Source organism: Enhydra lutris, unplaced genomic scaffold, assembly GCF_002288905.1.
Source record: "Enhydra lutris kenyoni isolate GAN:26980312 unplaced genomic scaffold, ASM228890v2 scaffoldscaffold44, whole genome shotgun sequence".
Classification (NCBI taxonomy): Eukaryota; Metazoa; Chordata; class Mammalia; order Carnivora; family Mustelidae; genus Enhydra; species Enhydra lutris.
In genome coordinates, this window is record NW_019154128.1 from 15,380,407 (window position 1) to 15,524,585 (window position 144,179).

The following is a 144,179-nucleotide window of genomic DNA, read 5'->3' on the forward strand; positions in this document are numbered from 1 at the left end:
CAGCTCAGGTCATGATCCCAGGGTCCTGGGATCGAGCCCCGCATCAGGCTCTCTGCTCAGCAGGGAGCCTGCTTCCTCTTCTGTCTGCCTCTCTGCCTACTTTTGATCTCTCTCTCTGTCAAATAAATAAATAAAATCTTAAAAAAAAAAAAAAAGAAATGGTGACATGTGGTTGCTGTCATCCTAGAGGTGCCACAGGAACCAGCAGGAGGAGATCTCAGGGGAAGATGGGACCATTGATTCCTAGTACCAAATGCATAGGCATGGCAGTCAGAAGCAGCATACCAGGTCTGGTAGTACAGGGTGACACTCACCAGCTCGGGAAGATAGGGGACTGTAGAATTTGGCCTTTAGTGCACTTCAGAAAAAAGAATTGGACTTCATCGCATAGCTTGCATGTGCTGGTTGGGGAATGGAAGAGAGGTGGAGAACTTGGAGGCTTTGCGGTAAGGAAGTAGCAGATTCACACTGGAAGGAAAATCCAGTCTGTGGCTACAAAGGAGCTGAAGCTGGATACAACTGTGGAGTCTGCACAAGAGGAGAGCAGGCCCAGACAGCACGGTGAGCCAGGAAGAGAGGAGAGAGATGGATCAGAGAGCATCTGTGAGAATTGGGTATGATGAGGGTAGGGAAGAGTGGCAGGTGCCGATGAAGCATTCCATGTTAGACGTGCTGAGTTCTGGTGGCTTGAGGATTTTAGTGGAAATGAAGGTAGACTCGGGTAGAGGACTCTGACCCTGCCACAGTCTGGGCCAAGAAGAGGACAGGACTGGCATCATTAATATGGAGGTGGGAGGTGAAAACCACAGATGTCTTGAGCTCTCCCAGAAGGAGTATCTGTTCTAGAGGGAGGACAGAAGTGCCCATGTACAGAATAAGCAAAGGGGTGGGAGCGGCACAGAATGGGAGCTCTTGGGTAGTGAACGGAATGCTTGTTCTGTTCTTTTAATGGCACATGTTCTTGGCTAAAGTGGAAGATATTTTGCTAAGTTAAGAGTTTGTTCAAACAAAGCTATATTAGTTGGATATTTTGTTAACTGTACAGACCTGTTTTATTAGTACCGTACTATGTTCTGTCCCTTGTTTTTTCTTTTTATTTCCATGGTAGGCATAGCATTTTAACTGTACCCTTGAAAAGAAATCACACACATGAAAGTCCACTGAATTTCTGCAGTTGTGTTTTTAATACAAATGATCCTTTTTGTTATTACCCTTTGAAGGTGTAATTTTCTTTTACATGGGTATTTTACTTCTCATTCACTCATCATTTAACTGAACTCATAGGTCATGTTGTAGAACACTGACAGAAGCTTGAAGAATTATTCTTAGGGCTAGGTACATCACGGGCACGCTTCCCTGTTTCCACATCTTTTAATGGAGAGGTGAGCTATTTGGTGTTAGGACTTGGACCTATTCTGTATCTAGTTCATTCCTTGTGAGGGAGGGGTCTTACTCAGGCCCATGGCCTTAAATACCATATACACATGGATGAGTTTGTATCTCCATCTTCGACCTCTTCTCTAAATTCCAGACTGTACTTCTTACTCCATGTTAACGGGCATCTTCAGCATGACACATCCAAATCCAATCTCTGCACTGCCTACAGCGTTCTTTCTGCAGCTGTGCCCACAGTGGCTCATGGCAGCTCAGTCTTCCATTGGTTTCAGGCAGAAATCTCTCAGTCACCCTTGACTGCTCATTTTCCCCACGTCACCACCTCCACTACTACCATCCTTGCTCACCTTTTTCCCAGTAGCCTCCCAATTGGTGTCTCTGTTTCCCCTCTTGTCCCTGTAGTCTGTTCTCAGATCAACAGTCACAGGAACTATGTTAAAACAGTGAGTCAGACACCCTGCTGGGAACTCCAGTGACTCCTTATTTCATCGAGAATAAAAGCCCAAAGGTCTTAAATGGCCATAGGCGCCAGAAGATCTGGCTCCTGCTTCATTTCCTGCTACTTTTCTCACTTGTTCCAGGCACACTGGTCTCCTCACCCATGCCTCAAACAAGCCAGGTCCCCTGCCACCTCCTCTGTACTCGTCCACCTCTGCCACTTCTGTGTTTGGACTCCCCTCTGCCTGAATGCTCTGCCCCAGGTAATTCCCATCCCTCCCCTTGGGTCTTGACCCAGATGTTACCTTCATAGGACTATCCTATTTAATCCTGCATTTCAACTTTGTATTTTCTGTCCTTCTTTATTGCTTGATTTTTCTCCATCATGCCATCTGATGACTCCAGCTAGGCTGAAGGCAGAGATCTGTTTTGTTCACCTCTTGGTCTCCAGTATCTTGAGGAATGCTTGGTACACAGAAGGTAGTCAGTAAATATTTACGGAATTAACATTATTGTATTGTGAAAGAAATTTTAACTTTGCTCTTCAGGTTTATCTCGAACAAGTACTTAGTGAAGCGGCAAAGCAGAGACTACGATGTGGAGTGGGGTTATGCCTTCGATGTGCATCTGAATGCTTTTTATCCTCTCTTAGTCATTCTGCATTTTATCCAGCTCTTCTTCATTAACCGTAAGTAGTGTTGCTTCTTACACTATCATCAAAAAGTCACCATTGTATGCACTAAAAAGAGATTCAGTGTACACATCTCTTTTGCAGATGTTATCCTGACGGACACATTTATTGGCTATTTTGTTGGAAATACCTTGTGGTTGGTGGCAGTGGGCTATTATATCTACGTAACCTTTCTAGGATACAGTGGTAAGTCATGAATGGTTGTGGTTGACTGAAAACGGGGGCGGGGGGAGGGGTGCTGTAATAGTAACGTAAGTAGCTTACTTTCAGATGAAGGCACAGAAATTTTAATTTGTCCAGTCATTCAGCTAGAAAGTGGCATGGCTGGTGTATAACAAATTTTGTAATTTTAAGGAGCCGTGTTAAACCATATTGATATCTCCAAGTTACTTGCAGGAACACACGACCCACTTCCTTTTGTCCCTGGCTTTCTGGTTCTGGGTGCCAGTGGCCAGTTAGGGTGGGACATGGGCTGGGTCCAACGTATGGTCGCATAGCTAAACGAACCTTTACAAACCTTTGTCAAGGTGTTAAAACCTTTGCCTCACTTTGTTTTTATGATCACTGTGTGGTTCTACAGATGGTCACAATTCAGGCCCAACCTTTACTGCTAAACCCTTCTAGAAGTTTCTTTTTCTTAGTATGAATGAGAAACCTTTATATTAATTCAGCTTGTCCTTTCTTTTCACTCTGGAGGGTCAGGACCTCACTGTAAATACACACTCTGGTGCACAAATACAACTCCTCTATTCAGAGGTGTTCCCAGCCCCAGATGCTAGCCACTCTGCCCGGGACCATGTAAGCCCCTCAAGTTGTAATACTTTTCTGGACACGGGGAGTCCGTTCTCTAATTCAGAGGAGGTGTTTTTGACATACTATGTTCAGGTTTTTATGAATTTTCACTTATTTTGAGAAAGCTCTAAATTGTGATTAGCATACTACAACATGGTGGTTTCTCTAATGGATTTGGATCACTCATTTGGTAACTCCCTATAATTAAATTGAGTACAGCTCGGCTTCTGTTTGGCGACTTTCTAGAAAATAAATATTTAGGTTAGAATGCATGTGGTAGGGACCCACTAAGTAGTGACCAAGAAGAAAACCTGGATCTTTGGAGACAGATTATTTTAAAAATTTATTTAAAGTAGGCTCCGTACCCAATGTGGGGCTTGAACTTAATGACCCCTAAGCTCAAGAATTGCATGTTGTACTGATGGAGCCAGGCAGGAACTCAAGGGACAGATTTTATATTTGGGAGTTTTGTTCTTTCCTGAAGCCTGGGACACTTACTAGTTGATCTCATGTAAAGGGGAGGTGTTATGCTTCCAGTATTGGGAAATCTCAAAGAGCTAAAAGTTGGACTTGTAGAGGCTTCTGAGGCAGTCTCCTGTGTAAATCCACCACTGTTCAGTATTTCATGACATCTGTCCCTTACTCTTCACCTCTCAAGTTCCGAATCTGCTGCTCACTCAGCCTTCGTGCTGAACTAACCTCTCAGCCTGGGTTCTCGGGCGCAGCTGTGATGCAGCAGCCACACCCATGAGCAGGGTGCAGAGCGGAGTCGGCCTTGAGAGCAGTGGCTCGCGGATTCAGAACACGCGGTGCTTCTTGGCCCCACCTGTCGTAGTAAGCACTTTCAGAAAATTCATGAGGTAGATTTCCTTTTTTTAAAAAAACTGATTTGTTTCTTTTCCAGCATTGCCATTTTTGAAAAATACAGTAATTCTTCTTTATCCATTTGCGCCTCTCATTCTGCTCTACGGCCTGTCCCTGGCACTAGGATGGAACTTCACCCACACACTGTGCTCCTTCTACAAGTACAGAGTAAAATGAAGGCACTGGGAGACTATGCCATCTTACCTGTGCCATAGGCAGAGTTGGTGAGGGGATGATTTCTTCCAAAACTTGTAAATAAACTGTCTTTGCAGATATCTTCAGGGTGTAAAGTTCGCAAATTTGAGTAAGTATATAATGTTAACGCTATTGTCAAATACATTCCTTAAAACTACTAAAAGGTACATTTCTATAATAAATATTTTTTAAAGAAAAATCATTTGGAGAACTTGATAATCAGTTCCTGACAGGGTTCATAGTCTGGCCTCATTTCTAATGGGCTGTATTTTCAACATTTGCCTAGTACAAGCCTCCCTGACCTGTAATGTAACTCAAAGACGAATCACTGCACTACAGACCATAAGATCATTTACATTTTTCTATACAAAGGAAATGCCAAACAAAATATCTTCAGTTGAACAGGCTACTGCCACGGGCATAATAGACAAGTGAACACTTGCATAACACTGGTCATCCCTGTCTCAACATGAAGGCTCTTTTTCTTTCTTTGAAGACCTCTCCAAAACCCACATAACTAGAAATAGTTGTAAGTAAACTTTATCAGTGTTGAAGCTAATAATAACAAAACTTGCTACTCATTAAGTTTTACCTATTTTTATTAGAAGGAATCTTGAATTCAACATGGCTTCTTAAACATCTTTATTCCAAACACATGAACGGTTGTGGCACAGAGAAACAGTAATGAAAGGCACAGTCAACAGAACCAGTTAATAGGTTTTCAATTATAGCAGCAAATTTGGAAATAATCTTCCTTTAAAAATCTTAACAGGTACCTAAAATATTACTACAGATATTACCCATTCACCCAATGAAAACATTTTAAGGAAAATATGTACAATACATTTAAGGAGAAAAAAAAATCTGGTACAGCCTGGAAAAGCAATTCCTCAGGCACCTTCTCTAAGGGGTGCTTCCAGAAACGTCTATGACCTTTCCAAACAGTGTTTTTGATGAGAAACACATTAGTTTTTCATTTCATAAATGAAACAAAATTGTTACGTTCAGTCAGCTGATTTCTAAATCTTTCTTAGAAAACATCACTGTCTTTACTGAAATGAAAAGTATCAAAGCTGCTGGCAGTGCATCTTACAGTACTGTCGATATCAGCCATTTTTAAGGCTCAGAGAATAGGTCTTCTAAAGGTATTTTCACCCAATTTCAGCAAACCGAGCATTTCAAATAATGGAAGGCTCATCACACTAAAGTACTGAACCTTTGACTCCGGAGGGATTTGCTAATTACTAATACCAAGAAACAACTAGGAGCAAGTGATATATAAAGTAGCCTCCCTAATGTTCAAGAGTATCATTAAATATTCCCCACAACAAACAATCCTTATTTGGAAAACAATTTTAGCACCACTATTCACATTTTTACAGCAGTGTGAACACTAGGAATGATACTTTGCACAAAGTGCTTTCAATACCTAGCTTACTTTCTTGAACGTCTTCTGAATTCTTAAAACACACACACACACACACACACACACACAAAGTGCCAGCTCTTTCCCATTTGTTTCCTTGAACATGATCTAATTAGTGCCCAAAAAAGGTGGAGTGTTTCAGGCAAGAAGAGTTTACATATAGGTACTGGTGATAGGGATATATATAACAAATCCTTTTTTTTTTTTTTTAAAATACTGTCGTTGTAGTCTTTTTAGCATTGTGTGTTCACATGCATTAAAGAAATAAAGCGTTCTAGTTATGGCATCTATCAAGATTAATAATTAAAATTGTACAGCTATCAAATTTAACACACTATAATGCTACACAGCTTGGAAAAGTTTCCTTTTCTATAAAAGAAAGAGCTGGGATATCTGGGTTCCTCTAGAACACAAAGATTATTAGGACTCCAATTTCTGACTTTCTGACAGTCTTAGCCTCTCATTTTCTTCCCTTTAGCTCTGTTGTTCTTCTATCAAGGGTATGGTGATATAGTAAAAATAAGCACAAAAATTAATGTACAAAACCAAAATTTCAAGCTTCAATGGCAATTAATGGCTTGGAAGCAGAGAGGTATTTTAGAAAATACCTGCAAAGTACAAAAATTTGGTTGGCGCATATAGGATTTGATCTGTGCTTATACAATAAAGTAAGTTTGGGGTTAAAAAAAAAAGTTCGTTCAATGCAGAGTAGATTATCTTTCTTAAAGGCAGAGGTTTTTTTTTTTCTCCTAATATTTAAAATACCACTGTTCATGATTCTTAAAGAATACACTGAACAGGCTCAGAGCAGAAAAATCACAAATACATACCTCTCCCAGGAAGAAGATTCCATATACCATGGGTCCTCCTTCTGGAATGAGAACAATCCTGTCCTAGCAGGGTTTTTTGTTTTTATTTTTGTTTTAGAAAACATTGCTTAGATACTCTAAGTTTTTGGCAACAAACTTTCAATCAAGACTACTAGAGATTCTCAGGCAGAGAAACCCCAGAGGCAGCCCAGCTGTAAGTTGGCTAGTGTAAGACTTGACTCACGTGGTTATGAAAATCTCCCAACTCCAGAGAATCAAGTATGAAGACTTTTCCTCCTCACCTCTTTTAAATACTGTATTCATTCTCTGTTGCTGCATAACAAATCACCACGAATTCAGAGGCTTAAAACAATGCCTATTTATTATCTCACAGTTCCGCAGGCCAGAAGTCAGGGCGGGCTTGATTCAAGTTCTCTGCATAGGGTCTCACAAGGCTGGAGTCATGGGGTCGGTGGAGCTGGGCTCTCATCTGCTGGAGAAGACTCTAGCTGCAAGCTTACTTGGTTCATTAACTGATGGAGTTCCTGTGTTGGTAGGGCTGTAGTTCCGGTTCCTGTGGCTGTCGATGGAGGCCTCTCTCAGCTCCTTACAGGCAACAGCATTACTTCTCCTGTGGCCCCTCCATCTTACATCAGCGGTGGTGCCTTGAGTCCTTCTGCTTTGAATCTGACTTATGCTACCAGCCTGCGAAAACCCTGCTCACACAGTTAGATTAGCTGAACGTGATTATGGGTGATATTCATGGCTTCCACCCACACACAAAGAGGGAGGACAGCATCTACGGTACCTGAGGGTCATCTGCAGAATTTTGGCTAGTACAAACAGTGCCACTAATGAGAGCAATCGTGCCAAACATGCTGTTTCCACATTAACCAAACTTGCCTTTGAGGACAGTACTGATGGGAGACCGCCTTTTGGTGACAGTAACAAATTGAAAAGCCTTCAGAACGTTGCTGAAGGTTTTGAAATAAAGACACCTGATCACTTACTGGTGCAACCAGTGACCTGAAAAGCCATACGTTTTCCAGAGACCTCTCCATGGTTGAATTAACACACACGTTTCTACAGCCTGCCTGCTGAATCATCCAACACACACTCACTTTTTCCAGAGCTTTTCAATCTCACTGCCTGAAACCCTGTTCTCGTCTGACTACACAGTAGGGCCTCCGCGCGTGCTGGAAAGAGCATGTGAGACTTAAGAGCAGAGAACTCAGAAATCTGGGGTCTCAGAATCCCGGAAACAGTCCTTAACCTTTTTGCCTACGATACTCGTCTGCACTGTGATATATTCTGCACGTCTGCTTTTATCCTCGTAGTCAGAATTCATTCCTCTGGTTTTGCAAGTGTTCGCATTAGCACTCCTGACACAGTGCTGTCCCAACAGAACTTTCTGCAGTGACAGAAGGCTATCTGTGCTGTCCAGTCAGGGGCCACGAGCCACATGTGGCTAATGAGCACCTGAACGTAGCTAGTGTGACTGAGGCGCTAAAGATCTTATTAATTTAAATTTACACACCCACTGTGTGTCTACTGGCAACTGCTCAGGACAGCACAGCTCTAGAGTCTCAACAGTTTACATGAAATGCATACCAGATGCAAATCGGGTTTATCTCTATATGTTAATAAAATACTGGACACCAGAGGACAGTGTCCCCACTATTCGGATACAAGTGGTTCAGTGTCCTCTCGAGGCCAAGTACATATCCTTCCCTCAGTCCCAGGTACTCTTCACCCCCTCCACTGTTCTGTCCCCAGACTTCGCTCCCCAACTCCTCTCCAGAGTTACCCTACAGTGTCTTGCTTAAGGAAAGCAGGGCTGTTTCTCATGGCCTGAGGAGGAAGTGGGGGCAGGGAAAGACCAACAAGGAGATGATCGGAGCACAGGAAGGATGAGTACAGGCCTGCCTGGAAGCCTGACAGGTGGGAGAACGTGTGCGCACACATAACACACACTCGCCAGGAACAACCAAAAACTCAACAGCTGAGTGTGTATGTATGTAAGTGTATGGCAAGCAACGTAGACAAAGGGAGTTAGAAAGAAAGAGGAGTGTGGGCTGGAACAGTTGGTCCCCTCGTCCAGACCTGGACAGGGGACCTGCCACGTGCCAGGCACTATTCCTGGCACTACGAGGCACTGGTAACAATTCATGGGGAGGAGTGCATGAGAGAGTCTGTGAAAGGGGGTGAAGTTTGGCTCCAAGTATTCTCGGGAACAGGAGGGGTGAGCGAAGCCTGGGAGGGGAGGCTGAGCAGAAGTACAGGAAGAAGCCGGCTGGTACGGCTCACCAGTCTAAAGCCCAAGCAGCCCTAAGGGCAAGGAGCTGCAGTCATGGTCACCTCCCTGATCTTCAGCGCATGCTCCTTCTCCCTAAAATCAGAGTGGGCTCCTGGGGAAGCAAGGAGAGGAGAGGACTTCTTAACCCACCCAGGGGTTTCTCTCCCGACACTCGGTGGTTCCAGCAGTCCGTAATATTCAACGGCTGCCACAGTTTTACAATGAAAGGTTATTCTTTTCAAATGAAATTGGCCTGCGGGCATCAGGCCAAGGAAATGTAAGGACAACATAAAAAGTAAATTAAAGAAAGTGAAAAGTGGATCTAAAAAGCCCAGCAAAAATGTTTCACTAGACTTGGACATAAAAGTTATTCGTGGCCATGTGTAACTTTTTGATCAAGGAAAGTAACTGACGATGATTCCAACAGGAGTAACGGAAAGAAGTGTACCCTATCCATGTTTCCCAACATTTTTCACTCCAACATACTGTACAGAAAACAAGGCTGTCTGGAAGCTCTTTGTTCAGCATCCTGGGTAACCGCGGGAGGCTCCCCCAGGCAAGAGGCAACCAGCGGGCACCTCCAACCCCCGGAGGCCTCAGCCACTGGCTAGTCCGAGAGCTCAGGGGGTCAGTCTCTGCATATCTCTCTGGAATCCACCTGCAAGCCCCCTGATGCACTGGTTGGGAGCTGATGGTGATCATTCGGAACTTCTTAAAAGTAAAATATTTTTGTAAAGATCGCTGATTGCTAAGGGTGATAGTCTTTTTGTTTACAGTAGTAATAACATTTGGAATTACATGATTAAGAGCAATAAATGCTCTTCAGATATGAATTTACCTGTAAGTTCATAAAGCCAACAGAGCAAGTCACTTTGCAAAAACATACAACTGCTACAATATCTCTCCCTAAAAACCAATATTACATTTTTTTCTGTAAAATTCAATGATTTTGACTCATACAATAACATCACCTGGAAAACATTTTGTCAGAACTCACTAAATGGGTGCAGATATAAAAGGATCAACTAGAGATAATGTATCTAACTCATGGATTAAAGACACAGATTTAAAAAGAAAAAAGAGTTTGTCATCCTACATTCAGAGGGAATGTAATGAGTTGAGTCCATGATGATTTGGGCTGAATGCATGACCCCTGCACATTAAAATTTATCAGACTGATTTTTTTTTTTTTTACACCATAAACAGTATAGTAAAATAACCCTCAAGAAGGACGTTGGTCTTTAAAATCTTGGCTTTAAGGAATGACAAATGCCTTTGAAAATATTTTGTTCAGAATCACTGCAATTATAAAAGTACTTCAGTTAGGAAATCAATCTAGAATCATTCTTAAATGGCAGTGCATTTGAAAAATGGCATTCATTTGTAATGTTTGCATTTCCAAAGAAAAATATAGAAAGAAATTAAAAAAGCAAGGTAACTTTTCAAAAAAAGTATTGATTCAAAAATTTACTGCACAAAAATATGTACTTCTTAAATGTTTCTAATAAATTAACTCCATAACATTTTTATGTATATTTATATATTTATATATATATATATATAATCCCTGATAATCTATAAAAGAGGGTCTATAATAGTAAAATAAATGAACTTCAAAAGTACCCCCTTCATAAAATGTATTTAACATTAATTTTTCTCAAATTTAAAGAATGTAACAATATGTACAACTCTTAGTATTAGTATAATACCAAAATAGTACAAGTCATATTAACAGGCTGTCATAACTGTAAAATGTTGAGTCAAGTTAAAATTGGAGGACAGCTTAGGTTCGAATGAATGCAATTATCCATGGGAGCTTCACTTTCCAAGTGGAAATGACAATCATCTTATCTACAGTAGATTTCACAAGAGGTAGTGTTCAAGTTAAAAAAAAAAAAGGTACATGCTTAACTATCTTTAATTAACAAATTCACAGGAAAAAAATGTACTGGTTTTTTAGCAGATGATCAGTTGGTGACTTTTTTAATATGAATCTGAAATACAAAATAATGAGAAGTACAATAAAGGCCTTATGCATGAAATTAAAATGGGGTTAAAAAAAAATACAACACAAAAATCCCCCACAGAAAACCAACAACAACGTACCATCTAAGCTGTATCATCGATAGCACACATTGTCTTACCTCATTAAGAATGGCCCAAACGGCAGAATTCTGAATAACTGAAAGTCGAAAGGCTGAAATGGGGTTTAGGCTAGGATCCACCATTCCTTCGGCAACACCATTCTCAAATTTTCCTTCAAAAGAAAAATCAACACGTGTTGGATAGCCTGAAATCAGCAAGCCTAATTTATCACAGACTTAAAATAGGGAAGAAAAACACCAAAACATTTCCAGTGGGTGTCGTCAAGACGGGCCTGGGTGAATTTTTCCCCTTCTTTCTACTTTTATTGAACTTTGAAATTTCTCACGAAGTGTATGCTTATATTAGAAGCACCTAGTAAGAGAGGCAGAGCTATACTTCCTCTTACTGCAAATTAAACGTGTGTGTGTATGTTCTTGCATCAAAAATATTTTAACATGCAGGTTTTTAATAAAATGTGACTTAACCAAACCTTACCAAAGTGTACTCTGTACCATGGCTCAGTCCAACCCTTTGAAGGTTAAGTCAGTAATGGCAAATTTCAGTGCTTTCAGACATAACATATAATGGTTGGCCTTGAGCAAGCACTCAGTCTGTATGTATCTGTTCCCATGTAACATCTAGAAGGAATTAAGAAGTGATACCTCCTCCAGGAGGTTCTAATAGAAAACTGCTATTACAAATGACAAGTTGAAAAAGCTAGGACCAAGAGGTTCTATAAAAAGGTAGCATGCTCTATATCCAATTTTTCTTGCTGTGAGGAATATTCTTAAAACAACAAAATGCAATGGAAAAAGTGACAGACAAGTGTTTTGTTCTTGGCCATGTTTCTCTAAGCCAGGAGCCGGCAACCCCTTTATTACACGGGGCAGACGGTGAATATTTTGAGCTTTGTGGACTAAGAGGAAAAGTAAAGATATCAGGTTAGCACTTCTACATGGAAAGATGGGGAAAAAATGTTCACAAAATTTTTATTCATGAAATTCAAATGATAAGAACCGCCATGCAGGTGTACCAAGGAGAACATAATTCCTTTTAGGATGGTGCGGGGGGTGGGAGTGGTTAACATCATTCAGTTAACTAGGATTCAAAGTGATCCTCATTAAAATCGATCATAAATGTTCATCTGTTCATATGAATCCATGAGATTTTACATATTTTATCTTGACTAATTCCTTTCACACAGCCGAGGTGCTGCGAAACACATCAGTCCACTAGCACGTGATTTTACTGGAGCATATTCATCACTTGGAGGGTATTCGTGGAATTCCATAAGGTTCTTCTCCCCAGTACTTGCCTTGCAAGTGTCACTACACTGCAGATGAGTCACTTTTGAGCGAAAGTCAGGTGGAAGCTTCTTGATCAGTCTGATATTGGAGCTCAAATAATCACGGTCATCAGTGGCTTGGCTAGAATAAAAGGTCTGCACGGAAGTGCTATTTTGTCTTGTAATTTTAGCTTGAATAAAACGTCATCAAGTCTGCACCAAAAACTAACTTTCTAAGAGATAATAGTGGTTAAGGGCAGTCCTGGGAAAAAATTTCAATAATGTTCCTGGGCTTAAAAAAAAAAAAAAGTTCTTTTTTTAAATTTTTTTCATTATAAAATTGATCACAGCTAAGCCCCAGAGCTGCTGTGTGGTCCAGAAGGTCATACTGTTCAGTTTCTATTTCTGACAAAAATTCACAGAACTGATCATGGCAGAGTCCATGAGAATGAATCAAGTTCACTGATGACTGCTGCTGGTTCAATAAAATAATGATACATGACAGATTCAAGTAGTTCCTGTAAAGTACCAGATGAATAATAAAATAACCACTGGCTTCGCTCACATTTCCACAAGCTCTGTACATGTATCCAACTAAGCCTTCTTCTTCATGGATATCTTCACCACCATTCAGTGTAACACATTTCACTTCAGGTTGTACTCAATGTGTGTTTCCTCAGCTTGTTGGAAAATATTCTTGCCTGTACTTGGTTCCATGCAGACTTTTCAGAGGCCAATGCTTCGGTTACTTCAAGGTTGGCATGGACTCCAAGTAACAACTAGGCAGTACCTATAACCTCTATCAACTCATCAAGAGACCAGGAAACAATTTGCTTTTTTTTTTTTAATGGAAATGATAGAATTCAGCCTATTTTTTTTTCTAGTGTTACCTTAGGGCAAGAAGATTCTTTAGATTTTCTTTGTACTGCAGGTCTAGATCCAATTTCCCACATATAATTATATTTGTTGTGACTTTTTGTGCACTGAAATGCCCCCAGGTACTGTGCACTAGCAGGATTTCCTACCGTGACCTTACAAATATCCTCATCCTAAAAGGTTCAAAATGCATTAGTGTATCTAATCCCTCACACACACAAATGCACAAAGACCAGGAAAAAAACAAAAACAAACAAAGGAGTGTCAAGCACTTGGGCGTCAACTAAGTAAAGAACATTTAGTGATAATCAGGATTAATTTTGAGGAAAACGACACTATTGGGGTTTTAGAAAGAATAAACACCTGGCATAACGAAATATTTGCAGTATTTTTTCCACCTTCTATGAAGGAAGCTGTTTTCCCAACAAGATGTGAATATCTGTTACATAAATATTAAATATAATTCTTCAAATTACAACGGGGAGGAAACCTTCAAGCACTCTGGGGCTTAAATTTATTTTCTCTTTCCAACTCCCCCCTTTTTTTTTAACATATCCATTTACCTATTGGTGTATATATGTTTATATTTATATATACACTTTATTATTTATTGGTACTCTATGTACTATGTATAATGTACTTATCAGTCTGACTTCAAAAAAATTCTATTTTGCCAATTAGTAATAATCTTACAATGATATACATTTAGTTGTCACCTTCCTGTCTTGTGTTCTCTTGTTTTCATGTAGTTTATCTTAAAATATGCTATAAATACCATATCACATTATTAACACTTAGGCAGTCAATGGTCTTGCTTTGTCTTCTGACTGATAGTGTTCCCAGTGTCCTCAATTCTTCAAGCAGTTGGTTGTGAGTGAAAGCTTGATGGTCTTAAGTTTATTTTATCTGCACACACATCTTTGGCTGCTCCAATTAAATACGATGTAACGTACGCTTGGTCATTGGCTTCATTTACTTGGCTAACACCCGAGTCTCCCCGACACTCACTCTGGTTACAGCCTCATGGGCATTTATTTCTGGGAAGAAATTCTGCTGTCATGAAATACAGTCTGTTAAATCTTCTGATTTCCTGACCTCTACTTTCCTGTGAGTTGGGAACAGCATGAGTGCTCAGGATGGCAATGTGTTCCCCAGACCAGCTGTCACATCACGGCGTAATAACCATGGCGATCTGCCATCCAATCTGATCAAATATGCCACATTTTCACGGTTAAAAAGCACTGACATTCAAAGTCCACTTTCACAGTTTTCGGCATCATGGGTAAGCACTGGTTATTATCATTATTATTATTTTTTAAACGTCACAGGATGGTGGTGCGCGGGGACATGGTCATATCATAACTGCACTGCCACTGCCTGGAGCGCCCCAGCACCACCTTCTTCTTGGCTGCAACTCTGGGCTCTTCTCTCCCGCTGGGGGTCAGAGTGCACGGACTGCACAGAAGTAAGTGAGCACCAATAAAGTGTTCCAATAACTATTTATGGACACTGAAATCAAACCTTTTTATCATTTTTACATGTCACAATATAAAATTTTCATTTTTTTCAAACCATTGAAAAATAAAAACAAAAAAAAAATTAAACATTCTAAGCAAAAACAGGTAGTAGAGGGGGGAAAAAAAAAAACAAGAGGAAGAGGGCCAGAGCAGGACTGAGGCTATCTGGTGTGGAGATTATGCAGCCTAATCTAGAGTTTTACAAAATAATGATAGGCTTTTAGTAAGATATGTTCAACCTGAAAATCATACCAGAGAAAACCTGTAATATATTTTTTAGAGATTTATTTATTTATTTAAGAGAGAGAATGCACACATGTGAGCTGGGGCAGGGCAAAGGAAGAAAGACAAGCGGACTCCACACTGAGCGCAGAACCCCACGTCAGGCTCAATCCCACAACTCTGAGATCACAATCTGAGCCAAAATCAAGAATCCTACATTTCACTAAGGTACCCAAGTGCCCCCAAGAAGACTTGTAGTATTAAACGTATTTCTTATTTAAAAGTTATTAATTTTTTTTTAAAAAGATCTTACTTATTTGACAGAGAGAGATCTCTGAGAAGATCACAGAGCGAGCAGGCAGAGAGGCAGGCAGAGAGAGAGGAGGAAGCAGGCTCCCCCACTGAGCAGAGAGCCCGATGTGGGGCTCGATCCCAAGACCCTGAGATCATGACCTGAGCTGAAGGCAGAGGCTTAACCCACTGGGCCACCCAGGCGCCCCTATTAATAATCTTATTTCATGAAAGTATGTCCATGCTGGGGCTAGACTGGGGTGGGAAGTACAGGCTACAAAAGAGTATTACTGAATTATTGAGTTAGGCAGGGAACTTAGGGCTGAAAAATACTGTGAAACATGAAACACTTTAATGAGGTATCGTACTATCATCTGATGAGCTCGTTTAATTAGAAAGATAATTACCTAATGATGTAACTGGCCTCTTTAAAACACCTGCATCCAGGACGCACCTGAGTGAGGCAGTCAGCTAAGCAACCAACTCTTGGTTGTGGCTCAGGTTGTGATCTCAGGGTTGTGAGACTGAGTCCTGTGTTAGGCTCCAAGGTCTGTGGGGAATCTGCTTAAGACTCTTTCTCTCTCCCTGACCTTTCCCCCTGTGTGCATGCAGACGCTCTTTAAACAGGTAAATCTTTAAAAAAACAAAAAACAAAAAACAACAGGGGCACCTGGGTGGCTCAGTGGGTTAAGGCTCTGCCTTCAGCTCAGGTCATGATCTCAGGGTCCTGGGATCAAGCCCCACATCGGGCTCTCTGCTGCAGGGAGCCTGCTTCCCCCCTTCTCTCTGCCTGCCTCTCTGCCTATTTGTGATCTCTCTCTGTCAAATAAATAAATAAAAATTTTAAAACAACAACAACAACAACAAAAACACTTTCAACCAGGATTTTATCCTGCAGATATACTCTCACATGTACAAAAGACTACAAATTGTAGCAAAAACTGCCAACAACCGTCCACCACTAGGTGACCGGCTATGCAAATCTTGATATGTTAATCCATGGAAATACTAGGCAGCCAATTAAAAGAATGAAGAATACAAAGAATAAAGTACAACAGAAGATAATGTAGCTAAAGATCTACTTGCACTTTCAACGCAGAGACACTCTCATACGTGTGCAGAATTGTTCAAACAAGCATTCTTTATAACGGGAAAAAAAAGGAAACAAACTTTATAAGCAAACAGGAGGACAGACAGTGATATGTCCACTATGAACATTTACACAGCAAGTAAATGAATGAGCCAAAGATACACGCATCCACATGGATGAATCTCATGATGGGGAGAGAAAAGAAACCGTAGACTACAGAAGGTTATTATTTCGCTCAGATTTAACAAGCGAAATAACACTGCGTGTTGTTCAGGAATACATCGTACATACATAGTAGAAGTGGACACACAAATGGTAACCACAAACCTTAGGACAGTAGTTCTCCTTGGGTGGAAGGGGGAAAGAAGATATTAGGGAAGAACAACTGAATTGGCAAATCTTAAGCCAAACACACTGATGCTCATTACATTATTACTTGTATCTTCTGTGCATCTGAAATGTTACGATCTTTTGGAATGTTCCTCTTCCGTATATAATACTTGTGTATTTGATTGGGGAAAAGATGCAGAACAAAGGTCGTACAGCATGTTATCATTCCTTTGTGATTGTGTGTTTTTAAAGAATATACTAGTATCTCTTCATTTCTGAACAGAAAACTTCTGAAAGGACACAAATCCTTAAAGGAACTGCCTCTGGGAAGCACTAAGGAGGACAGAAAAGAGCAGAGGAAACTGAAATTTATGTTTTCAGATATGCATTTGGTACCACGTGCCTGTACCAGCTTCCCAAACAAGAAATTTAATTTTTGTTCTTGACCCAATGAACTGGTAGGTCCGCACTGAGAGACAGGAAAGAAAGGGGAAAGGAAGGAGGAGCTTACTGGAGAGTGACTAAAACTCCCAATTCCTGGTACTGGCCGAGACTTGCAGGGTCATGCCCTGTGGGGCTCCCCCTCCTACCGCACCCTGACCGCACACCAGCCTGTCCTTCCAGTGTTTCTCTGACAGGGCTCTTTGCCTCACAACTGGGACTGACTAGAAAGTGTCGAGAATAGAGCTCCAGTCTCACTGAGCTCAGGCAGTGTGGGGAACGCACAGGTCAGGTGTCTAAGGCCATAGACTCTTCATGTTCTTTTTTTTTTTTTTTAAAGATTTTATTTATTTATTTGACAGAGATCACAAGTAGACAGAGAGGCAGGCAGAGAGAGAGAGAGAGGGAAGCAGGCTCCCTGCTGAGCAGAGAGCCCGATGCGGGACTCGATCCCAGGACCCTGAGATCGTGACCTGAGCCGAAGGCAGCGGCTTAACCCACTGAGCCACCCAGGCGCCCCGACTCTTCATGTTCTTACTCAGATTCAGATTTTCATGAGTAATGTCTCTCCATCTGCTCTATTTTTTTGAAAATAATTTTCACCAGGTACGGCTGTTCCACTATGAGGAAGGTCTGCGAAGCTATTCCACTAAGGCATACTTAAGGGAGTGGAATTGTTTCATACTCAGTTGAAAGAAATCAGTTGCTCCTTGTTTCTGATGCACCTTTTCGTTATACAAGGTCCTAGGCTGGCTGATTTACACATTCTCTTCTGTTCTAAACATGTTTGAGCTGCTGTCTTAGATGGTCATTATCTTCAAGTTACTACTGATGGTCAATTTCCTATGCTTTCCTAATCTAGAACACAATAGTCTCAGAAACTAAATAATGGACAAGTAATAGGGTTAATAAATGTCTTGGATATGCAGCCAACTTTTTGTACATTTCTAGACGTAACCCAAATATGAAAATAATGAAACTCATCTATCCACCAAAACTACACAAAAACTAGGGTTATCACACAAACCTTGTAGCAGAAACCATGACACCAGATGTGAAAACTCTCAAGAGAGTCTTCTGATTGTACCTATCCTGTTCACCTACAGTGTAAACTTACCAATATTCTCTTCTGCCTACCACTAAGAAAAGCATTACTTTTAAGAAAAAGAAAATACATTCTCATTCACTGAGTTAACACCTATCCAGCAACAGACTGTATGTTAACTGCAAGAGACGGCCAAGGGCCATCGCCGCCTGCCTTCCAGCCAAGTGCGCAGGACCGCACTGTGACAGGTCACCTCGCTGTGACAGGGAACCGCCATGTGACATGGCAAGGCCACATAGTAAAGTGCACGCAGTGTGTTAGGAAGAGCAGACAAGAGGGGCAGCTGCAGTGTTTAACAGAAAATGAGAAAGCATTCAATAGGAGAAATATCAGGTGGAGAAAATGGCCAGAGGCAGAGCTGCACATGAGCGCAAGGAGCATGAGAGGAACAAGAGACTCAGGACAAGGGAAACTGAGAATCAAAGGAAACATGATGTGAAAGTGGATGGAAGCTAAGGAATGTGATCATGGAAAGGCGTTAAGATCTCTCTCCAGGCTAACATCGTGGTAACAGGGACGCTTTAGAAAGGCAACTGCTGGGGTTCTGGGCAAAGCGAGCAGAAGGACGCAGGGAATGGCAGTCCTTCTCCGGCCCAGACCCAGAGGCAGAGGCCTGAGCACCAGCCCAGGGCAGGTGACTCGGCATTCCCAGATGGACATATCTTATGCTAACGGACAGTACAAAGTGGGGTGTGTGTTCAGGGTGTCTCCCAAGATTGGGCTTAGGCAACCAGGTGAATAGTGACAGCAAAAACTATGGTGACCGAAAGGTATGACCCTGGCACAGATGCTCAGAGCAAATGGCTGTGTGGCCCTGTCAGAAAGCATCCCAGGGGGCGCCCGGGCGTCTGCCTTCGGCTCAGGTCATGATCTCAGGGTCCTGGGATCGAGCCCCGCATGGGGCTCCCTGCTCTGCAGGTGGCCTGCTTCTCCCTTATCCCCACCCCCTCTGCTTTGGTGCTCGCTCTTTCTCTCTCTCAAATAAATAAATAAAATCCTTAAAGAGAGAGAGAGAGAAAGCATCTCAGTACAGACCTGAAGCTCAGGAAGGAGGCAGGGGCTAAAAGGCACAGAGCTTCTGGCACACAGACGTTGCTGGGACCTTGCAAGTAGCTACCATCGCCCGGTCAGAGAGGGCAGGAGGCAGCTGAAGGCAGAGGATCTAGCAGTGACTATCAACCACGAAACAGCAGGTGGGGAGATAAAGAGGAACCAGCAAATGAACCTCTGATCTGAAATCCTGGTTGGGTCAAGACAATTAAAGTATGAAACATGAGAACACACACAACTTGGGAGGACATTGGTAACTATAACCCTAAAGTGCTTAACATCCGACGAGAAGTTATAATTACTTAGGAGTTAGTCCAGAAAAGTCAAGGACATTCTACTAGGTTAAAGTAGGAGGTATTACCTATTCTGAAATAACCATCTTCTAATCGTTTGTCTTTGGTTTCTTTGCTTATTTCCAAACCTTCACTCTAAAATAGAACAAAAAACATTAACTTTGCAAATTATTACTTCTATTTACAACAGATCTAATATATCTTAATAAACACAAAAGTGATGTTTGCGGCTCAGCTATTTCTAAAAAAGAAAAATGTCATCTCAGTCTTGAATCTTAAAAAGTTTATCAATACATTCTTTTTTTTATAATATCTGAATCTATGTATCTTTCTAGATTGGTTAGAAAATTTAAATATATAAATATAAATAAATACAGATGATACATTGATTAGAACATTTAAATTTTAATTAATTTAAATTTAAACCAATTTAATAGGGTACTATTTTTTTCATTAAAAATAAAAAACCGTGTTAACCTGAAAGAAAACTAAGCACTACTTAAAGACCAGTAAAATTAATTTTGTGTATTAAACAACAGGCATTAAAACCACATGGCATTTTGGGACTCAAAATATAAACACCAGTTAAGCATTAAAGTAAAATGATAATTCACTTATTTTCCTAGTAGGAACTTCCAAGTTATTTTCCAACAGGAAACAAAATGGAGGCTCTATGAATAAGACAGATGGGACAATACACTAAGTGTTCCATATTTCAAAAAAAAAAAAAAATAATATTGCTTGTCACAAAGGCCCTGCAAACGAGAGAATTTTCTTTCACCTCATCAGTAAGGATAACCTCAAACCAAGTCTCCTAGTCTTAGTTCTGAAGAATTAGGGGAAGAAACAGGCATACCTTTAAAGGCAAAACTTCCACAGTTGTGTTGAGCAGGATATCTCCTGGATGTTCTTGGTTGCCGCTGTGGAACAAGTAACTGAAAAGACAAACATAAAAGTATGAGTCAGACTAGACTTGACGAAGATTCAGGAAGACCGCCTCACCTCACAGTGAGCCTTCCCAGCAGGGCTTGGGGTGAGCGGGGACTGCACCAGGGCGCGTAGCGAGAGCGCGTTACTATTCCGAATAGTTGCAGGGAACCTAAAAACCCAAGGATGCAACACTGAGGGGATGTGTTAATTCCTTCCATCGGAAGGGGCATGTGTGGTGCTTGACGTAATAATGTATTTAACAGACTTTAAAAAAAAAAAAAAAGACAATTTTAGGCTGCGGTTCACACTGTTTTAAACGTACACTACCCTCGAAGAGTAATCGAAGCTGCAGCACCTACAAAATACTACTGTATCTTGTGCCCGAGTAAATTTTCACCAGGCCTGCCATGAGCCATGGCAAGTTCAAAGACTAGCTTTATCCAATGCAAATAATTTCAGTATTAGGAGCCTGAGAGTAAATTAACCAATTCCAAATATCTAAATAATTCCACTTATCACTATGAACAAACATCTCAATATCAACTATGATCAATCTAAAATACTCCCTGGGTATGAGGATAATGTCCTCAGGTTCTGACACCCTGAAAACCAGTGTGTGTGTAAGTGTATGTGGGGAAAGGAGGGAGGGAGGGCGGGTGTACAACCCAGACAGGGCATGCAAAGCATATCTAAATCTAAACTGAAAACTTAAGTTTAGGGGCGCCTGGGTGGCTTAGTCTGTTAAGCGGCTGTCTTCAGTTCAGGTCATGATCCCAGGGTCCAGAGATCGAGTCCCCACACCAGGCTCCTTGCTCAGGGGGGAGCCTGCTTCTCCTTCTCTCTCTGCCTACCTCTCTGCCCACTTGCACTTGCTCTCTCCCTGTCAAATCAATGAATAAAATCTTAAAAAAAAAGAAAAGATAGAAAACAACTTTAATTAAGTTAAACGGTTAAAAGTTTAGATTTAGAAAGACCTGGATCCAAATCCTAGGTCTCTCATTTAGTCTCTCATTTAGAGAATTCTCACCTTTAGCAAGTTACATTAGCTTCCTGAGCCTGAGTTTCTTCTAAAAGCGCAGAGATTCTCACCCACCTCACGGGACTGTAGCAAGTTTATGAGTTTATGAGAACTGACAAAATACCCTGCCTATTCAAAGTACTGCAAGGAGCAGTGACAGAAGGCTAACGGTACAGTATGGTATTGGTGGGCAGAAATCATCTGGGATGAAGACCGGATTTTCCAGTGTTACAGAGGGAAGGGCACCCTCGGCTCCCTCTAGGCTATGCCAAAGATTAATTCCAGCATTTTCAGATGAGAGACACCTTTTTTAGAAAGACATCTTTGACTTGAAATGCTACCTGCTATAACTATGGGTCACTCATAACCTCAGCTACAGACCAATACAAAACAGAGGAAGCTACTTTTAAGAAAGGAATGATGGGGGGCACCTGGGTGGCTCAGTGGGTTAAAGCCTCTGCCTTCGGCTCAGGTCATGATCCCAGGGTCCTGGGATCGAGCCCCACATCGGGCTCTCTGCTCCGCGGGGAGCCTGCTTTCTCCTCTCTCTCTCTGCCTGCCTCTCTGCCTACTTGTGATCTCTATCTGTCAAGTAAATAAATAAAATCTTTAAAAAAAAGAAAAAAAGAAAGGAATGATGGACAGAATTTGCTGTTCAGACAGACTGATTCAGAGGTGTTTACTATGAGATTACAGCAGAAGAGTCAGTATGATCTACAAAGTTTAATATCAGAAGAAGTAAATGATGGTATAGCCAACAGTGGGGAGAATGTGCAACTATTAAAATGTTTACAAGGGGCACCTGGGTGGCTCACTGGGTTGGGCCCCTCCACTTTGGCTCGGGTTGTGGTCTCAAAAGTCCTGGGATCAAGCCCCACATCAGGCTCTCTGCTCAGCGGGGAGCCTGCTTCCCCCTCTCTCTGCCTGCCTCTCTGCCTACTTGTAATCTCTCTCTGTGTCAAATAAATAAATAAAAATATCTTTTAAAAAAGGTATTAAAAAATGTTTATGAATCATTTATGACAAATTATGATGGAAAATATAAGACATAAAATTACATACAGACCATAATGGCTTTCAAAGTAGAAAGTGCCAATATGATCACAATGGTGTCTACGGGGTTGTGATTTCTTTCCCTCATTTTTTCGTATTTTAAAATTTTTATGTAATCAAAACATATCATAATATGTGGTCAGAAAATATTTTCCCTACCACTTAATTTCTGTACTGATAAATACAACTTCTGCTTTACCACCCCCCCCCCCCAGCAAGTCCATTATTGTGCAAGTCAAAAGTGATTCCTTTTCCCTATTCTGGCGGGGGTGGGGGGCGGTCTCTCCATGAACTCTGAGAAAATTCAGATATACTCTCATTTTAAAAGAACTGTGTTTTACTTAGAAATGGCTCCTCAGTGGGATCATATACTTTATAGAAGTTTATTGTAGATACATTTGTTAACAAATCTGATCTCCAATACAGGAGTTCTTTAGCAGATTCTTTGCTGGCACAATTTTAACTTGTTAAAAATAAACCAACAGAAATGGTCTGAGACTATTCTGATTTATGGAGGTGAAAAAATTGTTTCTAATTGTATGATGACTCTTTGTTTAGAAGTCTCTGAGTATAGCTGACCCACAATGGTACATTAGCTTCAGGTGTACAACACAGTGATCCACCGTCTCTGTGTGAGTCTGAGCTCACCACAAGGGCAGCTGCCATCTGTCACTGTACAGGGCTGCTACACTGTCACTCACTGTATTCCCTATGCTGTGCCTTTTATGCCAGCAACTTACTCATTCCATCACTGGAAGCCTGTAGCTCCCTCTCCCCTTCACCATTTTGCCCAACCCCCCCAACTCCCCGCCCCTTCTGGCCACCAGTTTGTTTTCTGTACTCACAGGTCTGAGTCTGCTTTTTGTTTACTCGTGGGTTGTTTTCTTTAAGATTCCTGAGTGGAATTATGTGGTATGTGTCTTTCTCAGGCTGACTTACTTCACTTAGCTTAATACCCTCTAGGTCCATCCACATTGTCACAAAAGGCAGGATCTCATCCTTTGTGCGGCATATTCCCTCATGGGTATATACACCACAATCTCCTTATCTTACCTGGCTTTCCACTGATGAGACTTGGGATGCTTCCCCATCATGGCTACCGTTACTCATGCTGCAATAAACATAGAGCTGCAAGAATCTTTTTGAAGTGGTGTTTTCCTTTCCTTTGCTAAGTACCCAGTAGTGGAATTACTGCATTATACTGTACTTCCATTTTTAGTTTTTTAAGGAACCTCCATATTGTTTCCCATAGCGGTTGCACCAATTTACATTCCCACCAACAGTGCACAAGGGGCCCCCTTGCCCCACGCCCCTGCCAATACTTGTTCGTTCTTGTCATTCTGATTTTAGCCATTCTGACTAGTATAAGGAGACAGCTCGTTGTTTTGACTTGCCTCTCCCTGACGCCTACTGATGCTGAGCACCCTTTCATCCATCTGTTGGGCATCTATATGTCATCTCTGGAAAAATGTGTCTTCAGGTCCTCTGCTCCATTTTTTAATCAAATCATTTGCTTTTTTGGTATTGGGTTGTATAAGTTCTTTACATATTTTGGATATTAACCCCATTTCAGATATTTATGATGACATCTTTTTTTTCAATGTAGGCTCCACACCCAGCACGGACCCCAACACAGGGCCTAAACCCCTGACTCTAAGATCAAGACCTGAGCTGAGATCAGGAGTCAGACACTCAACCAACTGAGCTGCCCAAATCCCCTATGATGACTCTTTTAAGTGTGGTAAATACTACTTCAAAGTGCTGAATATCATACTATCTAGTATAAAAATGAACATTAAATTTAACAACAAAATATTATATATTCATAAATGTGAAATATTACTCCAAAGTATTTTTAGGTTTTTCCAGGGATAGTCCCATTGCCCAAAACACTGTTTTTTATTTTTAATTTTTTTAATAAACATATAATGTATTATTAGCCCCAGGGGTACAGAACTGTGAATCGCCAGGTTTACACACTTCACAGCACTCACCATATTGCCCAAAACATTTTTACACACTTAAATTCCTCTTTAGAATCAGTTTAGAGTAATAAAATAAAATCAATAACATGATAACTACGCACTATTTCTGAAAACCTTAAGTAGAATTATTCCAAATGAGTTTTGGTGGGTTCTAACAACGGGACACACCTCACACAAGAACACGTGACACAATGTGCCCCAGGCTACAGAATTATATTCCATTCGGGGATTATATTTAAGTGTACCACAGATGGTTTATAGTCTGGGGAATACACCCCAAACTGAAGAAAGGTTGGGGGAAATCATGACTGTTAAAAAACAGGCAGAAAAGAATCCTAAATTCTGTTAAATGAACATAAATTCTGAAAAACATAAAAGGGTTATAAATTCTTCCACTGTGGTCTAAAAGCAAGCCAGCATTTGTAAAATCACTGACTAGAGATGGTCACAGTCTGTCAAAAGTATCATTTCAGCCAATTTGCTAGGTAACTGACTAGCTCTCAGTCAAACCTGAGGGATATTCTAGAATAAGGACATGAAAACTAATCTATATTTTGAGGAAGAGTTCTGCCTGAAAGTACTAAAATACTATACTAAATATCTGTTCAACGATACCAAGAATTTACCAAACATGGTAAGAGCTGATGTCCTATCTAAAAACAACACACCCATTTTACTACTAAGTTGTAGGAAAGTATTTTACCATCTAACACTTGGGACCCACCGTCTCCTCACATCAGTCATACACATTAAAAAAAAAAAAAAATCCATCGTAAATCACACTAAGAAGAGGTGTAAAATTTTAAGACCAAATAGATTTCAATAGCCACCAACCTTTCTACATTGACTGGCTTATCAAATTTGAACAAGATGTAGTCTCCGGCTACTGGGGTTATAGCCCAGAAGAAATCCTCCCCCATGTAAGTTTTCTCCAGTGTATGTCCTTGGTAGACCTTCAAAGAAGTAGATATCTCTGCAGGTGGGTTTACATGGATTTTAAGAATTAATGGTTTCATGTAATCTTTATCCTAAGAGGAGAAACACATACGCTGTTAAACATCATATAGCTCATTTATACTTAAGAAGAAGAATAATCAGTGACTAAACACTAAATAACAAACTGTATGTGCATGAGGAAAATAAAATTACATCACCAACCGTGAGTTTCTGTATTTTTCCTGATAGAGAAGAATGCAGACCAACATGTTGGAAAAGCGAAGGTCTGAAGCGAATTCGTAGATTTGCTTTCTGTCTATCACAATGTTTCTAAATATTAAAAAAAAAAATCATGTCAGTGTCACATTACAAAATGAAATCTTGTCCTCATCAGAAAAGCCACAAGTCCTTTTATTTTCTTTTTCCTTTTTTTAGAGACACAGTAGGGGTCAGGGAGGGGCAGAAGGAGAGGGAGATAGAGAGTTGTAAGTAGGCTCCACATCCAGCATGGAGCCTGAGACGTGGGGCTCCATCTCATAACCCTGAGATCATGACCTGAGTTGAAACCAAGAGTTGGACACTCGACCAATTGGGCTACCCAGGTGCCCCTTTCGAAAGTCCTTTTCAAGAATATTGAAAAGAAAATCCAACTTATCTCATAATTCCAAATCACAATTCTTAGGGTCCTTTTTAACACATTGAGATTTGCTACTTACTAGATAAACAGATTTAATATGAAAAAAATTTAAAATAAGCACAGCTAAGAGAAGAGTTCAGGATTTAATTTCAACCATCTTCAGGATACGTCAAAATGTCCATTCAACTTTTAAAATTAAAATGCACACACTATAACCTAGAGGTTTGGTTCAAATATATAGAATGTCTTTAATTGGATGATATAACAAAGGATTTGCAAATAATAAAAGGCATATTTTGTTGCATCAAAGTTATCTGAAAATGCAAGGCAACAGCTTGACCATAAGCATTCAGTTGGTCTTCTGCAGTATTTTATCTCCTATAGGGTTAGGTTCTAAAATGAGTCTGGGAGGTGAGAATCTCTGATAGTAGAAATTAAAACCATTTAAATCCTCTATAAATTTTAGCACACAGCCCTTTGGCCAGTTTGATCAATCTTTTTTGTCACTGCTCCTTAGGTATTTCAAGTTCCACAGTTCAACTCAGCACAGTTACAGGACAACTTGTGTTTCCATGTGAAGTGCCTCCAGGTCCAGACTTCAGATTACAACCTGTCCTCACGATTGGTCCGGGTGTGGGAAACCCAGAATGCCAGCAGGGCGCCCCCTGTGGGTTAACTCGGTACTTGAAGACAGCTTCAGCTGTCCTGTCAGGCTTTTATCAACTCTTCTCACTTTCAGTGACTTTTACAAGTTCTGGACGAAGAATGTACTTTTATTTGTAAGACATTTCCACTTGGAAAGGCCTCCAATAGTTTCCTGGGTACAAAAATGCTTAATTTTTCTCAAGAGGTTTTACTTCATTACTGTTATTACTAACACTACAGTAGAGGTAATAGAACATATTCTATTTACACAAAATTCAACTACTCAAATGGAAGGTGAGGGAAAGGAAGGGAGGAAGAGTAAAGGAGAAGAGCAAGGGGGAAGGGGGAAGAGAGGGTGGGGGAGGGAGGGGAAAAAGAGAATGACAGGCGATGGACTCACTGGTGCCTGAAGAGTCCAAGTGGGTTGATAAACCTGTTGAATTTTCCACCCAGTGTCAAAGAGCTACTGTTCTGGAGGCTGCCAGCATGTGGAGACAGTTTCCCCGACATCCTAGCGGAAGCAACTGAAGAATTACAGGCCACAGAAAAACATGGCCTAAGAAGCAGTGACAGAAAAGATTGATCAAACTGGCCAAAGGGCTGTGTGCTAAAATTTATAGAGGATTTAAATGGTTTTCATTTCTACTATCAGAGATTCTCACCTCCCAGACTCATTTAGAAGCTAACCCTATAGGAGATGAAATACTGCAGAGGACCAGTTGAATGCAAGTATACCGTAGGAGTGAAATGATCACCTGAATTTTCCTATGTCCTACGATAAAAATGCCTGTAAATCACAAAGAAAATACAGGTCAGGACTTACATCATAAAAGTTGTTCAAATCAATTTATATGTTCAATCATTGTTGTAAAGTAGCTACTTTGCTATTTGGTTCTGTTCCATGATTTGCCCTAAGAAAGTGGTTTAAGAACAAACAAACAGACAAAAAAGAATGTAACAATAGCTTACAAACACCAGAAGGCAGTGTCCTAAAAACTAAGTGGCAGGTAGGATGATCAAACTATTCTAGATAATAAGGTCATGAAGTCAAATTAAAGGTTTGTTAGAATGAATATTAAGTCATCCCTGTAAAGACACATTCCCATAACAAAGACTTCCTGTTACTACATGTCAAAAATCACTTATTTTGGGGGCGCCTGGGTGGCTCAGTCAGTTAAGCGCCTGCCTTCAGCTTACGTCATGATCCCAGAGTCCTGGGATTGAGTCCCGAATCAGGTTCTCTGCTCCTCAGGAGCCTGCTTCTCCCTCTGCCTCTCTCTCTCTCTCTCTCTCTCTCATGAATAAATAATTAAAAAAGAAAATGACTTATTTTTAAGAATGTGTATTCACATTTATGCTTACATCAAAAAAAGAATTTTTTTTCCAGAGGTACAATTCAAATTGGACAAGGAAAACATAGCTAATTACTTCTTATAACAAGATTTCTATGGAAATAACATGATAAGACAAAAATCATCATTGACTCATTTACCTGCTACCATCACCCCAAAGGTCAGCATATGAACACCGGTATCTTGCAAGTAATATACTAAAAAGTGCTTTTTGACTTGCCACTGCTTTGGTATAAAATATCACTGCTATTTTATTTCTTATTTCCAGATGTGCTGGGCCCGATATTGTCCCCAAAGTATTTGAGAAAAGAAAAATGACAGAGTATGAAGAAAGCTGAGGACAGATAGGAGAACATCTATAGCCCACAGTAATGAAATACCAGAGCCTAATGACACCGCGAACATTATCAGCAACCTGAAGGAAGGTGGATTTCCCTGATTTAAGGGATTTTCCACTGTTATTTAAAAGTCCCTCTAATTTAGGGATTTTCTGTCAGTTCAAGAAAGCAAGCAAGCACTTCAAATGTCATTGCTTTCATTCAGCTATCTGGCTTCTTGAAAGTCACTTTCACAAGACAGAGAAAAGAAGCCTCTTCCCCTGGTAGAAGGTAGGGGAGGGACAATAAAGTATCCCTCAAACTGAGAAAGCACGGTTTTATTCAGGGTAACTGATGCTGTAGGGTGTGTTACGGGGGAGGGGTGGAATTGGGTGGGGTGAGGATCCAACTATGCAGTGATTCTCTACAAGATCTGGACCTTAGTCCACAGGTTTTATAGAGCAAGAGGACACACTGTAGTGAGCAAGGACCCTGGAGTGAGATCAAAGGGTTTGCAGGCACTTAACTGACAGCTAGCCCTTAATTAGATCTCATAGTACCACCTGGGTGTCAGGAAGGGGAAAGACTCTTATCTCCAACAGATACAGGGGAGACCAGAACAAACCTCTCTCCAACCTAGCCTAAGGTGGCATTTCTAAACTATGTTGTATATTAATCATCACGCACCCTGAGCACGTGGCCCCAGGAGTGGTTGTGGAATGAACACAAACAAAATGATAGGCCTAAGATGGAAGTCATGTTTGTCAGCACTCCTATATCTACCCTAATAAGAAATCAACTTACTGCATCTTTTTCAGGGTTGCAGACTTTGACCCAGAGTATATGATCCAAGAGCCAATCAATGGGTTTCTCCTTATAGAACATAAATATGAATTCCACGATCAGAGTGAGGTCTGGTGCTTGAAACATTTTACCTGAAAAAAAAAAAAAAAATTCTCAGTCAACAGCTGTTATGAAGAAACCAAGCAACAAAATGGCTTAAATAAGTGAGATTAACAACAAATATATAAAAGCTTGTGATTTCAAACAGAAGTCATGAAGAATAACTTCCCCACTTGTCTTGTCAAAAGCAAACAAACTTGCTTTAGCTAAACATTCTGAGTTGTCGCCTGGGGATAAACAGATCTACTGAACTCCTGACTTTCTCCATTACAAAATCTATCATTCAGCTACCGGCTCAAAGGATTCAAGAACCAAGTCAGAGACTTTTCCTTCATGTCTTATTAAAATTCTTCCCATTAAAAAAAAAAAAAAAAAAAAAAAGGAAATTTAGGTTCTTTTAGGTTTAGGTTAAAAAAAAAATTTAACCAAATCAGTAACTGCAGAAAAACAAGGTTTCCTAATTCTGTCTGCAATGCAACTTTCACAAGTAAAGATGTTTTTTGATTCTTAAGTTTTGAGATAAACAGCCAACAAGGTCAAAGGCCCAGCCTCTAATACTTAAAGTTTTAAAGTACTACAGGAAGTGAAATGTTATTCTCTAAGTGTTTTTCTAAAACCTGTAAACTTCCTGCAATTCTTCAGCTTTCAATATGTTCTTTCATAATTACAGAATTTAGGGATTTTAGTGGAAAAAAATATTTTAAATGAGCACCTTAATTAGTCTATGAAAGCAACAAATGAATACAAATTAATCCCTGAACAAGAACTTCAAGGACTACATCAAACACCAGGAATTCATACTAGAAAACATTTAGTGTAGCATTCTTTTTAAAAGAACCCCAATCCTACTAGAGCTCTGGGCACTAAAAGAGCGACTAGAGGGGTCAGAGAAGAAATCAGATATGCTCGGGACCATGGCTGGCCCTGTGTGTGTACTCCACAGTAAATACTGCAATCTCAGAAGTATCCAAATATTATTTTGGGTTGACTTTCATCATTTCATATGCAGAAGTTTACCTAAAATTCAATTTCCTCAAAAGCAATCCATTTCCGGGGGAAAAAAGACAATTTTAAGGTAAAAGAAATTAGTTTAAGATTCCAAGAGTCACAGTTATTTCTGAAAAGTAGCTAAATCTGACACTATTCTTACCAATGAAGCCCAGCTGGGAGAACTCGAGTATCATCCATTCTTCAGAAGAAAGTTGAAGTGCAAAATTTTTTATAGTGTTGAAGTAATTTTGTTTGACAATAATATCATCTTCAAGCTAAAGAAAGTTGAACAATCAGATTAATAAATCAGAGATGAAAAGATTCAGATAAAAGGACATTCTTTATTATAAGAAAATTTAAGCATACTTCATAATGCAAATCAAAAAATGGTCAAAAATGATGAAAATATAAAAATAAAATTTTTTGAAAGAAAATGAGGAAAACAAAAGGAAGAGGCACACAGCAAGTCACCTGAACCACTCCCTTACTGTGGGAAATCAGTCCACTCCATGAATACCCTTTTTTGGTCCTTTCATAGTGCCCAACACAATTTCACACTACCCTTTTTACTTTTCAAAGGAAGAGAATTTTTATAAGCCTTTAAATTTTTAAAAAATTTTTACATAATACATGTACTAAGTCAAAAAGCCAGTAACTTTCCTTCTCTGCCCTCCAGCCTGCCAGCTGTGGTAACCAATGTTAAAAGTTCGGTGGGTGGGCACCTGGGTGGCTCAGTTGGTTAAGCAACTGCCTTCAGCTCAGGTCATGATTCCAGAGTCCCGGGATCGAGTCCCTCTTCAGACTCCCAGCTCCACAGGGAGTCTGCTTCTCCCTCTGACGTCTCCCCTCTCATGCTCTCTCTCTCTCTCTCAAATGGATAAATAAAATCTTTAAAAAACAAAAAAATTTTTAAAAAAAGTTGGGTGGGCATCCATTTGATGCCTTCTATAGGGCCACACAGCACAAAAAGACCCATCTGTACTCAGGTTCCCATTCCCATTTACATTTCTGTAAATAAGGGATCTTATTACCACACTGTCTTCTTTTCCTCTTACTATATCATGAATATCTTTCCAGGCTAATAAATATTTAGTAGATGCTTAATATTCCATGATATCAACTTTAAACAATTCAGTCAACTCTTCCCTCATTGTACACATACATCCAGCTTGTTTCTCACTTCTTGTCAATGCAAACAATGATGCAATAAATCTGCTTATATTTACGTATTAGTGCTTTTCATTTCTGTAGGACAGATTCCGGAAAGTTTACTTTTGAAATTTTAAAAGCTATTTTTAGGGGCCCCTGGGTGGCTGAGCTGGTTAAGTGTCTGACTCTAATTTCAGCTCAGGATATGAGATCGAGCCCCGCATCAGGCTGTGCTCAGTGCGGGGAGTCTGTTTGAGAGTCTCCCTCCCCCTTCCTCTGCCCCTCTCCTTGCTCTCTCTCCCTCTCTCTAAAATAAATATCCTGTTAAGTAATATAAACAAATAAATGATATCTTCAAGATACTTAAGAAACTGTGGCAATTCAGAGTGCCAGTTAACCCCCTATGCTCTGCCGGCACACGTGTTATTTATGCTTGGAATATTTACCAATTTAACTGGGAGCTGACAAAGATCAGGGACTAAGTACATGCATAAGACTTCCTCCCCAGGATCTCCTCTCATAAAATTTCCAAGTCAAAGGTGATTTTAATACCCTAAAAATTTTTTTCCTGTTTTTAATTTCCTGTTCTCACTTCTAGTTACCTGGGCTAAGCAATTTTCACTTATTTTTATACGTAAATTTTTTCATGTATTTAAATCCTACAAGCTTTCTTTGTTTTACCCTGTGAAGAAACAGTAGGAGTATTTGGAAAGACAGGACATGGACCCACCAAATATTTTACTGAGCCTTCTATTGTGTACTAACCCTAGAGAATACACTGGTGAAAACATGTTCTATGCCTCCAGAGCTTTAGGGAAGCTGGAGGGGAAACTAGACAAAGCACAGAACCACACTGACACCTTACTTTCCTCTGAAAGAAGAGGGGCCCACGCTCAAACCTAAACACCGTCTTCACCCAAAGCCAAGATGATCCCTAGTATCAGGCAGCTACAAACTTTTCCGATAGGTAACTTCAAAAACAAGATGGGGACTAATTACATGCACAGAGATGTAGATGAAATAGTCAAAGCCCTATTTAAAAGTTGGTACACTCATTCTGGTTGCCAACTCACATTTTACATTCAATTAGGAAAACTGCTTTGTTCCACTCTCACGTCTCATCGAACAACTTCACTTTTACTTCTGGGCTCTCTATTCTGTTCCATTGGTCCATGTGTCTGTCTTTGAGCTTGAACTATAATGTTTTCATTCCTACGCTTTCCGGTCTCAGGTAGCTTGAAGTCTGGGATTGTGGTACCTCCAGCTTTGCTGTTCTTTCTCAAGGCTGCTTTGGCTACTCAGGGTCTTTTGTGGGTCCATGCAAATTTTAGTATTATTTGTTCGAGTTCTGGGGGAAACGCTGTTGGTATTTGATAGGGATTGCACTGTAGGTTGCTTTGGGCTGTATGGACACTCTAACAATACTAACTCCTCCGCTCCATGAGCATGGAATATCTTTCCATTTGTTTGTATCATCTTTAAGTTCTTTCATCACCGTCTTAGTTTTCAGAGGACATGTTTTCGTCTCCTTGGTTAGAGTTTAACCTTAGGTATTTTATTCTTTTTTGGTGCAAATGGAAGCCGACTGTTTTAATTCCTTCTTCTGCTACTTTGTTATTAGTGTACAGAAATCCAACAGATTTCTGTATATAAGCAACTTCACTTTTTAAAAAACTTGGTAACAGTAGATTCCTATGTGGCTCTAAGACAACATATAGAGATCCCTAATACCTTTCACCCAGTTTTCCCCAATCTAACATCCTCTAGTGTAACTGCACTACACTTGACTGACCGTATAATTGACTGATCTTATTAAATTTCAATAGTCTTATAGCATTCAGGTGTGTTAGGGGTGTGTGTGTGCGTGTGTGCGTGCGTGTGTATTTAGTTCCATGTAATTTTCAGAGAGAGAACAATTCCATCACGAGCATTCTTCTGCTACTGCTACTCCTTAGATCGACAGCCACCTCCTCCCTTCCGCACTTTCAGCATCCAGTAACCAACAGCCTGTTCTCATTTCCACAATCCTGTGATTTCAAAAATGCCATACAAATAGAATCATACAGTACGTAAGCTTTCAAGATTGGATTTTAAAGTCCCCACGGTTGCCTCACACAAACTGTTGTGTGTATCCACAGTTTGTTTCTTTTCATTATTCCATGTCTGTGGTAGAGATGTGTCACCTGAAGAACATCTGGCTTATTTCCAGGTTTTGGTTAGCACAAATAAAGCTGCTATGAACCCTTAGGTACAGGATTTTTAGGAACATATGTGCTTCTATGACATAGGTATTTTGGCATGGCAAGAGCAATCTTGAACTAAAATCTTACAACTCACTAGTGATCACTAGTTCACAGAGGGAAGATTAAAAAAAAAGATGTAAAATACTGTTTTTATAACATGCAAATGTGCTATCAGAAACCAAGCATTATATATTAGAATATTATATATGGAAGACTTTATATATTACATTTTGGCTTAATTTTTTTTTTTTTAAGTACAAAGAGAAATTAAAAAAAAAAAAACAAAAAAAAAAACTAGGGGTGCCTGGGTGGCTCAGTCTGTTAAGGGTCTGCCTTCTGCTCAGGCATGATCTCAGGTCCTAGGATGGAGCCCCGCATTGGGCTCCCTGCTCAGAGGGCAGTCCACTTCTCCTTCTCCTGCCACACACCCTGCCCCACCCCATGCTCACTCTCTCAAATAAATAAAATCTTAAAAAAAGAAAGAAAGAGAGAGAGAGAGAAAGAAAGAAGGAAGAAAGAAAGAGAAAAAAAAAACTAATGGTGGTTATCCATAAGGAAGGGAGAAAACAGAGTGATGGGAATGAAAGTGAGACTTCTGTATATCTTAGTTTATGCAATTCTGACTTTGGAATTTTTTTGTAATTACTAAAAAGGATAAAAATTCCTAAAAACTGAATATGAAATGAAACAATTAAACCAAGTTTCATATCAATTTGGCAGCATAGTCAAAGAGTATAAAGAATTTCTTCCAGTGGCTTTCAAACACAGAATTTTTACTATATATCCGTATTAGGATATAGTCTAAGGAGGGAAAAAAAGGACAAAAAAACTTAAATAGCATTCAGCAGTCTAAGAGTTAGTAGTGATACTGGTATGACTATTTTGAAACTATTTCAGACATACTGTAGAATAAAAGAATTATGTTAATAGGATAATGTTATTAAAAACCAAGACTTTTAATGTTATTAAAAACAAAGCCCTAAAATCTTCATTAGACTTGGGGCTATCAACATGAGCTTGTAGTTTCTTCCTAAGAAATACAATACTCTTTTCTTTGCTAAAAGGCCTAGAAGCAAAGACATCTTAAGAGCAATGAGCATCTCATGCACCCAGATTGTGGTCCTAAATACTATTTGCTTCTACAAAGAACAAGACTCCTTGAGAGAAATGACTGATTCTAGGAAATGTGCAAATCTTGTGCCAATCAGCAAAGAAGTGATCAAAGATTGCTGGACTTACATGGAAGGAATCTAAGAACCAATTTTTTTTTTTTTTTAGATGTTATTTATTTGACAGATATTGCGAGAGAGACAAAGTACAAGGAAGGGGGGTGGCAGGCAGAAGGAGAAACAGGACCCCTGCTGAGCAGGGAGCCCGATGTACTCTGGGATCATGACCTGAGCTGAAGGCAGACGCCTAACCAACTGAGCCACCCAGGCGTCCCATGAGCCAACGTGAAGAGATTCCCACTGGTTTCTGATGTACCAATCGTAAATAATGATTGCAAGGACTGAGGCAAATCAAATCTATTTTAAAAATCCATGAGTTCACAATAATGTTTTTTAAATGACCACCACTGGAGATTTCTCAGATACCAACTTTAGAAGAATTAATGAAAAGAAAGAATAGGCATTTATTCTGCCTTTCCTTAGTGAACTGTTTTTTAAGGTAACCAGACAGACAAGGAGGGGAAGTTCTTTACACAAGAACTCAGCTTCTAAGAACACTGCAAGTTACAGAATTAGAAAATTATCACTTGGCCACCTCTAAGGAAATGACTTATCTGGGGAAAAATAATCAATGATTTCAGAAATCACAGGGGGAGTGGCTGCTGGGGAGCTTTACATAGAGGAGAGATGAGGCTGGCCACCAAGCCCACTGATTAATGTCAGCATCACAACAGCCGGGACAACCGCACGAAATGGGCATTGTGACACGATTCGGTAGGAAACACTCAACAGCATTCTAGAAGACACTCTTCAATTCCAAGTTAGCTGTGATACAGCACTGTACCAAAGTGTGAGATTCTGTGACAGGAAACTTCATTCCAAGCCATAAACATAACATTAGAACAGGTGGCCTTTTTTTTTCTCCTTTAGGAATATGCCTGTGCTGAACATAGAGTTGGCTGCCTTTTTAAAAGCACTCTCTCAAAGTCCTGGATAGGCTACATCCCAGCAGATGCAACACGAAGATACACACCTAGCATAATTATCAAGTCTGTACTAAATCCCTTTGCTTCCTCACACTAATTCTCCCCCATTTTGCTGGGTGAACTCTATCCTTCACAAATAGTTAAAACCAATATTAAACTGAGGACTTTTCAGGCTAATCTGTTTTTCCCACTTTGTAGCTCATAATGAACTCAATGAGAGAATTCTATATAATATGAAATCATGTGAAGACTTCAATACGAAGCAACTCCTTTTTGGAGGCATAATTTTTGAGAAAATTAGGCAATTACAGGGATGTTCACTGGATTCATCTGTGACACAACTAAAGAGTTGGGAACAATCTCAATGACCAAGAATAAGGTCATTATGATATCTGAATAATGATACTTCAATAAGTGATTAAAAAGTATTCCTACCTGTAATCACTGGCTTGTTAAGGTGTCTACCATAAGTGAAACAATAGTACAACAGGCTATGAGACAGCAGGTACAGTATGATCTTGTTCTTGCAAAAAAGAGTTGTATTAAATGAGTAAGTATGTGTAAAGCGTAAGTTGGAAAGAAAAATGTACGACGTGTGAAGTGTGTCTTAAGTGTCAGTTCATAGCTACTGTGGTTCTAACACCACATATACACACCCTGCTTAACCAAAGTTTTCTTTATCCTTTTTTTTTTTTTTTTTTTTTTTTAAGATTTTAACAGAGAATGGGAGAGGAAGCACAAGCAGGCGGAGCAGCAGGCAGGGGAGAATCAGACTCCCAACTGAGCAAGGAGCCCAACATGGGACTCTATCCCAGGACTCTGGGATCATGACCTGAGTCGAAGGCAGATGCTTAACGGACTGAGCCACCCAGGCACCCCTGCCTTATCCTCTTTCTTCACCCTATCCTTTTGTTAATTTCCTAAACGCTTACTTTTTCTATACTCCACGTACACACACACACAAAAAAAAGCTTTAAGAGTCTATGAATTCTATGGTTAGAGATAAATTTAAAACCCATTTTAAAAGCAACGTAACTACACTTTTAAATGCTCTCCATAAAGTTCTTGACCATCATGTAAATATACAGAGGCCCTAGAACAAACAGCAAGATTCAACTATAATAATATGGGGCACATGAAATAAAATGTTTTGAAGCTATTATCTTAAAATTAAAGTAAGACTTCTCTAAGACATTTAAAGGATACTATGTTTTTATACTCCCAACTCTTGTACACACAATGTTATATTCTGACCCTATCATCATTAACATTTCCCAAACTGAGAACCAAGAGAGGGTGCCTGCACATTTGAACGCACATGGCCCAAGATAAAATGTCCAAGGAGACAAAGTCTGTGCTCCATAAGACTGCCCTACCACGGAAAAGCAGGCTTCTCTTTCTTTCCTTCCCTCTCAAACCCCTGCCAGCAGCTGCAAAGCCATTTACTTCCTTTCTGATTCAGGGACCCAGAGCCTCTTCTTGCAACTCTCATCAAAACCTCCTTTCAGGGAAAGATCTAATAAACTTTTTATACTAAAAAAACAAACAAACAGAAAGTAACTGACAGGCTTAGTGTGCTTCGCCACTCAGGGGTATCTGCATTTTGAACAAGGAATAAAGATGAAATAAAGATGAAATTCCAACTGTAAAATTGAAGCTTAAGTCACTAAGGAGAATGAGATTTGGAAGAAACAAGAACCTCCTGCAATTATTTAAGTTGTTGCCTACCTGGCTAACTTAAAAGCCGTATCATGACAGACTTAGTCTCTGAGCCACGCTGCTAAAAGCTGGACCATTACAGCTAAATGTCAGTTTTACTATCTTCAATATAAATGTTCATGTATTGTACCATTAAAAAAAAAAAAGAAGAAGAAAGAAAACTGTATTACTGTAAGACCAACAAAAAAACTATCAGAAAATCCGAGTTCCTGGGTGGCTCAGTTGTTAAGTGTCTGCCTTTGGCTCAGGTCATGATCCCAGGGTCCTGGGATGGAGCCCCACTTTGGGCTCCCTGCTCAGTGTTCCCACTCTCCCTGCTTGAGTTCCCTCTCCCACTGTCTCTCTGTCAACTAAATAAATAAATAAATCTTAAAAAAAAAAAAACTACTATAAAAAAATCCTTCTTTAAAGTCTGCCAAGTAATTAAACTTTAGCTCTTTTTAACAGGGGAGAGAGGCAGAATGAGAGCAAAGATGGAGGGACAGGAGAAGAGGAAAGAGATGAGTGACCTGCCCACCATCACACCATTAAGTGGAAAGCTAGTGTTTGTGCTAAACCAGAGAACGGAACAGCAGAGCCCACATTCTCAGTGACTGTGACTGTGACGAACCCTTCTGCTCTCTGATACACTGTTATCATCTTATACATCTTAGAAGGCTTACACTTTCAAAACTTCCTGTTTTAATGAACATATACTCTGGATATTACTTTTTCCTTACAAGTGTGAAAAACATTACAGGACAAACCATACTTACCTGAATGTAATATATTCCCTTTTCCTGAGCATACATCATTAGAAAACAATAATCTAGGTTTTGCTTTGTTCTCCATCTAAAATAAAAATTTTCAGAAATGAGTTAGGAATCAGACTCAAATTTAGCAAAATAAGATTCAATGTAAATATTTTATAATGCCTACTACATGTTACATTTTATAATATATATACATACATTGCATACACACAGTAGACCATATATACAAAATATCTGTCGACCCACAGATACCTGTGTATCTATATATGTACACATAGGATACACCCATGTAGGAGAGCATGAAAGAGAATTCACTTTTCTCTAACGAAACCTTTATCAAAACACTAATCGCCAAGATGTCCTGAGGAAAAAAGGAGTCTAATGTCAAGTAAATTTGCAAATCATATATATCCCCCTTCTGGAGACATATTCATATATCACAGGCATGGAAACATCCAACAGTAAATAGATTTGTTGAATAAAAAACTTTCAGTCTATTATTTTCCAAACTCCTTCGACTGAAGGCCCTTTTTTCAAATGTAATATCTTAGTGCTTCTGGGAAATGGTCCTTCAAGAACTATACTTTGAGGATCACTGCTTTGCATGAAGGCAGAAATTAATAAAATATTGTACTGAATGCTTAAAAAACCCAAAACACATTAAAGTTTACATTATTAAGTCCTTTCAGGGAATTCCTAGTAACCTACAGAAACAGACTAATGCTGAATAAGAGAAGTAGTTGTAAAAACAAGTTAAAAAACAAAAAACAAACAAAAAAAAGGGTTTGAATCATACAAAGTAAACTTCTCCAGAATATACCTTGGAAGTTGTTCTGAATTTAATGAGACCACCTAGAATTTACCAGAACCATTCCCAAATTTTTTAGAACTAAAATATTTCTTGAGAGACAACTGATTAGAGGGTTATATCCATCTTTCAGACAAATTAACAACTCAAGAAATATAATCTCTTCCCAAAACATGATTTTTTCCTTTTTTCTGGTGACATAAAATTCAAAACTAATGTTAGTATCTCTTAGATTACATTGTTTTTAATAACAATACAATAAAAGTTTTCAGTCCTTCAATTTTAGAGATTTAGAGACAAATCTGGTTGACTGGATTTTTATATTATTACAATATAATTCTGCAAAACAGTAATATTGTTTTTATCACTTCCACTGAATCAGTACTCATTTACTTTGCATACAGATGTTAGGTTTCTATCTGAACTAGCTTTTGCATTATTCTGAATATATCTTAAGTCATAACCCACAGAACAGCAGTTATAAAAGTTATAGAATGGAGTGGCTGGGTGGTTCCGTGATTAAGTGTCTGCCCTCAGCTCAGGTCATCATCCTGGGGTCCTGGGATTGAGTCCCTGCATCGGGCTCCCTGCTCAGTGGGGAGCCTGCTTCTCCCTCTCCCTCTGCCACTCCCCACAGCTTGTGTGTGCACATGCTCTCTCTCTCTCAAATAAATAAAATCTTAAAAAAAAAAGTTACTGCACAGAGCAAATTCAACCTCTCATTATAAACTGCATATTTTCCAATCAAATAACCAAAAATGCATTAGCTCTCACAAATTAGCTGAGTTGTAAAATGTGTTACATTCCAATAAATACTTATTACATGGTAAACATTTATTCCATATCACACTCACAAGAGTGAGGGATCTTAAACAACACAGGCTCACCTTACTCTTTCTTTGGAGTCTCCAAATGTCTCCTTTAAGTTTGTCAGGTCAGGATAATAGCTTTCAGGAGGGGATATTATTTCCACCAAGCCAGAACTGATTTCTTTAGAAAATCTGTCATAAGAAAGATTAGCTGAGTTATTTAAGCTCTGTGGGATTTTATCTATCTTAATGCTCAACTTAGTGTGCTTAACATAAAATACATCAGTGAGGTATACTGTTAGGGTCACTGTGTGCTCATGGAAGTAGCTCATCATCGATTTTACTTGCCAGAAAATATGAATTTTTCGAATAACACAAAGGGTTTTTTTTTTAAATAATGCTTTAAAAACAGTGTAAAAAATGCTACTATCCCTAGAGAAGCACAGAAATCCTAAGCCAACTGCATGTATTATATTCCTAAAAAGTATCAGAATTTTAAAAAATCAAAATGAAGGTATCACAGACAATAGAGAATTGAAGAAAAACAAACTAACGAATGTGTGTGTGTCTGTCTCATACATGGAGCAACGTCTGGAGGAATCCGGTTGTCCTAACTGTGGGCTACTGTGTCCTAACTGTACTACTGACCTTAGCAGCAGACATCAAGGAGGGTGCTCAGTACCCTAGACACATACGAGGGTCCTCACGACAAAGAATTATCTCGCCTCCCGTGTCAATAATGCCAAGGTTGAGAAAACCCGTGATCAAGCTTTTGTGATCAGCTTGACTAACTCAAGTGTATTCCTTCCACGTTTGCATTCCCCTCATTTAGTTTTTGCAAATCTCCACAAAATCCTTGTGCAACTACCCGCATTTACACAAATGTGGTTCATGCTTCATCATACTTTTTTCTGGGCTTGGTGTTCCTACACACTGAGGAAGAAGAGAAATGACAAAAATCACAGCATAAACCCCAAAGACCTGACCATGTGGCCAAGGGGAGGAGGGGCCACTAATGAGTGCCCTGTATTTGAGGAATCTATACTAAATTCTGTTTATATAAAGGGCTGCCTAGAAATGGAGCACTTGAAGGAAAAACACAACAAGTGCACAATTTAGTTCTGCACTCTTCATAGGTTTTTAAAAAGTTTCTGGTTTCAGCATCTTGATAGACAAAGTAAGAACCGCAGTATTTTAAATCTAGGGTTGACAAATAATTGTTGCTTCCTTTTGGCTTTTTAAGTAAAAGATACATCTTTAGGGCAAAAACAGGTAAAAGTCAATGAAGAAACGTATCATGACAAGTTTTTATGGTATCACTATTAAAACTATGAAGGCAGTGTTACAAAAACTAATATCAGAAACTTACTAAGCTTTCCCCCTGTTAGCTGCTAAGTGCTTGCTCACAGTAAACTGTTACTCAGTCTTCGCAGAATAGAACAGATTTAGCCATAGTTTAGCACTGAGATTTGGAACTACTACAACTACAACAAGCTACAACCACTACAAGACTATCCACCCTGATAGCAGAGTGTTTTTTGGTCAACTGAGGGTGAAAGACGTAAGTAATCTTGTATGATCCTCTCTATGGTCTTTAAGATCAATAATTCATTGACAGAGTTACATATGTATGGCATTCAAATCTTTTCTATACTGAAATACACCAATTCGTCCATGATCAGAAAACCGTATATCCACCTACTTTATGACAACGTAAAAGACCAATGATAGTGACCCAATGAACACTAAACACAGAGAAATGAACTATAAAAGAGGCATTTTCTTTTAGCAAAAAGCCAGTAAGTAAAAGTAACTAAAATATTATCATTTTCATAATTAAGAACTTACTCTTTCTCCAAGTTGGTTACAACACTGTGTACATAATCACTATCTGTCTGGGAAAAGAAAAAAAAAATACACATACATCACTGTTTTTAAATTTTTAACTTTTAATACTGAATTCAAATAAATAATTACAACATTAAAGGAAAGCATGGCATCTAATTTTGAGACATGGATTTGCATTTCTGTATTCTATTTTATTGCGCTACAATATATCATGGAGTACTTACTAATACAATAAACAGAGGTCAGTTTTTATTACGTTCAGTGGTCTCTGATTCAGTAGAAAAAATGGTACAGAAACTATTTTTGCTTCTTCTGAAACACCCAAACTATAAGCAGTGAGTTAATCACAGATGCACCACGCTATAGGGAAAGATTTCTCCACTTACAATCCTAAAACCTAGGTTCAAGATCTGTCTCCGTAGCTACTTGGCCTGTATTAAGTTAAAGTAAGTCACTTTCGTGAGCCCTCCTTTCCTATCCTATTAAAAAAAAGGCAGGAGGAAAAAACACCTTAGAGACTATGACACTTAATGCTAAAACCACTAATAAAAAGCTGTTGTCTGTATTCTTATTATCGTCATTATTATTAGGCTTATAATGAGAACCCAAGTCAAAAGCACTTTACCCAGAGTTAGAAATAAATGCTTATCAGACCTGTGTATTTTAAAATTATATACAAACAGGGGTGCCTGGATGGTTCAGCTGGTTAAACCTCTTGATTTTGGCTCAGGTCAAAATTTCAGGGTCCTGGAATCAAGCTCTGCTTTGGGCTCTGTGCTGGGTGTGGAGCCTGCTTAGAATTCCCTGTCTCCCTCTCCTTCCGCCCCTCCCCACCACTTGTGCAGTCTATCTCAATCAATCACTCAATCAATAAATTATATACAAATAGAGATCTAATACTCCCTACCAATTTTAAATACATTCTCAGATTATATTAAAATGCTCAATTGTCAAAAGAATCAATGACCCATAAAATATGATCTAGGGTATAGAGACTGCCAAACACTTAATACTGGAGAAAAACAAACGGAAAAAAAAGATTAAGCTTAACCCTGGAAATTACAAAACTATTAAGCTATAAAAAGTTGTATAAAGGGTTTTCTGGAAAAGTATTTTACCTTTAATTTCTGTTAACTGAAAGTGATTTCTATTTTTATTATTAAAATTAAAGAATGAGGAGTGAGGCAGTAACACCACATCCTTCAAACTCTTAACAGCTACGGAGATAAAATGGGCACATAACTCAAACCCCTCCGTATTCTTCCCACATAAACCCAAACATTAGTCAGTGATCTCTCTTTCAATAAATTATTCACAGACATGTGTAACCAATGAGTATCTTACCACTCATCAGCTCTAATTTTGGAGAATATGATCAGAATTGGTTTATACAAATTTTAATGTTTAAGCAACAACCTGATATGCAATATGACAAGCATTTATGAAGGGCCACTGATTTGCCGAGCCAAGGGAAAAGGAATACAGAGATGAAAAAGACCGGTTCCCTCTCCCCAACAGGCTATTCAAGAGGTGGGCTAAGATGAGTGGATGCAAGTGCAGATTTATTGTGTAATACGTAATAAAAAGTATGGAACTCAAGTGAACCATATCTAATATCTAATTACACGGAATCCTTATTTTGCATGCTAACTGACATAACTTGCAAAAGATTTGCTTAAATGCCTGTTAACTGGTGTCACTTTTCTACAAGAGAATCCATCCTTTCTGGTACCAGCTAAGGAAACCGTGCTGGGAAGCCTCTGAAGAAAGCTCTTGCCCACCTGACCTCTAGAGGGCCGGCCAGCCAGGCTTTATCTCCACAGGGCCACTCCCTGCCTCTCTCCTGTAAAGGAAACCATCGACATTGCACAGTACATTGCGCAGTAAAGGAAACCACTTACAGAAAAGGAACACAATGAAAAGGCAACCTACGGAATGGGAGGAGATATCTGTAATGGTGGCTATCCAAAATACATGGAGAACTGATACAACTCTAACAAAACCCTCAAAAACCTGACTTAAATGGGGGCAGAAGATCTGAATAGACATTTTCTCCAAAGAAGACACAAACAAAGGCACAAGAAAAGATGCTCCCTATCACAATTACCGGGGGAATGCAAATCAAAACAGCAATGAAATACCACCTCCAACCAGTCAGAATGGCTAGTATCAAAAAGACAAGAAACAACAAGTGTTGGCAGAAGAAAAGGAAACCCTGGTACCCTGTTGGTGGGCAAATAAGTCAGTGCAGCCTCCTCTGGTAAACAGTACAGAGGGTCCACAAAAAAATTAAAATACAGCTAACAGGGGCGCCTGGGTGGCTCAGTGGGTTAAGCCTCTGCCTTTGGCTCAGGTCATGATCTCAGGGTCCTGGGATCGAGCCCCGCATCGGGCTCTCTGCTCACCAGGGAGCCTGCTTCCCCCTCTCTCTCTGCCTGCCTTTCTGTCTACTTGTGATCTCTCTCTCCCTCTGTCAAATAAATAAATAAGACCTTTAAAAATAAAATAAAATAAAATAAAATAAAATAAAATAAAAATAAAATAAAATACAGCTACCATATGGTCTAGGAATGCCACTTCTGGGTATTTATCCAAAAAAAAAACCAACCAAAAAAAAAAAAAACCAAAAAACCCACAAAAGCACTAATTTGAAAAGATACTATGTATCCTGATGTTCACTGCAGCATTATTTACAATAGGCAAGATACAGAAGCAACTCAAGTGCCCACTGATGGATAAATGGACAAAGAAAATGTGATCTACAAAGTGGACTACTGTTCAGCGATAGCTAAGAATGCAATCTTGCCATTGGTGATAACACAGGTGGACCTATAGTCAATAAGCCAGACAAAGACAAATACAATATAATTTCACTTATATGTGGAATCTAAAAGACACAACAAATTTACAAACAGAATGAAAAGAGACTCCTAGATAGGGAGAGCTAGTGATTGTAGGGATGGGAGGTGGTGAAAGAGGTGAAGGAGATTAAGAGGTACCAACTCCCAGTTATAAAGTAAGTAAGTTATGAAGATGTAATGTATAGCATAGGGATAGAACCCATAATATTGTAACAACTTTGTATGGTGACAGATGGTAACTAGACCTATAATGGTAATCATTTTAAAATATATAAACATACTGAATCGCTATCTTGTACATCTGAAACTAGCATAATATTGTATGTCAGCTATAATCCAATTTTTTTAAAAGTCTGAATTAGTCAATAGGCCATAAGATAGTCTTCGGAAAAGAGGTCATAAAAATAACAACAATATCCACCACCTTAGATATTTACCTCCTAAATAACCTCTTAAGATTTTGTATCATTAGGTTGATAGCATTGTACTAGTCTTCTATATCCTTACTCATTTTTCTTTATTCACTCTATCGAGTAATGAAAGAAATTACACTTAAAATCTCAAACAAAGATTGTGGAAGAATTTGCTAACAACTCAGAAGCTCACTAATCAATGGTCTACAGCCCATGACATAGCAGAAGGCCAAGCACACATTCAGTGTGGACCAGCCTTTAGGCTGCCAACTAGTAGAAGGGATCAAGGTACCCTTTGATTCTTTGTGCTAATTCTGAGAAAAACACCATTGTTATCTGGACAGAGGTTACACTGTATCTGTATACTGCTCTAACAGACACGCACATACCTGGGTGTCATGAGGGTGTATGTAGCATGAATACTTTGTAATGTTGACTGATGAGATTTAAGACAATTCATCTAAAAATTTAGAAATTAAAAAAAAAAAAAAGCAGGCTCTTCCTCTAGCACTTTAAAGACATTGTTCCATTGTCTTGGACTTACATAGTTTCTAACAAGAATCTACAGTAGTCTTACTCTTCTTTTTCTGTGTATAGTGTATCTTTGCTTAGGCTTCTTTCTAGACCTGCCCTTTATCTGTTTATAGCAATTTGATTATGACATACCTGACAGTGGTTTTGTGTTTATTCTGCTTGGATTTTTTTTTACTTCCTAAATCTAAGGATTTACACTTTTCTTCAAAAAGTGGAAAAATTTCAGTGATTATTCCTTCTTTCTCCTCTCCAATCTGGACTCTCATATGGTAGAGCAGTTACTATTATCTCATAGATAAATGCGGTGAATAACACTGTACTTTTTCAGTCTTTTTCTCTATATTCTTAATTTTGGGTAAATTCTACTGTCATTCTTAAATTCAATGACCTTTCCTTTGGTATCTAATCTGTTAAGATTATATAGTAAATTTTAAGTTTCAGAGATGTACTTTCCATTGCTATATGTTCTACCATTTGATTCTTTATACATCTTCCATTCCATTCCTCAGTGTGTTAAGTACTTGAAAACATCTGTAATAGTTTTGTTGTCCTTTCCTTCCAATTCTATCACCTCTATCTCTTCTAGATTTGTTTTTATCAGCTAAATTTTCTCTTAGTTATGGTTCACTTTTTTCTTCTTGGCATGATAGCCCTTTCTTATTTGACGACAGACATCATAAATCCTGCATTTTTGAGTGTCTTAATTTTTTTTTTTTTAAAGCACTGGGCTTTATTTAAGCAGGCAGTTATCTGTGGATCAGTTGACCCCCACAGGCCTCTTTTTAGCTTTGCTGGGGTGGGTGGGCCTCGAATGACCACTTCAAAGACAGTTTGACTCCTCTGGATTCTCCAGTAAATGTCCTGGGTGACTACCAAGGACTTGCCATTCAGGCCCATCAGAACTCAAAGTGCATGAGCAATGGCAATGTTCAGGTTGCAGACCCCTGATCATTTTTCTCCCCAGACTTGTGTAGTGTACCCTGTGCACACGTGCCCCAATATAACAAGGACCCAAAGTTACTCTCATTTTCTGTGCAGCAGTCTCCTTTCTGCAACTCCGTTCTGCAGTTTCCCCTTGCTCTCCCTGTGACTGCCCTTGTGCAGTGTGATCTGGAATGCATCTCCAGGCAGAAAGTTGGGGAAATTGTGGTATTCACTGCACTTATTTTTCTGTCTCAGGGAATCCTGTCGTGCACAGTCTGCTGTCCAATGTCCGAGAACAAAGGAATCATATTTTGTTCAGCCTTCTAGCTGCTTATAGCAGGAAAGTAAGTCCAGTCCTTATTAACCCTTTTGGGGCCAAAAACAGATGTTACTTTACATAATAAGGAACCAAAGAAAATTCCAGAAAACTAATGTGTACAAGTGACAAATCAAAAGCACTAAAAGGACCCCATGAGCTAGAATGGGACTGGCAGCTCATAATAAATTTTATGTCCCTAGGGTCAAAGGAAAAGCTATTCCTATCCATCTAATGCTTGGCTTTATGATACTTTAAATTCAATGCAGACGTATCAGAAAGGCTAATAAATACCAGCTGGCCTTACTAGTTTCTAGTAAAATGGTCAAGCCGTTAAAAGAATAAACAAACATACACACACTTCATTTCCAATATGTCTATCACAGTCTTTCCTCCTTTCCTTCTCTTAAATAGTTGATGCTACAGCAACAGTTCTCAAACTTTTCCAATCAGAACACATTCTATTCAAATTCTCACCACCTCTTCAATTATCCTAGTCTAAGCCTCACCTGTATTATTACAATGGTTTCCTAAGCAGGTTCTTTGCTTTCCTTTCCAAGGAAGTCAGCGTGACCCTTTTAAAAGGTAAGTCCTGTTATTCTCACCAAACATGCATAACTATGGTCCAATCACGAGAAGATAGCAAACAAATCCAGACTGAGGCGTTTTACAATGTAACTGACCAGTGTGCTCAATAGAGATCTCCGAGTTCATGAAAGACAAGGAAAGTATAACCAGCTGTCATGGGTAGAAGGCAACTAATGAGTCAGAACAACTAAATGCAAGGCGGTATTTAGGGCTGGTTTGCTAAAGCATAAAAATGACCATAGGTGGAAAAACACCTAATTTGAATAAAGTCTACAGTTTAGCAATGGTATTATACCAATGGTAATTTCCCAGTTTTGATAGTTTTGTCATGGCTACATAAGTGGTTAATATTATGGCAAGCTAAGTCAAGGGAATAGTCTCTGTATTATTTGCATAAATTTTCTATAAACCCAAAATTATTTATTATTAATATTCTTCCTAATATTCTTCTTCTTCAAGAACTTATTACCATTTAATGCATTGTATATTTGTTTTTTAATCTTTTTCTGTAAGTTTCACTGGGAAGAGGCTTTGTTTTACTCAAAGATATGCCTAGTACTTACCACTGTTTGGGTAAATACTGGTTGAATTATAAGCAAATTTAATAGGATATTATGTACGTACCATTTCTTCCTAATTGACTTGGGTATGATCTGTAACAAATGCTTAAGTAAACATCTTAAAATACAACTGCTAAAAAAATTACAGGCCCAAAACACTATTGATGCACTTACACAGTAATGTGTAATTTAAAATGAAAACCAGAAACCTGAGACAGATAATCAGCAAGTCTATTTAAGATCTGAACAATACTACCAACTCGATCTAACAGACATTTATAAAACACACCTCTTGGACAATAGCAGAATCCGTCCTTTTTAAGCAACATGGAATCTTGTCCAGGATAGACCATATGGTAGCTTATAAACAAGTATTGATAAATTTAAAAGGTCTGAATTAGAAATAAAACAATAGAAGGAAATTTGGAAAGTCTACAAATAGGTAAAAATTAAACAATACATTTCCAAACAATCCATGGGTCAAAGAAGATTCCAAGGGGATTTAGAAAGTATTTTGATCTGAATGAAAGTAAAACTTGACATACCAAAATTTATGAGATGCAACTAATGTGGAACTGAGAGAGAAATTTATAGCTTAAAATTGCCTCTATTAGAAAAGATCTCCAGCCAATAACCTAAGAATTCAGGGGAAAAAAATCTAGAAAATCTAGAAGTGGGGGGGGGAGTTCTAAGAATTTGGAAAAATCTAAAGATCTAGAAAAAGAGTAAACCAAACTAAAAGCAGTAGAAAACTAAACTAAAAGTAGAAGGGAAGAAGTAATAAAGAATGGAAATTAATGTAGCAGGAAAATAAAGAAATGATGAAGCCAATAAAACTAAAAGTTCTTTGAAAAGATCAAAGAATAATGTCACTGAGCATTATAGGGAGGTCTGTCTGGTCTGCCTGGCTGCCAACCAGCTGGGTGAGAGGATGGAAAAGGTCTCAGAGGGAAGAACATGGAGAAGGGAAAAGAAGGAAATTAGAGGGGCGTTAGGAAGAGTGAAGACAGGAGACTACTGTTTAGAATAACAAACTCCGTAGACTACTGGGACTCTTCAGCCATGTGTATGTATAATTAATATATTTTTTTCAAATGCAGAACAACAAAAAAAAGTAGAGAAAAAAATATCCCTTTGTAATGCTAGATTACAAGTTAAGAGCACCATCTTTTGTCTAGTGGATTTTTTTTTAAATCTCCTCCAGTACCTTCTTCACCTTAGTACTTCAATAAATGAATGAAAGAATAATGAGAATGGTATCTGTACTTCTGCCTTTATTTAAAAAAGAGGACTAACAGGTAATTATAAGAGCTTGAGAAAACATAACCAGACAGAGGACTACTGTCTCTGAGGCTAATGTAATCTTCAGATGCTTTGGGTGGGAAAAAGTTTCAAAACATTCAGGGAATTGAACTCTGGCTGAAAGCACACTAAACTAACTAGAAAAGATTGTGCCACTTAAATAGAATTTGCCTAGGAAGCACTGACATTATACAGTATTACCAATGAGAAACAGATACAAAACTGCAAACTCCATTTTCAGTAAGACAAATATTAACCAAATTTCTCAAGCTCTAAAGGAATCCAATGTGGTTCCAATAATCAGAGGTAGCCTGAAGAATTACACAGACCAACTATATTTGCAGGAAGCAGCCTGACTGTAACAGCTACAAAGACAGTCTTTGATTAAAAAAACAACTAGTCTGGAACACTACTTTACCCCCTCCTCCTCCTGTAACCCAGTGGCCTAAAGGAGGGAAAAAAAAAAAAAAAAAAAGCTATTTCCTTCTACGATGATTCATAAAAAAGGAACCAGCACAGCAACTATACAAAAAATATAAGAAAAAAAAGGAGAAATTCAGCAAAAGCTATCAACAAAAACAAAACAAAACAAAACAAAACCTGTATCGATAGCCACAAAACAGATGAAAAATCATGACCAAACATTTCCCCACTAACTTAAAAGAAAAAACACCCAGTTAAAGCACTTGCTACTATGAAGCAACACTAGATACTAGAAATGATTGTGAAGATTCTAAAATGTGCATGGAAATGCAAAGGACCTAAAAAATCTAAATCAATTCTACTAATAACAAAATTGGAGGACTTAATCCGCTACCTGATTTCAATACTTATTCAAAGTTATAGTAATCAAGATAGTAAGGGACATGCATAAGGATCGACCTATAGGTCAATGAAACAGAACAGAAAAAGACCCACATGTATATGGTCACTGGATTTTCAATGAAGACATCAAAGCAATCCAGTGGGGAAAGGAAAGTGTTTTCAACAACTGGTACTGGAGTAAATGAACACCCACCTGAAAACAATGAACGTGAACACTGTGTTACACCACAACAAAAATTAACCCAAGATGGACTGCAGACCTAATACAAAAATTAAAACAAAGTTTTCCAAAGAGATAATCTTCACAATTTGGGGCTAGGCAAAGATTTCTTAAGGTCATGGAGAAAAATAATTAGAAAGCAAAATAATTAATTAGACTTCATCAAAATTAAAAAACTTCTCCTCACCAAGAAAATGTGAAAAACATGAATAGACTTCCATGGATTAGGAGAAAATACTCACAAAACACCCATATTTGACAAAGTAAAAGTATCCAGTATATATAAAGAACTCTGACAACTCAAAAACAAAACACACAAAAAACCACCACACAATTTTTTTTTTTAATGAGCAAATGGGTTGAAGACAATTCCTGAAAGAAGATACATAAATACAATGGATTAATGATGGATAAAGGATGGATAGGTAGGGATATGATAAATGAATACTAAAACTTTAGTAGTAAAATATAGGTGTCATAAATGCAGATATTTTAACTGTAAAATTCTTTCAACTTTCTTGTCTTTAAAAGTTCACAATAAAAAGAACATTCAAAAGTTCTTTCCTGAAAATAAGTAAGATTTGATTCTATATACCTAAAGACCATATTATGTGCCAGGGAAAAATGATCCACAATGGTTGAAATCAAGACGTGTTAGAGCAAGATTACTAGGCTTTAAGGATGGAAAAAGAATCATTTGGGCAACTGGGCAATATGGGTTTCTTACAGCAAGCAGTGAGAAACGTGGAAGGTCATCTAGCTGGCTTCAGCACTAGCACTCCCCTCCAACCTCCTAAAAAAAGAAACTGTGACTGGGGCTTCTATACCCAAGCAAATAATAAAGGCAGAAGATAACATCTTTGACCACCCAGGACTTCTGGGAAAATTGTTCATGTGGACCTTTCTTGAAGAAATTCGAAAATGAACTTTAATCAACAGGTTTAAATAGATCAGCAATACAGAAACTACTTGGTGCTTATTTAGGATTAAGCAAGTAAGCAGATACACTGTGAATCATAAGGCTAAGTTTCCCACTAATGGGGAACTTAGTAAGAATAAGGAATTAGGGGAGGCTAGAATGAACCCTGCAGTACTGGACTGGAATCAAAGGTGTCATTACAAACTCGTGATTTTTAACACATACAGATAAATGGACTTAAGACCTGTATAGATGTACAGATGTGTGTATACATGCATACATGTATTTCCTATTAAGAGATACCAGGTTTGTTTCTCTCCAATTCATTGGTTTCTCTCCAATTAAGAGATACCAGGTTCCCTCTGGACCTGGCTGATTCCAGGTTTGGGGCAGGGAAAATACAAGATAAGCTGAGAACTTCTTACGCTGCTAGGATATAAGGAAAAATGATGGGGTATATTGAAAGAGCAACCAATGGCCAAATTTTAACAATTTTAATAACAAAGTAAAACATTTATCATAATATTCACAACTTCACACTGATATCAATAACCAACAAAATAAAATTGAAGAAAAGGATAGTTTTTCCTTGCAAAATTCCAATTAATGTAGAAGAAACAAGGAAATCACCATTCAGCAAACATAATAATTGTCAGAGACAAGAATCATTAAGAATGATTAGTTGAGAAAAGTTAGGAAGAAAAACAGGATATATGTATGATCTCAAAGCGTCACTCCAGAAGACAGCTTCTAAGTACATATGGAAAAAGAGCTTATTTATAGAAGAGAAACCTGTCAGACACCACCTTAATCAAGTGATACAAGTTAACAATGCTGATAATGAGATATGTCAAAATCATCTCAATAGGAGACTCTGAAAAAGAATACCATATCACTTCTATGGTGTTCTTGCTAAAAAATGTGAAACTTGAATTTAATCATAAGGAAACATGACACAATCCCAGACTGAGACATATTCCAGAATCCCTGCTTCTTTAGAAAAATACATTTAGAAGAAATGTTTTTTTTGCCGGTATATAGAAAAATAAATCGATCTCATTCAGCCACTTGACAAATTCCCCTATTATTTCTAGTAATTTGTCTGTTTATTCTTTGGGGTATTCTGTGTTATCAAAAAATAATTAAGCTCTACTCAAGGTCCAGGATAGGAATATCCAAGTGGCTGAGGCCAGGTCATATGCCTGAACTGGTAAAGCAATTATCTGGCATTTTTAGTTTGTACAATGGGAGGGAGGCTTCCTCCCAGCCAGATTTATAAAATGGAGAATTCTCTAAATATAAAAACAGAACAGGAAAGACAAATTTTGCTGAAATCCAGAGTACACTGTAAGAAAACATTTTAATAATATGAATGATAATACAGTATAAGAAATACTATAAAATAGCATAAAATACATAACAAATAATGAGGCATACAGACAAAAGATCATTAAAATGCAAAGGTCATAATTTAAAGTAAAAGTGCTAAGTAAAAGTAAATGTGAGAATGATACAATCTTAAAATCTGAATATCACACTTGGATCATATCATGGATCCTTCAGAGCAACTGGAATTTATTCCTCTTAAGTCCTGCAATTCTAGAATAGAGTCAGTAAACTTTCAAACAGTACATTAACAGTCAACTCTCAAAACCTTGCATGTTCTATGAATGTCTCATCATCTATGCCCAATTGACCCCAGGGGAGAAATCACCAGAGAGGAGCAAAGAACAAAAATAGAGCCAGGAACTACTTTTTTGTGTCTCCTCTTCTCCCAGAGGGGCATTCTCATGGACCCTCTCCAAGAAAAAAAGAACATGAAGAATGGGAGGTCAAACAGGCATGAAAAGACTATGATATATTTTAACATCTATATGCATTCTTCTACAGCTCTTTTTCATTTTTAATTTTTTGCTCACACATTAAAGTGGACCAGAGGTAATTCACACCTTTGCAAAAATTAAAAATGTTTGCAAAAGATCAATTTACTTCTACCTATTTAATCTAAATAAATTTCATATGGGAGGCTGAGGACAGTTTCATAAAAGGGATGAGCAGGGACCTGAAGGATGATTAAGAAAGAAAGGAAGAGGCAACACTTCAGGCTAAGGAATAACACAAACAGAACTGAGAACAAGCTAGGTCTATGAGACATACTGAGAGTAAAAGAATTGGAACACAGACCTATTAATTCTGTGAGGTAAAAAAAAAAAAAAAACCTTGAATAAACACATGGGAAACCTGGAAGAGAAGCAGTTTGAGAAAACCAGATTAACTTATATGGATGGATTAGAAATTGCTCATAAAACATTCAACTAATGTTATCAAGTAGGCAGTTTGAAATGCGGGCTTAGGAAGATGCTAGAGATCTAGAGCCAGAAACCATGCAACATATAGATCGTGGTCACCTCCACAGAATATGTATTTGTTACTAGTGTTAATGTGCCTCAGGCTACTAAACACTTAGATTAATAACTACTAATCAAGGTAGAATCAAACATGGTGATTAATAATTTTCAATTGCCTAAAGGCAATTCAGTGAACTCTATAAATCCATCAATTCTTCAAGTCAACTTTGTGGCTCAGAACAGATTTTCTTCCAGATGTTGAAATCTACATCAACACATATACAAACACCGCAATTCAGGGGTCTTCAGAAAACTGCAGGCAGTCACACTGAACTATAAGCACGCAACACCTCTCCCTGTGTGTGATCTCACTACACCTGCCTGCAATACTGCTGAACTTACGAGGCTCACGTGGCAGTTAAATGGCAGAATTCAGGCCTTGAATGTGTGTCATCTACCCCATACCCAATGTTATTACATCTTAGTGATCAGGTGAAGGGGTATGGCAAGAGGGTCCTGAATTCTTACGTACACAAATCTGACCCTATAGACTGAAAACTATTTTTAAGTTATGGCATTGTGATTTGTAATAATATATATTTGGTCTTTGCCCCATTTCTGGCACAGAGCTCCCCAAACCCTGGCAATTTCACAAGTGATAAGCGCAGCAGATGTTCTTCTGTTACATTAATGAGGTGGTTTTTGGACACTTCCCCCCACCCTAATGAAGGATGGGGGCTGGCTGCCAGGAGAGCCAACCATGTGATCAGAGTGTTGGAACTTTCGGTCCTACCCCTCCAACCTCCAGAGAAGGTAGACGACCAGGAGGCTGAATCAATCACCAATGGCCAATGATTTAGTAAGTCATGACTATGTAATGAGGCCTCCAGAAAAACCCAAAAGGACAGGGTTGGGGAGGTTGCATGCTGGTGAATACATAAAGGTGCTGGGAGAATGGCGCCCTCGGTGAGCATGGAAGCTCCACACCCCTTCCTACTTACTCTGTGCTGCACACCCCTTCCATCCGGCTGTCATCTCTATCCTTTATCATATCCTTTCACAAATTAGTAAACATAAGTATTGCACAGAGTTCTGTTAGGCACTCTAACAAATTAGTCACACCCAAGGAGAGGGCTCTTTGGAACCTCCAACCTATAGCTGGTTGGTCAGAAACACAGGGCTTGCAACTGGCCTCTGAAGTATGCGTGCATGTGGGCATGGGAGCCAGTTCTATGCAAAGGAGCCCTTAATCTGTGAGATCTGACCTCAACTTCAGGTAGATCGCATCAGAATTCAGTTTAACTGTAGGACACCCAGCAGCTGTCACAGAGAATTCCTTGGTGTGGGGCAAAGTTCCATACAGTTGCTGACCAAAAGTGTCCAGGAAGTGTCTAGGTCAAAGAAGGGACAGGGATGCCTGGGTGACATGATCCTACCAGGGTCCCAGGATGGAGCCCTACATCAGGCTCCCTGCTCAGCGGGGTGCCTGCTTCTCCCTCTCCTCTCTGCTCATGCTCTCTCCCTCACTATCTGTGTCTCTCAATCTCTCTCAAATAAATAAATAAACCTTAAAAAAAAAAAAAGAAAAAGAAGTAGAGGCACACAGGGAACAAACACACAGGAGGAAAGTAGTGAGTTTTTCCCTACACAGGAAGAAAAAAAAGAGAAAAAAACCTGTGTCTTCCCTTTACCCAAGTACAAATTTCTTTTCTTTTATGGTGTTAAGGCTTTTTTTTCCTCATTAAAAATCAGTACATGCTCAAAATTCTAATCTTACAAAAGTGTATACAAGAGAAAGTGGCATAACCCCATAATCCCAACTCTCACAACATGCAATGTTTGTTCCACAAGACCATTATCTCTATTCATCTAATTAATGCATATGTAGGAGCTGTACAAATGTGTATATAAGCCTGAATATATTTACACACTTGAAAATGCTTCTAGTACCTCAATTTTTAAAAGCAGAATGTTAGGTCACTGAGTATTTAGTACTTTAAATTTTAATAGCTATCGCCAAATTGCTTTCCAAGGAGACTGTCCCAATTTCTACTAGTTGACAAAAATTTATATAAATAAAAATGGCCACAAGACATATAAACCAAGGAGACTATTCCAATTTCTACTGACATACAATATGCGATTGACAAATACACTCTATAAATACAAAGGGTCAAAAGACATACAAACCAATATTTAATCCCATTTGGTAAAGAAATCCAAATTAAAAGAAATATATTCTTTTTACCCATCAACTTGGCAAAAAAACCTGAAGACCAATATTATCGAGCAGTATTATCTAACAGAGCATGGGAACAGGTCTCTCTCAGACTGCTGGAAGAATAACCTGGCTCAACTTCTGGAGGGCATTTGACCATGTGTGAACATTTTAATGTATGTGGACTATGAACAGGCAATTACACATTTAGGAATGGATCCCACATCAGTAAGTATTCCAGTCCCCAACAATTTACTTATAGTAATGCACAGTGCAGTCTTTAAAAAAAAAGATCAAAAATTTGAAACAATCTAAATGGCTATCAATCAGAAACTAAGTCAATTATGTTAAAATCATACGATGGATTATTTTGCAATCACAAAAAACGATGCTATGATATTCTTCTTAGCATAGAAAAATGTCCATGATATGAACAAATATATATAATGATCCCATTTACATATAAATGTATACAAGCCATAGGAAGATTTTCTTAAAATATATTTCAGAACATCAATAGTAGTTATATCTACATGGAGGAGTAACCAGTAAATTTTCATTACACATTTCTGTAATTGTTTTAAATGGCATGCATGTGTTTACTTTTATATTAAAGAAATCATTAATAATATTTTTTTAAAGACATGAGAGACCAAGAAAAGTTGCGAATCAGTATGCTAGAACCAGAAAATGTCCTAATCCTTTCATATTCTGAAATTCTACATGATAATTAGGAAAATATTTACTCCAGGGGCTTTCCTTCATTATTTCCAAAAAGCATATTTAATATGCTTTCCCTAGATCTTGTGAGGAGAGTAAAATATAAGAAATGTTCCCCGTCCTTATATTTTGACTTTTAAAATAATAATAATGGCTGCATCTTGGGAATGCAGAGTAGGGGTAGAGAAAATAAGGAAATGATAAAACCCCAACCCAGGCAAAGCCTTTCTCGGGTTTCAAAACTCCCAAAGAAAATCAGTGCAAATCTCTAAATTCAGGTCTGAGAGCTAAATACGGGGACTCATTGCTCTTAAAGATTTATGTATATAATAATATCCTCCTCACAACAGATCACTATTCCTGGACTGTTACTATAGGAGACAAGTTAAGGAAAACATAACAAGTTAGACTTACGTTTAACTATCAGAAAAAAATGTATTATCTAACATTTATTCATTACATTTTTAAAAGCATGCTTATAAAAGCATATTAAAACATTCATTTGTGGTTTCAACTCTTATACATTACGTGTAGTAAAAAATAAAATAATGACAAATAATTACCTCTCCTATGAAGACGACTATAACACAGTCCAACTTCTCTTCAGGATACAGATTATCAATAAGGGAATGAAGGGTTTCTATGAGGTAAGATTTCACTTCTCTCTTCACTGTGGGAATTCCCATTACTATTGACACTGAAACAAAATAATGATAGTAATTACATAAAAAGATTTCACAAAGACGGTATAGACTAACACTAGTATTTCAAAAATGATTATACCCTCTCAAATTGATAGCAACAACTGAGAAAGCGAAATATACTACTCAATAATAATTGAGGAATCAAAATATACTATAAAATGTACAACTATACAAAGAAAAATAATAAAAGCCTATAAAAGCATAGCCTTAACAGTGTAATTCTTTTCCACAGGGCTTATCCAAAAAAAAGTCAAAGTACTGTTAAAAATGAAGACATTAAAAACAAGTGACCCTAAAGTATTAAATATATATTACACAAGTAAAAGACAGAAACACTGAACACATCTGAAAAATTAATGTCTCAAAAAAACCCCAATGTCTCAGATATCATGTATATAATGCAGTCAGAAGGACACAACATCCCTTCTGTGGTTTTCTTGATAAAAACACATAATCTCAATCTAACCATGAATATCAGACAAATCCAAATTAGGATCCAATTTAGGATCCCAAATTAGGGATAATCCACAAAATAATTGTCCAGGTGTTCTCTGAAGTGTCAAGATCAGGAAAGACAAAGAAAGAATAAAGAACTGTGAGAGATAGCAGAAGACGAAGGAAACATGACAAGTAAATGAAATACGGGATCCTGAGTCTGATCCTGGAACAAGAAAAGAATGAGAAAATGACAAAATCTGAAGAGGCTGTAAGGTTAGTTAATATGACAGCATCAATGTCAAGTTCCTGGTTTTGATCATTATATTATGGTTACACAAAATCTGAACATTTAGGGGAACCGGGTGAGGTATATGAAAACACTGTCTGTACTACCCGTGCAACTTTTTTAAGGCTAAAATTATAGCCAGCTCTGCTATAATGGTTGTTTTGCAACACAAATTTTTTCCTGAGAGATTAATGTATTGGGCAACTATCTAAGCATCATATGGATTTTGCATTTGCTTAGGTGCAATTTCTCCTCTGGGACAAGCATTCACTAGGTAAACACAGAAAATGGCAACCATTTGAAATGAGCTCAAAAAACTGAACCAAGCAATGTAGAAATACACAAACAGTATATATTTCTAACTTCTACCAGCTGCCTCAGTTTGCTGCACATGAAGAAACACACATGACTACATCTAGTGTTGACATTTCCACCAGATTGCAGGTAACCTGCCTTGTATCACACTTCTCAAAATCTTCCAAGCGGCAATCCTTTTGAAGCCCATTTTAACAGGCAAACCTCAAGCATTATTCAGTACCTTATTTATTGTAGTACTTAGTATTTCTTAATCATTTAGCATGTGTAAAACTGCTCTTTTTTTGTCTTTTTGTACACGTAACTGACAAAGTTTCTGACCACTGCGATACTGACTTTTCTCCTTTTATTGAACAATTCTATATAGTATGATAAATTTTAAGAATGCATATATTGTGTTATAATAGAACTGTAATCCACAGGAAGTTTTTTTAAATAACATCTTTTAAAAAGCCAGTAGAGAAATATTTTGCAAATATTAAAAACATTTAAGTCTTAGTAATGTAAAAATTTATCAGAAATGCTACAAAATACTTAGAATTCATGAAATTCTGAGGCTGGAAGATCAGAGCTCAATGAGTCTACTACCATGATTCTGCAAATAACAACACTAACATCCATAATTTGGCTATATGCAAAAGAAGGAAACTGGACCAGTTTGTTACACCATACACAAAAATAAACTCAAAACAGACTAAAAACCTAAATGTGAGACATGAAACCATAAAAATCCTAGACGAGAGCATTGGCAATAATCTAACATGGGCCATAGCAACATTTTTCTAGGTATGTCTTCTGAGGCAAGGAAAACAAAAGCAAAAATAAACTATCAGGACTCCACCAAAATAAAAAGCTTCTGCATAGCAAAGGAAACTATCCACAAAACTAAAAGACAGCCTGCTGAATGAGAGAAGGTATTTGCAAATGACATACCTGATAAAGGGTTAGTATCCAAAATAAATAAAGAATACAACTTAACAACAAAAAAATAATCTTTAAAAAATTTAAAAGTGGACAGAAAACTTGAACAGATATTTCTTCAAAGAGGACATACAGATGGCCAACAAGACACATGAAAAGATGCTTGACATGACTCATCATCAGAAAAAGGCAAATCAAAATCACAATGAGATAATACCTCACATCTGTCAGAATGGTTAAAATCAACAACACAAGAAAAGAGGTGTTGATGAGGATGTGGAGAAAAAAAGAAATCCTCATGCATTAGTGGCAGAAATGCAAACTGGAACAGCAACTGTAGAAAACAGTACGGAGTTTCCTCAATAATTAAAAACAGACTACCCTATGACCCAGTAACTATACTATTGGGTACTCACCCAAAGAATATGAAAGCACTAATCCAAAAAGATAAGAGCACCCCTATGTTTACCACAGCATTATTTACAATAGCCAATAACAGAAGCAGCCCAAGTGTCCATGGATGGATGAAAGGATAAAGATGTGGTGTATACACACACACACTGGAATATTATTCGGCCATAAAAAGAATGCAGTCTTGCCATTTGCAACAACATGGATGGAGCAATAGTGTATAATGTTAAGAGAAATAATTAAGTCAGACAAAGACAAATACTGTATGATTTCCACCTATAGTGGAATTTAGGAAACAAAACAAAGGGGGGAAAAAGACACAAACCAAAAAACCAGACTCTTAGCCACACAGAACAAAGAGATGGTTACTAGAGGGGTGAGTGGGAAGATAGATGAAATAGGTGATGGGTATTAAAGAATACACTTATGATGAGTGCTCAGGAATACATAAAATTACTGAATCATTATATTGTACAACTGAAATGAACACTATATATGAACTGTATTGGAATTAAAATTTAAAAAGCAGTAATCACCATCCCCCCAAAAAGAACACTAAGATCCAAATGGTTTAAAAGATAGCCCCAAAAGGTAGATGCCACACTCCTCTCTTCCATTTTGAGATGAAGAGCTTCCTGGGGCTTAAAAAGAGATCTGTCATATTTGGACTTCTGAGAAGATGGCAGAGCAGTAAGATCCTAAGCTCATGGACACACAGTACAACTAACTCTGGAAAAGACTCAAAGACTGGCACAAGAGACTTTACAGTCAATTGTAAAGAAAGCCACACTGAGAAGTACAGGAGGGGCAGAGGGGGCAGAAATGCATTTAGGAACCAAACCTCTGTGAGACTAACCTCACACAGGAGGGATACCAAAGCACCAAGGAGGGAGAGGAGTAGAATCCACACCAGGTACCACAGGCATGGAGAACTCACACTGGAAAGATGAGTCCCCATAACATCTGGCTTTGAAAAACAGTGGGGCTTAGCTTCCAAAGTTTTAAAATCAGCAGACCCTAACTCCAGGTATTTTTAAATCAGCTGGATCAGCTTCAGGAGAGGTGGAGGATAATAGAAAACTGAGTCCCCACCCTCAAAGAGCCAGCATAGCAAATACTTCTGCAGAGACACTGCAGGGCAGAAGCAGTTTGGAAAGTGCCTGGGGTAGCTCACATTTTGTGCTAGAGGTGCAGGAATCTTTAGGAGACTTCAAGAACAAAAGAGCTAGCAAGTGCCATTCTTTTACCCCAGTCCCCCCCAACCTTTATAGCCAGATACTTGTGGGAACCACCACAAACATTCTCTACACATATTGCTCACACCAAGTGTCCCACCTCTGCCTTCCCTTTCAGAGGTAACCATATCCAACCTGACCCACTCAGCAGGCATGCCTCCAAAGTCACATCTTCCCCAAACACCATGCAAGCAACCCCAGTAGGGAACAGTGCCACTCCAAAGTGACTCCTGTCCTGGGGAGAAGGGAATATAACCATACAAACCAGTGTAGCCACAGTCCCAGGAGCCAAACCTTATAACTGGCAGTGCAGACATAGTGTCCCCCAGCTCAGTGTGCCTGCAGTCCCAGAGCACACAGACTAAGGGCAGGCATCCAATCTGACTGCTGACCTATTACAAGCCCCCTAAAAGCACAGGGACCAAACCCTGACCAATGCACCCCAAATAGCTAAAAATGGGCCCTTGCAGCCAACTAGACTAAAGGTAAATGCAATCCAGTCACACAGTAGGACCCACATAGCCACACGGGAGACACCCCTGAAGTGCCTGGTTCCAGTGAACAGAGGACACTGTGCTACAACACACCACAAAACCTCTTCATAAGGCCACTACTTTCAAGATCAGGAGATGGAGCTGATTTCCCTAAGACAAAGAAACAAGCACAGAGTTAGACAAAATGAGGAGACAGAGTAATATGGCAAAAATGAAAGAACAGGACAAAAATCACAGCAAGAGAGCTAAATGAAATGGAGATATAAGCAATATGCTTGATAAGGGATTCAAAGTAATGGTCATAAAGATACTCACTGGCCTTGAGAAAAAAGTGGAGGATCTCAGTAAGACCTTCAACAAAGAGATAGAAAATATAAAAAAGAACCAGTCAGAGATGGAAAATTCAGTAACTGAAATTCAAAATACACTAGAACAAATTGACAGCAGAAGAGAAGAGGCAGAACAACTAAGTAGTGATGTGGAAGACAGAGTAATGGAAAGCAACCAAGCTGAACAGCAAAAAGTAAAAAGAATAATAAAAAATGAGAATAGGGTCAGGGAACTCAACAATATCATCAAGCACAGTAATGGTCACTTCTTAGGGATCTCAAAAGACAGAAAGTGACAGAAAATTTATTTGAAGAAATTATTGCTGAAAATTTCCCTGTTCCAGGGAGGGAACAGATATCCAGACCCAGGAAGCACGGTGAGCCCCCCACAAAATTTACCCAAGGAAGTTCACACCAACACACATAATAGTTAAAATGACAAAAACAAGTGATAAAGAGAAAATTTTAAAAACAGCAAGAGAAAAGAAAACAGTTATACACAAGGGAAACCACATAAGCCTAACAGTTGATTTTCAAACAGAAACTTTGCAGGCTAGAATGGAGTGGCAAGATATATCCAAAGCCCTAAAAGGATAAAACACTCACCCAAGAACACTCTATACAGTGAGGCAATCATTCAGAATATAAGGAGAGATAATGACCTTCCCAGACAAACAAAAGTTAAACGAGTTCATCACCACTAAACTAGGCTTACCAAAAAAACAAAACAAAACAAAAAAATATTAAAGGGAATTCTTTAAAGAAGAGTAGAAAGAATAGGCAATAATTTAGTGTAAGAAGATTATGGAAGGAAAAAATTTCACAGATATAATAAAATAAAATGCAAACATATAATAAAAGTAGACTAATCACTTACAACACCAGTATGGAGGTTAAAGCACAAAGGCGGTAAAATAAATTATAACTATAAAATTCAGTCAGGAGATTCATAGAAGTATGTAAGTATGACATAATATACATAAACTGGCAGGGAAGTGGGGAGAGGCACATAGAAAAAATTCAGTGCTTTTAGAATGGGTTCAAAACTTAAGTGACCACCAATTTATAGGTCTACATAGACTACACAGGATGTTCTATATGAATTTAGACTACATAGGATGTTCTATATGAACATAATGGTAACAAATTAAAAATTAAAATTAAAACAAATTAAAAAAAAAAAAACCTGTAATAGATACATAAGAAAACAAAGAGAAAGGTATCCAAGCATAACACTAACAAAATCCACCAAACCACAGAGGAAAGAGCAAGAGAAGAACTGCAAAAACAACCCTAAAACAAGAACAAAATGGCATTAAATATATACTTATGAATAATCACTTTAAATGTAAATGGACTACATAATGCAATCAAAAGACAGTAAGACAAGAAGGTGACTGAATGGATAAAAAAGCAAGACCCATATATATGCTGTCTATAACAGACTTCATTTCAGACTGAAAGACACATGCAGATTGACAATGAAGAGATGGAAAGACATTTACCGTGCAAACTGAAGGTAAAAACAAAACTGGGAAAGCACAATTTCTATCTGACAAAACAGACTATGCAATAAAGACTAAAAAAGAAAGACAAAGGACACTACATAATGATAAAGAGAACTACCTGACAAAAGGATGTAACAATTGTATATATTTATGCACCCAACATGGGAACACCTACATATATGAAACTACTATAACAGACAGAAACGAAGAAATTAACAGTACTACAATAATATTAGGAGATACCCACTTACAGTAATGGAGAGATCATTAAGACAGAAAAATCAACAAGGGAAGAATGGCTTTGAACAATAAATTAGATATATTCAGAACATTCAATCCAAAACTAGCAGTTTACACATTCCTTTCAAAGGGATTTGGGACAGTCTCTGGAACAGATCAAATAAACGTTAGACCATTATGTAAGTCCCAATAAATCGGAAAGGATTGAAATCATGGCATCCATCTTTTCAAACCACAGTAGTATAAAACCAGAAATCAAAAGAAAAAATCTGGAAAGAACACAAATACATGAGGATAAATAATAAACTACTAAACAATGAATGGGTCAACCAAGAAATCAAAGAGGAAATGAAAAAAGTACACAGAGAACATGAAAATGAAAACATAACAGCCCCACATCTTCAGGAGAAAACAAAAGCTATTCTAAGGGAAAAGTTTATAGCAACACAGACTTATCTCAACAAGAAAAATCTCAAGTAAACAACCTAACATTTAAAGGAGTTAGAAAAAGAACAAACAAAGCCTAATGCCCACAGAAAGAAGGCAATAATAAAGATTACAGCAGAAATAAATGAAACAGAGACTTAACAATAAAACAGATCAATGAAACCAGGAGCTAGTTCTTTGAAAAGATCAAGAAAATTAATATGCCTTCAGTAAGATTCAGCAAGAAAAAAAAAGAGAGACTCAAATAAATAAAATCAGAAATGAAGAAGGAGAAATAACATCAACCCCTCAGAAATACAAAAGCATTTAAACTTTCATAAGAGTTTATGAAAAGTTATATGCCAACAAATTGGACAATATGAAAGAAATGGATAAATTTCTAGAAACATATAGTCTTCCAAAACTGAATTAGGAAAAAATAGAAAATCTGAACAGATCAATTACTAGCAACAAAATTGAATCAGTAATTAAAAAAAAACAAAACAACAACAACAGCAAAAAAAAAAAAAAACACCACAACTCCCAAAATATATAAGTGCAGGGCCAGATGGCTTTATAGGTAAATTCTACCAAACATTTAAAGAGTTAATACCCATTCTTCTCAAATTATTAGGAAAAAAAAAAAAAAAAAGAGGAAGCTTCAAAATTCATTCTATGAGTTCCAGCATTACCCTGATACCAAAACCAGAGGAAGGCACTAAGTAAAAGGAAAACTACAGGCCAATATCTTTCATGAACATAGACGCAAAAATCCTCAACTAAATATTAGCCAACTGAATCCAACAATATGACAAAAATAATTCACCATAATCAAGTGGGATTTATTCCAAGGAAGAAAGGGTGGCTCAATATTCACAAATAAATCAACATCATACATCAGGTTAATAAGAGAAAAGACAAACCATAAGATCATCTCAATAAATGAAAAAGCATTTGACAAAATCCAGTATCTGTCATGATAAAAACTCTCAACAAAGTGGATTTAGTGGGAACATACCACAACATAATAAAGACCATATATGAAAAATTAACAGCTAGCATCACACCTATGGTGAAGAATTGAGAGCTGTTCCTCTAAGATCAGGAACAAGACAAGGATGTCCACTCTCACCACTGTTATTCAACCCAGGAATCAAAGTCCTAGCCACAGCAATCAGACAAGAATAAGATATAAAAGGCATCCAGATTGGTAAGGAAGAAGTAAAACTTTCACTATTTGCAGATGACATGATACTATATATAGAAAACCCTAAAGACTCCACCAAAAACTGCTAGAACTGATAAATGAATTCAATAAAGTCACAGGATACAAAATACACAGAAATCAGTTGCATTTCTATTCACTAATAATGAGATAGCAGAAAGAGAAATTAAACAATAATCTCATTTACAATTGCACCAAAAAGAATAAGATACCCAGTAATAAATTTAACTAAGGAGATGAAAGGTCCGTACTCCAAAAACTAAAAAACACTGATGAAACAAACAGAAGATGACACAAACAAATGGAAAGGTACTCCATGCTCATGGCTTCAAAGAATCCACATTGCTAAAGTGTCTGTACTACCCAAAGCAAGCTACAGATTCAATGCAATCTGTATCAAAATAACAACAGCCGTTTTCACAGAACTAAGACAAAGAATTTAAAATCTGTATGGAATCACAAAAGACCCTAAATAGGCAAAACAATTTTGAGAAAGAGCTAAGGTGGAGGTATCACAATCCCAGATTTCAAAATATACTACAAAGCTGTACTAATCAAAACAGTATGGGAGGTACTGGCATAAAAACAGATCAATGGAACAGAACAGAAAACCCAGAAATACACCTATACTTATATGGTCAATTAATCTGTGACAAAGGGGGCAAGAATATACAATGGGAAAAAGAGAGTTTCTTCAATAAATGGTATTGGGAAAACTGTACCACTTTTTTACACCATACACAAAAATAAACTCAAAATGGATTAAAGATCTAAGTATGAGTCATGGAACCACAAAAACCCCTAAAAGAAAAGATAGGCAGTAATCTCTTGAATCAACGTCCAAGGCTTACCAACATTTTTTTGGGGTCATCTCCTCACGTAAGGGAAACAAAGGCAGAAATAAACTACTGGGACTATACCAAAAATAAAAAGCTTTTGCACAGCAAAGGAAACAATCAACAAAATAAAAAGATAACCCAGTGAATGGGAGAAGATATTTTTGCAAATGATATATCCAATAAGTGGCTCATATCAACTCAATACCAAAAAACCCACAAATAATCTAATTTTAAAATGGGCAGAAAACCTAAGCAGATATTTTTCCAAAGAAAGCATACAGATGCCCAACAGACATAAAAAGATGTGCAACGTCATCAGGGGAATGCAAATCAAAACCACAATGAGGTATGACTTCATACTTGTCAGGATGGCTAAATTCAAAAGGACAAAAAATTACAAGTGTTGTCAAGGATGTAGAGAAAAAGGGACCTTCATGCACAGTTAGTGGAAATGCAAGCCGGTGCAGCCGCTGTGGAAAACAGAATGGAGGTTCCTCAAAAAACTAAAAATAGAACTATCCATTAATTCCACCACTGGGTATTTACTCAAAGAAAAGGAAAACATGAATTCAAAAAGATATATTCACCTTTATGTTTACTGCAGCATTTTTACAATATCCAAGATATGGAAACAACCTAAGTTTCTATCCATAAATGAATGGATCAAGATGTGGTACATACATACAATGGAATACTACTCAGTCATAAAAAAGAATGAGATCTTGCCATTGCAACGATATGGACGTACCTAAAGGCTATAATGGAAAGTGAAGTAAGTCAGAGAAAGATAAATACTATACGATTTCACTGATATGTGGAATTTAAGAAACAAAACAAATAACAAAAAAAGACACCAAAAGAATGGACTCTGAAGTACAGCAAATAAGCTGGTGTTTGCCAGATGGGAGGTGGGTGGGAGGATGGATAAACAGATAAAGGGATTAAAAATATACTTATAACAAGCACTGAGTATAGAATTGTTGAGTCATATTGTACACCTGAAACTAATATAACACTGCATGTTAGTTATACTTCAATTTTAAAATTAATTAAATAAAATTATTTTAAAAAGAAATTTCCTATATTTGTTCCAAACAAATATTTACTGAACACCTATCGAACCCAAGGTATTATTCTAGGTGATAAGGATAATAGTGAACAACGTAGGTAAGGTCCCTCACCTCACGGAATCAATATTCTAGCAGAGGGAAAAAGATAAATAATATAATCTTAGCAGGTGATAGGTTCTAACAAATTAAAATGTGGCAATATTAAAAAGAGTAAGTGGGGAAAGGGAAAGGGCCAGATACCTCTATAGACACCAATGTTATGGAAGGCCTCTCTTATATCACCTGAACTGATAACTAATGATAAGAAAGAGCAGATGAAGAACATTCCAGAAGAGGAAACAGTAAGGCCCCAAAGAAACAATGATCTTAACACAGTCAAGAAATAGAAGAGAATGTATCTAAAGCAGAATGAGCCTAGATTCAGAGAATTAATTAGGGGTCAGATCAAATGTAACCTTAAATTTAGTTTTAACTGACTATAAGAAAAAGTCACTGTAAAGTTATAAGTAGGGGAGTGACATTATCCAATTTTTAATTTTAAAAAGATTACCAAATTTTTTGGCAAACAGATATAAAAGTATTCAGAGTAAAAGTGTTTTGGGGAGATCAGTTAGAAGTTAGGTGCTCTGAATTAGGGTACTGGAAATGGGGCTAAGTGGAAAGACTGGAGAGAGAGCACAAGTGGGGGTAGCGGCAGGCAGGCAGGAGGAGAAAGAGAAGCAGGCTCCCCACAGAGCAAGGAGCCCGACGTTGGGCTCGATCCCAGAAACCTGGGATCATGACCTGAGCTGAAGGCAGCCACTTAATCGACTGAGCCACCCAGGCACCCCATCTACCCCAATTCTTCATGCCCTCGATGTAGTGTTCTAGAAGAACTACATAGCTCAATCGTTCAGATTGCTAATCTGATCTTCAGCTGTATCTACTGCTTATTAGTCCATCTATATGGTAATTTTAAATATAAGTCGATGAAATTAGAACCAGAGATAACCAACTAATCCTTTATGAACTGGCCTCTCATCCCTCTAAAATATACTGAATATGTATAATTTCTATATTACATTCTCCTTGCTCTGCAAATTCAATTTCCTTGAGTATTAAGTCATTCACAATGTGGGTTTCCTTAAATATTTTGTAACCCTAGTTGTACAATACGCCCTTTACCCATCTGTAGTTGCTTTATGTATTTATTGCAGCCTGCAAATTTCATGGAAGGATCTAGAAAGGGTGTGGGTTGGGGGGGTGGCTGGCAGGTTTTTGTTCTTCACAAAGAATTCAAGCCCCTCTTTAGACAGTAGTTACCTGGAACATTCTCCCTCTTTAGTCTTAGGAAGACTTAACTGGTCTGAGTGCTGTTCCTTATTTAGTCAGCCTGACCACTTTATAACAATTTTTAGCAAGAAGCAGTTTTTCTTTGCTCTAAAAAACAGAAGAGGCACCTGGGTGCTCAGCTGGTTAAGTGTCTGCCTTTGGCTCAGTTCATGATCTCGGGGTCCCAGGATTGAGTGAGCCCTGCATGGGGCTTCCTGTTCAGTGAGAAGTCTGCTTTTCCCTCTGAGCCCCCCTGCTCATGTTCTCGCTCTCAAATAAATACATTAAAAATTTGAAAAAGAAAAGTTCTTAATTCTTAATATAAAGTCCCTAAAAAGATTTTGGAGCTGCACAAAATCCCAGCATATATATACAGAATTACTTTTTCTATGTGCATTTTTCTAAATAGAAAGTGTATAGTTTTCCTAGGATAGCCAAAGGGTTCTTTGACTCTAAAAATGTTAAGAACCACTGCTGATGGATTTAAGAAAGTGATTTTAATGTAAATCTGAGGGTTTTCTTGTATTTTTTTTCTCAAGTTGTCTGCTTTTTCTACCTCTCAAAAGTAGTGCCAGCTTGGTAACAATGCTAACTAGCAGAAATCTAGCTGACCAAGATTTCATTATATTTATGATAAAGTCATAAACGAATGGGATGGAAAGTATCTTCAAAAGGGTAAGAGAATGTCACATTTACAAAATAACAAGGAGCTACCATAGGAGAACCTATTAGACGTTGCGAACTTTTAAATGACTTTAAAAATACTTATACTTTCAGAATGGATAAAGAAGATATGGTCCATATAGATAATGGAATATTATGCCTCCATCAGAAAGGGTGAATACCCAACTTTTGTGTCAACATGGACAGGACTGGAGATTTTGCTGAGTGAGATAAGCCAAGCAGAGTCAAGTATCATAAGGTTTCACTTACTTTTGGAGCATAAGGAATAACATGGAGAACACTGGAATATGGAAAGGAGAAGTGAGTTGGGGGAAATCGGAGGGGGAGATGAAGCATGAGAGACTGTGGACTCTGAGAAACAAACTGACAGTTTTAGAGGGGAGAGGGGTGGGGGTTAGGTGAGCCTGGTGGTGGGTAGGTACTAAGGAGGGCACATATTGCATGGAGCACTGGGTGTGGTGCATAAACAATGAATCTTGGAACACTGAAAAAATAAAATTAAAAAAAATAATACTTGTACTTTCTTTTCATTTGATATTCTTATTAATGAAGACATCATCTAAACCAGCAAATGTACTAAATGACAAGACACCCTACCCAAATAGTGATTATTAAATGGAGAGATATAATATCAACTTCAGAAATAATTAATGATCAATGTTCTAAAGAAAATAATTCAGAGTACACCACCCATCTTGTTAGTCTTCGTACATCCAGCATCTGCTGGATAAATACTTATTTAATCAATAAGGAAATGGAAGAATGAGTTAGTCTGAACATGACATTTTAAGAATTATCACTTCCTTAGGAGGCAGAGTGCAATTTTAAATGATTCATAAAGTAGAAAGATGGCAGAACTAAAAAAAGACAAATATAAAAGCTTATGCTAATAGATCAAATAATATGAGAAAACGCAACACACACAAAAAAGTAAATACCCAAGAATCCCACTGAATCAAAAGCAGATTAAATCAGCATTTCAGAAACATTATCACAAATATGAACCCCAGTATCTATCGGGTAATGGTTTTAACAAAAGACAAAAGACTTATTAGGGGAGCAAAACGATATTTTGCTATCTATATTTTAAAACCTCCAAAGAAAACATTAATAAAGTCAAAATAGAGGAATAAAAATCATGAAATAACAGTAAGTAGGGCCCACAAGGAAAATTAAACCTCTGGCAGTTCTAACAAGAGGAAAAAAATAAACAATAAACTATATTTTCACTATATGAGAAAAAAAGCAAACCAAAGTATTTCTATTATTGTCTGAAAGGTTAAACAAAAGTGATTATATGCCTTCCAGCTCTTTAAGAAAAAGCAGGGGCAAACAGAAAAAAACCTCTCTTGATGAGACTGTGAGAACTATTAATGTAGAAAGAAAACACAAGAAGAAAAAGTCATCTCAAATTTTTAAAAACAGAAAAATTAAAAAGGTTTAAACATTTTTCTGCCTGGAGATGGGGCTAAAACCAGATTTCTCATGACCCTTTTCAGCTATATACTCTGATCTATGGTGAAAAATATCTAACTCCTTTCAATGTAAATGAATCCTAAGTTATTATGCAGAGAGAAGGAATTTTTCTTCTTTGACCTGCCAGATTTCTAATGGTCAATGTTATACTCCAAGATCCAATTAAGACCAGCAGTACAACCACAGTAAGAAACAAAATAAACATACCTCCTGTTCTTCCGTTACCAATCTGCAGAGCAGGCTGAAGGCTTCTTTCATTTTGCAATAAATGAGGCAAATGATAATAAATACTTGGCACTTGAAGAGATTTTTTGCTTGTTAACTCCTTTAATAGCTTAAGGGTATTATCTAAAACAGAAAAGCATAATTAATGATCGCCTTACTTACAGAAGTTACTGATTTTACAAATATAGCAGTAAAAATTTATGAGCACTAGAACTAAAGAATTTTCTTTCCTGATTTTATACTTTGGTGAATAAGATCTCCATTTAAAATGAAAAAACACACTTCTGCAACCAGAGTTTCACAGAGTCCCAATGTTGATACCACTCTGAAGAAGCCTAAGTACCATGAGAAGGCAGAATGCTTTCATCACGGAATGCTTTCATCATTTGCTGTTTTAAAGGTTCAGTTCAGAACTCAGGCCCTGCAGAACACACTCGAAACATGCTACCCATTTATGAAAATGTAATAAGCACATTCACCACAATAACTTTCACTCTCCTTATGCTATTCTATTTTACTGAATTTTCACATGGAAGATTTTTTTTCTTTCAAAAAAAATACAAGTACAATAATTTAAACAGCACAACTTGAGAATGCCCTGTACAGATCCTAATTTTCAAGTAGTTCTTCTGTTTTTCTTGGAGGAGTTTCAGCTATTCAGAAGAGCATCAAAAACCCTAGAACATGTCTGCTTTACTAGTCAGTAACTTCCCTTTTAGGAATTTCACTTTTATGCACGCAACAAATATTTAGTGATTATCTATTTTGTCCCAGCCACTGTGTCATGTGTTTAGAAATGAACAAGCCATCAAAACATAGATCCTTGTCTTTAAGGAAATTATAATGTAAAGAAATAACATAAGGGCTACCAGAAATGTGACCAATTTATACACAAAGATGTTCATCGCAGAGTTAGAAATTGGGGAGAAAAAACAATATAGGAAAATCCTATTTGCCTAATATTAGAAAAATATTTAATACATTATAGTATATGGTTAACTGACATATGGCCAATAAAAATTGCATTTTTGAAGAATATTCAAAGACACAGTAAAATACTAATAGCCTAATTTTAAAAGGTAAAACGAGGCTCTAATACCCAATCACAATTTTGAAGAAAAACCTAAGTGGAAAAAAGACTAGAAGGAAACAAAAAATGTTAGCAGAAATCAACTGGCAGCAGGCTTATGGGTGCTTTATTTTTTATTATCTATCCCATTCTATAATTTTAAGTGTTATTGTGCCATATCACACATTTCACAATCAGGAGGAGAAACATGGAGCATGAAAATTTAAAATAAGGTCAGGTAGTGAATCTAAGACAAGAGGAATGAATAATAAAGGATGGGAAAAGATGCTGCTAAATGAAAAAGTATATTAATCCTGAAAGATTACATAAATTCTGAGGCAACTGATTACATACACATGTCAATTTAATTATTGGACTAATGAAAACACAGAAACAGAGAGAGGGTAGTTGTCACTCATCTTTCTCTAACCACAAGTTGTCAGAGAAGCAACAGATCAGATACCCCCAAAAGTGCACACTGTAATAAAACCATATTTTTTTCCTCTAAGTCAGAGATAAGAGTACTAATTGTTTCAAATAGCTCAAAGGTTCTCCAGAGTCTATCTGAGGCCCATACAGGTCACAACATAAACATGTAAAAACACAAAATTAAATTTTAATCTCATTTGGAATATGGTTTTTAAAAGATCTGGCTTTTTGCTACTGTCGGTGAAATTGATCCAACTGAAATCTAAATCAATATTATGTTACTCTCTTAAAATCAAAGTGAGTAACTAATCACAACTGTTTTATAATTTACCATGATAGTGAAGGTTTGTGTAATGTCTCTCTCTGAAAACAGTAATAAATGCTGGCTGATAAGCTACTTTACACGACTTTCAAATAAATTACGTCACGTAACCCTTTGAAAATAATAATTTTTATAAAACTAAAAATGTCATTTGTACCTGAAAATTTATTTAATGGATCCTTACTTCCATTTGCTTCTGCTCCTACACGCTTGAACTGCTGTACAATGGCATTTAATTCAGAAGAGCGCTGAGAGATTCTATGTTCAGCTATTCGAAGACGTTCTTTCAAGGCAAGAAACTCTCGTTGATAAGCAATCAGTTTTTCTAGAAGCAAAACCAGAAGTTTTTAATGTATTTTAAAAAAAAACAAAACTGTAAGAATTTTTACAGTCACATTTTTCCAGAAAGATATTCATTTGTGTATTGCTACAGAACTGAAAATAAAAAAGAGCCCCAACCAGTTATATATAACAAAGCCTGCACTAATGTAATGCTCCTTTTTTTTCTTTCTTAGCATTAGAAAGCAATTTATTTTTTTTTCCCCTGAGGCTTTAAACTTTTTTTGTTGTTGTTTAAGTTCAAGTTAGTAAACATAGAGTGTATTACTAGTTTCAGGGGTAGAATTTAGTGATCCTGGTCAGTTGCGTATCACACCCAGTGCTCATTACATCAAATGCCCTCCTTAATGCCCATCACCCAGTTACCCCATCCCCCACCCACCTCCCCTCCAGCAACCCTCAGTTTGTTCCCTAAAGTTAAGAGTCTCTTACGGTTTGTCTCCCTCTCTGTTTTTATCTTACTTTTCCTTTCCTTCCCCTATGTTCATCTTTTGCTTTTCATATCTGTAAGAATGCAAGCGCTTTCAACTTAGCACTTAACAATGGAAAGACAGGGATAAAAGGATGAAAGTTTTTAGAATTAACACTTCAAGCATAATACTAACATCATTTCTCAAAAGGTTCAAACAACTATAAAGACCTTATTTGTGGGGCGCCTGGGTGGCTCAGTTAGTTAAGCATCTGCCTTCAGCTTGGGTTATGATCCCGGGATCCTGGGATCGAGCCCCGCATGGAGCCCCACATTGCATCGCACTCCCTGCTCAGCAGGGAGCCTGCTTCTCCCTCTCCCTCTACCTCTGCCTGCCTCTCTGCTTGCTTGTGCTCTCTCTGTCAAATAAATAAAATCTTTAAAAAAAAAGAAGACCTTATTTGTATTAAAAAGAGAGAGATAAAGTATTGAAACTGATGATAATATATCTAATAATAAATTACCATTTATAGCATAATCATTTATTTCCATAGGCCGTTTCCTCTGTACTTCCTATTCTGCCAAGATTTCCCTAGGCCAGACTTTGGCCAAATTCCTGATTCCTAAAAACTCTACCAGGCAGATGTAAAATCAATTGAGATGACCCCCGTTAAAAATCATCCTTTTTTAATTTGAGAGAATCACAGGTCAGGAAAACCTGGTCTAGTAAATAAAAGTGGATTTTATGAGGATAAATGTAGGCATTGAAACAACCGGCTCAGAGAGACAAAGCGCAGAGTGAGAAGAGCCCTAAGGACAGAACCTGACATAGAAATCTAAGGGATGGTGGGAGAAAAAGCATTCATTAATCACGATCAGCAATGCTGAAAGATAGCTGAGGCTATGGGAGTAGGAGGAGTAACTTCCACAACCTCATTAAACTAAGAGAAACCCTAACAATGGTTTTCAACTTCTGTATCAAGTTAGGTAGGCTACTATTTTGACATCTAAACAAAACACACTTCAGAAAGACTACTTTTTACTTAATATTATTATCTCGGCTTTATTCAAGGATAGACTCAATAAGAAACAGACTTACAAAAAATAAATCTGCATGTTTCATAAAGCTAGTCTTAAAAACAGGCAATTATGTTCTTCTTTGTCCCTTACACAAAAGCCCACACAGTAAACATCTCTTCAGAATTTTGTGGCAGGGGAAAAAAAAAAGTCTACCCTGCTCAACTGTCATTCTTCCTTATATTGAACAATGACAGGCATGTAAACAGCTGTATTGCCCCTTAACTTGCTGGCTTTAGGAGGGAAGGAACGACAGAGCAGGCTGTAATTAGGTCAAACATAAAGGGAGCTTCCAGGTAACCAGCGAGGTCCTAATGACTGACCTGGGTAGTGGCCCAATAAAATTCATTATTATGCATTCATAGTTTTAGGCACTTGTCCATATATATAAACTCATTAAATAAAAGAAATGTCAAAAAGATGCTATTCACAAACACGAAACTATCAACAATTATATTCTAACAAAAACAGTAACAATTATAACAAGAGATACCCAAGATTCATGTGATAAAAACTACAAACCCCTTACTGACACCTGTAAGAGTAAATGAAATCATTGCTTAATCTTAAGTGAGAAGTCTCAAACTTGTAAAAAAATTATAATAATAAAATAAATTTAAAAATAAAAATGAATTCTACCCTAACTTAAATAATAAATTCAGTTCAATACCTTTCAAATAAATAATGAAACTTCTTTGGAATATGACTTTTCTACAGGTGATCCTAAAATTCACCTAGAGGAGAGAATGTGTTTAAAGAGGGAAAAAAGGGCACCTGGGTGGCTCAGTGGGTTAAGCATCTGCCTTCGGCTTAGGTCATGATCTCAGGGTCCTGGGATCGAGCACCACATTGGGCTCTCTGCTCAGCAGGGAGTCTGCTTCCCCCTCTCTCTGCCTGCCTCTCTGCCTACTTGTGATCTTGTCTGTCAAATAAATAAGTAAATAAAATAAAGAGAAAAAAAAATAATAAAGGGGAACTCGCTCTGAGATCAGAACACACTGGAAGTCTATAGAAATTAAAACACTGTGGACTGCCAGGTCCAGAAAGCGTGGACAAGAGCCAATCACACCAAGCAGGCGGTGTCCAAAATCAGCACTAGTGAACAGTCCTTTCAGTTCTTCCCTTTCAGCAAGTTAAAATCCTCTCGCGAACAGTCACGCAGTGCTGAGATTGTGGTTTCTTGACACCACCCACCCAAAAGAGAATTAGAACTCTCTGGAGGATAAGTTTAAGATGAACCTGAAACAATCTGGTATAAAATAAGAAAACGCTATTTAAAAAACACCACCACCGGGACGCCTGGGTGGCTCAGTTGGTTGGGCGGCTGCCTCCGGCTCGGGTCATGATCCCAGCGTCCTGGGATCGAGTCCCACATAGGGCTCCCTGCTCAGCGGGAAGTCTGCTTCTCCCTCTCCCACTCCCTTTGCTTGTGCTCCCTCTCTCGCTGTGTCTCTCTCTGTCAAATAAATAAATAAAATCTTTAAAAAATAAAAAAATAAAAAAAAAATAAAAAACACCACCACCACCACCACCACCACCACCACCACCACCACAGGACTTGCTAAAAGGGCACAGCAAGGTACCTGAGGGGCTCCTGACCAAATCAGGGACAAATTTAAGCACAAAACAAATACTGATAGTAACAGATGAGGGAAATGGGTTTCTTTATAGCAGGATGCCAACTAATAAATGAAGAAGGAACGATTAATGTTGGAAAAATCACCATTTCGCAGCTATCACAGAAATAACTGATTCAGGCAAAAATCGAAAATGGATGCTTAGACCAGCAGGTGAGAGTGTGCTGACGAAAGGGCTATGTATGTCACCTCAGAGTATCTCCCCAAAAAATGCTCATTACTTACAAAGGGAAAAATATGCTAACGTTACCATGGAGAAACCTGGTAGATACTTTGCTTAAGTGATCAAAGTTCCCATCAGCAACCAGAAAACGGACATGACATGCCTGCTGATGTGAGGCACAGAGGACACACCTTATTCTTGTGGCATTCCTGCCAAAAATACATAATCTGAATCTAATCTCAAGGAAACATCAGACGCATCCAAACTGAGAGACAAGGTACAAAATAAAAAGCTCATACTATAAAAAAAAAAAAAAAAAAAGTCACAGTCATTGAAGACAAAAGGCTCGTGAGGAACTGCCACAGATGAAGAGACTGAAGGAGCCATGAAAACTCAATGCAAAACACAGTCCTGGGCAGAAACCTGGACCAGAAAAGCTAAACCCTACAAAGAACATTACTGGGGGAAAAATAACAGAATATAGGCTAAAGACAAGATACTATGCCAAAGTTAAATTTCCTAAATTAAATTCTCATACTGAAGTATTTTACAGAATTCCTTGTTCCTAGGAAATAAATATTAAATTAGTTAGGGATTAAAAAGCATGATTTCTGTAATTTATACCCAAATAGTGCTGAAAAGAAACAAATTATCTCAAATAGGTGACAGAGACAAAATAGTCATAAGAGGTGAGATCTATAAAGTCATTTTGTGCTGCCCTTGTAACTCTTCTTCATTTGAAACTTAAAAAAAAAATTTTTTTTTTTTTAAATTAGGACTAGAAGGCATACAGGTTAGGTCTTTTAGCAGCTCTGGATTGGGTGGGATACGGACCTGAAGGCAGTCTCTGTGTCCTTCTATGCATTTCCTTGGTACTTTTTTGAAACCACCTTCCCAGAGGCCAACTTCACCAAATAGGGAGAGTAACCATTACCGCCACAGAAATGCCCCCAGCCCTTACTCCAAAACACTGTTCTGCTTTGAGGTGTCCAGGCCATGCTCCTGAAAAGATCCCTTGGGCCCATGGAGTACTGGACAAAGCCCTAAGTATTTCCTGTCAGCCCAGATGCTAGTGCTGCTGTTAGCCCAAAGTCCACAGCTATGAGAGGGCTCTAAATGGATCATTTCCCATCTCTCACATCCATCCTTGGTTTCTAACTCCATATTTCCATATTAAAAGGGTTCTCTCCAGACATCACAGCAAGTCTGTACTCCATCTAGAATGCCAGGTCAATGAATTAAAGTATGCATGGTAAAGCCCTTAGCTAGACCTGCTAGGATACCACAGAACACTGTTGGCTCCTCTCAACAGAGAAGAGTTATATATAATTTCCCCACAGCCCCCCTAGGAATGCAGTCTATCCTCCGTCATCTACCCAAACACAGGCTCACTAGTGACTTCTAGAATTTTCTCTACCTATATTTCCCATAGTATTATGCTGCTCCCTTAAGGAGAGTGATAGATCATCCCAGAAGTTCAAACTTTAGCATAACAGACCAAAAAAATTCCTTCAAATTAGTGATCACATGTTTGACGATTCTCTGTTTCAACATTAGTAACATAATTCTTATTTTTTTTTTTTAAAGATTTTATTGTCAGAGAGAGAGGGAGAGAGAGCAAGCACAGGCAGACAGAATGGCAGGCAGAGGCAGAGGGAGAAGCAGGCTCCCTGATGAGCAAGGAGCCTGATGTGGGACTCGATCCCAGGACGCCAGGATCATGACCTGAGCCGAAGGTAGCCGCTTAACCAACTGAGCCACCCAGGCGTCCCAACATAATTCTTATTTTTGCTTTTCTTTAATCACTTAAATCAGTTTCTAGTGGGGGATTGGGAGGAAACTGTGTGGGAACTCTTATACTATCATCTTACTAGGAAATGTCTAGTTTTGTTTGTTTTGTTTTTATTGTAGACCGAATCTAACTTTTTTTAATTGTAGAAAATTATATATCCAGATGAGACAATGAAAGTACAAATCATGCTGCATGAACCTAAGACTCTGAAACATACAAAATTTCCAAAGAAATCACTTTAATTCCTTCCAAGCAAATAATCAAGCCAGTTTTCCAGGGAAAAGTGTACCTATGGTTCCTCAAAGGCTTATCAGGTTGACCCATATGAAACTGCTGATATTTGATCATTTTTTACAAAAATGTCAATTTCATGTGGTTCAACAATTTAAAAATAACAGCTTTGGACCCAACAATTTAATTTAAAAATGCATGAATATAGATGAAAAATTAACAAAAATAAAAACTAATACCCAATATGTAATATATAAAAACAGAACAAAAAATTTCATTTTTCAAGCAATAGTACCTCTTTATTAGCAAGATGTGGGGGACACCACTGAATTCTATGAGCTAACATTAAAAACCAGATTTTTATATTAAAACTAAAATTACCAAAAATTAAAGCCACTTTTAAATTTTATTTTAAAATATATTAAACAATAAAATTCTGACACTGAGAAGAACGTTGATAAATAGCCTGGTCTACCCCTCTGTCCTTTAGTACTACAACAAACCATTTCACACAGATAAATATTTAAATATATATATAAATAGATAGATAGATAGGAGGAGATCCCTCAGAAATAGATTCCACAATTTAACAAGCTTTACTATTCAGGAAGTCATGGCCTTTGAAAAACATTTCACTTCATATTCATCATTCTTAGACAACCATTTTTTAAAAAAAGAAGGCCCAGATGAAATTATGGGCAGTTTCTCATTTAAAAATCTCTTAAAAAATAAAAGAACTGCTGGGGAAGGCATGTGCTATGGTGAGTGCTGTGAAGTGTGTAAACCTGGCGATTCACAGACCTGTACCCCTGGGGCTAGTAATACATTATATGTTAATAAAATAAATAAATAAATAAATAAAAAGAACTGGATTCAGAAAGGGTTTAGAAGAACTAGTCTAGAAAAGCCAAAAGACAAGTGAGCAGGACTCTAAATGACATAGGTTGAATGGGATTTGGACAATTCTAATTAGAACGGATATAACTAAAAGTTACAAACAAGATGAGGTATCTCATTCTCTAATGTTCCTGTGCCTAAGAACCACCTGGAAGAGATTGTTAAAACAAAATTCTGGATCCCCACCTCCAGAGATTTTAATTCAGTAGGTATGACATGGTGCTTAAGAATTTTTAAACAAGCAGGGCAACCTGGGTGGCTCAGTTGGTTAAGAGTCTGACTCTTAATTTTGGGTAAGATCATGATCTCAGGGTTGTGATGTTGAGCCCCATGTCAGGCTCCATGCTGGGCATGGGACCTGGGCAAGATTCTCTTTCTCCCTCTGCCCCTGCCCCACGCTTCTTAAAATTTTTTTTCAAACAAGCTCCAAGGTGAAGCTTAGACATCTACTGAGCAGCACTAAGGTAACCAATACTGACCTCAAACTAGGTCTAGACTCAAGCAGCCGGGAAATCTGTATAGCTCTGCTCTACTCTCTACTAGCTGCTTCTCCTCTCTCTGGCTTACATGTTAAAGGATCCAGGGACAGAAGGTTCTGGACATAATCCTCAAGATTACATCTGGAGCACAGAGGGATTTCAAAACATCCAGTGGACACCTATTTCTAAAGTCTTCTTAAGAATTATGAAGAATTACCAAAATCACTCCTTGTTTCTGGAATATTCCACTCAGGATCCATCATACAAGCATGGATTAGAAAAGACCAGCACCCTTCTAAACTCAAAAGGGAAAATGTGGTTCATAGATATACAGAACCATATACTGCATTTAAAATAAAACAATGAATAAAATTCCTTTGTTCCCTTACATAATGTTTTCACTATGCTTACAAAACAGAATTCTAACTAGTGAATGAATACCACCAGACAAGCTACAGTTGAGTTTTCTAGAATAAAATCACTATTTGCGAGTTGTCCCCTAAGTAATATAATCATTAACAATGTCATTCAAAAGAGACTTCCAGGTAGAGGTTTAATAAGTTAAAATTTATCCACTGACCTTATAAAGCACAATCCCTTAAGATAATCAAATGATGCTGCATATACCTGTTACAACAGACTCCTAGAAATATTTTCTTAATCTAAACAGCTACAAATAATTTTCTTTGAGTTCTCTGAGGACAGGGAAATCGCTTCTTAGCAATTATCCTGAAGTCCCAAATTCCATTCTCATAGTGAAAGGAGATGGAAAAACAATAAACTGCATAACTTAGGATAATGCTTACTATACTATACTTAGCCATATGTTTATAACCATTCTTTACTTTCAAAATATATCAACAATGACTTTATCAAACCCAATTTTTAAAAAGTCAACGAGTTATAAGGAGCTCAGAGTAAATATAAGACAGTTACGAACTCTTTTCCCTGAGTACTTAAACTTATGAGCAGATGCTTTTCCAAAGAAGTGCTTTGTCCCCAAAGGAAAAATTGTATTCTAGAAGATATAATAGTATGTCTTTTCCCATGAAGAATCGCTCAAAACAGGGCGTTATATTCTACATTAGAATCATCTTTATTTAAAAGGCAGAATACTGGGCACCTGGGTGGCTCAGTGCGTTAAGCCTCTGCCTTCGGCTCAGGTCATGATCTCAGGGTCCTGAGACCAAGACCCACGTCGGGCTCTCTGCTCAGCGGGGAGCCTGCTTCCCCACCGCCACCCCGCTCCCTGCCTGTCTCTATGCCTATTTGTGATCTCTCTCTGTCAAATAAATAAAATCTTAAAAAAAAAAAAAAAAAGGCAGAACATGGACCATTAGCCAATCCTTCACTATGAATTAGCCCTACCAACAAACAGTGTCCTCTTTCCGTAGCTCACTAGATCTGGTTGTTTCTTTTATGATCTATTTCATGCTTTCTTCTTCCCTCTTTACTTTCCTCTTGTTTCTTATTTTCCACCTTTCTCCCGTAACACTCTTCGGCAAAACCCTTTTCAAATTCTTCTGTGTTTCCTTCTGGACTTCTCATTTTCATCCACAAACTTCGTATCTCGCACCTCTTTCTTCTTTCATTTTATTCACACTACCCACCCCCTCGTCTACCCTGCAATACCCCCACCTTTTCTGCTGTGTTTGTTTTAAATTACTGAGGACTTTTTTCTCCAATTGACATAAGCAGTCCACTTGCCTGGAGACATTAATTTTGCCGTCTTTTGTCTCACTGAAAACAATTGAGAATTTAGGATTTTTCCTTCTTGGAACCACAATGGCAAAAAAAAAAAAAAAAAAAAAGGAAATTAGCAAGAAAACATTTCACAATTACTCGATAAATCAGAAAATAGATGTGGAGACAAGTAATATCACTCTAAACTCCAATAATGTTGGCGAAATTGATTATAAAAGTGAAATCTCAGACTAAGATTCTCCAGATGATAATATCATCGATGAATTTCATCAAGTTCAAGATCAAGGCTTCTAGTTACAGATCAAAACAGAGATGCCCCTAGCCTTCCCACTAAGTATAATAAAAACCCTGTACATTACATATTACAACTACAAAGAAGACTCAAAGTAGAGAGAAGAAGGCAGGCAGAAGTGACAGTGGAACCCAAGGAACAACACAACAGTGAGTTCTCCGAGTCTCTTCTTTTTGCTTCGTATTTTCCAGATTGAGTACTGGAGAAGCCAGCATCATGGAAACACCACAGGAGCACACAAAAACACCCCAAGAAAAACTTGCTCTCTCCAGACAAAAGACTAAGAATAGAGCAACCTAGCAAGAGGGAAAACTTTTAGACAATAAACACTATATTTCTGACCAAACACCATGAAAACAACCACGGTCCCATCTCCACGCCACTGGCAAAAGCCAACCACAGGGTCTAGACCTCCACCATTGTCCAATTGTAACAAGGTCACAAACACACACACACACAAACACACACACACATGGATGTTATCAGAAAAGACTGTGTGCAGGGCATCTGGGTGGTACAATCAGTTGAGCATCCAACTCTTGGTTTCAGCGCAGGTCATGATCTCAAGCTCATGAGATCGAGCCCCACAACAGCCTCCAAACTCAGCACGGAGTCTGCTTCAGATTCTCTCTCTCTGCCCCTCATGCTCGCTTTCTCTCTAAAATAAATAAACTCTTAAAAAGAAAAAAAAAAAAGGAAAAGACTGTGTGAAGAGTAGGACTTACATTATCCTTCAACAGTAATGTGCCCACCCCCCGCCCCGCAAATGCTTATCAGTAGAGACCACACGGAAAACACTTGACAGGGTACTTCCTCCTCTGCCAGCCAAACTTAGTGTCATCAGATGCCTGACAGGGAACCAATCTCCCACCTCTGCAACAAAAATAAGGAGGAGCCTCTTCCCACCTGGTATCAACAGAGGCCAAGTAAGGAAAATGGATTTCTACCTCAGGCATTAGTAAGGTGGCACTCCACCTTTGCCTCCAAATACAAAATTGGTGTCAGAAAAGATCAGCTAAGGGGCATCTGGGTGGCTCAATCAGTTAAGCATTTAAGTTCAGCTCAGGTCATGATCTCAGGGTTCTGAAATCAAGCCCTACATCAGGCTCCCCACTCATGTGGGGAATCTGCTTCTGTCTCTTCCTCTGCCCCTCTCCTGGCTCATGATCTATCTCTCTCTCAAATAAATGAAATCTAAAAAAAAAAAAAAAAAAGAAAAAAGAAAGAAAAAGAAAAGAAAGAAAGAATGAAGGCCAGCTAAGACAGACAACTTAAACAAGACCCAGAGTCTCATAACATAATACCCAAAATGCCCTGGATAGCTGAAAATCACCCATCATACTAAGAATCAGGAAATCTCAACCTGAGAGAGAAAAGACAATCAGTAAATGCCAACACCAAGATGACACAGATGTTGGAGTTATCTGACAAAGATTTTTTAAATTTTCTTTGATTTTTTAAATTTTTTTATTAACATGTAATGTATTATTAGCCCCAGGGGTACAGGTCTATGAATCACCAGGTTTACACACTGCACAGCACTCACCACAGCACATACCTTCCCCAATGTCCATAACCCCACCACCCTGATAAAAATTTTAAAGCAGCCATCATAAAAATGTTTCAATGGGCAAATTTTTAAAAAAATGAAAAACCTATGCAAAGAAATCAAAGACAGAAGTTATAGAAACAAATGAAAATTTTACAACAGAAAATACCATAACTGAAATTTTAAAAATTTAATGTATGGACTGAATAGCAGAATGGAAAAGAAGAAAGTGTCAGTGAATCTTGAGAAAGACAACCAAAATTGCCCCCCAATCTGAATAACAAAGAGAAAACAGACCAGAAAAAAAAACATTCTCAGGAACCTTTGAAACTATAACAAATGATCTGAGATCTAACATTCTTGTCAACAGAAACCCAGAAGGAAAAGATAAAGAGAGTAGGCTGGGTAAAGCAGTAGAAAAAATAATGGCTAAAATTTCCCAAATTTGGCAAAAGATGTAAACACACATAAAGATGTAAGAAGCTAAGAAAATAACAAAAAGATAAACCCAAAGAAACCTATGCCAAGAAACAACATAAATGAACTTCAGAAAATTAGAGACAAAGAAAAAAAAATTGATAGCAGCCAGAGAGAAATGACACATTCCAGTGGAAAAAAATAATAGTAATTTGAGTAACTGCAGATTTCTCCTTAGAAATCATGGCAGCCAGAAAAAGATGGCATGACATTTTTCAAGAACCGGGGAAGGGGGTGTGGGGAGGGTGTGGGGTGGGAGAGCAGCAGCGGGTGGAGGCAGGGAAGAAAAAAAAAAAAAAGAACTATCAACCCCAAATTCCACACCTGGCAAAACTATCAAATAAGACATTCTCAAAGGAAAACCAGTGGAAATTTTCATCAGCAAACCGACCCTTAAAAAATGGCTAAAAGGAAGTTCTTGAAATGGAAAGGATGAAAGAAGGAATCTTGCAATACCAGAAAAGAAAGAACCGAAAGAGCAAAAACAGGATAAATACAGGGGCACCTGGGTGGCTCAGTCTTTTTTTTTTTTTTAAGATTTTATTTATTTATTTGACAGACAGAGATCCCAAATAGGCAGAGAAGCAGGCAGAGAGAGAGGAGGAAGCAGGCTCCCTGCCGAGCAGAGAGCTCGATGTGGGGCTCGATCCCCGGACCTTGGGATCATGACCTGAGCCGAAGGCAGAGGCTTTAACCCATTGAGCCACCCAGGCACCCCAGTGGCTCAGTCTTTAAGCAGCTGCTTTTGGCTCGGGTCATGATCCTGGGGTCCTGGGATGGAGTCCCACATTAGGCTCCCTTCTTGGTGGGAAGCCTGCTTCTCCCTCTCCCACTCCCCCTGCTTGTGTTCCCTCTCTGGTTGTCACTCTCTCTGTCAAATAAATAAATAAAATCTTAAAAAAAATAGGATAAACACAATGAGGTTGCCAAATTATGTTTGGTGGCTGAAGCAAAAGTATAACATTATCTACGTACACTCTCAATGTAGAGAAAATATTTTAAAACAATTATAAACTATGGAGGGTAAAGGGGTTTTAAAGGATGTAAGTTTCCATACTGCACTTAAACTGATAAAATGCCAACAGCCGTAAACCGCCATGCCTATATATATAGATATATACCTATATATCTATCTATATATATATATATCACACCTAGAGCAACCAGTAAAATATCTGTATGAAGGGATACACTCAAAACACTACAGATAAATAATAATGTAGTTTTTAAAATATTCAAGCAACCCTTAAGCTGTTAGGAAAATAGAGAAACAACAAAAAAAGAGGGACTAGTGAATAAAAATAAAATGACAAGACTTTATAAAGCCTAACATCACTAATCACATTAAATGCTAATAGTCTAAAAATACCAGATAAAAGAGATTGATAGAGTGGATTAAAAATACATAATCCAGGGGTGCCTGGGTGGTGCAGTCGGTTGAATGTCCGACTCTTGGTTTCACTCAGGTTCTGATCTCAGGGTTGTGGGATCAAGCCCCACATAGGGCTCCACATGCAGCAGGGAGTCTGCTATGACTCACTCTCTCTCTCCCTCTTCCTCCACCCCCTCCAAAAAATAAGAATAAAATCTTAAAAAAATACATAATCCAATTATATGCTCTCTATTCCATACCATGGAATGTCACTCAGAAATTAAAAGGAACACAGGGTGCCTGGGTGGCTCAGTCCATTAAGCGTCTGCCTTCAGCTCAGGTTGCTCTCCCAGGGTCCTGGGATCCAGCAGAGCCTTGGGCTTCCCACTGATCAAGGAGTCTGCTTCTCCTTCTACCCTTCTTCCTCATTGTGTGTGCTCACTCTCTCCCGCTCTCTCTCAAATAAATGAACAAAATCTTAAAAAATAAAAATAAAAAAGCACAAACTACTGAAACACTCAACAACTTGGATGGTCTTCAATTACAGTGAGCGAAAAACAAACTGTAGTATGTCACATACTATGTGATTCTATTTGTGTAACATTTTCAACATAACAAAGTTATAGTAAGGAGTAACAGATCAGTGGTTTTCAAGAGTCAGGGAGGTAGGCAGGAGCATGGGTGACAATAAAGGGGTAGCACAAAGGAGATCTTTATGGTGATAAAATTGTTCTTTACCCTGGGTGATGATGATGGTGGTGGTTACGAGAATCTGTACAAGTGATAATATGGCAGAGAACTATACACACCCATAGTACCAATGTCAATTTCCCATTCTGGCATTGTACATTACACATACATAACTTCTAACAAGTAACCATTAGAGAGAAATGGGTGAAGGTTACATTGTATCCCTCTGTACCATCTGCAGCTACCTGTAATTCTCTAATTTTAAATAGTTTTCTAAAAAGCAAAACAAAAAAGAACCCATGGATGAACAATAATTTCTAAGGACAAAAAGGAAACACATCATTTTCATCCAGTTGGTCATATAACTGGACAGACATCCTCACAAGATCTGCCATAAAAAGCGAGAACATCCTGTTTTGCTAAAAGGATGAATGACGGTCTTCTCTTGTCTAGCATGTATGTATGCAACAACATTTACTGGATTAGTTCATAAGCAGACAAATGGTAAAGGCTAATGCACATGCAAAAGTCATTAAAAAGACATGATGCAGAAATGGAAAGACTTAACTGGCTTCATCATTCTGTTGTTCATCAATTTAATAATGAAAATGTTTTGCAATTAAGAAGCAAATAAGACAGCCATCTTCTCCTTCAACAAAATTATCAGCTGCAAAAGTTTCCATAAGTTTTGTGTTTGGATGATTCAAGTGCAAAAGAACTAGAAGTAATGAGGAGTTAAACCTATTACAGATGTATTTAAAACCAAGAATTACAATTTATAAGCAGGGTGTGTTCCAGGTTCATGCAGGACAGTCGATGAGCAGTTAGCTGTGTTCAAAGGACACTGCCCATTTCAATTTGTATACCTACCAAACCAGAAAAATGTGCAAATATTTGGCTTTCCTAAATTTAAATTATTAAAATTTACAATAAAGTTGTTTTTCCCTACCAGACTTTATTTTTATTTCTGTATTATTTGTAAAATTACAATAAAAATTAATGAAGGTTGCTCACTGGACCCAGATGATAAACAATGATAAAAATCCAAATTTACTGTATGATATCATAATAAAATGATAAAACATTATTTTTTCCTGGTAAGATGAGGCCTTTTAGACTGATTTTAAGGACACTGCCACTTCCATTAACAGTTCATCGCTTCCCACACCATTTAAGGCAAACCTCAGTGTTTGGTGTTTCTACTCTAGAATCACGCTGCAGAAGGGCAGAAAGGATCAGAGAGTCCAGAAAGGATCTCATGATTCAGTCCACTCTAACAAAGTGACCTATCAGGGTAACAGCTCATCCACACTCTTAATCCGACTCTACACGTGTCTCTTTCATCTAATGACCTAAGGGCACAAAGAGAGGATGGCCCCATTCCTACAGATATCAGAGGTTGTAGTTGCTACGAAAAACACACACCCTGAAGTTCTCATTCACAGGCTGAGCAGACTTCTCAAAAATTCCTTAGGCCCTTCCTGAAGCTTTTCCTACATTGTGAAATTTCACCACATTTGCCCACCTTGCTAATCTATCCTTGCTTCTTTACACAGATGCCTCTGTAAACCTTCATTTTATCCTTCACCTGGATTAGAATGTAATGGTTCTTGGTGCCTTCTGGTATTCAACTCCAACTATTTTCTTGGATGATCACATAGCTTACCTTCCAAGCTGGAAAAACGTAAGTGACTCCCGACTTAACTCTCCAACATTATCTCTAATGTCACTTAGAATTATTTCTTGCTTCAACATTATCAAACTGCTTGGGTCTCTCCAAACCCAGTACAAGTTTTAACCCTCTCTGTGCATGCTGTCTGCTCATCAGACCTACCCTTCTCTTTCTTCGTTTGTGAAATTCCATTCATCCTTCAAAATATTCCTTGGTCGTCTTCCCTATGAAGCTTTCTTTGACCTCTGTCCTCTGTTTAGCTCCTCTTTATCTTTTTTTTTTTTTTTAATGATTTACCTAGGGGGAGAGGGAGAGCAGCAGACTCCCCACTGAGCATGAAACCCAATACTGGACTCAATCTCACAATCCTGAGATCATGAGCTGAGCTGAAATCAAGAGTTGGATGCTTATCCAACTGTGCCTCCTCTTTATCTTAATTACACTCCTATTTTATACCTACGACACTGTACTATAATTACATATATATTTCCTTTTCCCTATTAAAGTGTGAGTTCCAGGATGGCAAATATGTCAGGAATTCCCAAGACCACACCCAGGTTCGCTGATTCAATAGAAGGACTCACAGTACTCAGCATACAGTCATATAAGCAAAGGGAAAACGCACATGGGTAGAAGTCTGGAGGAAACCACGTACAAGCATCCAGGTCTTCTCCCAGTGGAGTAATACAGGACACACTTAGTTCCTCCAGCAATGAATTCTGACAACACATGCAAAGTGTCATCTACCAGCAAAGCTCACTAGAGACTCAGCGCCCACTGTTGTTACTGGAGGCTAGTCTTGTAGGCAAGCTCTGCCTAGCACATACCAAAATTCCAGACTTTAAGAAGGAAAGCAGATGTTCAGCATAAACTAAATTGCTTGTACAAATAATTTAGCCACAATAAGCCACTCTTATCACGTAGGCTAAGTTTTATATCGGTGTTTACCAGCCAAGTTCCCAGATGGGAGCTGAGAGGTCCAGCATTGCAAGCAGGCCTTTCTAATGATAAGCAGTCCCAGCTCTGTTGTTAACTCTCTTTGCAGCAGGAATCACATTTTAGATTTTTTCCCCCTAAATGTCAATGACTTGTAGAATGCTACGTAATTAGCAGCTATGCCAGTGAACTGCAAATCCTCTTAAATTAAAAAAAAATTATAAGAAACTGATGTTTAAAACTGTATGTATAAAACTTGTCATAGCCTTATTTACATGGTTAAGCTAATGATGGTAATTGTATAATCGAATGTTTTGGACCCACTAAAAACCATGACACAGGAAACATCTGTGATATATTAAGCAAAAATGTAGGTTATACATTATGCCTGATATGATACCAATTACATTTATATTTAGTAGAGTAGCTCTCAAGCTTTTTGGTCTCAGAACTTTTTCACAGTCTTCAAAATTATAGGACCCCAAAGACCTTTTGTTTATGTAAATTATATCTAACTATATTTACCATATTAGAAATCAAAACCAATCAACATGTAAAATATTTAAAACTATTTTAAAAACAATAAACCCTTTACATGTTAACATAAATAATATATTTTACCAAAAAATAACTATTTTCTAAAACAAAAATTTAGTAGAGTGACATATGCCCAAATCTTTCTAATGTCTGGCTTAACAAAAATACAGCTGAATTCTCATAGCTGCTTCTGCTATTTCTTTTGAGAATGAAAAAGGCAATAACCAAATAACGTATCAGTACTTCTCCAAGAATAGTCTTGACTTCGTGAACCTCCTGAAAAGGTCCCAGGAATCCTCAAGTCCTTGAACCACACTGTGAGAACCACCAGTCCAGAAAAATGAAAGAAAATATACCAAAAATGTTACCAACATAGTTCTACCTACTAGATTCCATTGACTAGCATTCTATTTCGGATTTCTGTGCACATTTATACTTTATTAAATAAGACTGACCTGAGAGCTTTTTTTTTTTTTAATGCTATTCTTTTCCACTACCGGTTTAAGGGTACAACGTACTTTATCCGTGTACTTCATTAAACAATGGAGCCTAGAGCTGGACAATTACTCATATCCCCAAAGCTTGGCTGGCAGTCTTTCGAAAGCACCACAAAAAATTCAGTTAGCTAATGTTCTGTAATAATCCAGTGTTCTCAATTTAGTCCTCCTCTAATATGTCAACCATGAATAATATCCTTTCAGAGTTAAGAATACGTCAAGCATAGATTTCCACACAACCTCTGAGCACAGCATATGCTTAAGCAGCCTTCCAACCTAGAAAAATTAGATTAGGAAAATGTTTTAGGAAATGGATGATAGCCAACGAAGCTGAACATAAAATAATGCCAAACCAAGCCCAAGGGATAAATCTGCTGACTTTAATATGTAAGTAAGAAAGGTGACTGGCCTACCTGGTAGAATTTAGGTCTATATTCTAGCCCCTCTTCAGATTCTGTTTTAAAATTAGGTCCTTATTTATAATGCCTCAGATATTAAAGAATTCTCCTTCCCTCTCTTTTTTTTTAGAAATTCATATGGCAAAAACTTTATGTCATGATTTTATGTGTATATATTTAGAGCCTGAAGAACCTTAGGTGTAATGGGTCTCAAGCCTGCCTACAAATCAGAATCACCTGACAGAACATTTTAAGAAATGCCCAGAGGACTTCTAACTTCTACCATAACAGACTGAGAAGGCCCACAGAAACTCTTCCTCACTAGAACTGAAAGCTTGCCAAATGAGTCAAAAAAAACCCGACTATTTCAGCCCTCTGGAAATCAACTGGAGACATACAACAAATGGTTTATTCGTGAAAACACTGTACTTTGAGTAAGAACAGAGTTAAGCACGTGATTTTTTTTTTTTTTTTGGCCAGGAACTGCCCTCATCCCTCCTCAGCTCTAACACTTCAGAAGTTCAAAAAGGCAGGGGGAGGCCTTGAAACCAACAGATTCACTGTCACGGGGGTGGAGGGGGCTCACTTGATTTGGAGTGTGGGTCAAAGTGGCAATCTCTGAGGCAAATGAATGGGAGGGTCAGCGTCTCCGCCAGCCTGAGGCTACTATGCTATAGGGAACAGGCAATGGACAGGCAGAGCAGCCAGAAGACTTCATGAGAAGTTCCAGAGAGTGAGACAGCAAGAGGGAGCTTAAAAAACTCTTCACAGCTCAGGTTGAGTGGAGCCTATAAGCACACACAGCAGAGACCAGAGCAGGCCCAGGCCACCCACACACGTTTGGCTGACAGAACCCATGCACACACACAGAGGAACTGACTTTCTAGAGGCAAGAGGAAAGTAAAGCCAAGGCAGACCTGAGAATGGCCTCAAGTATGACCACTCCCCAAGTACCTGTCCCCAGAGAATGGAGGTCTTACCAGCTCAAACTGTTTGACTACAACCCCTGACCAATCTTTGGCTGAACACTATTCTATGTGCTTAAAAATAAGAACAAATCAAAAGTGTAGAGAGATTATCAGTAGCCACATACTGTGGGAAAGATGGATTTTGGAGAGTTAGTCCAGTCAAGTTACTGAACAAATAAGGAAGCAAAACCACCAGCAGCTTCAGGGATAAAATTTTAAAAGAATCTATGTTGCATCAATATATTACCTAAAATATACAGTAGTCAACAAATATTTACAAGACGTACAAAGAAAAAAGAAAGTGTGACCTGTACTCAGGGGGAAAAAAATTAAAAGCAGTCCACAGAAATGTTCTCTGAGTGTTCCCAGATGTTGGATTTAATAGATGAAGACTTCAAAACAGCTACTAGAAAAGAACTAAATAAAACCACACTTAGAGAATTAAAGGCAAGTATGATAAAACTGATGTAATGAGTAGAGAAAATAAAGGGGTAGAAATTATAAAGCGGATATTCTGGAGTTGAGGGTCAACCCCACATTTCTGATAACAGAAGAACCCGTGACCTTGAAGGTAGATCATTAGAAATAATCCAGTCTGAAGAAGAGAGAAAGAAGATTGAAGAAAGCTGCGCTATCACCAAATATACTCAAGAGAGGAGACAGAAAAAGTGATAGAAAAAATATGTGGAAAAGTAATGGCTTTCCACAAACTAGAAATAGAGGGGAACTTCCTTAACATGAGAAAGAATATCAACAAAAATCTCCAGCTAATACCACAATTAATGAGAAAACTAGATGCTCTCCTACTAAGAACAGGAGCAAGGCAGGGATGCCTGCTCGTACCACTCCTATTCAATATCATATGGGAAGTCCTGAATGATGCAATAAAGCAAGGCAAAGAAATAAAAAGTATATAGTTTGGGAAGAAAAACAAAACTTTGTTTACAAAGGACATTGTCTACATGGCACATTCCAAAGGTTGACCAAAAAACTCCTGGAACTAATAAGCAATTATAGCAAGGTTTCAAGATACAAGGTTAGTATACAAAAACCAAGTGCCTTTTTTTTTTTTTTAAGATTTTATTTATTTATCCAACAGATAGAGATCACAAGTAGGCAGAGAGGCAGGCAGAGAGAGAGGAGGAAGCAGGCTCCCCACCGAGCAGAGAGCCCGATGCGGGGCCCGATCCCAGAACCCCGAGATCACGACCCGAGCCCAAGGCAGAGGCCCAACCCACTGAGCCACCCAGGCGCCCCCCAAGTGCCTTCTTATACACCGGTAATAAACAACAGATTTGAAATTAAAGACACAATACCATTTACATTAGCATTCCCCAAAATTAAATACTAGGCTATACATCTAACAGAATATGTATAGGATCTACATGCAGAAAAACCACAAAACTCTGCTGAAAGAAATTAAAGATCTGAGTAGATATTTCATGAGGTCTTTTCCTCCCAATTTAATCTAGAGGGGAAAAAAAAAATCAATAAAGCCAACAGTTAGTTCTTTGTAAAAATCTTCCCCCCCACCAAAACAAGCAAACAAACAAAAAACCCAGGTTCTGATGGTATCCATGGTTGCTTCATCAGAAATTAGCATTATTCCAGGAGCTCCTGGCCGGCTCAGTCAGTAGAGAATGCAACTCTTGATCTCAGGGTTGTGAATTTGAGCCCCATCTGGCGCATAGAGATTACTTATAAAAAAATAAATAAAATCTTTAAAAAAGAAATTAATAAACCATGTTAGCAGAATAAAAGACCAAAAAAACCATGAATTTTAACAGATGCATTAAAAGCATTTGACAAAATCCAGCACTCATTTATGATTAGAAAAAAACCTGTAATTCACACCGTATCTAATAGGAACAGGGCAAGGATGTCCATTCATATCACCCTTTTTTTAAATAAGCTCCATGCCCACCATGGAGTCCAACGCAAGGCTTGAACTTGCGACCTTCATGATTAAGACCTGAGCTGAAATCAAGAGTCAGATGCCTCACCAACTGAACCGCCCAGGCAGCCCCATTCATATCACTTTTATTCAGTGTCGCACTGGAGTTTCTAGCCAGTACCATAAAGAAAAGGGGAGGAGGATGGAGGGGAGGGGGGAAAGGAGACAGAAGAAGGAATATAAATTTTTCAAGTTTCTAAGGGGAAGGGCAAACAGGTATACCCAAAACAGGAGGACCTGTCCCAGCCACACTGACTGTGACAATACAATACAGGCGTGTCTTACAAATTCAAAGGAAACATATTTTTCAGATTAAATTCCTTTATCCAGCCATTAATTTAGTGTGAAACTAGAATTTAAAAATATTCAAGGGACGCCTGGGTGGCTCAGTTGGTTAAGCGGCTGCCTTCAGCTCAGGTCATGATCCCAGCGTCCTGGGATTGAGTCCCACATCGGGCTCCTTGCTCAGCAGGGAGCCTGCTTCTCCCTCTGCCTCTGCCTGCCTCTCGGCCTACTTGTGATCTCTCTCTCTCTCTCTGACAAATAAAATCCTAAAAAAAAAAAAAAAAATTAAAAAAAAAATATTCAAAAGCATGTAACTAGTCAGGAAGCTACTAGAGAAGGTGCTCCAGCAAAGCAAAGGAAAAAGTCAAGAAAGAGAAAAAACTCAGGATCTGAACATGTAAGCTCAAAAGGGAGGCAAAGGGAACTCCCAGGATAATAAAGGACAGAGTTTCAGGAAGAAACTAACTGGAAAGAAAATAAAACAAAATGACAATCAAAACACGATCAAAATTGACATGCATAAAATTATACAAAAGAAGATTGAGACAACTATTAATACCAGGAAAAACAGAAAGTTGTACAATGAAGGAAAGGTCCAATACCTGACTCAAAAGTAAGATATATTTACTTGGTCCCAATAATGCAAACATGGAGTAATGATTTAGCTAAAAATTGCCATGTAACCATACTGGAAGAATGAGAATGAAAAAGGGAGTAAGAGCTAAACATTCACCTGTAATAGGAAGTCCACAGAAGGTATCTTAAAAAAAAAAAATCATAAATAACAGATATATATAATTTACAAATCTGGAAGTATCAAAAAGAACAGCCAAAAGTACTAAAAATAGCTCCTTCTAGGAACTGAGACTGGAAGAGTATAGAGAAATGAAGTTGGACCCCATTCTTTCAATACACCCTTTTAGTATTATCCATTATTTTTTAACTATGAGCATATCACACTTTCATAAAAATGATACTTAATTTAAATGCACAAAACACACAAACAGATAGTAATACCACGGCTTTAACTGAAGAGCCTAGAAAACAGAACCAGACGATCCACCCTGTTTAATAAGAATACAATGAGAAACAACCACGGAAGAGTCATGATCACAGAACTCAGGGAACGGACCTGGAAAGAGAGTGGAGAGGAAATACTGGCAGGAGGCTGAGGGTATTTCTGTCCTGACTTCCAAGACCAGTTCGTGGCCATCACGGAGCACAGGAGAAATGCTGGAAAGGAGGTGCCAGGAAGGGTCAAAAGGACAGCTGGAGATCATGGGAGCGCTAAGGCATTTAAGCCAGAATCTGTGGGATAGGCAAGGCTGTGGCAAAGAGGGTGAGGAGAGGAACATTTGCAAAAGTAAAAAAAAGGCAATGCTTTTGGGTTCACATCAGGTGCTCAGGATGGTGATAACGTAGGAGATGAAGACGAGCTAAATCCTGGAGAGCACAGAGACGCCAGGATTAGAAATGAGAGCTGTACATAAAATTGGTCTGTCCTCATCTCACACAACCTCTCAGCAGCATTCCACATGACTGACCGCTTTTCTCCTTCTTGAAACACTTCCATTGATTTCTTTGGTATCACAATTTTCTAACATTCTTCCTACTTCACCAACTGCTTCTCCTCCTCTACTTGACCTCAGAGATGGAGTCTGACAGGGCTCAATCCTGTAAGTTCTCTCATGCATTCCTGTGACTTTAAATTTCACCTGTACGCCAATAATACCAAAATGTGTATCTCCAGCTCCGGCATCTCAAATTAATCACAGAACTCTTAATGCCCATCACTGCTCTGCACTCCCTCTTACCTACACTGACTTTGTGTTCTTTCAACATGCCAAGCTTTATTCTTCTTTTTTAGAAGATTTTATTTATTTATTTGACAGAGAGAGAGCACAAGTAGGGGGAGCAGCAGGGTAGAGGGAGAGGGAGAAGCAGGCTCCCCACCGAGCAGAGAGCCCAATGTGGGGCTCGATCCCAGGACCCTGGGATCATGACCTGAGCTGAAGGCAGATGTTTAACTGACTGAGCCACTCAGATGCCCCAATGCTAAGCTCCTTCTTACTTCAGGACTTTCATACCTGCTATTCCTACTGCTAAGACTTCTCTACCCTCTACTTCTCTGGTCTCAATTAAACCGTCACCCCCGCAGAGAGGCCTTCTCTGACTACCTGTATTAGCCCTCATTCCCACCTCTGGCATTCTCACATTAGCCTGTCTTACTGTCAGTATTCATTGCTATTCAAAATAGTCTAGCCTGTTCAGTTGCTCAGTTATTACTGGGTAACTTCCTCCCCACACCCTTAGCATCTCTGTAAATAGGTGATATCCTTGCTGTCACAGAGCCTATCTCATTCACAACTATATCGCAGGTGCCCAGTGAAATAGGACCTTATATATGCTCAATAAACACTAGGTAAATGAATGATTTAATGAAGCTAAAGAGAGGGAGAGGATCAGTATGAAGAAAGCTACTTACAAATCCACTAGCATTATGCCCATAAACCCCCATTAGCCTATAACTAAAAAGATTAGTGTATTTCCCTCAACTGTATTTCCCTCTAATTCACTACTATAACAGCTGAAGCACTGAGACAGTTTAGCATATTAACTTCTAGACAGTCCACCAAAAAGAGTAGGGAAATACAACACACATGCAAGAAGAAACTTTCTTTAAGGAAGGTGAAAGGAGGACATCTTAGAGTGTCTTATTTCTACTTTATCTCTAATCTTAGTTTTCTGATAAGGAAGTCCAGGTTATCTTACCTCCTTGCATCCAGTTGGTTCAGAAAGGGCAAAACTCATTTCCCCTGAGAAGAGGGTTTATTAACCTTCTAGATCTTAATCAGCACCCTCAAAGATAACTTCCTTTCATGACTGCTTCAGCAAATGCTTGCTACCACCTCAGGAAATGCTTCCCCTCTCCTCAGGGTTTATACTCCATTCTTAAGGCATACATTGCAATCCTGTGTGGGTTCCACATGTTTGATTAATACAACGGAATGTGCATTCCCTCTCAAGCAGGCAGGCTCACAATGATTCTGAATGATGCTTCTAGATCACGGAACTTCACTTCCCAGCACTACTGAATCAGTTTCCCTGTTTTGCCCAAACATGGCCAGTCACTACCACAGTCTTTCACTTCACTAATAGGGTGACTACATATTTATTTACCTTTGCTTGGGGCTGTTGAAATTTACAGCTATTACCCCAGCATAACTGTTAATTGTACTTGCTTTACTCTCAAGTGGCCCACGTTGGACACAGTATCACTCTAACTGCAGAGGAAATAAATAATGTCCAGTGAACTTATCTATAGTCACACAATGGTGATGTGATCATAGAACAGTCTGAATTTAATGAAAATCAACTAACATTCCCATTACTAGATATCAAGAACCAAGTGCACCCAAACATTGAAAATGAGAACTACAATGTGGATGTTGAAGAGACTGATCATAACACAGAAGTTTTTTGTTTTTTTGTTTTTTTTTAAAGATTTTATTTATTTATTTGACGGGGAGAGAGAAAGAGAGAGATCACAAGTAGGCAGAGACGCAGGCAGAGAGAGAGGAGGAAGCAGGCTCCCCGCCAAGCAGAGAGCCCGATGCGGGGCTCGATCCCAGGACCCTGAGATCATGACCTGGGCCGAAGGCAGAGGCTTAACCCACTGAGCCACCCAGGCGCCCCAACACAGAGGTTTTGATGTTGTGTCCTAACCATTATCTACCATGTATGCAGGGACAAAAAAAAAAAAGTCACATCTGCTGTGCCATGAACTGAACTCTAAAAGGCAAACTTCTGAAGGAACAAGGACAAAAATGTTATATATCTAGTTTAGAAGAACTTGGACCAGAATCTTGCTGGGAGCTAGAGAACAGAAAGGTATGAGAAGCCGCTATAGTGTGACATCAGTGAAAATGATGGAGTAGGGCTTTCCAGGGTGCCCTCCCCACTGGAAACAGTAAAATAATGTGAGTAAAAAAAACCCAAGATGTTTTTATGCATACAGAATAATGCCTGCATGATACTATTACATATATAGCATAATGGTATCTGTGTAAACATTTTAAAACACACACATATACAGATATGCATATACAATTATGGGGTTGACAAATATAAATCCATGTATTAAAAAATGGATTAGAAGAATACACAAACAGGGGCACCTGGGGTGGCTCAGTTGACCAAGCATCTGACTCTTGGTTTCAGCTCAGTGATCTCAGGGTCATGACACTGAGCCCACATCATGCTCCACAGAGAGTCTGCTTGAGATTTTCTCTCTCTCCTTCTGTCCTTCCCCCAACTCAGGCATGCACCTGTGTTCATTCTTTCTCTCTCTAATAAATAAATAAATAGATCTTAAAAAAAAAAAAAAAAAACAAGTTCATGATCTAGGCTAAATCCTAGTTCATTTTTGCTGGTTACTAGCAATCACTGCTTCTTCTTACAAGTATTCACGGTGGAGAGCCTGGGTGGCTTAGCCAGTTGGGAGGCCGACTCTTGATTCTCTCTCAGGACATGATCTCAGGGTCCTGGAATTGAGACCCCTGTTGGGCTCTGCACTCAGCAGGGAGTCTGCTTCAGGATTCTCCCTTCTCTCTGCCCCTCCTTCCCCACTCACTCATGCTCTCTAAAATAAATAAATCTTTTAAAAAAACCAAACAAACCAAAAATAAATAAATAAATAAATATATAAGCAAGCAAGCAAGCATTCATGGTCATGAAGCATATTGCCACAAATGCCAAGCTCTGTAATTAGCAATACCCACCTTCTTTTCCTTTAAAATAAAAAAAAAGAAAGAAAAGAAACAACCCTGTTGGCCTGCATTTTGCCTTGTAGCATTTTTCCCAATCTTTAAAATTGCCCCACGATCATTACCAGTAGAATGAAAATTAAAATTAAAAACATAAACAAAAAAAGCCTCCACAGAGCTCAAGTGACTTTTCCAAAATCAAGAAGGAAGCTACAAGGGAACCAAGGAAGGTCTCTAGACTCATTTCTCCCAAACGATAACACTGCCATTATTCCTCAGGAAAAGAAAACCATGAGCAGCATCTTTTTAATAACCTCTACACCCACCCTGTCTTTCACTTCTGGAAAGAGATCAAATCCTATTAATTCCTCAGTAACACTGGTCATTTACAATCACTGGAGTTCTTTCTGGATCTTCTCTATGACTTCCAAATAGTTAAAACATCTGCTACAAGTCAAAAATTCTACACATTTGATGTTGTATCTGACCCGCAATAGAACTCACTCCTAGAAAATGGTTTCAAAGTAACTTAAGTTCCATACTGCAAAACTACATTTTCTAACTACCAATAAAAATGTTGCCTTAGGTTTACCTTAATCGTTAACTCTATTATAGCTCAAAATATATAGTAGTCAAGCCTATCTCTTCATCTGTGATTTACTCAATGTCAAGTTTATTTCAGTGAGCACAACTGACAATGGTCTGATTTTTCATTCATAATATACCAAATTTGTGATAGTCATTGATAGTGTTTTATTTTAATCAAAGCCACCAGATTTATAACTGTCTTTCTCTACATCAAAGCAATAAACCTAAATTCCTAAAGACTAATATTCTATATATATTTCTGAGCCCCCCAAAAAAGATTATGGCATTCTAAACTATTACGCGCATTTAGGAAGACACTTTAACAGCTGTACTCAACAACAAAACAAAAATCCATCATGACTCAAGTTAACACAGACTTCTTCCAGAAATAGTAGCAACCAATAATATAGACATTTCAATTTCAAGGTAACTTTGCTAGGGTATACAACAGATCATTTGATGACTTAAGTATCCTCTAACTAACAGCAGGGTGAACTAACTTTTTAACCTAGAAACAATCAAGGTAAAATAGATTTCTGCTAACTTTACTGAAAACTGAAACCTCATACTTAAAAAAATAAAAAGGTAACATCAACAGATAGGGCTAGAATATGATTAAATACTAGCAAAGGAAATATTGTTTTAGAAAAAGCACATGAAAAAGTCACATTAGGTGACCAACAAAACAAGACTTGCCAAAGCTCCTATGGAGACTCCATTTAGGTGACACACTCTACTGCACAAGAGGTAGTAGGCAGTGTGTCTCTAAGATCTGCTTCCAATAGTACCAGCCGTGGGACCAGATAAACCTGGGCTCACATCCTTTATCCTATCATTCTCTAGTCATGTAACAGAGTGGGATTAAATACTTCACTGGTTGCCTAAGTGTCTCCATGTCAAATAGGGATTTTTTAAAAAAGATTTTTTTAAATTTATTTGTCTGAGAGAGACAGTGAGCACAAGCAGGGGGAGTGGCAGGTAGAAGGAGAAGCAGGCTCCCTGCTGAGGAAGGAGCCTGATGCAAGACTCGATCCCAGAACTCTGGGATCATGAACTAAGCCAAAGGCAAATGCTTAGCTGACTGAGCCACCCAGGTGTCCCTCAAATAGGGATTTAATACTCACCTACTTCCCTCAAGCTGTTGTGAGAACTAAATGAGACCACGGATGCAAACATAGCCAACAATGGTATTCTTCATTGTTCCCAAGTACCAACCCTATGCTTATGTTCGGTCATGAAACTACATGCTTATTTCTCTTGAAATGACACCAGTATACAGCAGTAACAGAGTTCTAATCAGTCTTATTATTTTTCTGCAAAATCATTTGCAAATAAATAGGACCTTACCACTAATTAAAAGTAAAAAGGGGGAAATATGAATGGATAAGACATTTGGGGAAATGGTACAGAGCTACAAAAGAGACAACTTGAGATAAATGCAAATTATGACAGGAAGCAACAAATACGAAACTTTACATCACAAGTCTTGAAGGTCAACTTTTTAAGCTCAACCTCCACTGACATAATGAAAGAACAAGGTACCAGGGGAAAAGTCCATCATGACAGCAAGCCACCAGACATACAGTTTAGGATTATGATAGTTCCTCAAACATTTACCTCTTTAATCCATAATTCACACACAGAATTTGTGAAGAATTTTTTTCATTTTTGGTACTCTGAAGTAGCAATCCAGGTACCAACAGAAATTTCTGTGCACAGAGGCTTGCCAGGACTCACAAAGAAGTAAATTAAGAAACAACTGTTTGCCACAGTGAAGAAAGAGATAAACTAGCTGGCAAACTCTTATCCTGTATAACTTTCCACATTCTAAGTAACAAGTCCCAGACTGCTGAATTTCCCTGCAAAACTCCAATCCTATTGGAAATTTCTCTTTATAGAGAGCTGGAGTTCATCGATATACAACAAAATTGTAGTGATCGATGAAACCTCACACAGAAGCGAAAGTAGAACACGACAATGTGGTTAGTTAAATCAGAAAAACCAACCAATGGCCATTTCCTACAAACAAGAGCAACACTTTTGTCCATCATTAAGTCTTATGGACATTCAAATTTTGGTCTCTAATACAATTCCTTCTGAAAGGAACTAGGACTCTTAAGGCATAGCTAACTCCACATCTACTGATGGAGGGGAAAAATTAGGATGTGTCTGTGAGTGTGGAATAGGATAGCAAAGTAAGGACGCTTTCAGAGATGTCAGGGAGAGTTCTTAATAGATAAACAGCCTAAAAGGATCTCCAGTAGACAAGTGGTGACTACCTGGACATTTCAAGAAAAAAAATTACATTAAGTGGATACAAACTTACTCTGTAAATAGAAAAAAAAAAATTCAAAAATAGGCTGAAATGTGAAAAAGATAAAGAACAGAAAATGGTTAATTTTCTGTTAATTTAAACAAGTAGAAGACTGGTCAATATACTTGAGTATTTTTTCCTCTAATAAGCACGTCTGCTTATAAAGTGTAGACATAAATTTTTATCTCTGTTTACCAAGAAATGGGGGGTGGAAGATTCCATGCAAGCTCAAAACTTTGGAAAAAAATAAGAAAGGTAACAAGAACAAGGGGGTGGAGAAAATGATCAGAGTAATGGTCACACAAAGAAATTTGGTTTAAAAAAAAAGAAAGAAGGAAAATATTCCATGATCTGTCCTAAAATGATCAAACTCCTAGACTAATTCCTTATCTTAGAGGAAGAAAACTCAGGTGGCCTTCTAATCACAAGATTCTAATAAGGCATGCTTAAGTCTGCAATATCTCTATCAAGTCAGGGTAATGATGAGGGCAATTAAGAATCCTATTCCAGAGGCGCCTGGGTGGCTCAGTGGGTTAAGCCTCAGGTCATGATCGGCTCAGGTCATGATCTCAGGGTCCTGGGATCGAGTCCCGCATCGGGCTCTCTGCTCAGCAGGGAGCCTGCTTCCCTCTCTCTCTCTATGCCTGCCTCTCTGTCTACTTGTGATCTCTCTCTGTCAAATAAATAAATAAAATCTTTAAAAAAAAAAAAAAAAAAAAGAATCCTATTCCAGAGGGGAAAATGCCAGCATGGAAATACCAGCATGGAAAAAACCAAAAATCTAAATCAGCAATAGGCGCTTAAATGGCCTTATTAACCTAAAAATTAGGTTTAAGTGCAGAAAAGGACGCAACTAGATAATGAAAGATTTAAATCATCTTGGGAAAAGCAACCAGGTCCCCTGCCCAACTCAAGACTCCGTCAATAACCCGGGACATGTTTAGCATGCGCTGGTCTCAGTAGACATTCACTTCTTCTCCCCCCAGGCTGGTGAGATTCCTAAAACCTCAGAAAGGTATAAAAATAAGAATTCCATAACCTTATGAAGGTTCGGAAATAAGGAAATGAATGAAGCCCATGCCATTGATAGTTTAGAAAAGTTTAAATATAAATACGGGTGTAAGTTTTGCAATATTTGTACTTGTCTGCTGACTGAGGTGTTTGAAATTCAAATCCAACAGCTGTACTGGGACGCCTGGGAGGCTCAGACAGTTAAATATGTGCCTTGGGCTCAGTTAATGATTCCAGGATCCTGGGATCCAGTCCTGCCCTGGGCTCCCTGCTCAGAGGGGAGTCTGCTTCTCCCTTTGCCTTTCACCTGTTTATGCATGTTCATGCAAACATCTCTCTCTCTCTCATTCCCTCACTCTTGTTTTCAAATAAAATCTTTAAAAATAAATAATCAGCTGTACTTTCTCATTCCCTCTCTCTCTCATTCCCTCACTCTTGTTTTCAAATAAAATCTTTAAAAATAAATAAATAATCAGCTGTACTTTAAAACAAAACTATGAGAAAAAAGATGTGTGCACACACATGCTAAGTGCCATGTCGTCACCTACTCAAAAAATGTACCCAAGTCTAAACAAATAAGGTATCTTATTGGAAGGACAAAGTCACAAGACAATGACCCTCTTCATCATGACCTCTTGCCTTGCTCTTCAGATCTCTCACCTCCTCCCCAGCCATCATATGTGCTTCTGATCGAACAGAAACTGCCAGTCCCTAGACCCTTCTGATTCCCCGAGTCTCTTCCCACTTTCTTTCCACCCTTTATGCATGAGGTCAACACTTCTGGTCACTCAGGTCAAATGCTTCTGCCATTCAAGTCTTCTGCCACTTGTATGCACTGTAGTTCAAGCCAACATCTACCCTTTCCGTTATCCCAGGGAGCACCTTTCTCCTATCAAATCCCTCTTTATCCTTCAGACCAACTCACATGTCCCTTCTTATAAGGAGCTTTTCTAGGACCCCTTATCAGAATGAAGTGTTTTTACCTTGATGCTAATCACAGCACTGTGTCCACAGCTCTGGGAGAGAAGAACAATGGTTACTTGGAGTGCGGGTAGGGCCACTAAAGTAACATCCCCCCTACCGCAGGTCTTGCGTCTCAATCACCCTTGCGTTCCCACAGCGTAGTACAAGATGGGCAAACAGAGCATTCGGTAAATCCTGGGCAAGCAGAAAGGCTAAATGCAAACAGCAGCATAGAGATGAAATCCAAGACTTGGTTCCTTCAGAGAAGTACCACGAGAGACGCTGCATGGGCAACTTCCAGGTCAAACACCAACAAATTCAGGTGCCAACACACAAAGACACATAGTGCCACAATGTTCTCCTTCCGGGGTTTGTTACACAGATGGTGCCCACTTGGTGACAGCTCACAGAGCTAAACTCCTACAATTGTACACTGATTATATGTACGTTAGACTTCAATTAAAACATCTACTTGAAGAAATAAAATTGCTCTGAAGATAGTAAATATTGAAACCTGTTGAAGTGAAGATGCACAGGCCAACTCAGTGTCCCCCTGGCTAGAAAATTAGATCTTATCACCTCAGCTGTGAAGAAAGTAAAAAGCCTGGCATGTGAATATTTACTACTTTTTAAATTGGAAAAGTAAGAATACTGACTGTAATCTGCTTTAAGTTACTTTCTAGCTTCCCGTCAAAAAGGTATAAATAGGGGCACCTGGGTGGCTCAGTCAGTTAAGCGTCTGAACCTCGACTTGATGTCAGTCATGATGTCAGGGTTGTGAGATCAAGCCCCATGTCGGGCTCTGCACAGAGCATGGAGCCTGCTGAAGAGTCTCTCTCTCCCTCTCCCTCTGCTTCTCTCCGTTTTGTACACATATATAAATACATGTGTACACACACACATATATATACACATACATATATATAAAAATAAAATAGAAATTAAAGCTTCTTAAAAATTGGCCTACCTTTTATCCTTAGGTTTTGAAAATTATATAATAAGTTTGGATGCAAACAAAAATATACTTCAACAAGAGAGACAAAATCTCCTTTTCCTGAATAAGTTATTTAAATCTAAATGGTAATCAAATCAGCTCGACCTCCAGACTTTCTTGTTTACAACATAGGTGGCAACTACAATTTTCTTCCAAAACATTAAGTCCTTGATTTCCCATGGTATGAAAAAAAAAAAAAAAAATTAAGGCTAAAATTAAACTTAAAAAAAAAAACAAAAACCTATAAACTAGAGTTCCATTATTCAAGACCCAGCACAATGCCAGACAGAAAATATGTACTTAACATACTGAATACATGCATTAAAAACCTAAATGCCCCTAAAGAGGAGAGTGGTTGGATGAATTACGGTACATTCAACACAATGAAGTATGAAGTTGTTAAAAAGAAAAAAAAAAAGAGGAAGACCTCCATGAACTGCTAAGAAGCAATTTCCAGGACACACTGCTAAGTGGGAAGAGCAAAGCACAGAGAAGTATCTGTAGTATGCTACCCATCACTTAAGAAACAGAGACAAGGAAATGTTCCTGCCTCTGCTCAATTTGTGCAACAAGAAATACAGAAAGAATACAACAGGAAACGAGACTGAATACCTACAAGGAAGGGATAGAAACTGGGTAGAAAGAAGGGAGAAATGAAAATGGCATAGAAGGAATGAGGAGGGACATTTCTCTTAGGCTATCTTTTCTTACGGTTGAGTCTCAGAACCAAGATAATGTTTCACATATCCAAAATGTAAATGAAGGCAGTAACCAGGACATGGAGGGGAGCCCAAAAATAGAGTGCAAGCATTAATAAATGAGCTTATGTATGGGCTTATGTGTATTATAACTGAATGGGAAAGCCACACTGAAAAGGAAGTGGATAAGAAATAAGCTAAGGAACTTTGGGAGACAGCATTTCACCACATAATTTTAAGATAAAAAGACCTGTACACAGATATTATACCCTAAGAAATTTATTTTTCACCTGGATACTGGTTAACAATTCTGAAACTATTGTCTGTATATACAGTAATTGAGTAAATAACTATATTGGGATACTAACAGCTTTTTTTTTTTTTTTTAACTGTGGGATACAGAGATAAGTTACAAAAAAAAAGGCAGGCAGAAACCAGAATGAACCCAGCTGTACTATATTAAAATGAGAGGGATCAGTATGAACTTTTGTTTTTTGTTTTTTTTTTAATACATGTGTATGCACACATATACTTTCTTGCACTACCTACTGAGAAGCTAAGTGGTGATGCCATGGTAGGAATGAGCACACCAAGACTCCATTCTTTAAAGGAACTGGAGGGTCCCTGAAAAGAGGATTACTTCCAGGGCTGGGCCAGAGAAAATGCAAGATGAACCTGGAGCATGTTACAGCACCAGAAAATCAAAAACGGCTCAAGAAATGAGTGATAACTAGATCAAGGTGCTGGTTGTACAACACTGTGAAGGTACTAAAGGCCACTGAATTGTTCACTTTAATGAACTTTCTATTTTGTTATGTGAATTTCCACCTCAATAAATTTGAAAAATATGAGAGGGGCATGTGGAAGGCACAGAAGCCAAGGTGAAGAAGCTCCCAATGGCTACCTCTGGGACAATGTAAACACCAAAATCATTAAGGGTAATAGAGGACTATAAACCACAGAACAAAATAAATACCCTTGGGTCCATACTCCTATCAAGACATGAGAAAGACAGAAGGAAGAAGAGACATCTCTTCCTTTCAGCAGAGTTCCAACTACTAAATGTAGAAGAAATGGCAGAAATGGAAAATCACACTGGGCAAACACCACAGTAATAAACTGATGCAGACAAAAACAACCAATGCATGTTAAAATTTATAGGCAAGAGTATGATGAGAAACAAGATATCCACTTAATTTTCAAGAAGCCTCCACAAAATGCTTATTACTTACGAAGAAGAACATAGTAGCTTTACAGTGGAGAAGCTAGGCAGGTACCAGTTTAAGCAAGTGATCCGCGTTCTCATAACCAATGGTAACATACTTCAACATCACAAAGCTGGTGATACGGTATACTGAGAAGGACACAATGTCATGTCCGTGGTATTCTTGCCAAAATGCATTACCTCAATCTAATCATAAGAAGTCATCAGACAAATTCAAATTAAGGGACATTCTACAAAATAACTGGCCAAAGGCTTTAAACGTGCCAAGAACATAAGGGAAAATATTAAGGAAATTTCCCATAATGGAGGAGACTAGAAAACATAACTAAATGCAATGTGGGATCCTGGACTGGATCCTAGAACAGAAGGACATTAGTGGAACAACTGGTGAAATTCAAATAAGGTTTGAAGATGAGTGAACAGTACTGGATCAAAGGCAATGTGAGGGTTTAGAATATTATATTCTGTGGTACTGTAAGTTGTTCGTATTAGGGGGCATAGGGGAACTCTGTGTACTGTGCCTCAGATTTGCTGTAAACCTAAAATTACTTCAAAATAAAAAGCTTTAAAAAACACATTTATTATTCATCAGCTTACTAATTGTTTTTTTATTTTGTTTTATTTTTTTGGCTATCTCCTTTCTTCCTCCCCCACATTAAAGTAGGGATTTTTCTGACGCATTCAGTAATATAACCCAAACTTAATAGTGCCTGACACACAGAAGGCACTCGACAAACACAATTATACAACTTTGGTTAGCCAGAACTATGATGGTATACCCAAGCCCTAGATTTACTATTAATTTCCCTTACATCCTGTTTGAAAGGAGCATTCTTATTTTATAAAGAAAAACTTAAAAAAAAAAGTAAAAGCTTTTTATTTACTATTTTTATTTGTAAATAAGAGCCACAGTTTTACATATAATGGTTTATTTGGCTTCCATATTTCTTATATCTAACAGGTTATGATATCCAATCTCTTCATGCACCCAAGGCTCCATCTTGGTTGCAGCATACTGAAAAGTCATTCCACTGGCTAGTGAGGCAGGGGTTCCACACCAGGAGAGGCAGAGCCAAGACCTCCTCATGCTACTGGTCCCCTCCACGTACCCAGTGCTCCGCTCCTCAAGTGGGAGTACCACTCAGAGAGAAGCTAGCCACTGTCCTCACCCCCAACTCCAGTGCCCTGGCTCAGAAATTCTGCTTGGTGAAAAAGCAGGCCACAAAACAGACAGCTCCTAATCTCTTCCCAAAGGAACTAGCCTCACTGCAACAGAGAGTTTAACAGCAGAAGTCAGGGTGAAGGGAACTGGGAGAATTGTAGATCGACTGAAGATACAATCTAGATTGGAGGAGTTGGTGGCTATTTTGCAAGAAAAAAACGAGGAAAAGGGACAGCTAGCAGGAGCCTTCCTCTGGTCAGAACAAATAGCAAAAACACCAAAAACAGAAACATTTCTTCAAAGGAACCACAATTTAATTGGATTAGTTTGTAGCAGAATTTATGCTCCAGTGCACTGTTGTAAACAACAGAACAATCAGCCAGCAATTAGTGTAGTGGTCACTGAAAGGGTGGAAGAGAGTCCTACCAGTATAAACAGTCACCCTAGGAAGATTGTGGGCAAACCCAAAACTGTGTCTCCCTGAGGACCAACACTCAACCTTGTGGAGGGGAGAGGGAAGACAGACTAAAATAATCCAGCCAGTCACTAAACAAATAAATAAGCAAATAAACAAGCAAAGATAAAAGCCCTGGAGGTAGCAGTGGGAGAATAAAGCAGTGGGAGAAAAAAAAATATTTACCAGTATTGCTAAATTATATTATCTAAGATGTCCAGTTTTCAACCAAAAATTATAGGCATACAAAGAAATAAGTAAATATGACCCATACACCAGGAAAAAAGCAGGCAGCATAAAACACTCCCTGTGAATATGACTAGATGTAGGATTAGCAGGTAAATATTTCAAGGAAGCCACTATAAATACATTCACAAAAGTAAAAGAAAACTTCCCTGTAAAAGTAAAGGAAATCATAACAACAAAAGAGAGTATCAATAAAGAGACAGAAATTTTAAGAAAGAACCAAATGCCAATTCTGGGAGTTGAAAAGTACAATAATAGAAATTAAAAATACACTAGAGGACCTCAACAGTAGATATGAACTAGCAAAAGAAAGAATCAGCCAACTTGAAGACAGATCAGTAGAGATTATATAAACTGAAGAAAGAAAGAAAAAGATGAAGAAAAATGAACAGACTCTCATAGAAATTTGGGATACCGTTAAGAATAACATCATAAATGTACAGGGAATACAAGAAGAAGAGAGAAAGGTAAAAACAACAACAACAACAAAAGCAATACAAAAAAAAAAAAAAAAAGACTGAATACTTCCCAAAGTTACTGAAAACCAGTAACCTACACATCTAGGAAGCAAAGCCCATCAACAGACACATCACGATAAAAATGATAAAAGCCAAACACAAAACAATCTTGAAAACCACAAAAGAAAAATGATCCATCACTGACAAGGCAACCCTAACCCAAGGAGAACAACAGCTAACTTTTCAGAAGAAATACTGGAGGCCAGAGGTGGTAGGATAACACAAAGCCCTTCAAAACAAAACAAAAACCCTGTCAACCAGGAATCCCAAGTCCAGCAGAGCTGTATTTCAAAAATGAAGGTTAAAATACACATATCCCAAGATAAACAAAAATTGAAAGGATTCATTGCTAGCAGACGTTCGTTGCTTACAAGAAATACTTAAGGAAATCATTAAGCTGAAAGCAAGTAATCCCAGACAGCAATTTAAATCCACGAGCATAACGAGCACCAGTGATTATGTAATTATAATAGACACTATTAATGCACACTTTTTCTTTCTCTTCAATTATTTAAAAATAGTATAAAACGATATGCATATAAGTATCACCAAGTCTGTAACACATGGAAATGTAATATATTTGCCAATAACAGAACAAAGGAGATAGGTGAGAATAAAGCTGCAATGTGCTAAGGAAATAACAGATGGTAAAATAATAACAATGTATTGTTGGGTTTATAATATTGACAGATGTAAAGCATAAAACAATAACAACACAAAAAGGGGGGTGACAGCACTAAACAGAGGTAACATTTCTATATATTACTGCAATTAATGTAACATAAATCTGAAGCTGATTCTGATAGGCTGCGATGTAAATGATAAACCCTGGAACAACCACTAAAATATACTCAAAAAATAGTGAAAAAAGTCATTAATGAAATTAAAATGCTACATTAGAAAATATTCAATCAATGCAAAAAAAAAGTATAGAAGAGGAAGAAAAAAGATATGAGACATATGAAAAACAAAATGATGGCAGATATAAATCAAACTATATCAATAACAGGAAGAATGGATGGATAACAGTCTGAGCAAAAGGTAGACATCTTCAGACTAGATCCAGAAAATCATGATCAAACTATAGATTGTTGACAGGAGTCAAACTGTAAATTTAAAGACAAATAGATTAAAGTCAAAGAACAGAATAAAGCATAAGATACAAGTAGAAGCCACAGAAAAGCTGGAATGGCTATATACTGATACACTAACAACAGACAAAACAGATGTTCAAACAAAAATGTTACTAGAGATAAACAGGGAATATTCAATAATAATTAATATAAAATAAATATAAAAATATTTTAAAATAAAAAATACATGTACCCAATAACAGAACACCAAAATACATGAAGCAAAAAAGACAAAAATGAAGAGAGAAATAGATAATTCTATAGCAATAGTTGGAGTCTTCAATTCTCTACTTTCAATAATGGACAGAACAACTAGAGAGAAGGTCAACAAGGAAACAGAAGGTTTGAAGAGCACTATTACTCCAGCAGGACCTGACAGACATCTACAGAACACTCCATCTTACAACAACAGCATATAGAGTCTCAAGTGCACATGCAACATTCTAGAGGATAGAACATATGCTAGGTTATTTTTAAAAATCTAAATAAACTTAAAAGGATAGAAATAATATAAAGTATGTCTTCTGACCACAATGAAATGGAATTAGGAACCAATAACAGAAAAATCTGGGATACTCATAAATCTGAGAAAATTAACACTCTCCTAAAAAACCAACCGGTAAAAGAAAAAAGTAAGAAATCAGAATACACTTTTGAAATGCTTGAAAATCAAGACAGAACATACCAAAATATGGGATGCAACTAAAGCAGTGCCTAGAGGGAAGTTTATAGCTGTAAATACCCATATTATGAAAGAAAAGAGATCTCGAATCAATGACCTTGCCTTCTACAGAAACCTTACCTGCACCAAAAAAAGAAGAGCAAACTAAGCCTAAAAGAAACAGAAGGAAGGCAAGTATCAAGATTAGAGTAGAAAGTAATGAAATATATGATCTCTCTGATGTGAGGAATTTTCTCGAGAGGCAGGGTGGAGGGTTGTAGGGGGTAGGGAAGGAAAAAATGAAAAAAGATGGCATCAGAGGGAGACAAACCATAAGAGACTCTTAATCTCACCAAACAAACTGAGAGTTGCTTGGGGGTGGGGGGTGGTGGAGATAGGGTGGCTGGGTTATGGACATTGGGGAGGGTATGGGCTACCGTGAGTGCTGTGAAGTGTGTAATCCTAACGACTCACAGACCTGTACTTCGGGGGCAAATAACACAGTATATGTTAATAAAAATAATTTTTTTTTAAAGAGTAATGAAATAGTAGACAGAGAAAATCAAGAAAACAAAAGGTGGTTCTTTGAAAGGTCAACAAAATCAACAAACTTTTAGCTAGTCTGACCAAGGGGGGGAAAAAAAAACCTAAAACTATTAGAGTACTAAAAGAGAGGGCATTACTACTGATCTCACAAGAACAGGAAGGACTATAAAGAAATATGATGAACAAGTATACACCAATAAATTACATACCTTAAATGAACTGGACAAATTAGTAGAATACAACCTACAGAAATTCACTGGAGAAGAAATAGAGAATCTGAAAAGAACCGTAACAAGTAATAAGATTCTGTCAGTTTTTTGATGACTGATAGAATCTTATTACTTGTTACAGGTCTTTTCACAAAGAAAAGCCCAGGCCCAGATGATGTCAGCGCTGATTCCACCAAACACTTAAAGAACACTTATTTTCGGGACGCCTGGGTGGCTCAGTTGGTTGGACGACTGCCTTTGGCTCAGGTCATGATCCCGGGGTCCCGGGATCGAGTCCCACATCGGGCTCCCAGCTCCATGGGGAGTCTGCTTCTCCCTCTAACTTTCTCCTCGCTCATGCTCTCTCTCACTGTCTCTCTGTCAAATAAATAAATAAAATCTTTAAAAAAAAAAAAAAAAAAAGAACACTTATTTTCCACAAACTCTTCCAAATAGAAAAGAACACTTCCCAAATCTTTCTATGAAATTAATATCACCCTAATATCAAAAACTGACAAACACAAAATAAGAAAACTACAGACCAATAACCCTTCTGACTATGGATCCAAAATCCCCAACAAATACTAGCAAACCAGATCCGGCAACATCTAAAAAGAATTATACACCATGCCAAGTGTTACTTATTCTAAGGATGCAAGGTTAGTTGAACACATACAAATCATTTAATGTAATATATTTTATCAACAGAATACAGAACAACAACGACAACAACAACAACAAAATCACGCAATAGACACAGAAAATTCATTTGACAAAATTCAACATATTTTCATGATAAAAACACTCAGCAAGCCAGGACTAAAAGGCAACTTCCTTCACCTGAAAAAAAGACATCTACTTAAAAACCACAGCTAATATTCCACTTAAATAAATGTAAAGACTGGGTGCTTTCCCCTTAAGATCAAGACAAGGAGGTCAGCTCTCACATTACTTCTATTTAACACTGAAATGAAGGTTCTAGCCAGAAAAATTAAACAACACAAAGAAAAAGCATTCAGACTAGAAAGGAAGAAATAAAATTATTTGTATTCACAGATGGCATGATCTGGTACACAGAAGATCCTAAGGAATCCACTATAAGAATAAATAAGTTCAGGAAGGTTGCAGGATACAAAATCAATACACAGAAATCAATTGTGTTTCTATACACTTGCAATGAAAACTGACAAAGTTAAGAAAACAACTCCATTCAAAATGCTATCAGAAAGTATAAAATACTTGGGTATAAATTTTTAAAAAGAAGCATAAATCTTAAACTGTGTAAATGTATGCAAAAATTGTTGAAAAAAAGTAAAGTCCTAAATAAATGAAATCCTATGTTTTATGGATTGGAAGACCGAACACTATTAAGATGGTAATGGTACTTAATCTGATCTATAGGTTCAAAGCAATCCCTATCATAATCCCAGTTGACTTCTTTATATACATTGACAAGCAGATGTTAAAATTCACATGGAACTGCAAGGAGCCCAAAATAGCCAAACAATCCTGAAAAAGTATAAACTAACAGAATTTATACTTCCAAACTTCAGAAGTCACTACAATGTAATAATCAAGATGGTGCTGTACTAGAACGAAGGAATATCAATGGACTAGAATTGAGAGTCCAGAAATAAATCCATACAGTTATGATAAACTGATTTTCAACAACAGTGCCTAGACCATTCAATGAGGGAAAAACAAACGGCCAGGACCACTGGATAGCCAGATCCAAAGAATCAAGTTGGACCTTTACTTCATACCACACAAAAAAAACTGACCTAACAATGGATTAAAGGCCAAGACTCTTAGAAGCAAGCACAGAATTTTCATTATTTCAGGTTTGACAATGAACTCTTGGATATGACACCAAAAGCACAAGCAACAACAAAAACAACAAAAATTGACTGAATTTCACCAAAATTTAAAACTCTTGTGCTTCATAGGGCACGATCCAAGAATGTGAAAGACAACCCACAGAATGGGAGAAAATGTTTGCCAATCAAGTATCTGCTAAGTAAATTATATCCAGAATATATAAAGAACTCTTAAAATTTACAAAAAAAATTTTTTTTAAAATAAGCAAAGGATCCAAATTGACAATTTCCCAAAGAATATATGCAAATTGCTAAAAGAATATAAAAAGATGCTAGACATCATTAGTCATCAGAGAAATGCCACTCAAAATCACAATAAAACACTATATCCCGACCACTAGAATGAGAATTGAGAGCTTGATAATATGGGTTGTCAAGAATGTGAAGAAACTAGAACTCTCATATGCTACTAGAAGAAATGCGTAATAGTCCAGCTGCTATGAAAAGCAGTCTGGGGGCGCCTGGGTGGCTCAGTGGGTTAAAGCCTCTGCCTTCAGCTCAGGTCATGATCTCAGGGTCCTGGGATCGAGCCCCGCATCGGGCTCTCTGCTCAGCAGGGAGCCTGCTTCCTCCTCTCTCTCTGCCTGCCTCTCTGCCTACACGTGATATCTGTCAAATAAATACATAAAATCTTAAAAAAAAAAAAAAAGAAAAGAAAAGAAAACCAGTCTGGCAGCTCTTCAAATGATTAAACATAGAGTGACTAAATGATCCAGCAATTCCACCCCTAGACAAATACCCAAGAGAAATGAAAACACATGTACACACACAAACATGTACATGAATGTTATATGTTCCTGTGAGCAGACGGATTGCTTGCTCAGTCTTCCCCAATTTCTGGATTGTGCCTGAGCAAAGTAGGAAGTTCTTTAGGAGAACTCCAGCTACAAGTGACACATGTAATGAAGGACTCTGGTCCCACTCTCACAATGTCTGCATACAACTTTGCCAACTTGTCTATTCCACATAATTGGAATTCTGCCTCATTTAATTCTGCATGCCCTGCTAAAACTGGTATCCCCAACCCCAAACTCCATCTTCCCTGGCTGGGTTCCTAACATCCTTCCAAACTTATAGCAATCCCATGGACCAGCTCATGTATTCTTCCAAGTGTTAGATGAAGACCTATGAAAAATAGCTTAAGAACTGCACTGTGATTACCAACTAAACCTTGAGAGTCTAGGAGTCTTACATGCCTATGAAACTGAGTGTCTCCTAATTCCAAGGCACAAATATGCTACACCGTTTCAGAGCTTTGTGGCTGCACAAAGATCTCTCTACCTGACATGCCCACTATCTACTATTCTGCCTGGCATCACCTCCCTGTTTATTCTTCCTCTGTGAAGTGATTCAAGAATTAGTAGCTTTAGTCTCCGCTCTTCTGGGAAGCAGACCAATAGCTAAGAGCATAATATCTGGAACCAGCATGACTGAGCTCAAACTTCACTTTATCACTTAAATGTACCACCTTGTCAAGTTTCTCAACCACTCTGCCTCAGTTTTCTCATCTAGTGAAAGGGGGTAATTCTTCTTCCCAGGGCTGTTATAAGGATTAAACGAAATCATATATAACATGTATTATGTTTCCCCAGCACTGGGTTATTACTTCTATCTCAATCTATTGATGGTATCATACTTGTTTTGTTTACCTGAATCTTCCCCTACCAGTCCCTGAGCCTCTCAAAGGTGTTAAGTTTATTTTTTCTTTCACATTCATAGCATTTAATGCAGTGCTAGGCAGTACATTAAGGGGTCAATGAGTGAATGAAAAATAAAAACTACTAGCCCAGCAAAGTCAATGATTATGGAAACCATGCTTTCAATATAAAAATCAGACCACATGGTTGATGACTGTACTAGACCTGACTAAGAGCAGGCCTGCTCTGGAAAATCCAGACTATCTGACTGCCAGAATGATCTAGAAAGAATCCAAATGCTCAGCAGTTATATCAGTTACATAAATGATAGCATTAAAACACAGAGGACTGGGGCACCTGGGTGGCTCAGTCCATCAAGCATATGCCTTTGACTTGGGTCATGATCCCAGGGGTCCTGGGACTGAGCCCCACGTCAGGTTTCCTGCTCAGCAGAGAGCCTGCTTCTCCCTCTCTTTCTCTCTCTCTCAAATAAATAAAATCCAAAAACAAAAATAAACAAATAATAACAAAAACAACCAGGATCTTATATAACCATAACAGGAGTCATCTGTTGACACCTCAAAGAGTCTGGACAAAACACTAAGCAGAAAAACAGAGCAGGGGCGCCTGGGTGGCTCAGTTGGTTAAGCGACTGCCTTCAGCTCAGGTCATGATCCTGGAGTCCCGGGATCGAGTCCCGCATCGGGCTCCCAGTTCCACGGGGAGTCTGCTTCTCCCTCAGACCTTCTCGCTCATGCTCTCTCTCACTGTCTCTCTCTCTCTCTCTCAAATAAATAAATAAATAAAATATTTATAAAAAAAAAGAAAGAAAAACAGAGCAGAAGAATATGCATGAAAGGATTACAGAGCTGGTCAAAGAATGATAATCAAAGAGAACAGACTTTATGTGTATCTAATATCACAGAATGAAAGAATATTTCTATGTTTTAAATTTTGATTCTAAAGACAACTTTTTAAAAGATTTTATTTGTTTATTTGACAGAGAGAAAGCACGTGCCCACATGCAAGTGGAGCAGCAGGCAGAGGGAGAGGGACAGGGAGAAGGAGGCTTCCCACTGAGCAGAGTGACATGGGGCTCAATCCCAGGACACTGGGATCATGGCCGGAGCCCAAGACAGGTGTCAGCCGACTGAGCCACCCAGGGGTCCCTAAAGACAACTTAATCCAAAAAGAAAATAATGCTTATAATGCCTTTACACAAGAAACAAGATAAGTGGAATAGAGATTCCAAAAGTTTTAATCCCTTACATAAGACTCAGTGAAAAGGATCACATTTCTCCATTACTATAACTCTGAATAGATAAGTTTCCTGATAAGAAAAAATTCAGATATGCCCCTCATGGTCAATTCTCTTATTTCATAAGTAAACTTTTAAGGCCAGGCATCTGTTTTGGTCATGTCTGGGACAGTCAACAGTTTGATTAAATTAACCAAAGTTCTTCCTAAGTATGTCTTCTCCTTTCGGTACAATTAAAAAACGAAATCCAAATTGTATATATTTGTCCACAAATAATAAAGGTCTTCAGCAAGTTTTTCATTCATTTCTCCCTGAAATAGTTCCTCTCAAAATTACAGCCCAAAGAACAGATCCTATGCTTTTCACTTTAATCAGCTTATTTTATACATACGTACTCACACAGATATATACACATCTACATATACATACCTATATACACGCCAGAGGAAAATTAAGTAATGAATGCATCTTTTCAGTTATCTTCATATAAGTTACTAAAACAGGACCCCAATAATCTGGAGATGATGACTACTCTAACTTGATTCTAAAAAACCAAATATGTACTTCCATCCTTCTATGCCATCAACTTTCCCTAGATTAACATAGGAATGGGGGCACTTGGTTGGCTCAGTAGACTGACAGTCCAATTCTTGATTTTGGCTCGGGTCATGATCTCAGGGTTGTGAGAATGAGCTCGAGTCGGGCTCTGTGCTGGGCATGGAGACTGCTTAAGATTTTCTCTCTCTAACGTCTCCCTCTGCCCTTCTTCCGTTGTCTCTGAGCTCTCAAATAAATTAAAAAAAAAAAAAAAGCAAAGGCATTATCCCTGAATATTACTTAACAAATAACCTTCCTTAAAAACACAATTCAACAGTCTAAACACAATACACTTAAAACTGGTTTCCAATTTTGAGTAAGAATTTATCCTCACCCACTTCATAAATACTCTTGCCCAAAGAGCAATCTGTCAACACATGTAGTTTAAATCATTAACTACCACAGCACCAAATCATTACTATAATCAGCATGTAAATTTCATGAAGGCGCTGATTGTGTCCTTTTAAGCACTTTAAACAACATCCAGTACAAGGAAGCTTATTAAACATTTATGATGTTTAATAAAAATAAAATGCCAAAACAAAAGTCTTTGTTATTCAGCTTGGCTGCCATGTATAATATAACCACTGATCAGTATCTATTTCTCCAAGAGCAATTATAAGAAATCGAAAACAAACCCCATTCAGATTAGAAATTCTGTCTCCTCTGTCCAAGAATACAGTTTCATTTTTGCATCAGAAAGAAACCAGCAGGTCTCCAGCAGAGAGCATGCAAATGCAGATTGTTGTGGTGCTTAACCTAAGCATTTATGCATTGTTTACTACTATATTTCATGCACATTTTTGGAGATATTTGCCTTACCTTTCCCATTTTGCCACGTAGTATACCAAGATAAAGTCAGGAACGAAGTGATAAATGCTAAAACAGTAGCTACAGTTCCATTTCGGAGCCTCATCTCATTTCACCATCACACTGGTTCATATGTTTATGATGATAACCAAAACTGTTCTATTTCTAATCCTGAAGTCAACTGAATCCAGTACTCCTGGCTTGGGGCCAATAAAAACAATCAATAAGAGAGGTTCATTTCAGACGCTCTGCAGAAGGAGCCCAGCAGCAACACCATTCATAATTGCAATTCTGGATTGTCTTCACAGTCGTCATAGGCTGCTGTCTCAGGCTTCTTTCTTCCTGTTCAGGGGAAAAAGGGAAAGGAAAACTTGTTCAATAATGCAAAATACTACTTCTTCATTTATCACTCACCATTATGAACAAACTTTTGGCTGGGCTAACCCCCAGCTACCAAGATTATACCCACATCTAAACAATTCATTTAATATACTAGAATCATACGATGTTTCTCCTCCAGAAAAAGAGCTTCAAACTATATTCCCTCCTCCTTGATTCTGCAAAAAAAAAAAGAAAGTTATGGCTCATTATTTAAAGGGAAAGGTTGTGGGGCTCATTAAACAAATAGGAAGCCACAGATTTGAAGCTGATTAACTCTGAGGATCACGCAACGGTTCCTACGTAACATAATCGTCATACTCCTCCATTTTCCTCTTGCAAAATAATAGTCAATGTTTTGAAAACTTTAAGAAAAACTGGGAGACTACAACATACAAGCATCAAAAAACCTAGGCTCTAGCTCCAGCAACATCATTATATATAGGACTTCAGGTGTACCACTGATTTAGGCCTTGCAGTTTCATCCATAAAACAAGCAAACCACCTGGCCTGGCTCCACTTCTAGGACACAAATAATGTTTATAAACAATAGAAAAGTCACAGTGATTATTGCCATTTATCATTATCATAAAAGAAATGTAGTTTTTCAGGTGAGTAACCTGCTCCCAAGGTGTCAACTGGGAATACGAAAAGGCATTTAGGAAACGAAGCAACCCAACCAGAACACTGCAGGACCTAGGACCTCACACTGCTTTCACTCAGAAAATCTGAACATCGAATTCAATCAAGTCCTTATGGGTACTTAAGTATAGTCACCTACCACTTAATAGGTTCTCCATAAATGTTAACTGTGTTAAAAAATAAAAGCAAACCAAACAAACAAACAAAACTGCAGCCAGCCACGGGTTTGGTCTGCACTATGCATAGCCAGTCTCGTTCCCTGGGGGCATGTCAGGCACTCCAAGATGTTCACGGATTCCCAGTGGCCTCAAAGGGACCACAAGATGCACTTGGCAACATACTGAGACACACTCTACTGGGGTAAGTTAATGCACCTCCAAAAATGCCTCACAAGCCCCAGGGACAATTCCCTTGGCTACAAAGTATGGCTGATTAAAGTAGCCACTGGGTAGGCAATTCAGAAACCACCATGTCAGCTACAGTTGTAAAAATGAACATAGTGACTAGAAATCCCCCCTAGACTAAGCGATAGTACTGATGGTAACAGTGACAGACTCTACAAGGCACTGTTTCCTATGCAACCACTATATGCTTTAAATCTTCAACAAAACCCTAAGAGGCAGGCCTTTTCTTTAACTGAAGTATAATTGACACACAATGTCACATTAGTTTCAGGTAATGAGACAGGCATTATTAAACTGGAGAGGGAACACTGATCTGTAAGACTTCAAAGTTCAAGCGCTTACCTACTGCCCTTTGCCTTTCAAACTAGGCCACCTGCACCTTGTAAGAATGAAGAGAAGGGTAAGGGCCACTCCCAGTCTAGAGAACCTTCCTGAGGTATTAACTTCACCCAACAGTGTGTGAATTTCAAAAATTTTCTCTCCTATAATGAATATGTATTTACTAGGAGATAATCTGCAAAATTCATAGGAAATTTCTGAGTTTAAACCTAAGACTTTTTTTTATTTTTTATTTTTTAAAGATTTTATTTGACAGAGAGAGATCACAAGTAGGCAGAGAGGCAGGCAGAGAGAGAGGGGGAAGCAGGCTCCCTTCTGAGCAGAGAGCCCGATATGGGGCTCGATCCCAGGACCCTGGAATCATGACCTGAGTAGAACACAGAGGCTTAACCCGGGTGCCCCATAAACCTAAGACTTTAAACAAATTTCTCACTTCCTGTAACCTCTGGCTAAGCACCCCTCCCCCACCACACACACATCCAAGCATGCCTTCTAACCCTCCTTGGCCAACAGCTCTCACTGTGGTATAATATTCTGGAAGCACTGAACCCCTCTACTTCCTTGCTTCCTCTTACTATCTGAAAACAAGGAACTCCAAAGATATTCTCAAAAGTTATCACTATTTTCTACAACCAAAGTTATTCATCTTCTATAGTTAAGACAAGTTAACATCAAACACGCTCACATTGATGGTTTAGATTTTAAAATCTTTGTGGTGAAATCCTACAATTTGTACTAAATTCCTTAAAGTGCCTAATATATTGTCTTATATTAGTAAGTACCCTAATAATGAGTTCTGATTATAAAAAGAGATGTGATAACTCAGTGAATTATATAATACAGAATTACAATCCTGGTGCAACATTATATAAAAATGCATATAACTTTCTGTTGCTACATACTTAGCTGCACCCTACTTCAGGAAGAATTTTGTCCTAGTAAAAGATCTAAAAGTACACAGGTTATTAGAATAAACATCCAATTAATAATTATAGGGAAGTAAAGAAGAAATCATAAAGGATATTTTAAAATAGTTTTATTAAATACAAAAAACGCCCATATGATAAAATTCAGTATTAACACGTAGAGACAGTAAAAGTGAATGACTTCTAAAATCAAAGTAAGCTATAGATATGCCATTAATAATATGTAAAGAATATACCAAATATGAAAAAATTAAATCCAAGAAGCCATTAAGCTCTGGTTTGAAGAAGATATTTATTAATTCTACTAACAAGTAAGACCTAAAATTCTGCAGGAGAAATGTAAGAGCATTTTACTCAGTAAGAATGTAGTCATACATTTTAATTAGGGTTTCCAAACTAATCAAGTTTAACTGCACAGTACAACTGAAGACTCCAGACTAAAGCAAAACTAGTGATCTCTATGCTCTTCAACCAGGAGAGGCAGTCAGGCTGGATGGCCAAGAGCCCTCTGGACTGACTGACTACCTAAAGCAAGAAACAAATTGTGTCATTATTTTTATCAGTATCCACATTTGCAAAAATTTCAACCTAACACCTTAATACTCTCTGAGATTATCACTTAATGTATCTGAATCTTTAACAATAAAAAATGTGATAGCTAAAACTTTCAATCATCTTCTTCACCCTCCCAAAGACATACGGAACTTCAACTCGAGACCGCAGACTGAAAAACCTGTTTTATTTGACTGCTCTATTGTTTTATTATTGGATACAAAAACCTTCATTTAAATGTATTGAAATATTCAATACATTTTATGGCTGAGAACACTTTGCTTAACACTTGGCATATTCCCTCATTATTCCACAGACAGGACAGAGGTGCCTGAAGACTGAAAGGCAGAAGCATGAAATCCATGACGTAAGCTATATAACTTTATACAAATTATGTAAAAATTCATTTTAAATTTATCAAAGGATTAATACTTTTCATTAACACAGCTTACATAATTTCATCGTCCAGCACGTTTTTGGATTTACAAGTGTGGACTAAAGAAACCCATGCCACGATAAGCTGTTAATAAAACTATTTTTTTTTAACATTCAGAAAACGAAAGATAAACCACAAAAGGCATTATCTGATTCTAAATTTAGGTCCTATATTCCACCAAACGACGCTATCATTATCTTTCATGAGAATTCGTCCGAGAGCAAAAGCAGAACAGCAAAATACATGAAAAGCATTAAAAACATACATTATATCTGCTTATATTTCGCAATTCGGACTGTAAGCAAATGAACGGACTCAGGAGAAACACACGCTGCGAGAAATAAAAGCGGGCGCGCAAGTGGTATGACTGCCAGCTCATAAAACACGCCTCAGAGGTGTCACCTGGTACACTTTGTGTGCAATCACCCAGACCCGATCTAAGGGTCCCACTTACAGCTTCCTCCTCCAGGGCAACTGGGGCCTGGGGGGATGGCGGTGCTCTTTCACACCGGACCCGCACACCTTCACTTTGTAGAAATATTCGCTACGACGGCTGCACACCGCCTCCGCCCCGGCGGGAGCACCCCTGCCTCCATGCCCCGGACCTTCTGGCCCCCGCCCCACCTGCCCCCGGCTCCGTAAAGGCGCCCATCCCCGGGCCGGTGAGGGCCCTGGGGCGGCCCGGTCCCGCGGACAACTCTCCCTTCCTCCCAGTACCCCCTAAGCCCGCACTTTCCTCCACTTTGCCCAGAAGTCGACGAGCCCCGCCGCGCCGTGGAGCGCCGGGAAACGCACCAGGCGCCTTGTCGGCCACCGCGAGAGCGCGCGGCACCGAGGGGCTGTAGCGGCGGCGGCGGTGGCGCGGGGCTGACCCCACGACCAGGGCGCCCCGGCCCGCGCCCCGCCCCGAGGCCCAGCCAGCGCCCCGAGCCAGCCCCGCAGCAGACGGAGGCTCGAGCTCCCGGTCGGGCCGCGGCGCGAGCAGCTCCGTTACCAGCAGGTGGATCTCCCGCGACCCCCGAGCCTCGGAGCCCAGCAGCCGGCACCGCCCCTCCATCCCGCGCCCCTCCGCGCAGCCGCCCTGCGCCCCCACCTCGAGGCCGCCCGCTCGCCGCCGCCAGCCGCGAGCCGCGAGCCCCTCACCCGCCGCTGGCGCTGCCAGTTCTGCCGCGGCCGCCGCCGAGGCTGCTGTGGCCGCCGCTGCAGCCGCTGTTGCTGCCGGGTGCCCCGCCTCCCCAGCGCGACTCCGCCCCCGCCGCTGGAGCGCCGCGGCCGCCCCGCCCCCCGGCCCCGCCCACGACCCGGCCAGCCATTGGCCGCCGGTGCTGCGCGCCCTCCACGGGGCGCCCCCGCGCGGCAGAGCCGCTCGCGTCAGTGGCCTGCCCGGCTGTCATTTAGGGGCGCCGACTCGCAGCTACATAACTCTCCTGAGATCCCTTTCCTCCCCCCTGCATTTAATGTCACGGCGAGGTCTGGCTCTGCGTCTTGGTCTCCGGTCCCAGACTCCGAGAGCTTGGCTTCTCCGCGCAGCCGCCCCCTCAACCCCCCGCGCCCCGCCAAGCCACATCTGGCTTTAATCCTCCCCGGCGTGTGCAGAGGCAGCTCAGACTGCCAACGGAAGGCCCCAGGGAACCCTCGGCCTTAGCCTGGGCGCGCGACCCGACCACCCTGGGCTTCCTCAGTCGGAGCCCCTGGCCCCAGCTGCAAGTCCCATTCCTCCGTCATCCGGCCAGGGCAGCATTCCTGGGGACAGGTCCCGGGGGCAGGTCCCAGGGGCAGGTCCCAGGGGCAGGTCCCGCTCTAAACCAACAATAGCTTCCGAGGCCCCCAGTTCCAGGATCTCAGCGGCTGTCTCTGACCTTCGCAGCATCTCCAGCGATAGGCATCCCTATCCCCAATTTACGGGGACTCAGAAGGAAGGACTAGCATAAACATAGGAAGAAAAAATAAAAGGTTTAAAGGCAGATCCTTTGGGTGCCAAAGCCTTTGATTTTACCACTTCATCACATATCCTGCCCCTTTCTCCTGGTCCCCATGTTCTAATCTTTCACCATGTCAAGTTAACCAACTAGGTAATCATCTATAGAAAGCCTGAGTGGTCCACCTCTCTTTTGCTTAGTGTTCATATGTATTATGACTTGTGTTAATAGTAACTACCATTGAGCACATCATCTTTTGGTTATACCAAAGATATCTCATTTTAACCATTATCATAATCCTCACAACAACCCTCCAAGTTAACATTTACAGGGAACTACCCGCCAAAGATCAAGGGGACATCCTTCTTCCTGCCAAGTTCCCAAAGTAATAAATAGGTTCTTTTTAGAAATCCATAATCTAAAAATTCAAAACTCTTAAAAGACAAACCTCAATCAGAATAGTTCCCCCCCCAGCAAAATTCTTTTCTTTTGTCTCAAGATAGTGGTAATTAATAATCAGCTATGACATGCATGGGTTTCTTAGTTCTTCCATGGTGATATTTCTCTCCATGACTGTTGAGCTGTTTTAAAGGTCCAGGAAGACATACATGATTTTTCCTCTCATGGTTCTCCCTCAATTCAGGGGGAGTAGACAAAAAGGCTCCTCCACTACCCAGCACCATGAACATAACTTAGGCATGACAGCCATGACATCGAATGACAAGTTTTCTCTCTGCCTTGGGGGCCGGAGAACCAGATTTCCTGTGTTCTATGACAAAGACTTTTCCTTGTAGCAAGCTGACAATAAAATTTCCAGATGTAAGCATTAAAGACTGAGGCCATTCTAGGATACAACCTTTGAGACACTGCTTGATACATGTTGCTGAAAATATCTTTTGGGAATGGAAAATCCTAGACCTTATTATACATTACTCTTAATGACAGACAAGTCTTTTGCAAACAGAGAAAGCTCGGCCATTTCACAGATGATGGAGAAAGCCACCAAGCCATGCCCACAAGATTGGCCAAAGGACCACATACCTGGGTAGCTACTATTCTTATTTTACAGAGGAAGAAACTGAGGCTCTGAGAGATTAATTTAGCAGCTGCAAATAGTAATTTAGGCAACTAGTAAATAACAGAACCAGAATTCACATCCAGGTCTGTTTGATTCCAGAGCTCCTACATCATTCCACCACAACAACTCTCTGCTTGAGTCTTCAGCAACTGACAAAATTTTGTTGAACGGATGAATATCAGAAAGATAAGTTTCTCTCCACTTTCTCCATCTTTTTCCCTCTCACTAAGAGACAGAAATGAAAGCATTCACAAACTTTCTGTAGAGGAATATGTCAGAGGAGAAAGGAAAGCCTGGAAGGCCAAGTTTCAATTGCAGACTCAATGGTCTTATTCAGGAAGGTGGCAGGAACTCCCCCTGGACATTGGTTAGTGGCAAAAACCTATAGCAAAAGACGGAAAGCAAGCAGAAAAAAACAACGGCCTTCCTTTTGGGGCCTTTCTGATGACATGTTGCTTCTCTATCTGTCAGCAGTAGGGTAGATTTGGGAAGAAATTTGGCCCTACAGTTAAAGTCATCACAAACCACTCACATTTTAGCTCAGGAAAATCTGGATTTCAGTTCATTGTTCTAAAAACTGGAATGGCATGGAATATGGGCCTCCAAAGCATAGGTCATAATTGGTTGCTCATTTGTCCTAACTTTGCAGAGCACAGGATCCTGGATTTTCCAATGACATCTGTGGTATCTGTTTAATAAAAGCAGTCATACCAAGCCCCACTGAGTCCTCTTTTTCTTATGTTTTCCATGATGATTCCCTCTTTTATTCCCTCTTTGTTGCTTCTCTACTGTGCAGTTTCTTTTTGCCTTCTCCAGGCCTTTAGTTCAGAGTCAGTGGAAATAAGAGAAATGTTTAGGCAAGACGTTCTGCCTGTAACTTCACCGATATGGATTCTGTCCCTAGCATCTTTCCACATTTTCTGAGGGCCTAGGAGGTGCAGAGGTAGCCAGCATCTAACCACAGGGCCATCACACACTACTGGGAGAGGTAAGTAAGGAATTAAACCCCAAGATACTGCCACAAGTTCAAGGTACTAGGACAGAAGATAGGATGGGGCCACCAGTCAGATTCTCAGGACAGGGAAGGCTTCCTGGAGATGACATGGGAGCTAAAAGTAGAGTCCACACCAAAGCTAATCTTTTCCCTTTATTGCTTTGATGCAGCACAGTTATTGGTGGGGCCACACCTACGTAATCAACTTCTAAGAAATGAAGCAAGTCATCTTTAGTTCTCTGCAACCCTGGTCCCCTCCAATTGCATCATATATGAACGTTTATAATTTTGTGATTCTGGGGCACCTGGGTGGCTCAGATGGTTAAGCCTCTGCATTTGGCTCAGATCACCATCCCAGCATCCTGGGATTGAGCCTGCCTTGGGCTCCCTGCTTCTCCTTCTGCCTGCCACTCCCCCTGCTTGTGCACTCTTGCACTTTCTCTCTCAAATAAATAAATAACATCTTTTAAAAATAAATAAATGTTGTGATTCTGGTTTGTTGGCTACTCACTTAAATGAGATCATTTTTCAATTATAAAGGCTTCAAGAGGAATCACCCCAGGAGGTCCTTCCTGGCTCCTATAGACCTGGCAGGAACCCTCTCATTTCTTGTGGTAAACAGTGTGCTCTATCACTTTTAGTCTAGAAGCCACAGGAGAACTAGGACCAGGGTGGGCAGTAAAAGCTTATGTGTTTTCAGACACAGTGTCCAAACTATTTTTGCTGTGTAATGAGACAGGGCACACAGGGACCGAGAAATTAATGAGACAATTCAAATAGAACCAACCTATTTAATATTCAACTCTAGGTGGGCATGAAGTTTCAGCCAGATGGACAACAGAGAGCTAAATGATTTTTACTTTATTTTTACAATTCCTTCTCACACCTTTGCTTATCCTGATGTGAGAGAAACTTTGAAAGAGGCCTTTCCATTTCATTCACATTCACATCAGTGGGGTAGTGGGGTCTGTCCCATTATTCAGACAAAAACCGACCTGAGCAGCTGTGTAATTTTGGAATTGTGGGTCCTCACCATACTTAAATACTGTGGTCGGTGCCACTTGTGTATGTGTACAAGCCATTGCTAAAATTGTTCAAGAAAACCCCAAAAGAGGATCCTACTATCTTACTGGGAAAGGGCTCCCTTCCAGGCATTGTTAGAACAATCGGCAATGCCCCGTGGCAGGGAAAGTCTCTGCCAAGAGTCTTTAGGAGGATTGGAGGGATCACTCCCTTTTTAGCCACACCATTAAAGCCGACTCACTGGTTTTATTATATTTGATGTATACTCTGAAGGCACGAAGGAAGAGAATGGTGAGCCAGAGAATTACAGAGCTTTGGGGATTTTTTTTTTCCCTTTCTTTTTCTTCCTCTGTAAATTTGGTAGTTGTAAAAGATGTTGGGTCAACAGCCCTGTTTCTGAAATCCATCCATGCATAACACCAATTCCAGCAGTTCAACTGTGCTACTCTATCCGTTCCTTTCAAACAGGATAAAAACCTCTACTCAAAAAATACACGCAGGACCATCACTGCCCAGTATCAGGCCATTTGGAGCTATGGATAGCTGGACAACATAATCGTTGTCACCTTTTTCATAACAACCAGTATTTCTTGACCCTCTCTTACCGTGGTGGCTTACCGCCCTACAAGCAGGTGGGTGTATCAGCCAAGCACCAATCAGAAAAGAAAAAAGAAACAGTTCTAGGTATTTTGCACAGAGGAACTAATACTCAGGAGATGGGTTGCAAAGGTGTTGGGAGGATGGAATGAAGAAAGAAGAGGGTAAAGAGCAGAAAGAAAGCCACATGGTTACCCAAGGATCCTGGGTTGCTGGTGCCTCTTGGGTGGACACTGGGAGCTTGCATCTGCAGCTGCACTATTGGTTCTAGAACCCTAAAAACAAACTGCCTCTGCATGGTGGTGGGGGCGGGGTGCTGGACACAGGAATCACCCCACCCTTCAGCTCATGCAGCTGTTGCCAACAACCTCCAGCAACCTTTGGTCTCAGAAGCAGGAGGCTTTTCACTTGTCTATGCCTTCTCATCTCCAACCACTGCCTCCTGTTGGCAGACGCTAATGGGAAGTCTCAGGGAGCCTTGGGAAGGGCTGCTAGCTCCCTCCCAGCTCCAGCCTCTCAGTGCAGAGGACACAAAGGCAGCACGGGTGAGGCTAGAGACCAGGGGTAGATAACCAACCCAGTGTCAGAATAAAAAGCCATGTCAGGCATTCTGTAAAGCGAAACCAGAGCTTGTCCTGGAAACTTGAGAGACTGGAGAACTGTACGCCTGTCAGATCTTTCCGCTCCAGTGGGGTTCACACAAACTCTAGAAAACACAGTTCACATTCACGTTGCTCTTAAGAGAGACTGCTCACGTGTCTCATGGCAGCCATCAAGATCTGTCACTAGTAAAGAGAGACTCTGCTATCAGACAAGGCCATATTCAGCCCTTACGTGAGTAAAAGTTGGGAAGATGCGGAATTGTAAAAGGCGGTCTCACCCCTCCGGGTGTTCGGATTCTGGCTGGGAGAACACCCACAGCTCTCCTAGTCTAACACCCACTTGCCACAAGAGCCACAATCCCCCTGCCCCCGCCTCAAGCTGAGCCACACCGTCCTGAACACTCCCTGCCTTCCACAAAGGGGCACAGGCGGTCTCCTCTGGCGACTCACTCCCTGTCCCCATTCCACCACCCTCGGTGGCCAGCTAACATCCTTCAGCAAGATTCAGCTTGCTGCCACTTCCTGGGAAGCCCTTCCTTACCTACGAGCCTGGGAGACGGATCCACGGCACTCCTGTCCCTACTCCTACATATGGATTCATCGCTCTGTAGCATTATCCTGAGTTTCAAAACTGGTGTTAGTTGGAGGAAGGGAAAGCTTTGGCCCTTCTTGGCCTTTAGAGTGATTGGGTCAGATCTGACACAGCAGGAGCCCTCCAGCTACAAACAACCCCGGGGCCATGAAGAATGTTATCATTTTCTCTGTGTTTTTTTAAGTGAAAAAAGGTGGGCTGCCAATATCATCGTCTGCTGACTCATTCACTCATTCACTCAGCTGTTAGCTCTTCAGGGCTGGGACCATCTCACTAAGCAATGTAGGACGGCCCCAGGGAGTTACTCTGCACGTGTTTGTTGATGGAACGGAGGGTTTTGTGGAACAAGACACACTTGCTCTGAGTCTTTAAGAACAGGTATAGGAATTGGGCAGGTGTAGGGAAAAAAGAAGCATTACAAGAGAAGAAACACACACACACACACACACACACACACACGCACACGCGCACACACACACACACACACACACACACACACACACACACACACACACACACACACACACACGGCAGTGCACACTGGTTGCTCATGGCACCTGGGCAGGAGGGGGTGAACAGAGGCATTGGGGAAAATATGGCAGGTTATGGAGGAGAGTGCAGGAGAGTCCCAGCCTCAGGCTTGGGTAAGAGGAAAGCACGGAAGATTTCTGAATTGAAAAGCAATGTTACAAAGCAAATATTCAAGGGTAGAGAATCAGACCATTGACACCAGCAAGAGAATTGCTGTAGTATTTTTACCTGAATTTCAGAAAATGAATTTTAGGATTATCAAACAGGTATTTATTGAACTGCTACTCTAGGGCCCATCTGTGTACCTCTGCTAGAGGCACTTAGTAAATATTTACTCATTGCTTTGGTTGTGCTTCCTACTTTAAATTTTACATTGGTCTAGGATCAAAATCACAAGGTTTATGAAATGCTGAAGGAGAAGAAGAAAGAAGTTTCTCTTCAGTAAGTAAACATTCTAATATTGGTGTCTCAGACACAACCAAAAATACAATATCACTTCAGAAATGAACTATTGTGACAACTAAGGCATCTCTTCAGAGGAAAGAGTCTTCCAGAATTCTGAACACTCCATTTAATAGACTTCTTCGTAGTCGTGCTCATAATGACTTTGGGGAGGTAGAAACATTGTAAGCAATCGAGAATGTCTTCTGAATACAAAATCTTGGTACACAGAGGTACCAGTAAGACATTCCAAGACAATCACAACAGAGTGCTTTGTAAAACTTATTTTTAAAAAATTTTCTACAAAACTTTTGGGCAGCCACTGTTTTGTGTCCTTAGCACATGCTGATTGAGGGTATGTACTGTAAGAGTGAACTGCCTGTGGTTCTCTATATGGGAAGGAAATGGAGGAGCAAGTTTTCACTCATACCCTGGAGGTAAGAGGGGGTGTCAGCAAGTCCTTCCCAGTTTAGGGGACAAGAGAACAGTTTGAACAGGTACAAAAACCTGAACACAGTTGAGTTAGGAGCACAGAGGCCTCCTTCTAGGGGAACTGAAGTCTGGGGCAAGCTGGGCCCTGTTCTTTTTCCTCTGGGCCCCCAGGGCTGGTTCCTTGCCTTGTGCTATGGTCCAGCCAGCTGGCCTGGCTTTTCCTCAGACGTTGACTTCTTTCACCATCTGAATAATTGCCATATCCTTTCATGGCAGAGAACATTTTATCCCTGTCCGTTCTCCTCATAAGGGCTCCACAAGTTAAATGTATTGAGTAACCATTTCCCTAGTTTATCCAGTGATACACAGACATACAGATAGACAGAGGCATACACGATCAAAAGTTCTGACTCACAACAATGCGATGGCCCACTCAGAGATGGCTAGCCATTAACTGACAAGCTGGTGTCCCAGGATACAGGGCCCTAACACATGGACCCTCCCGTATTTTTAAACTGGCTGGAGACCAACAGAATTCATCAAATCTCTTCCCTAAAGGGCTCTGAAACAAAGACTTGCAGCGTCAGGGCAGAAACAGAAAGAGAGAGGATGGAGTACACAGAAGCCATGAGAAAAGAGGAAGCCGGAGGTAGAGAGGAAAGCAGAGAGAAGAGAAACGAGTCCACGAAAGGGTAAGAAGCAGCAGTCTGACCGGGAAGCAGACTGAGCAGTGAGGCTTAGTCTAGTGCTGGACCAGCCAGTCAGGCCAAGCCGCTGTGGGACAGGAGTGCCTATTACAGGCAGGACAAGGACAGTCAGACTTGAACTTGCCCAGGAGGCTGAAGGCTTGCTTCCTGCTCTTCTCAAAACTTCCCCTCACAGGACTTTTTAGGGAGGGCAGAGCAGAGGGTCAGGGGTTTGAGGAAGGCTTCCTGGTCTTCATAAGTAGGATTTGACTGTTTTTGTAAAGGACCATGACCTCTTACAAGATCACATATCCACATGCAAATACAAAACCTCAAACATTCTGGAATCAAAGCCATATTTTAGATTATCCACAGTTCACGTCATGTGCTCCACTATTCCATTCCCCTGTCACCTGTGAGTTGAAAAAAGTAGGTAATTATACTTATTTCCATTTTGAAATTTGAATTTAAGACGGTTGGGCATGGATTGAAAAGGGAGAGAGGCCAAGAGGCAGGCCAAGGCAGCCAGAGATTCAACAAGGCCAAGATTGGATAAATGTGTGACTTACGGATATCCTCATATAGAGGACAAAAATGATCTCTTTCTGATAATGATGATCATAATTTCCACATTCCATTCTTTTCCCCAAAACCCAAAACATGAGATCACTCAGATAAATCCTTTTGCATCTTGGAATTCATTAGAACTGCCTGTGTGGTATATTTTTTTTTAATCAGCCTTCTAATTTTCCAACCTGAATCCTATCTCACTGGCCACATTTATGTTGCCATTCAACGGTAACAGAGATGATATTCAGAAGTACCAGGGAGTTGGACTCAAACTTCTAGCAGGATGTGGATTTGGCACCGTGGGCTTCTAATGAAAAAAATATAAGAACTGCTCCCAGCTAATGGAAAAATAAATTGGAATTGTATTGGGAAGGTGCCCAAAGGAACTTGCCTCAAATGAGAATTGAGTTTTTATTAGAAAAATCTGATAAAAGTAAAAAAAAAAATCCTCTGATCCCTCTAATTATCAAATGGTCCTTATAATTTATTGTTTCATTGCCCTCTATAAAGGGATATTACACATGAGTGTCTGTCAAATGTTCTGTAATTATGAAAGTCCCCTCTGTCCAGCGATATGAAATAATTTCCCCTTTCAAATGAAAGCTTCAACCTTGCAGTGAAAAGTACGTGTGCCAATTTCTGTAACGTCCAAGTGCTAAAGGAAAAGTCATCATCTTGGCCTCTGCAGAGAAGAACAAATATTTAGGAAGCTTCTTCCTCATTTTAGCCGTAGTTGCTATTTGGCTACATATCATATTTCTTTCCTCTTCAACAAGTATTTACTGAGGGCTTACTGTGTTCTGGGCATCAAACACTGTGTGGCACACACAACTGAACACAGTTCTTCATTTTGTCTGGAGTGTGGGGTAAGAGCAGGAATATAGCAAGAAATGAGGCTGTCCTGAAAGACTGGTGTCTGGGGTCGGTTTCAGGGGGAGGAGACTGGGGTAGGACTTTGGGGCTAGCATAGGGAATATGGACTTCTTTCAGTAGATAATGGGAAGTCACCAGATGTGTTTGAGAAAGGCGGATCGGAGCTGTGGTCAGGACGTGGGTCCTGATCCTCCTGGTGGCAGCCTGCACTGTAGGGTGGAGGGGAGGGAGGGTGGATCCTCTGGGCAAGCACAAGAGAACAAGAGAGAAGAGATGGCAAAAGTGGCATGGAGATTTTGAGCCCAGTGACGGGGCTGACAGTAGCATCCCAAACCAAAGCGGAAATTACAGGGATGGAAATGTTTGAGAGGAAGACGACTTCCATTCTGGCTTTGCTGAATCAGAGCTGTTAAGAGATACAGAGATGGAGCTCTTTGGCAGGAGTGGGAAATGAACATCAGACCTTAGGAGAAAGATCAAGTGATGCCAGCAAGACAGAGAGAAACAGGGGTGAGCAGAAGCCATGGGGTTTACCAGTTAGCTCACAGGCCACCTTCACCAGAGCTATTTCATTGGAGCAGTGTCCACAAGAGGCTCCAAGGCCATTTGCCCAAGATAAGTGGGTGGTCAGGAAGTGAAGGCAGTGAGCGTGAGCTATGCTTGACAGGGTGGAGAAAAGCCTTTCTGGTTTTCTTGATCAGATACATTTGAAGAAAAAGGGAATCTAATTGATGCATCATAGTTCATCACTGGCTACATCCTATTGAGCATTCCCTTTTAGATTTGCCAGCTTTGTATTCCTAATCATTCCTTAAGTCTCTGCTATTTTTCTATAGTTGCAAACAAGAATGAAGTAATCATAAATAGAGCATTCCCAGAACATTTATTTACCCTCTGCCAGACATCACACTAAGAACTCTTGAAGTATTAATTAATCTTCACGATAGCTATAAGGTTGAAACTAAATTTTGTCTGTTACACACACAAGGAAACTGAGGCAAGAGACATTAAACAACTTGTGTAAATTCATGCAACTAGGAAGTTACTGAGCTGGGATTCAGCCTGGGTGTCCTGCTGAAGTCTGTGTCTTTAGTTGAGATGCTGGCCTCCCCCCACCACTGCAAAGGTGTAAAAGGAGTCCTAGGAACTTTATAGAAGCTAAACACAATCATAGAAAGCTTTCAAGTACATATTGTATTTTGAGAGTGACTTGGGCTAAGTTCATCATCCCTGTTTCAGGGCCAAGAGTTATACAGGGAACTTGAAAAATCTGCCAACATCCTAAGCCTAGAATTGATGACTCTAGGAGGGAGGAGGAACCCAGAAGCCCCTCTGGTTAAGTGCTTTCTTCACTTAAAAAGAAACCACCATCTGGGGTTTCTGAGTGGCTCAGTTGGTTAAGCATCTGACTCTTGATTTTGGCTCAGGTTGTGATCTCAGGGTCCTGGATTGGAGCCCCACATCCAGCTCCAGGCTCAGCTGGGAGTCTGAGTCAGAATTCTCTCTTTCCCTCTGCCCCTCCCCCCACTTGCTTGCTCTCTCTCGCTCTCTCTCTCCCCAAAATAAATAAATAAATATTAAAAAAAAAAAAAAAAAGAGGGACTCTGGGCGGCTCAGCCAGTTAAGCATCACCTTTGGCTCAGGTCATGATCCCAGGGTCCTGGGATCAAGTCCTGTGTCAGGATTCCTACTCAGTGCGGAGCCTGCTTCTCCCTCGCCTGGCTCTCCCCCTACTTTGTGCTCTCTCTCTCTCCCCCTCCCTCCTTCTCTCTCTCTGACAGAAAGCAAACAAGCAAGAAAGAAAGAAGGAAGGAAACCACCATCCAGAGAAGCAGGGTGGCTTGGCCAAAGTCACATGACCAGCTTAGGGTCAGCTAAGTCCAGAACTCAATATCCTGAGTCTTTCTACTGCACCCAAAGGAGCTGGAGGTGGAGGGGACAGGAGAGGGTGTGGGGGGGGGTTGGGGGGTGGTGAGAGAGGACGGAAGCCACTGGGGCAAGGCTGTGCCCTAGAACGCAGTTCAGTGTGAGGGTGAACAGTACCAACCTGTCTCCAGACCTTTTCCTGAGAGAGCTCCCTGAGGTTGTGTGTTCCCATGAGCCATTTGGTGCCACTCCTAATTTCGCTCCATCTCCACCCACTCCCACACCCTCACGCTGTCTGTGCCCAGAAGAAAGGGTGGATGTGGATGAGGCTTGGCATGCAAGTGCTTAATGAATGTTTTAAAATTCATTAATTGACACACCAAGGAGTGAATAATTAAGGGAGACACATGCAAAGGAAGAGCATCTCCATGGGTCTCCCCTTGATCCACTAGGGAAGCAAGGACATAACCTGGAACAGAAGCTTCTGGAATCCTGCAGAGTGCACACATATGGTCTGGACCAGTGACCGGAGCTGTGGGGTACTGGTACTGGTCCATTTCTTCTTAAAATGGAGGCTCCCACCATATGAGCAGCAGTTGGTAACTTTCACCTTTTATTGGCATTTCATTCTGCTGCCAACAGGGACACGAGAATGTGAAAACACTAAATGAGTGTCTCTCGCAAAAACAACTTTCCACAGAAAAACTTACTGCGCAAACACGGCTGCTCCCTAAATGGCCCTACACATAAGGCCAAGAGACAGAAAGCATATTTTGCAGAATAACGGCCTCTCCCAAAACTGTTAGAGATTTCGGGGTGGTGTTAAATCTCATAGGCAGGAGAGGGCGAAGTCATGATGATCCAGGTATGGTCTTTTGTGTCCAGCTTGGAGATTCATGACGTTTTGAGGCCATTCTATTTATATGGTTAAAGCAAATGACTTCAGGAAAATAGAAAATACTGTTCGTCCTCATGACAAGAAAAACTTTGTTTCTGATGATGTATGGTGATGGATGTTAACTAGACTTGTTGTAGTGATCATTTCACAATGTGTTCAAATAGCAAATCTTTCTGCAGTATCCCTGAAACTGATACAGTGTTACATGTCAATTATATCTCAATTAAAAAAAACCACAGAGATAAGAGATCAAAACAAACACACAAACAACCCACTTCTTACAGAAAAAATGTAGCAAATTTCCAGCTTGGATTTGAGAGTATGCAGAATTGGAAGTTATGTATATGGGCTTCATTTCAGGGATAGTGCGACAACCCCAGACAAAAAATATTTTTCTTGGTGATTCTCAGCTGCCTGAACATTAATACTTTGTTATGACTTATCACCTAAGTGTAAGGACTTTCTCTTTGATCATTATCTGGATCTTGGTAATCGTTCTATAATACATGTTTCTCAAATCATGTCGTATACTTTAAATATATACAATTATAGTTGTCAAGTTATTCTATAGTAAAGTTTTTCAGCTTGGGTTTTAGTTTTCTTTCTTTCTTTCTTTTTTAAGAGCAAATGCCCCTGGAAAGGACACCGCATTACCCCAAGGCTGCCCCAGGCCTGCGGGTCCAGACAGGTCATCACAGCCAGTGACCAGGGCTGGAAGGGAATGTTTTCTGCCCCAGGGGCCACAGCTACACAGCTCAGTTTGTTATCACCTCCTGTGGACAGAGGCCCAGAGGAGCCTGATCTGCTTTTTCAGAAGAAAGTGAAATTTTTGCTCTAATGTTAATTTTCCCTATATTAAAGTAACAGGTGGACCAAACAAGACACATTTTCTAGCCATAGATGAATGGCAGATCTCAGCTTCCAACCTTGCAAGATATTCTTGGTTAATAATATCTTGACCTGAACCGATGGATCTGATCCTTAGACTTCGTTTGAACCCCAGATCTTCCATTCAATAAATGTGTTACATATCGGGATGCCTGGGTGGCTCGGGTGGTTAAGCGTCCGCCTTCAAGTCAGGTCATGATCCTAGGGTTCTGGGATCAAGTCCCACATCGGGCTCCTTGCTCGGCAGGGAGCCTGCTTCTCCCTGGGCCTCCTGCTTCCCCTACTTGGGCTCACATTCTCTCTCTCTGATTAAAAAAAAAAAATGTGTTATATATGAATACATGATGTATATATTTTTTAAAAGATTTTATTTAGTCATTTGAGAGAGAGAGAGAGAGAGAGAGAGGATGAGTAGGGGCATGGAGAGGGGACAAGCAGACTCCATGCTGGGCATGGAGCCTGATTCTGACAGATCCCACCACCCTGAGATCAGGACCTGAGCAGAAACCAAGAGTTAGATGCCAACCAACTGAGCCCCCCAAGGGCCCCTATGATATATATTTTAATAATGTATGTGCTGTATATTAGTATAGATATTATACATTATATTATGCATATTATATTAACATATCAAGTAATTAGGCCTCCTTATACTTAACGCTTAGAAGCCCAGTTTTCACACCTATGAAATAAGCATGACATTGGCCACCTTGCAGAGATGTCGTGAGGATTTATTGTATACATCATTTCCCATTCTGATTGGCCATCTTGGAGGAGCTGCCTGACACCAGAGGATTCCTACATTTGTTATTGTGTTCATAGCTTGTGCTTAGCGTCAGCAGAAAGCAGTCAGGGATGGGATCAGGGGCCTGGCGAACACGGGGAAAGTCTGCAGCAGCCACAGAAAGGATTGCTGAACACTGGACTCATTTTCTCATCTTCAGTTCTCCTATTTTCATGACTGGTTGAGCCTTTATGAAGTTCAATACACAGTCCTCTCCAAGAGCATTCACCCTTCGAGATGGGAGGAAGGATAAATAGAGAGAGAGAGCTCTGGCGGAGAGGGGCTGGGGAAGCCACACCCTAGGGCAGGAAGTGGCCCCTTTCAGACCCAGGGCGTGGCTTCTCCCACCATGCTTTGCACCTGAGGCCCCAGGAGCTCCTGTATCTTCAAGTTCTGCCCTAGCCCAGCCCTGCCCAGACAGTGGTAGTCACATTAGGTTGTTTAATAAAAGCAACTTACACTCAGTGTGTAAAATACAATTCTAACGTCATAAAAGGAAACGTATACTCTGATATGCAAGTATGGAAACCAACGTGGAAAGAACCCGGGAAGTGTAGTGGTGGTGGGCGGGGCTTGGGGCGGGGTTGCCCGGAGAATGTTTAAGCTTGCAGAATGGCCATGGCATAGTCCTCAGTCTGGATTTTTCCCCTTTCCCAGCAGTGTTCAGCTCTGCTGGGGTAGCTCTGAAATTCCTTCCGCGGTACCATGCACAATGCTTTACTGTTCTGTGCCCTCTCTAGGTTTGAGTTTATGCCTTCCTCCCACCCTGCCATGGAAAGGGGTACAAGTTCTGGTGCTCAGTGGAGGCCTCTCGTCCTCTTTCTCCCTCTGCTTTCTACCAGTGCGTCGCCTGACCCCCATCTCTGTCCCCAGCACGCCTCTCAGGAAGCCCGCATTCTATATCATGGCCTCTTTGTCTGATCATCTCGGCCCCTAGACTGTCCAACAAAGCATCACGTGAGAGGGGACTCTCTCCTCAGATGTTAGTGACCAACTCCCCTCCTTCTTCCCTTCTCAAACCAAACTCATCATCTTTCTCCAAAATACATCTTCTCCTGCCCCTGCCCCCATCTGAGGGATTAGTATCCCCTTGCTCACAGCGGCTGAGAAAGAAATCTCAGACTGAGCCTTTGCTCCTCTCCCTTTCTCCTCTTACACATGGGGTCAGCTGCCAATTCCCATCTGTATGGCTTTCATAAATGGTACAGGCTTCTGATCTTGTTTCTCATGTCTCCTCATTAGGACAAGCCCTCATGACATCAGCCTTCCTGAAAAGTATTACAGAAATCCCGGCCATCTAGCTTAAATGCAAAAAAGGGATGCATCTGGGCTTCATGAGGGATGGAGCCAAAAATTAGAACCAAAAACTGGGGCACACCTGGTGATAAGTTAGTAGAACAACTGGGGAGTGGGAGGGGGGAATGGAGAATTCAAATGACTGCAAAGGGTGAACCCCAAACTCTGGGACTGGCCCTCAAAGCTTGCCTCGGATGTGCTGTTTCCTGCCCAGCCAACAGTACCTCATTGTATTTTGTCCTCAAAAACACATGACCATTTTTGCTTCTCTTTCCTGATACTTTTCAGAAAAATATGATTTTAAATCCCAAGGGGCCTTATGCAATAAAAATGTCTGAGAAAAGAAGTATGTCTCTTTAAGATGAAGCCCTCTTTTTCAATACAACATATGTAAAAATGAGATTTAATATGTCTTGCTCTTTTTAGAAAGTACACTTTTATTTCACTTATAATTAGTGCTTATGGCATCGGTGTTTCTTCTGCTATTTACTGAAGGAGTCCCATGGGTATGAAGAGAACTCTCTCTACTGGGTGTCTGTTGGCTTCGCTTCTGGTTAACAAACATCCCTGTGACAGAGAGAAATAGTTGCTTTTCCAGTATCAATTTTCCACTTGTCTTTACTAACTGAACCCTGATTTTTCTGAGAATGGCAATGTATCCAACTAAATAAATACATTTCTCAGTCACCCAGCAGATATGGGTGACAATAGGATGAGGTTTCTGCCATTGACAGTGATGCAGAAATCATTAAGTGAGGCTTTTACCCTTTTCCTTCATCAGACCCAATGGCTGAGGCTTTAGCAGTTATTTGGTGACCACAACCCGAGGGACAGTAAAGCTCAAGTTTAAGAGGAGTCTCGTTCCCTAATGCTTTGGGAAGCTACCACACCAGCCTTGAAGGGCCTATTTTAGATTTCTCACATAAAAGAAAAACAAACCTCAATCCGTGGCTCTGAGCTTGAGCGGCCCGCAGGACTCATCAGAGGAGTTTTAAAAATTATTGTTGCTTGGGCCTCACCTCAAAAGATTGTTTTGTGATTGATACAGGGTATGGTCTGGACATAGAGTTTTTTTTAAAACTTCCAGATGATTCAGTGCACCGAAAGTTGAGGTTTGCTGCCCTACTCTGTATAGGCCATTGCTTTCCCAATTTTTGTTACTTGCAGCCAAAAATTCTCAATGACTCAGTGTGTTTCTAGTTAGAATGACAGTCAAGAGTATACAAGTTACTACATAAAATCAGACCCAAGGATGGATGGATAACCTAACCAGGACCGGTAAAATAAAAACCAGAAGCAAACCGGGAGAATAACTTCATGACCTTTTGGCAAAGATTTCTTCAATAGAATATAAAAAGCACTAACCATGAAAGAAAAAATCAGAAGGGTTTTCTTTTCATTTTGATTAAAATGAAAAACTCGTGTTCACCGAAAGATACAAATAAGAGAATGAAGAGGAAAGCCATGAGTGGGAGAAGATCTTTGCACTACATATATCCAACAAAGGACTTATGTCCAGAGTATACAGTGAACTTCAATCAGTCAATAAGAGGTTGTCAACCCAACAGAAAATGGGCTAAGACTTGAAGAGACACTTCATGAAATACAATATCCAAATGGCCATAAATATATAAAAAGGTGCTCCATCTTCTTAGTCATTAGGAAAATGCAAAGAAAAACTATAATGTGATACCATTGTATACCGATTGTATAATGGTGTAGAACGGCTCAAGTGAAGAAGACTGGCCATACCAAGTGTGGCTGAAAATACGGAGTAACTGGCAATCTTCCATACTGCTAAGGGGAGGGTAATTAATACCACTGCTTTGGGAAACTTTGTTTAGAAGTAGCTCTAAAGTCTTTTGAAGGGAGAAATGTAGAAGAATTTTTTGGACATCTTTTATAACCACCAAAAATCCCATGCCAACCCCAAATTCTGAACACTTTAACAAAGAATAAAGAAAAACAACCCAGCAAACTTTGATGCAAATCACATCTGGAGGACCAAGTAAATTGCATGTTGTTTATAGCAATGATACATAGCAGGGCCATATTGGCTGGAAAACAGAAATACCATCCAGTATAAAGTGTAAAAGTTCTTTAGGAACATAACCCTGAGGTAAAATGCAATTAATATGTACTGGTCTATATTGATAGCATATGATCTAACATCACTATAATGATTAGGATAACTTTGAATGTAAGTGCTAGAAGCCAATTAGAACAAAAATTAGCAAATAAATAAATAAATAAATAAATAAAGGATTTTTATGGTTGAATGCTAGGTTAAGAGCTGTAGAAGAGACAGCCTCAGGAACAGCTGGACCTAAACAGCCCTGGAATGCCCTTGTCCCCCTCAGCTCTGCAATCTTCCCCATGTGTGGCTTCCTTCTTCTTGCTGACTACATACTTGCCTCTCTCTACATAGTCTTATGTACGATTTCATCCCTGGGAAGACACTCATTTTTTTCTCATTTCCAGTCTTAAAATTCCAGGGAAGGAGGGTGATTAGCTCCATAGGTCAAGACCCCAGCCCTAGACCCCTCAGCTGTGGCTTGGGGATGGGACTGACAAAGACACTATGAATGTCCATCCCCAGCCAGGTGCCCTGTCTGAACTCTGGCCAGAAGGCATGTTTTCAAAATGCCTACTCCTGAGTTTTCATGAAAATAAGGTGAACATGGTGGAAACCAATACCAAGAAATGTGGGACACCAGATAACTGGGGAGAAGCACATTCACTTTAGGGAAACTTAGATTTTCCTGTTGAACACCAGGTTATGTGATTGTGTTTTCCTGTATGATCATTTCCCTCATGCAGCCTCTATGGGGACTGGAATTGGAAGAAAATCGGCCACAGCTCCTAGTCACTATCTACTTGGACATATATCCACAGGGATCCTGACATGCCTAAAACAAGACTGCCACACTCCATCAGCCATAAACTGTTCTTCCAATTATGGGATTGGGAAGCAATGTGTACTCAGAACACAAAATGTCAAGCATGTCCTGCATCAGAAAATGTAGACTGTTGTAGTATGCCCAAAAATAGAACTCACGGGTTGCTAGCAGAAGCCCAGTTATAAAGTGTGGGGCAACAAAAGTGTTCCCTGCTCTCCTAGAGCTTGCGGAGGGCACACTCAAAGCATGCAATCTATTCTCTGAAGATAGACTGCTTGGGAGATCCCAAACACCAAGGGCAAGTCAGTGTGTGTTGCTCAAAACAGAACATGGCGGCACCTGGGTGGCTCAGTGGGTTAAAGCCTCTGCCTTCAGCTCAGGTCATGATCCCAGGGTCCTGGGATCGAGCCCCACATTGGGCTCTCTGCTTGTCAGGGAGCCTGCTTCCTCCTCTCTCTCTCTGTCTGCCTCTCTGCTACTTGTGATCTCTGTCAAATAAATAAATAAAAATATTAAAAAACAAAAAACAAAAAACCAGGACATGGAGGCAAAGCTATATGCCCTCCCATACAAAATCTAGTCTCTGAATGCCCCCTAGCCTCAAAAGTGGGGATCAGGCTGTTCCCCTGCTCACTATAGAGAATTTCGGAAGGTCTGTGTTCATGTCATTAGCTGCAGAAATCCAAGAAAGTCCCATGAACTCCAAGACTGGGTAGACCAGAGTCTTCTGGAACTAATTCTGTGTGTGCGTTGGATTTCTCTGAACAATAGTAAAACTTTGTACTTTGTATCACATGTTTCATCTACCAACTTAGAGTATTTCACAGGAAGTTGTTCTTCCTGTATTTTTACCAGTAAAGTAGATGTACTGTGGCAGAACTCAGTCTGCTCCCTGCACCATCAGCACTCTAACTACTCATGGTGTGGCCCATGAGTACACACACACAGCAGACTTCCTGCCATGCATCTGTCTGGGTTTTTGCATAGGTGGAAGCAAATGTTGCTTCACGGAGTATTTCTCAATTCATTTCCTGAAAATACAGCTGTCTTCTTTCAATTCCCTAAAACGTGCTTTAATATCTTTTTTATTTAAGATTCTATTTTTAAGTAGTCTCTATACCCAGTGCAGGGCTTGAACCCACAACCCAGAGATCAAGAGTTGCACACTCTACCAATACACCCAGGCAGATGCCCCCGTGCTTTATTATCTTTTGTAGCTATAGCGTAGTTCTCAAAATTTTGACTTCATGGCATCAGGAAGAAAGTGGTCTGGATCTGCTTCCTAGGGACAGAACTCAATTTGTGACTTTCTCAATGCTACAAAAACAAACAAACACACAAACCAAATACACTGCCTGTTAGGCTCAAAAGAGCCAGTTCCCTAACTGAATTTTACTTAAGGTTTTGGTGACTTACACAGACAAAGCCTAGGTTTCTTGGGGACCCCAGGGCATGTCATCAAAGACAAAGTATCTGGTAGAATGCGGGAGAGCATTAGGAGGCAGGAGGCCTTCATCATGAAACAAACCCCAGAAAAGGAAGCAAGTTCCCAGAGAGGGTGGGCACATGGGAAGCTGGGAGCCAGGTGGGATAAATGGTGATGGGTCGGACATGCCTCTTAGTGCTCTAGCACTGCCTTAAATCAAAGGAGAGCCCTTCTGAGTCCTGACCTGGAATTCCTCCCTTCTCTCCTGAGCCCCTGCCCCCTTGGTCATGCCTTGGCAATGTGATACATAAACCACGGAAAGGAACATTTGCCCACACTGTCTTATAGATGAGGGCATGTGGCCAGGAAGGAGCCATTAGAACTCCTATTTATGCTTCCTCCTCTCTCCCTGTGTCTGGAGAACCTCGGGTAACAAAAAAGAAGGACTCCAAAACATTGATTAAGGTGGCAAGTAAGAGTTTAGTTCTGGAAATCACATTACTATAAGTGCTAGGCAACGTGCCTGGTGGGGTGAGGGGGAGAGAGAGCAAAAAAAGAACGTGGGAGAATAAGAGGGAGTGTCCCTTCCCACAAAGGGCCCATTTATACAGACAGACAAGATCAGAAATTAGAAACAGCCTGGTTGAATTGGACCAAGAGAAGGGTTCATTTAGTCCCCAAATTAAAAAAAAAAAAAACAAACAGGAGATTTCCACAATAAAATCTGGTAATTGACTTCTTGTGAAAATGAAAAATCACAACCCCAGATGTGCATCCTCACAAGGCAACAAGCTGCTGGGGTCTGGATGGCCAGGCATTCTCCACTTGGGAACAGACGGCACCACTCTCTGTTGCCTCACTCCTGAGCACTGTAACTGCGTGAGTGCCATAGCGTATCACAGAGGAATTTGTCATTCTTGGCTGGGACACCAGAAACATGAAATTAGAGGATGATTGTATAAATTCAACAAAAGGCCACTTCGAGAACCATCACGAATTCTTGTGGAAAGAGGAACACCGAAATTCAATTCCATAAATTATCTCAAGCTCTACACTCAGGAGTACAGGGTTGGTGCTGGAGGAATCCATCCGACTTCTGGCAGTTGGACAAGGTAGCCCAATTGTAGTGGCTGACCTCCTAGTTTCTGGGCCCACTTGGAGGAGAACCAATTGTAGGATGGGGCATTCTGTACCCAGCTGCTCAGCACGGGGTCAGAGAGGGAGTGCAGGTCCTGCCTTGACATCAACCTTCAACAGAAGAGTGCCAAGGGGGAATCCATGAATAATTCAGAACACCACCAGATAGATGCCCAGTCAGCGTCAATGGCCATGAATTACCTTGTGTGCATTTCCTGCCTACATGTCAGTCCATCTTTTCACTGGCGTCCGTGGCAAGTTTATGAATGAGCACATTCTCTAACGCCTCAGCTGTAGGCAAGGCTGTTTCAGGATCTTGGCCCAAGTTTCCAAATTTCTGACTTGTTATTTACCAACCGTACACCATAAGAGATCGAATAACTCATGACTAAAAACATGCCCTTACTGGGGCACCTGGGTGGCTCAGTGGATTAAGCCTCGGCCTTCGGCTCAGGTCATGATCTCGGAGTCCTGGGATTGAGCCCCACATCGGGCTCTCGGCTCAGCAGGGAGCCTGCTTCCCCCTCTCTCTCTGCCTTCTGCTCTGCCTACTTTTGATCTTTCTCTCTCTCTCTCTCTCTCTCTCTCTCTCTCTCTGTGTCAAATAAATAAATAAATAAAATCTTTAAAAAAATAAAAATAAACAAAAAACATGCCCTTGCTAAAGAGGAATGTGGGTGGAAATAGAAGAACAATATTTCTTATAAAGCCTCTGGAAATTTGCATATGTCCAAGTCATGAGACTTGGGTGTTCTGGTGAGAAAATGTGGTAGGGAAGGAGCAAAACCATTTATGGAACACTCACTCCTTGGGCACCTGACACGTGGTCTGTTAACTTCATTTTCCAGGTGGAGAGATAGAGGTTCTGTGACACCCCTGTCTAACTGAAATATAATGTGGATCATGTTCCTAATGGAAGATTGTCTAATAACCACATTTTTAAAAGGTAAAAATAAAAGGGGGAAATGAGTTTGAATAATGTATTTTACTTAACTTGATGTGTCCCAAATAATTGCTGAAATATGTCATCTATATAAGTTACCAATGAGATGTTTTACCTTCTTTTTTTCAGACCAGGTCTTTGAAGCCCAAGACAGAGTTGACACTTAGAGCTCATCTCAATTTGGACCAGCCCGACTGCATGTCAACCTCTGCGTGCAACAGGGGCACAATGCTGTCCTGGTGAACAGTAGGTGCACTTGAGATCCTTGGGCAGATTGCTGAACTTTTCTGGTCCCTCATTTCCTTATCATGAAATGTGAAGAGTAACAGTTGGACAAAGCATGAATGCACAGTTCCTCGAGGTCTTCACAATAACAGATTAGCCAGACACAGAGGCCAATTGTTACGTGAAGATAAGAAAACTGCGGGTGCAGAAAAATGGCAACATGACCCTCTGCAACGTAATTACAAGTTGTATCTCAAATCTAGGGGATGGAGCTCATTAAAGGCAGTTTTCACAACCATCTGGACTTTGGGGTGACACCTGGGACTTCCCCCAACCTGTCAGGCCTTTGCCTGGACAGGAAAATTCAAATGCCCACAGCCACAAGCATCTTCTTTGAGGAACTGGGGAGATTCCTTAATCTTATCACAATGAACTGTAACTTGTCTAAGATTTGCATATCGGATATTTGTTTACAATTATTACTGTCCCAGAATAACAAAACACATGCAAAAATTCTGTATCTAACTATTGAACATTCGTTTGTTCAATTTTATTCAGACCAATCAGATGGTCTTTTTTTTTAACCATTTTTTAAAGTTTTTATTTAAATTCGTTACTTAACATACAGCATGATATTAGTTTCAGGTGTACAATTTAGTGATTCAACACTGCCATACAACACCTGGTGCTCAACACAACAACAACACAACAAATCCCCATCACCTGTTTCACCCGCCTCACCACGTCCCCTCTGGCAACCAACCGTCAGTTCTCTATAGTTAGGAGTCTGTTTCTTGGTTTGTCTCTCTCTCTTTCTTTTTGTTGTCTGATTGCTGTGGCTAGGACTTCCAGTTCTGTGTTAAGCAACAGTGGTAAGAGTGGACATCCCTGTCTTGTTCCTGACCACAGAGGAAAAGCTTGCAGTTCCCGCATTGAGGGTGATATTAGCTGTGGGTTTTTCCTATATGGCCTTTATTATGTTGCAGTATACTCCTTCTAACCCTACTTTTTGAGGGCTTTTATCATGAAAGGATGCTGTACTTTGTCAAATGCTTTTTCTGCATCTATTGAAATGATCAGATGGTTCTTACCCTTTTACTAATGTGGTGTATCACATCGATTGATTAGCAAATATTAAACCACCCTAACAACCCAGGAATAAATCCCACTTGCTTGTGGTGAATGATTTTTTTTAATGTATTGTTGGATTTGGTTTGCTAGTATTTGATCGAGAATTTTTGCATCCACGTTCATCAAGGTTATTGACCGGTCCTCTTTTTTAGCGAAGTTTTTACCTGGTTTTGGTATCAGGGTAATGTTGGCCTCAGAGAATG

General features: G+C 39.3%; 2 protein-coding genes across 7 annotated transcripts in view; one reads left to right on the forward strand and one right to left on the reverse strand.

The window, feature by feature from the left end:
* Nucleotides 1-4,455, forward strand: part of LOC111155947 (unc-50 inner nuclear membrane RNA binding protein) — an 18,761-nt gene extending 14,306 nt beyond the window's left edge. For all 3 annotated transcript variants that reach the window (XM_022516429.1, XM_022516428.1, XM_022516430.1), the window contains exons 4-6: nt 2,382-2,521; nt 2,609-2,710; nt 4,221-4,455. In XM_022516429.1, the coding sequence (XP_022372137.1) occupies nt 2,382-2,521; nt 2,609-2,710; nt 4,221-4,357 (379 nt within the window). In that variant the 3' untranslated portion in view covers nt 4,358-4,455. The remainder of the gene's footprint in view (nt 1-2,381; nt 2,522-2,608; nt 2,711-4,220) is intronic.
* Nucleotides 4,456-10,038: 5,583 nt separating this feature from the next.
* Nucleotides 10,039-119,701, reverse strand: LOC111155896 (mannosyl (alpha-1,3-)-glycoprotein beta-1,4-N-acetylglucosaminyltransferase, isozyme A). 4 transcript variants are annotated; one of them, XM_022516359.1, is made up of 16 exons: nt 119,595-119,701; nt 116,480-116,809; nt 72,630-72,770; nt 70,608-70,748; nt 57,052-57,185; nt 41,741-41,787; nt 39,971-40,084; nt 38,279-38,354; nt 30,418-30,532; nt 29,169-29,299; nt 25,636-25,743; nt 25,312-25,505; nt 20,348-20,426; nt 19,560-19,626; nt 11,051-11,163; nt 10,039-10,900 (listed from the first exon to the last, which is right to left on the reverse strand). In XM_022516359.1, exons 2-16 carry the CDS (start codon nt 116,571-116,573, stop codon nt 10,874-10,876), a joined length of 1,581 nt encoding a protein of 526 aa, XP_022372067.1. In that variant the 5' UTR covers nt 116,574-116,809; nt 119,595-119,701; the 3' UTR covers nt 10,039-10,873. The 4 variants fall into 4 exon arrangements, with proteins under 4 accessions (XP_022372067.1, XP_022372066.1, XP_022372065.1 ...); XM_022516358.1 differs by lacking the exon at nt 119,595-119,701 and having other exon boundaries at nt 72,603-72,770; nt 116,480-116,825; XM_022516357.1 differs by lacking the exons at nt 10,039-10,900; nt 119,595-119,701 and having other exon boundaries at nt 10,930-11,163; nt 116,480-116,786.
* Between the last annotated feature and the right edge of the window lie 24,478 nt (nt 119,702-144,179).

Excerpts from the sequence above, each read along its gene's own strand:
- LOC111155896 (XM_022516356.1), bottom strand. The coding sequence starts at position 116,573 with ATGAGGCTCCGAAATGGAACTGTAGCTACTGTTTTAGCATTTATCACT. Across the intron at positions 41,788-57,051 it reads TAGTCGTCTTCATAGGAGAG|ACAGATAGTGATTATGTACA; the intron begins GTAATTATTTGT and ends TTCTTTTCCCAG. Across the intron at positions 25,506-25,635 it reads GAAAAATACAGAAACTCACG|GATAAAGATTACATGAAACC; the intron begins GTTGGTGATGTA and ends TTCTCCTCTTAG.